Source organism: Leiobunum rupestre, chromosome 4 (assembly GCF_980474605.1).
Source record: "Leiobunum rupestre chromosome 4, qqLeiRupe1.1.hap1, whole genome shotgun sequence".
NCBI classification, from domain to species: Eukaryota; Metazoa; Arthropoda; class Arachnida; order Opiliones; family Sclerosomatidae; genus Leiobunum; species Leiobunum rupestre.
In genome coordinates this window covers 23,902,664-24,024,559 of record NC_143387.1, presented here as the reverse complement: position 1 = coordinate 24,024,559, position 121,896 = coordinate 23,902,664, and the positions used below count along the sequence as shown (strand labels likewise).

Sequence of the window (121,896 nt, the reverse complement as noted above, 5' to 3'; positions counted from 1 at the left end):
AGGAGGATAAAGACTATTCTAAGGCGGACTATGGTGCTCTGCTAATATGGACGGATATATTGCGCGAGATTTTCTACTTTTCTAAAAACGTTTACCGAAAGTTCCATCACAATTAATGTACGCTTCTAAAATGGATTACTATCCTTTTCCACTCGTTCTCTGTCTAGAGGCCTATGACATACTCATCTTGGATTGAATTCATATTTTATTTGATCATTTACCTCAAAATGGGACCAGCAAAGAGTATAAACGTTAAATTGTTTAAAGGGGAACGGTCAAGCTTTAACCAATTAGATAGCCCTATAGCCAATTAAAAACTAAAATTTATGGCGAAAACCACATCAAAAATATTGAGTGCTTAATTTTTAATAAAATAAAAAAATTTCGGGAAATCGAAAAGCGCGCGTCCGCCGCGACACCTGGTGAGAAGTCGGTGAGACAGATAAACAACGTAAAAGCGCGCGCTGCCGAAGACGCAAAAAAATTGTTTTTCACGCTCGGCGCGTTCCAATTATAAGAACTTTCTATGTTCTGATATTCGTTCCCTGTTTAATGGAATATGGTACACACATTTTTGATAATTTTTCTAAAAATGGACGGTAAACATTAAATAATTTATTGTCCTTTGCACTTGTTCCCTGTTTAATGGCGTAGAGTATACTGATCTTAGATTAAGAGTAGATTTAATTTTGGAATTTCTCTAAAAATAAGACCCAAAAAGGATCATAAACATAAAATCTGTTTTAAAGCCAAGCAGCGAACGTTTGTGGTAAATAAATATTCTGGCATTAAAACTTAAATTTTATGCTCGGATAAAAATGGGTTTTATACGAGGAGGACAATAACAAAATTTGAAGATTATATCCGTAGAATATTTTTAGAGTTCATGAAAAAGTAGAACATTGCCAAGGGCAAAACAATATTCCAAAGACCGTAATCTATTTTAAATAAAATTGGAGGAGTTTAATGCTGAGGCACCGATGAAATATTTTCTTTTGTCTGTCTAATGAGGAACAGGCAATCACAACGCATTGTAACGCGGCCACCGGCAAATAAGGCATTAAAAGTCGCAAGCTGACTTGAACCTGTGGTGAGGCCTATGGTATTAGCCTAGCCTAGCTAATTATTATTACTTATTTCAAATTATATCATTTAATTGATATTAATTTTAAAAATAAATAATTTTAATAAAACGAGGAGGCAAGAGTCTTGAGGTTAATGATTTAATAATCTTAACGTTCCTGATACAATGACTGCCATTTTATTTGTGGAGATATTTTCTGTATTGGATACCAGCTAGAAATATGAAACCTATGGTTTCTGGTTGTAATTCGGTGCCATTTTGGAAAATGGCGGATCCCACATGCAATAACTGGGGTAATTTGTAGCCTATTTGGTTTAAATTCTACGACATCCAAGAATAGGAAAATTCATTGACTATTTTCAATTTTTTTATTAAATTGTGTATTTATCTTTTACCCAGATTGATCGGTTATGTTATCTATTCTCAAATTGAATCTGATTCATTATCCCGAGTAATGAACTGAACAGATCTGCTATTGGTTATCTTACCAGTTTCAGTTAGCTGACCAGTTAGATAGCTTATAAGATTAGTATAATATTGTATTAAGCAAATTTAAATATACACTCTTAAAAACGTTGGGTTAAATGACTTTGGTTATTTCATTTTTAACTAAGTACTTTTTGAGTCAAAAATAACCCAAATGTAGTTGAAAATCTTGAAACGCAAAATTTGGGTTAAACAAATTTAGGTTGTTTTTAAGATAATAAAATAGCAACCCAAAATTGGGTCATACTATCGAATTTAAAGTTCCCATGCGCCAACGACGATATGAGCATCGAAAATGAGTCCATCGAACTTTTAGTCTTTGGAAGACTGGAAATTAAATTTCTTGCATCGTTTCCATGAGTGCTTGAAAGGATTCTTAATTTTTGATTCTAAAGGTTTAGAATATTTTTAATTTTATTTACTATTCATAATTTAAATTTTTCCGATATTAATTTTTTTATGTTGTGTTGATATTTCAGCGGAAGAACGTAATGAGCTTCCTTGTTTAAATTTATTGCAAATTGCCAAGGCCCTACGATATTCTTTCCAGTGTGATCAAATTTATAAACCAATTTAATTGTTAATTTATTACCCAAAATTGAGTCATATATTAACCATATTTTCGGTAACTTATAAATTTAACCCAAAATATCATTATTAAAATAACCCATTTTGGGTGAAAACTAAAACCAACCAATATTTTGTTTGGTTAAATACTGACGCAACAATGGGTAAAAAAACAACCAAATTAATTGTTAAATTATAACCCAAAATTTAGTCATATATTAACCATATTTTGGGCTAATGTTCAACCCATATTTGGGTAACTTATAAATTTAACCCAAAATAGCGTTATGAAAATAACCCGTTTTGGGTGAAAACTAAAACAACCCAATATTTGGTTTGGTTAAATACTGACCCAACAATGGGTAAAAAACAACCCAATTTGCGTCAAAAACAACCCAATATTTTTAAGAGAGTACATTAATTTCAATTTCAAACGGTATTTATTCGGAGGATATGTAAAATCGATAAGCGTGAGGTATCTGAAATCTGCTCACATTCTATTTCTTTAAACCCATATCAACTGATAAATGAGCGCCATTGGGGATATCACGTTGTTGCAATGAAAAATTTAATAGTTTGGCTGTACTAACACCGATTAGTGGGGTGGCGGAGTAGTTAGCACTTTCGCCTCGCAGCGAGAGGAGCCGGGTTCGATCACAGCTTGTGGCACTGCGTGAAAACTCGGAACAACTCCTTCCGCGTTGAGTTTGCAAGTTCTCTCCCGACTGGTTTAAGGGGTTTCCCTCGAGATTTCAGTTTCCCCTTCCATAAAAATGTGTTAAGGTTAACGGTAATAGTTAGTGTAGGGAGCTGTTGGCTCACGTGGCATGAAGGGCTTGCCAGCACCCTTCTACGCATTGTAACCCGGCCACCTGAATAACCGACTTTAAAACTTGCTTTAGGCCTAAGGATGTGCCTAGCAGATTATTATTTTGTTTAAACTAGAGGATTTAGTAGAACTAAATCCGCAAACGGAAAAGTTTCTATGGTATATAGGTTTGTCATGGCTACAGAAAGTATTTTTAGCAAGCCCAAATGAAATTTTATTTATTTTATAAGAAAACAAATTTGAAAATTTTAGTATTTTTCGATAAGTTAAACTTTTTTGGGTGTATTCACTTTATTTTGGTAAAATGCGAGAAAATTAGGTTAATACCAATAAATTAATTTAGGTTTAAGTAAATGTGTATAAATGCTATTAAAATTAGCTAAATCATTGAGGTAAATTCGACTAAATTGTATAAAGTTTTATTAAATTGAATAGAATTGAGTAATTTTGGTAAATACAAATAAATAAAAGTAAATGCGAGTAAAATACGGTAGCAAAAGTAAAATTGAGTAAATGAAAATGAATTTGGTTCAATTGATTATTAAAGTTAGATAAATGCGAGTAAATTGTACAAAGTCAATCGAATTGGATAAAATCGACTGAATTTCGGTGAATACGAATAAATTATGATAAATATGAATAAGATGAATGCGTGTTAAATGCAGTGTGATCAAATAAAGTTAAAGTAAATGTGACTAAATTGTACAAAATCGATCAAATTGTACAAAATCGATCAAATTGGATAAAATCGATCAAATTGGATAAAATCGACTGAATTTCGGTGAATACGAATAAATTGTGATAAATATGAATAAGATGAATGCGTGTTAAATGCAGTGTGATCAAATAAAGTTAAAGTAAATGTTACTATATTGTACAAAATCGATCAAATTGGATAAAATCGTTTCAACTTTGGTGAATACGTACAAATTATGATTTGAGTAAATAAGATTTATAAATGCTCGTAAAATGATGTAATATCAAGTAAAGTGGTTTTTAAATTTTAAAAATTTTCACAGGGTGGACCCAAAACGTCTGTGATTTTCCCATTAAATGTTAAGTTACGTAAAAAAATTAAATTTTAGATGCCATGGCAAAGTTGTTATTATTTGAATTTTTAAGTAACGTTCAGGTGTACTAAAATCTTCAGTTTGAACCACATCGGTGATAAAAACCCCTTGTAAGTTACAATGCAACTTTTGAAAGAGTACATAATCAAGTAAAAATTGCGCAAAGACACTCGTTAATAAGTCAAAGGAAATTTGAAATAAGCGAGTTTCCATAACCGCTCCGTCATCTACCAGCTTTAAAAATAACTATCCGAGTGGTATATTTCCACAAAAAAGCTACCATAATCTGACATCATAGGTCACTGAGGTCACGCGGAAGAATGACGTCAAAGTAGCATCCTCGTCTGCTTTTTGTCTCACTGCGCATGGGTCAGATATTATTGAAACACGCTTATTACAGTTTTAGTAAAAAACGTTACGCTGACTTACAGAAATAATTAACCGTTAAATATTAAAAAAAAGGACAAATAAACCATTAATGGATGCAAATTTAAACCATTTCATGGAGAGGATGATAAGTAAATTACGGATTTTAATGGAAATAATGTTTTAAAGCTCAAAGCTTTTGGTTTTTACGAAATTCATCTTATTTCTTAATATATTCCGATTAAGATTGTACTTCTTTCTAATTGCAATTTTAGTATTGTTTATGCGTAATACATTTTAGAGGTGAGATAGCCAAAGCTGACAAGATTTAATCAAAATGTTTAAAGAACCATTTAAAAGTTTTATTTTATTCGTCGCGATAACATACTTTTGAAAAGAAGTGTATTAAAATCAGGCACTCACGAGTCACGCAGCACGAAACGAATTTTCTTCAAAACGTGTTAGAACTTTCATCAAAACTTAAAACTATTGTTCGCAGTTCATCAACTGACGAGAAAGTAAAAAATATGAACAACTCTAATGGACACAAAATTGCGATAAAAGCGGAATTAAATTTTCCATAATTAAAATTGTGGTGCGATCAATTCTCACGAAGTTACCGAAAATAACGGAAATGCTTGCGATTTAAACAGAACTTAACAAATTGGATCTTGTTCCGAAAACACTTTTACATACGTAGCTTGGTCCATAACTGTTTCGTATTTTCAACTAGATTATATTTAAAATATTGCTAATATATATATTTTTTTCCTAACATCATTTGACGCAATATTTGCGCCGTTTCGAAATGTGTACCGCAACCTTCAAGAAAGATTGCTTTTTTGTGTTTTGTAGGGGCCGTAATATCTTTATCCTCTATCTTCTCGTACAGCGTTTCTATGGAATGACTACATTCCGGCGTTCCCCTGACGTACATTTACGTTCTGGGCCACTCGTGCCTTCTTTTTATCGCTAACTGAATCGAGGAATTTTATTAAATCTGTAAAAATTGGATTTCCCAGTCGCTATTTATATACACGCTTACTCCGAGGAAGACAACCCTCCAAATGAAGCCTATTGAATGTCAAGCAACGCACGCAACCTCAGCCTCTCTCTCTCTCTCTCTCTCTCTCTCTCTCTCTCTCTCTCTCTCTCTCTCTCTCTCTCTCTCTCTCTCTCTCTCTCTCTCTCTCTCTCTCTCTCTCTCTCCCCTCTCTCTCTCTCTCTCTCTTCGTTTCATATGTTTTATCCGGATCCTCCTCGGCATGAAGACTCGAAATGTATTCCACGCCTATAGCGGCACTATAACGACGATGGTCACCTCGCGGTTTTGTCCAAAGAAGAGGCTTTAGGCGGCCCACCATAAGAGAGTATCCTAGAATGTCCTTCTTCGCTGGTGACTGGATTTCACGGTGAGGCTGCTTCTGAAATCTGGCTTATCGAATATCCTCTTCTATTTTGGGTTCGAGGACGAGGCTCGCCTATTGCCTTCCGTTTCCTCAGAAAATCATTCCCCTTTTGTCGAGACTTAGTTTTCTTTCTATTACTGGAACTGTCCTCGGTTCTCACCCTATTTTCCAACGCGCGTTTCAACTTAGTTTTCCATCCAAGAGCTAAAATTAATCCTCATTTCGTCCTACTCTTCCGAGTGTGTTTCTAATAATTTCGTTGACTATTCACGTCCAGCCGTATTATTTTTCAATTTTACGAATTCGTGATATTAAGTTTATTAAATTTCCGGATTTTACAAAAACTATAATCTAAAATTGGATAAAAATTTTCGCTGGACTTTTTGTTTTTCGCGCTTTTTACCAAACCCAAGGCCGTCATCAACTACTCTCTCTTCGTTACGCCAACTTTTTATTTTCTTCGGTCGCTTTTAGCGCTTGTCAAGAGTTATTAGCGAGGTTATTAGTACACCATAAATCACGAATGAACGTTTTTTTCTTCCGTTCCGCCGGGTTTCCCCTTCCAACGAACACGATTATGATAATTAATTCAGTTTTAAAAGTGGTGGATTTTAAGTCAGCTGTAGTTAGTACCGCGTTAAATTATCACGCCCATATACCCCCGATTCGATTTTTCAAATTTTAGAACGGAGAATGGCTGACGAAACCGAAAAAGGTTTCGAAATGATTTCCCTTATAACCGAAGATTAAAAAATTGAGCGCGTCTGGAAGCGAAAGTGAGGCTTACAAAAATGATATTCCCACGATTGAAACTAGAGCGGCGAAAGGCGGGAGGTACGACAAAGACGTCGAGAGTCTCCTCCTCCCAAATCCCTCTTTTTTGGCTTTCAAGCTTTCCCGGGTCGTTCGGTTGTAGCTAAACTGAGTAGATGAGAGATAACGAGAAGGAACCGACAGACAGTGGATTCCCACCCCAACTACGCCCTAGTCCTTCTTCGCCCTTTCTCTGGCGTGCCCGGGGGGGGGGGGGGGGGGGACTCGGAGGAAATGTAGGAGTAAAAGATCGTCGATCCACTGGGTTTTCCGTAATTAATCCCGCTTCGCTAGTAGAGAGAAGAGAGACAGGAAGAGTGAGAGAGACAAAAAAAGAAACTTCGTTCAAATTGAGCCGATTGTTCATGGGCTGCTGAAAATCGCGACTCTGCTGAACCGTTAACAAGTGTCTCCATCTGTATGTAGGTAACAATTGCAGTCTTTCATTAAGGCATTATTTTACGACCCCCCACCTGCCTATCGCCGGGAATGTCAGCTCGAGGTACGCCCGTTTGTTACCTATTTATGTACATTATTCTACTCGTTGCGTTATGGAATTGGCGTACGTTTCGCCAAAGCTCCTCATCCAAAGATTTATCTAGCTTCACTTCAAATTTTTACGCTCTTAGTTTTGTTAATAAAGTCCTTCATTTCACCAGATACGCTTTATTTGACCGGTTGCTGGGGTACTTTGACGCGCGTTGATTAGTAGCCCAGAACTCTTTTATTATAAATTACTTAATAATGCATGGATAAATAAAATTTTTACCACCCACTATCTAAAGTGTTTCATTAATTCACGTTAATTATAAAGAGCATTCGGGCGTTGCTTTACGATTCTCTTAATTCATACTGGCGTCCAATTTCGAATGAGTGACCTTCGTTAAAATCTCGGTAGCCATCGTAAGTCAGCCTAAAGCGCCTTAGTACATAAATGGTTAAGGTGAAACCCTGCGAATGCTTAGTTACGGCTTCTGACACTGAATGGGTACGAGCGCACTCCGATTCGGGCTGTATTGCATTAGGGCATTACTTAAATTCTGTTTAACTAGATGCCAAGAGCCTGTAAGCGTTTGAAACTTTTAAGTAATTCCAATCTACACCGAATAAAAATAAAGAAACACGTTGATGAAATATGCGAGGGGCAGCTCACTCCAATGATTATTAGGACACCATGGTAGGATTAAATCATAATAAAGATTAGATTAAAATTGAATCTGTAGCTTTAGCTGTACAAAGATTAAATCATGATTAAATTTTTAATCATGATTATTAGGAGACCCTGTAACAAAGTAATCTGCCCCTTGGAAATATGGCTAAATTGTACCATTTAAATAAAATAAATTTAAAAATATTGTTTGTAAAAAATTCAATCCCTCTTGATCCTACTCGCATATTTATTTAACAAAATAAACGATTTTTAACCTTCAAATTCCAATTTCAAATTCGAAAATTACTTCGACCCCGCTGGGAGTAGTAGCGTACTCCTGTAATCCCAAGCGTCTGGGAGGCAGAGTTTGTGGATGGCCGTTAGAGGAAGACCACCAATCCCCCAACGGGTGGTCGGAATACTTCCGCCACGGGTGTCCTCACCCCTGTCACCACGTATCCCCCCGTTGGCGTGGCCGATACAAATATCTCGCCCTGATTAATCAAATGGACGAGAGGACTGAATTGTCCTACAAGTCACAATCGACTAAAAATAAATAAAATACTTCGACCCCTTAGTAAAGTGACCGGAAAAATTTCGGCCCAGGCCGTGGCAATTCGCCCACCTGCTCTGAAATGAGGCAATTTTATTATCCAAATTCAATTTTCGATCCCGATAGTCAACACTTAATGCACGATACCCTATTTATATTTTACGTAATTTATATTATACGTTATGAGGATTTATAAGATACGTTGGGATAAGAGGATTGAATTCCAGAAGGTAAAGAAGCCGCTTTTCAGATTAAAATGACACGATCTATAAGTCATTTCACTTTAACGCTAAATATACCCAAGCTCGTTTATCCCGTAAGCGCACTGACTACTGAGTCCTAGCTCTTTTTAACTTCAATCGTTGAAATAGTTTGGAAATAGCCGAATACGAGCTCTTAGCGGATACGGAGCGAACCTTTGAGATTTCCAACTAAATCCCCGCGATCCGTTTAGAATGATTCTACCGTAATTCCCCAAGATTTAGGGCCAGTGTCATTTGCGTCCCCGAGAGAAATCGACAATTTCAATGTCTTCGATAAAATTTGACGATTTGGTATATATTTCGATAACCGGCCACGGGCAGTGTTGGGCATTTTCGTCAAAGAGCCGCTCAGCTCACTCACCGCTCGCACTCTCTAGCCTAATATCCGCTCACGCTCACGCATTTTTGAGTAGTAAAATCGGCGCTCCTCTCTTTTTTGAGCAGAAAAATTGGTGCTCCTCTCTTTTCAATCTTTTTTGAGCGGAAAAATTGGCGCTTCTTTCTTTCGCTCTTTTAAGAGCCGTAAAATAAGCACTCCTCTCTTTTCGTTTTTATTTGAGCGGTAAAATCAGCGCTCCTCTTTTTTAGCCCTTTTTTGAGCGGTTAGATCGGCGCTCCTTTCTTTCGTTCTTTTTTGAGCGGTAAAATCGGTGCTCCTCTCTTTCCGTTTTTTTTCAGGGGTAAAATCGGCGCTCCTCTTTTTTAGCCCTTTTTTGAGCGGTTAGATCGGCGCTCCTTTCTTTCGTTCTTTTTTGAGCGGTAAAATCGGTGCTCCTCTCTTTCCGTTTTTTTTCAGGGGTAAAATCAGCGCTCCTCTTTTTTAGCCCTTTTTTGAGCGGTTAGATCGGCGCTCCTTTCTTTCGTTCTTTTTTGAGCGGTAAAATCGGTGCTCCTCTCTTTCCGTTTTTTTTCAGGGGTAAAATCGGCGCTCCTCTTTTTTAGCCCTTTTTTGAGCGGTAAAATTGGCGCTCCTCTCTTTTCACTCTTTTTTGAGCGGTTAGATCACCGCTCATTTCTTTCGCTCTTTTTTGAGCGGTTAAATCGGCGCTCCTCTTTTTTAGCCCTTTTTTGAGCGGTAAAATCGGCGCTCCTCTTTTTTAGCCCTTTTTTAAGCGGTATAATTGGCACTCCTCTCTTTTCACTCTTTTTTGAGCGGTTAGATCGCCGCTCCTTTCTTTCGCTCTTTTTTGAGCGGTTAAATCGGCGCTCCTCTTTTTTAGCCCTTTTTTGAGCGGTAAAATTGGCGCTCCTCTCTTTTCACTCTTTTTTGAGAGGTTAGATCGCCGCTCCTTTCTTTCGCTCTTTTTTGAGCGGTAAAATCGGTACTCCTCTCTTTCAGTTTTTTTTTAAGCGGTAAAATCGGCGCTCCTCTTTTTTAGCCCTTTTTAAGCGGTAAAATCATCGCTCCTCTTTTTTAGCTCTTTTTTGAGCGCTGAAATTTGCGCTCCTCTCATATTCATTTCGCGCTCTTTAAAAAAAAACATTTTCCCGCTCAATTCCGCTCATAATAACAAAAGCGCTGCTCACATTGAGAGGAGCGGTGCCCATCACTGGCCACGGGACGGCGCTCTTTCGCGAAATGTATCCTTTCTCCACTTTTACACCGCTGCTGAGGGAAAGGAAATGGCCGGCTCCGAAGAAGCGGACGAGGGGGGGACAATAGTAAGTTCTTTAGAATGGATCTTTAATTTCGTCAATTTGAAATGGAGCGTTAAGGCTCTTCCACATCATCTATATTTGGCCGTCGCACTTGGACGATTTCCTTTTCGCTCGCCGGGGAATATATTTATCTCTTCTGCTCGTTGCGAGCGGAGTGAATAGGACCTATAGTCGCGTGCCAGCTTGTCTCTTCAACTTCCTCGAGCTCTTTCCTCTCCTTTTCTAGAAGCTTATTTGCTCACCATTTTGTATACTGCCGCGAAATAATTTGGAAATTTTTTCCATTTGAAGTCAAAACTTTCGCCTGTTTGCCGACGTTTCCTACTTTAGCTATAAAAGCTACGCTTCGTAATATCATAAGTCACGTAATCACTCGTAAGTACGTCTCCGCGTAACATTTCCATACACAAAAATTCAACGAGACCTTGTTTCACACGAAAAAATCCGATAAGCGGACCCAAAAATGACAAAATTCTTATAATAGGTGTTTCCATAAAATGAAACCATTCAGAAATTAAAATATGAAATATCTATATTGACTCGAGCCATAACTATAGCTAGTGACGTAGACGAAACATTAACACGTGACCTCCCGTATTTTATAGAAACACCTATCTTTGCGCTATTGAAAAGGTTACCTTGGAAACAAATTCACGTGATCGCGATCGCACGAGCTAAATCACAGCTAGTAACGCGCGAGGAGTTCCGCAAGTTTTCAAAATCCGTTTACCATCAGTAAAGTGGATGAGGAGCGTTTCGTCATATATTTGTAAGTGACGTAACTAACGTCATACACCGTGAACAAGGTTTCAAGAAAGAAAATGCATTTATGGCATACTTATGAGTGATTATGTTACATATGGTAATATTGAGGTAGGGTTTGAGTGGTTGGAGATCGCCTTGCTATGGAATATCCCCTGCGAAAATTAACCGAATATTTCTTGAGCCTCTTATCGTATTTATGAAAACCAGAATACTGTAGTAGCAGCTATAGACTCTGTTTTCGTGATTCCCGCGAGATATTCTCCGCCTACACGAGAAAGAATTTACCATTAGAAGAACTATTGATTTAAAATGTTGAAATATTCTTAGAGGATATGTAATAGGCTTTTATAAAAATAATTATGGCTTTCACCGAAGAGCGTATGAATTCATCCATAGGTTTAGACTGCCCGATTTCAAGCCATACGTAAAAAAAAATAACAGTCAGGCAGGTTTAGCGACTTTCTCTAAAAACCTATTGATATATTTTCAGAAAATGTTTTGAAAACAATTTTAAAGCAAAAGATTTTTGAATATCGTGTTCATTTTTGGCCACCCTTCCAAGCAGTGTGATTCATTCCATTAAAAGTGAGTTAGTGGTAACTGAAACCAGTTTGAGAAGATCAAATACTCAATAAAGGGTATCGGTTTCATACCTCAGGATCGATCCATTTTGAAATTTATCATTTCCATAAGCATGGGGATCTATTGAAATCCAACAAAACCGTTACGATAAATAAATACAGCTTATATAATATTTCAACAGATATAAAATCTATTAATTAATTAAATAATCTTAACTAAATAATAAAGATATTAGACGCGACTGATAGGTGATCAATCTTTTTAAAATATGGGTTTGACGATCTTTTGGTGAATCAATTCAATTGACAATCAAAAGTGTTATCAATTCGATTAACATCAAGGTTTGAATAATTCAGTAGCATATTCTTACACGAATAAATATTTTTATGAAATTTTGCGTGCCCTAGGAACATCATTGGTACATTTTCAGTATTACTTTAAGCATAAGTAACTTAATAGAATAAATTTGACACTTCCTATGGGTTTAACGGTCATTTTTCAACGATACCGTTTTTCGACACTGAAAGTTTCGTCCAGCTCCGAATTGGACTCCCAACCGAATTGAGTAGTGTATTATCATGGGCAAACTACAACAGGACTCGCAATTTCATACTAAGCTCCCATAGAGTATTTCTCTACGAACTGTCGCGCTATTCGACTGGAGCGCTACCGTGCGGAATTCGCGAGAGTTAAAAATCTGGTACAAAAAGGCGAGTATCTCCCTAGCCTGATTTACGAGTCTATAAATAATTTTTTAGCTATGGCCCCGAAAAAATGTTATTTGAAGAATAATGCCCATTTTCATGGAAAATTTAGCTTTACTAATGAAGTTAATATTACGTCTTGAGCTGTACTCTTTCTATTGAATATCCATTCGATATTATGTAAGCCTTTTAGAAGATTCATTACGAGGGCTATTTTGTCCCGCCTCTAGTTTTTTAACCGTTTCGCAAAGATTAGATTGAAATATAATCTCAAGAATATCTGATATTCAAACATTCTTATCATATTGGGTAATAAAATAGATTAGTATAACTTAACATGAAAATTCGGCGTTAATTTTACCTTTCAATAATCTAATCTCCAACTCCATGGACGCTGCCATCTTGTCCGAAATTTTTAACTTCAAAGAGCTTCACTAGATGGCTCTGCCCATCACGTAAAATTTCAACGCGACATTTGGAAGACGACGTTTTTAGGCTTACATTACGAGTCCTGTAGTAGTTTGCCCATGGTATTATCGTCCTTGGCAGTGGTGTATATACCCTTGGGCATATTTAGACTCTTAAGGACTATATACTTAGAACTAAACCTTGGTTTCGCCAAATATTTGAAAGCCAGTTCGGTGAATTTTTTTTTGCTAATTGTCATACTTATTGGTATTATATTACTTACGGTCTAAGTAAATATAAAGGAATTTTCTTGGCTCGTATCAGTCGTGTCTTCGGGAAATAGTTTTTGTCGAAGGGCGGGCGGACAAGATATCACTCTTTCTCCGGAGGGACACGACGAAATAAGCTTTTAAACCAATAGCTCTACCAACGTAAAACCGGCGGGAATTTAAAGACTAAAGCGATTTCGAAACTACACGGTCTTCCTCTTTCTACCCTCGCATTTTTATCTCTCGTAAAGATGGTTAACGGGTGACGAAATTATAGTGTTTCGTTTTTGGCCCAACAAGTTCAGCTCGTAGGTTGGCTGTAATTCCCCGTCAAATACGTGGAATCAGACATGCCTGTAAAATATTTTTTAGAAATAAAGACCAGCATTATGAGAGAACGACGAACCTTTGCTAACATCGAAAGCAAACATCAAGTAAGTTAGTGTTTTCGAAAATCATTGTGGATTTGCAGTATGAATATTCTTTATATAGAATCTGAAATTTGGTAACTAATTTATGAACTTAAAGACTCGAAAAAGTAAAAATGTTAAACTAAATATTTTCTTGTGTTAAAACGAAGTTGTTTATCTAACCTCTTCTGTTTTTACTTGATCAGCGCTCGATCGATTCGCTCTTTGGGAAATAAATTCGAAGTAAATAGAAGTAAAAAAGTAATCGTCCTCTTAAAACTGACAATTTTTAAACTCTATACGCGTGGGCATAGTCACGCGCAGTCGTATTTTAGCCAGGCTGGGAATTGAAGCTATATATATTCTACTAAAGGTAAATTTATCTTAAACGACGGCGCGGATAGTCCACCGGTCTATATTGACATCTCGATTATTCGTCGGACATTGGGCGTCGGTGTATATAGGGCAAAGTGTAAAAGGGTTGGTCTCTCTCTCGCCTTTAATCCGTTCTTTAGCTTTTCTTTATGGCGGGCCAGTTCGCGCGGAGGAGACGTTTTGCATTTTCGCTCGGCTGTTTTTACGGGCGCCCTTTCTGGAATTGATTTCCCAGCCAACTCCTGACCAATTCCTAACCTCAGCTGCGCCTCCGACGCTTAAATAGTTTTCTTTTCGTGGAGATTTAAGTTCCGCTTTCCCTCCTTTCGTCGAGAGACTGCTGCTGGAGATTTTCGAGACACTTTACCGTCTAGAATCCCCTTTTACGCTCGCGAACCCGAAATTGTCCCCTTCCTAACTTCTACTCCGGGCAGCTCGCCTTTCCTCCTCAATCAAAAATATAAATCCTACTTTGTCCCCGGCCTATATAGAAAAATATCCTACACTTTTTGGCCAGCATAGTTTTCAAACTTTGTTTTTTGACCTTTCTATTTTCTAGTTAAGTCCTCGAGTAAATTTCTATTTGAACTGTTCCGTGGGGTTTCTAATCTGTTACATTGATTATTCAATTTAATCATGAATGTATTCGTTTCTACTACTAATTATTGTTAGAAAAATATATCTACCTCTACAAAATCAGTTGATATTTATAAATTTGCTGTTAATATTTGCCTATTTTCAATTATTCAAAAAGATGAGTGTTAAAATATTAAAATTTACGAAATAAATTTCACGTTAAGCCTTGGTATTGAAACTAGCCAAGTTACAAAACGTTGCCTTCAAAATAATGTCAGTTTTCGTGTTCGATACTGCTGTATGTTTTATAATTTTGCTTATTTTTAGTGAAAGTGATTTCTTAAATGATCGCGTGTTTTTGAAATTCGGCTTAACATGTCATAGGGGGCCGTGCCGAGGCATAGGACCTACGCATTATAATTGTTTTTTAGCTGCAAATTGATGTCGCTAAAGAAGCTTATTTTATTGGGTATGACGTCAATCATTATTTTGACTGATACAATTTTGGAATATAATTAAAAACGCAAATTACGTTAATTGTTCACTCATTAAATGTTTTTAGGATTATTAAAAAGCATTTCAAATTATGACCATATGATATATCACATTTTACTTTAACCTTGAATTCTTAAAAAAGAGATTCCTAGACATACAATGGGTTTGGGAGTAGTAAGTCTCGGTATATTCCTAGAAGTATGACGGGTTTCTAAGATGGGTTTTTGGAATAGTTGGTACTAGTAGTTCTCGAATATTCCTAGATTTGATGATGCGTTTGGTAAATTAGACGCGCTGAGATAGGCCAATTTTGATAAATGCAGCCGTGCTTGCGCTAAATAGACTAGAATTTTCATCCTTTTTAAGGTCGCTCTATCAACCCCTCCTCTTCCCTTTCGAAATTCCCTCATCGATGGACATCAATAAAGAAGAATTTTGTTTCAAAAAATTATTTCCGCCTTGCTTGTAAAGACCCGATAAAAAGCTTCAGTAAAAATATTTAAAAAAAAAAGTGGGTAAAGAGAACAAAAAAATCATCAAAATCGTATTTTTCATTGAAGCAAAACCCAAAAAAAGACGAGGCAACGTCCTGGATCCGGTCGTCCTTGGAATGACGGCGGAGATGGACGAAAGAAGCGGATCTGAGCTTCCAAAGAATTTCATTTCCGTTTTTTTTCTCCACTGCGAATATTAATTTCAATTTCCTTCAGTTCGAAGGCATCTTTTTCTTCCTCTTATTGAAGTTCTCGCTCTCCTTTTTTTTTGGAAGGGGTGCGACGGTATATTGGCGCAGCGAAGGGCGCAGGCTCAGCCGGCCACGGCCTCATATCAACGCAATCTTCTCGGTGCTTCTTTTCTATTCACGGATTATTGATGAGAAGAATTTTTATCGACGAACTATTTTTAATACTTTTTGTTCACTGCCTTTTAAGCAGCGGTAATACCTCGACCTTCATTTGGTCGTTGACGAATTTGGCAGGAAATTTCTTTATTCATATTATTGAAAATCGTACCGGTTTTTCGGTTTGGCAACTACGAAGGTGACCGCTTATTCAGGCTTACCGTATATTTAATTTTGATTGGTTTTTTTTCTTATTTGGGGTAAATGGTTTAATTGGAAGGCTGGTGTCCCACCCAAGAGGCCACAGTCACTAATGCGTCAATTGGATACCAAAATTAATCAAGTATTTTATTCATTTATAAGACTTAATTGATTTTGTTAAGATTAATTATTTATTTTGTTAAGATTGATTATTTATTTATTTTGTTAAGATTGATTATTTATTTATTTTGTTAAGATTGATTATTTATTTATTTTGTTAAGATTGATTATTTATTTATTTTGTTAAGATTGATTATTTATTTATTTTGTTAAGATTGATTATTTATTTATTTTGTTAAGATTGATTATTTATTTATTTTGTTAAGATTGATTATTTATTTATTTTGTTAAGATTGATTATTTATTTATTTGGTTAAGATTGATTATTTATTTATTTTGTTAAGATTGATTATTTATTTATTTTGTTAAGATTGATTATTTATTTATTTTGTTAAGATTAATATTTATTTGGTTAAATTAAACTATTTTTTCTTCATTTTTATTATTTATTTTACTTTTTACTGAGTTTTCGAGGCCAAGTTAGAGAATGAGTTATGGGCCCTGGCGTATCTCATATTAAAATTTTCATTAAAACAAAACAATACCACATGAATCTTAAACAAATTATTTAATATTAAATGAAATAATTAATACTAAATACAAAATTGATATTAAATAAATAAATACATTTTAATTTAAGTACATTGATTATTATTCAGAACATTAATTAATATTAAGTGCATCAATTAATATTAAGTACATTAATTAATGTTAAGTACACAAATGAATATTAAATAATTAATTACCTTAATCAATATTAAGTACATTAATTAACGTTAATAATTCCCTGATATTTCCAGGTTTTCTCCTGGAAATTTCCCTGATATTTCCAGGTGCTAAAACACTGTATGTTTTCGTTTAATCGAAAACACTGTATGTTTTCGTTTAATCGAAAAAAATTATATCATTATTAAGGCGCTTCCAGACTCAAACGAATTTCCCTGATATATCCAGGTTTTGGTTAAATATTTAAAATTTCCCTGATATTTCCCTGATATTTTTGGAAAGAATTTGTTTCACTGATATTTCCAGGTTTTCCAGGTTCTCCAGGTTTGTATGAACCCAGTAATTTAACCTAAATTTTGTTTAACTAAATTAATAAATCTTAATTAAATAATAAGGATCTCGCACGTGACTTATATAAGTTTGACTCGATTTTGGTGGGTCATTTCAATGGCCACTCCAAACGTGTCATCAATGCGATAGTGGCGTCCGTCGAATGGACGCATTCTGCCACTTCATTGTCTATCATCACAATGTCGTCGTCTCTAATTATTGACAAGTCGTGTCTCACTACATCAAGTCCCCGCTCCCAATTGTCCAAATCCTGGCTTTACCAAATGTTTCCTCTATTTCATTGTTATAGCAACAGCACTAACAGTACAAATTAGCGAGAATTAGAAAGTAAATAGTCAATAAAAAACGTTTACATCGAGGTTTAAATAACAACTTCCAATTACGTAGCTAATTACAATTCGTTACTGAATTTTATTATTTTTTAATTTAAATTTTAAATAGTTTGCCAAAACATTTCTTAATCTAATATTTATAATAACCGTTTCATTATCGTTTTAACATATTTGGTCTATCCTACACTGTCTATAGACTAATTTTAAATCAAGTATCAAGCATATTTGAACATTTGTAGGAAAAGAGCCTTTATTATGGAACTTTAATAATATATTATAGCATGAATATATCTAGCTATGAATATACAAAAGCAATAGCCTCTCTAACCTCCCGCTAAAATTTGGGTTGGGCTTATCTAGTCACGTGATCAATAATGTCTGCTCCGACCGAGTGAGGAGCATGCCGTCATTTCCTTCAGTCTCCTGATTGGCTGAAAACGCGTCACTGGTCTCGAAAGTTGCCACCCAAATCAAATCGACATGATAGAAGGGCTATATCGTAGGGTTGGATATTCATAGCTAGATATATTCATGATTATAGCCATACATTATAAATAATATAACCTTACTAGAGAAGTATTCATTTCATTGTATATTAATATTATTCGCTCGAAACATCTGCCTTCGCAGACTCCCGCCAAAGGTTTTCAAATTAAGAGAAAAGAATAATTTAGAACAAAATAAATAAGAAAATATCTTTATGCCGTCAATGTTTTTCATATTTGAACGTTAGGGGAAGTAATTGTGGTGAATTCTGAATTTCTGAGTAACTAGGCGGGAAATTCAAGCTCATCGAATATTGCCTCAAACCCGCGAAGGTATACGGGTTTAATTTTTAACTCGTAAGAGATAGCGTATAGGTTGAGCGATCCGTTAGAGGATCGAATGATACCAGGAGACGCGTGATGACTTTTGTACCTTCATCCTTTTAAACTAAAAGCACTATCGGTGTCCCTGAGTATTTCAAGCTCCCCATGCCCCTACCTTTTTTAAAAAAAATCGTAACATTTGGGAGTGTTCTTTAGCTCCGTTTCTCGTCGGCGCGCTTAAAGCCTTCTCCATCGCCCCCCTGAGAGGAGGCCTTCTCCGCACAGTGGCCCCGAGTCGGAGCTTCGACGCGCATGCGCCGATCCTTCTTCCTCCGTAAAACGCAGTCCGAAGGGGCCCTTCCTGGCAGACTGAGACTCGCAGTCGGATCTGGATGCGGAAGCCACATCGCCGACGCTGCGGACACTCTCTCCTGCTCTGATCTACAAAACGTCGACGCAAAGTCTCATTCGAAGAAGACCAGCCACGAAACGAGACTTTTTTTATCCGCATTTTGTGTGACAATTTTTCCGCTCGCGCTGCATTCGCAGTCTCCGCGAAATCCGTAAAATTGGTGTTTTCAAGAGCTCTACTCTCTCGCTGTTCGGGGACAGCCCTTCGCGAGTTACGGCTAAAAGGGTGAGTTTCATCTTTGACTATCTCGCGTTGCGTGCTTCCCTTTTTTCAACGCGCTTAAAGATACGATCATTCGCGTATAATTAGGGTGACATATTAAATTATTAGCCCAATAGTTTTAGTCTTTGATAGGAACTGTATTTAAAAAAAATTCCCAATTATTTTTCTTAACATTTTTTTTTGTACTGCAAAGAGTAAATTCGGTAGATAGATTAAGAAAATTAGAAAAGGTTGCTTTAGACTTAGTTTTTTTGCACACTTGTAAACGCTGTCTTTGCCCGTTATTTTGCTACGAACTTAATATCTCGATTGGTTAAATAGGTTTTTCCCCTAATAATGATGACCATCAAAGCAAAAACTATTGTTTTTTACTCTGTTTTAAATTTTCCCCCTTTTTGATTCTAATCCCGTCGCATTCACAGTTCTGTAATTGATATACCTGTACTCTAGACTTAAGAGCAGTGAGTTTGAATAAATAAAAAAAAACACTGTTCTAATCCCAATCTTACATAAATTCAATCAAATACATTTTGATTTGTAAAATGGACTATAGTTGTAAAATTCAAATATTTCAACTAAATTTCCTACATACATAGTATAATTTAAAAACTAAATAAATATCATAACTTACGTATTACAGTTAATACAAGGTCTGAAATTTAAATACAAGATAATTTTGAGGTATCAGGGGATTTTATCTAATGCGCTTTTTTTAAGGACTTGATTTAATTCACCGAAAATCTGATAGAATTTATTCATAATCTAGGAGACACGTAAATTTAGGAATAATTTGTGAACATGTTGGCTTTGATGTTTTATATAACGCCGTGAAAGCCCGCTCATTACTTAATTTAAAATTTATGTTCTCTACAGAATAATCAAATTAATGGATTTTACATTAGACTTTAACATATTCCTTAATTGCAGACGCGAGTAATGTGTCTAGCTGAAAATACGTCGGTTTTCCCTACGAGAACCACTGCCACTTATGCTAATTTTAATATCCAAAGTAGGTATGTTTTCCAAATATTTGCTAACTTGAATAATATTCCATTTATTTGCGTAAGAATTAGGCGCGGACGTCCTTTGAGACTTTCTTTGAAATCGATTACGTAAACATGTTATATAATTTCGGCTATTTCGATATTTCAGAATAAACATTTGCCGGCCAAGATCGTTTTTAAGATTTTATCACGGTTCTATGAGGTGGAAATTTAATTATTTGGTTATTTACAACCAATCTATAATTAAATTTTGTCCGACAGCTGGTAAAAACATTTTATAAATTTATAGTGGAAATTATATGATAATTTACTCTAAGAATATATATATATATATATATATATTGTACTTGACAACTATACCGAAAGTTTGATATACACAACTTTGAGTTAGAAACCTTTATTTTCATTTCGTCTGTTACTCTGGTTATTCGTGTAAAGAATTTTCAACTACTCTACCAAGACGCTATTTGGCCATTACAGTTCTGTCGTTCTTTACGAAAAGACTTGATCCAATATCCAATTACTTTGGATCCCACTGGAATCAAGATATTTTTGGTTGGATCAATTCTTTTGGATCAAATTGAACTTCATATATGGTTAATTTTATCAAATTGAACTTCATATATTGTTAATTTTATCAAATTGAACTTCATATATTGTTAATTTTATCAAATTGAACTTCATATATTGTTATTTTTATCAAATTGAACTTAATATATTGTAATTGGCTCAAATCAAACTTCGTATATTGTAATTGAATCAAATATAACACATTTTATTTAATGTTGGAAACCAATTTTATCGACCAATTTTGTCAGAGCTATCAGTGTCGTATCCAGGAGTTCTAAAGGAAAGACTCGAGTTAAAATTTGACTATACCGTCACACTCACCCCAAAATCCGCCATTGCAAACTTGGGGCAACGGTAAAGCCTTGTTTTCATTTCTTCCATTTGACCTAAAACTTTATTTTTTTTATGAAAGCCCACTCTTACCATCGAGGCATTTCCCCCCAGAGTGGCCTCGCACTTATGGAATATATCGGGGCAGGGGAGGGGGGCTTTAAAGGGCAGCTTAGGAGAAAAACACCGCGCCAAATTCCGCATTTAGGAATATCTCCGTTTCCATAAAAGTGTAGAGACAGCAAAGTGACTGTAAATAAGAATTTTCACGGATAAAAGGATCTTTGGAGAAAGAAAAAAAGGACGCAACGTCGCTGGTAGAAAACCTTAAACGCGTTCCGGCGTTTATTTGCAAGCCGTTTAGGATAGTTGACAGGTTCTTCGCCGGATTCTATCGGATCCACTTTTTTCTTCGAGTTGTTTTTCTTAGCTCCCTTATTACCCCTGCGAGAAACAGGTCGGGGTGAGAAGAGAATTCGCAAAAGCATCACGGCTTTTCCGCAGTCTGCCAGTACCACCACTATCACCACCGTGTATACCTTTTCCCTCCAAATTGAACGGATCAAGGAAGGGGAACAAAAATAAAACCCACCAAGTTCCTCCCTTATTTGGTGCTTGTGTTGGCGCCTCTTAGAACGTCCTCTCCTTTTCCCTCTTTCTTGGCTCTCTTTCTCGATCGATCCTTCGGCTAAATTTTTGTCTCTGGATCCGCATCCTCATTGAACGGAGAGAGAGAGAGCGTGGGTACAGGTAAAAGAGATGAAGCCCCTTGTCCTCCTCGTTACAGCGCTCCCCTCTTGCCCTTCCTACCAAGCTGGGCGCGCTCTTATTCCTCTCTGGGGTACTTTACGTAGCCCTTCTAATATAAGGAGCGAGGCTATTGGGTTATCCAATTAGATCATTTGATTATTAGATTGGTTTATCCCGAAATGAATTAAGCTTACCTCGGTACCGCTATACTTTTTATCCTTAATGATAACCGTCGTTAAAAAGAAAGTATGCCCAACGATCTTGACTTTTTTCCTTTAACTCGCTGAAAAACGTATAAAATCGTGAGGCCACGACATATTTTTATATCGGTTTCCTTAATTGCATAAAGAAAAGTACGCTTTTTTTGCGTTCATACACCACTTGAATTCTTTTCCGCCTTTATCTCGACTAAAAATATTATTCATTCCATGTATTGTTGGTGAGTCATAGGTATCGAGTATTCCTAGTCGCTTAGGGTTGTAGATCTCCAATATTTCTATCCGTGAGATGGGTTTGGGGTAATGGATCTTTCTAGACGTTTGTTGGGCTTACTAGATATCGAATGTTCTTAGACGGATGATGGGTTGGCGAGTAGTAGGTTTAGATTATTTCTAAAAGTATGCCGGGTTTTTGGAGTAATACATATCTAATATTCCTAGATCCAAGATCGATTTTGGGAAAATAGGTTTTGGAATAGTATTATATAGATGGGTTTGGGAGTAGTAGATCTAAAGTATTCCTAGACGTATAATGTGTTGGGGAGGCATAAGGTTTCTTGCGTATTAGGCCAAGATTTCTCATAGACTTATGATGAGTTTGGTAATGATAGGTATCGAGTATGATGGGTTTGGTAGTATATTCCTAAATGCATGGACACTGGGTTTGGGAGTAGAAAGTTTTAAGTATTCCTAGACGTTTGGTGCGGTTTGGTAGTGGAAGGTTTCGAGTATTCCTTATCACAAATGACACGTATTTCGAAATGGTAAAATACCCACTAGAAAGCGATATTAATTTCTAAGCAATGGTCTTCGCAATTTAACACGCTGTCCACTTCACCGTCATTTTGGCGAAGAAGTGAGGGTGACATTTCAATTTGGAGCAGTCAGAAGCACGCCATCTCGAGGTAGAAGCGTTACAACCCGAGATTTTAAGCAAACACGTCTTCGAGAGGGCCAACAAAACTGCGAGTCGTCGCTGTTTCGTGGTGGTTGCGCCTAACGAATTGAAAGATATCTCCCTCGTACGTCTTCTTAAGCTGGCGAAGAAAGAAAAAGGAAAAAAGCAACCCCGCCAGCTTAAGGTTCGGCTGTCAAAATCATTGCCTCGCACTTTGGCCGATCAAACAGGCGTATACGGGGGGATGACCGCTTCTCCATATCTCTTTCTCTCTCTTCGTTTCCTCCCGCTGACTATCCGTGGCCAGCGTCGCTCGATTTTTCCGCGCTTCGGCCGCCACTGTCCGTCAACGACATTGATCTCTTTATGGGGGCTTCCAGTTTGGCATTTGGGCCGATATGGCCGGAGAGACGCGGCGCTCCCATCCGGCTGGCGCCGCGGATTAGGCTTAGAGAGGCCCGCACCGCCTCCCGCTATAGGCCGCAGTCTTAAGTCCCGGCTTCCGTGGCAGTTGGCCTATACTCCGGAGCTTCCAATCTAGATCGAACGGCCCTAATTCCGGCTTATTCAGCGAGCCAACGCGGCCTACTGTACCGGTTTATTTCTCTATATTGATTCTTGTCGAGAACGTTCTAATTAAGGATACGCACCCGTCGCTGTTTGAATAGCGCCGCTCATGTTGACATAACTCCGTTACGCGATACGACAAACCAGTAAATCCTAGTCGAATGGGCTTGTTAGGAAACCCAATACTGCAGCGTACGCCTGACCTTCCGGAATCGACATAGTTGTCATCGGTAAATGTTTAACTTTCCACGCTTTAGATATTAATATTGGAATAAAAGATTTCCCACGCTCTTTGCTTCCGAAAAAAATAACATTGTTACGGATAAATTTGTTTATTCAAAACTTTATTGATATAACTATATTTTCGAAATCAGTTCGGAGACCTTGGCAAAAATGGACAAATTTGTACTTTTCTTAAAATAATATTTAAATTAATCTAACGCTTGAGGAGATTAATGGAAGCTTTATAATTAATCACGCTAAATTTTGTTGAAATGGGAATTTAAGCCATGATATCTTAGGTGCTTTTAAAGCGGGTGATGGATTTGTTGAGAAAACTCGAAGGTGGGAAAAGATAGATGACCTCTTCTTAGCCACATCGGCCCAAAATTTGTATCTGAATAAATTCGTTTTATTTGGGCGGCTCGTTAATTTAAGTCCAACTCTCGAAACGGGGCGAATGACACCCCGGAGTCTGAAGATCAAACGTGGCACCTCCGAAACGTATATCGTCTTTAAGAGGAGATACTCTTCCTTCTCCTTTAGCCAAACTGACTTTGGACTAAAACTAATAACAGAGAGGAGGTACCAATTACGGCCTGAGAGGTTCAAAGCGAGAGGGTGAAAGGGCCTCGGAGAGAGGGACAGGCCTAAGGAGCGAGAAGACGGTTTCATTAGGAAGATGAAGAATATGGGCCGCTTTGGTTTCTCCTCCTCGGAGATTCCGTCTTCTCTCGCCAACCCGGGCCACGATTTGAAGGAGGCTGGGTCAGGTGTTCCATCGTGGAAGAGCGGACGCAAGCGGCGTTCCAGGGGTTATTATCATCCCTCCCTCCCCCTCCGTTCTTCTCCTTCGTCTTATACTTAATGAGCCGAGAAAGCGGTGTCTGGAACGACGTAGGCCCCAACTCCGAGGGAAGGACTTTGCCAATAAGATCGGCTCTGGATAAATTGCATCGAGCAATATTGTCAGCCTCCCCATCGCATCAATTTTTCCTCTCTTTCGGGTTCCCCTCCCCCTCCCCCCGTTTCGCGTCTTTCTCTTTATAGCAATCATAACCCCCCCCCCCCCCCCGCGCGCGGGCTAACGGCCCCTGTCGGAATAATGCCTGTTCACTCTTCGGCTGATAAAAAGAGACAAAACGCTGTGACGCGCTTTCAACCCTTACCCCGCTACGTCATTCTGGTCCCCAACCGCCGCCTTCGTTGAGATTCTCCATATTGGCTCCGCTGGCCAAGATTCGGAGTGGCTAAGCATCCCACTTTATGAACGCGAACGTAAAGGCTTCTTCGCTCGTTCGTAGACACGTCGTCGAGCTAACTTGGCAGGGCTGTCGTACCGAAAATCGTCGAAACTTTTTATACGACTTTCTAATTTCTGTAAGCGTCGTCCTTCCTTATTACTCTGAATATTATTCGTTAAGGTACGTCTCACGTCGTACGTATGTATTTCGGCACGTCACCTGCTCCTCGCGGAAAGCGCCCCTACCCTTACCATTTGAAAGGATTTTTCTGGATGAAAGCCAACTTTAAAGGGAAGCTAGTACGTGGAAGCGTAAGTCTATAGATACGTAAGTGTGACAGTTAGTTGAAACAATTACTCACATCCAGGGTTGGCAAAAACATGTGGGGAAAACTAGTAAAAACCAGAAAAACATGTGGGGAAAACTAGTAAAAACCGGAAAAACATGTGGGGAAAACTAGTAAAAACCAGAAAAACATGTGGGGAAAACTAGTAAAAACCAGAAAAACATGTGGGGAAAACTAGTAAAAACCAGAAAAACATGTGGGGAAAACTAGTAAAAACCGGAAAAACATGTGGGGAAAACTAGTAAAAACCAGAAAAACATGTGGGGAAAACTAGTAAAAACCAGAAAAACATGTGGGGAAAACTAGTAAAAACCGGAAAAACATGTGGGGAAAACTAGTAAAAACCGGAAAAACATGTGGGGAAAACTAGTAAAAACCAGAAAAACATGTGGGGAAAACTAGTAAAAACCAGAAAAACATGTGGGGAAAACTAGTAAAAACCGGAAAAACATGTGGGGAAAACTAGTAAAAACCAGAAAAACATGTGGGGAAAACTAGTAAAAACCGGAAAAACATGTGGGGAAAACTAGTAAAAACCAGAAAAACATGTGGGGAAAACTAGTAAAAACCAGAAAAACATGTGGGGAAAACTAGTAAAAACCGGAAAAACATGTGGGGAAAACTAGTAAAAACCGGAAAAACATGTGGGGAAAACTAGTAAAAACCGGAAAAACATGTGGGGAAAACTAGTAAAAACCAGAAAAACATGTGGGGAAAACTAGTAAAAACCAGAAAAACATGTGGGGAAAACTAGTAAAAACCAGAAAAACATGTGGGGAAAACTAGTAAAAACCGGAAAAACATGTGGGGAAAACTAGTAAAAACCAGAAAAACATGTGGGGAAAACTAGTAAAAACCAGAAAAACATGTGGGGAAAACTAGTAAAAACCAGAAAAACATGTGGGGAAAACTAGTAAAAACCAGAAAAACATGTGGGGAAAACTAGTAAAAACCGGAAAAACATGTGGGGAAAACTAGTAAAAACCAGAAAAACATGTGGGGAAAACTAGTAAAAACCAGAAAAACATGTGGGGAAAACTAGTAAAAACCGGAAAAACATGTGGGGAAAACTAGTAAAAACCAGAAAAACATGTGGGGAAAACTAGTAAAAACCAGAAAAACATGTGGGGAAAACTAGTAAAAACCGGAAAAACATGTGGGGAAAACTAGTAAAAACCAGAAAAACATGTGGGGAAAACTAGTAAAAACCAGAAAAACATGTGGGGAAAACTAGTAAAAACCAGAAAAACATGTGGGGAAAACTAGTAAAAACCGGAAAAACATGTGGGGAAAACTAGTAAAAACCAGAAAAACATGTGGGGAAAACTAGTAAAAACCAGAAAAACATGTGGGGAAAACTAGTAAAAACCAGAAAAACATGTGGGGAAAACTAGTAAAAACCGGAAAAACATGTGGGGAAAACTAGTAAAAACCAGAAAAACATGTGGGGAAAACTAGTAAAAACCAGAAAAACATGTGGGGAAAACTAGTAAAAACCGGAAAAACATGTGGGGAAAACTAGTAAAAACCGGAAAAACATGTGGGGAAAACTAGTAAAAACCGGAAAAACATGTGGGGAAAACTAGTAAAAACCAGAAAAACATGTGGGGAAAACTAGTAAAAACCAGAAAAACATGTGGGGAAAACTAGTAAAAACCGGAAAAACATGTGGGGAAAACTAGTAAAAACCAGAAAAACATGTGGGGAAAACTAGTAAAAACCAGAAAAACATGTGGGGAAAACTAGTAAAAACCAGAAAAACATGTGGGGAAAACTAGTAAAAACCGGAAAAACATGTGGGGAAAACTAGTAAAAACCAGAAAAACATGTGGGGAAAACTAGTAAAAACCAGAAAAACATGTGGGGAAAACTAGTAAAAACCAGAAAAACATGTGGGGAAAACTAGTAAAAACCGGAAAAACATGTGGGGAAAACTAGTAAAAACCAGAAAAACATGTGGGGAAAACTAGTAAAAACCGGAAAAACATGTGGGGAAAACTAGTAAAAACCGGAAAAACATGTGGGGAAAACTAGTAAAAACCGGAAAAACATGTGGGGAAAACTAGTAAAAACCGGAAAAACATGTGGGGAAAACTAGTAAAAACCAGAAAAACATGTGGGGAAAACTAGTAAAAACCAGAAAAACATGTGGGGAAAACTAGTAAAAACCAGAAAAACATGTGGGGAAAACTAGTAAAAACCGGAAAAACATGTGGGGAAAACTAGTAAAAACCAGAAAAACATGTGGGGAAAACTAGTAAAAACCAGAAAAACATGTGGGGAAAACTAGTAAAAACCAGAAAAACATGTGGGGAAAACTAGTAAAAACCGGAAAAACATGTGGGGAAAACTAGTAAAAACCAGAAAAACATGTGGGGAAAACTAGTAAAAACCAGAAAAACATGTGGGGAAAACTAGTAAAAACCAGAAAAACATGTGGGGAAAACTAGTAAAAACCGGAAAAACATGTGGGGAAAACTAGTAAAAACCAGAAAAACATGTGGGGAAAACTAGTAAAAACCAGAAAAACATGTGGGGAAAACTAGTAAAAACCGGAAAAACATGTGGGGAAAACTAGTAAAAACCAGAAAAACATGTGGGGAAAACTAGTAAAAACCAGAAAAACATGTGGGGAAAACTAGTAAAAATCAGAAAAACATGTGGGGAAAACTAGTAAAAACCGGAAAAACATGTGGGGAAAACTAGTAAAAACCGGAAAAACATGTGGGGAAAACTAGTAAAAACCGGAAAAACATGTGGGGAAAACTAGTAAAAACCAGAAAAAAATGTGGGGAAAACTAGTAAAAACCAGAAAAACATGTGGGGAAAACTAGTAAAAACCGGAAAAACATGTGGGGAAAACTAGTAAAAACCAGAAAAACATGTGGGGAAAACTAGTAAAAACCGGAAAAACATGTGGGGAAAACTAGTAAAAACCGGAAAAACATGTGGGGAAAACTAGTAAAAACCAGAAAAACATGTGGGGAAAACTAGTAAAAACCAGAAAAACATGTGGGGAAAACTAGTAAAAACCGGAAAAACATGTGGGGAAAACTAGTAAAAACCAGAAAAACATGTGGGGAAAACTAGTAAAAACCAGAAAAACATGTGGGGAAAACTAGTAAAAACCGGAAAAACATGTGGGGAAAACTAGTAAAAACCGGAAAAACATGTGGGGAAAACTAGTAAAAACCAGAAAAACATGTGGGGAAAACTAGTAAAAACCGGAAAAACATGTGGGGAAAACTAGTAAAAACCGGAAAAACATGTGGGGAAAACTAGTAAAAACCAGAAAAACATGTGGGGAAAACTAGTAAAAACCGGAAAAACATGTGGGGAAAACTAGTAAAAACCAGAAAAACATGTGGGGAAAACTAGTAAAAACCGGAAAAACATGTGGGGAAAACTAGTAAAAACCGAAAAAACATGTGGGGAAAACTAGTAAAAACCGGAAAAAATGAATGCTAAATTAATCATTGGTATATCTATTAAGAGACTAATCGTCGCCGTTAAAACAAAACCACGTATCTTTTCGGTGGCCTTTTCGAGAAAAATTGATTTTTTATTTTGCAGGGACTTGTGAAATCGCGTGTTAGGTTTTTACGTGTGAGTTAATTTTATAGTTAAATAATTTCGTTTCAATATTGACTCTTTATGAGGATTTTAATTTAAAAATATTTTGCTAAAGGGGAATTTTTAGAGATACGTGGATTTGCGTCATGAAGTGCGATAGGAGCTGAAAATAAGCAAGATACGTGCTTTTGCGCGAAATAAGCTGTGAATATCAAAGATACGTTTAAATGTTTTCTCGATTTAAAAAAATTATTTCAATTGCAACCTATTAATGTTTTTAATGTTATATACGTAAATTGGGGTGTAGAATCTAAATATGTCAAATTTGACAAAACCACATATCTCAAGTTACGTTGTTTTGTTATAACGGTGACGTAATTTGGTTATTGCAAATGGGAGAGATGAAAAAAAGGCCAGAAGAGTGAATAGAATAGAAGGATATACTGCTTTTATTATTTATTTTTTATTGAATTTTGCCATTAGAGGTGGAAAAAACCATGAAAGTACGATTTTCCACATGGTTTTCAACAGGAAAACAATAGGTGGAAAAAACCGCGGAAAAATCTAGTTTTTTTTCCACCCGGTATTTTCCACCCTGGGCAAAATTGTGCCAACCCTCTATCTATGTGTGGGGTGAAGTTGAAGTGACATTATAACCAAAAAAAAGCACCTCTTCGGAGAAAAATACTATTGAAAATATAGAAAAGGAATAGAATCTCAATGACCTACGCTAATTAAGGGTTCACGCGGAGTACTTCCGGTAATATAGATTTGAATTAACGAGGCATAAATCATTACATCACCGGAAGTTAATACGCATAAATTACCTGAGATGATTAATCGTCCGAGTTGCTATTCCCCTGTTATATTTTCCACGTAAATACGCGTCAAATTATAAATACTAGGTACGGCTCTCTGCCCCCGCTCACTGTGACGACGACACAAAGAGCACGTATTGAATCTGAATTCCAAAGGTTTATGATCATGCCATAAATGGAGCTCAGTAGAAAGTGGAAGATACGGAACTGACACACCTATTTGTTGTTATAGTTATAGACTTACGGTTGAAGAAGTTAAACAAAATTTGGCCGAAGCCGCTAATGGGGTCTATATCTGGAAAGTTAGAGTTGGCATCACTAGAGAAATGGGTTACTCCTTATCCTATTAAGAGATATTGCAAAGAGATCATTCCATTACGCACTACTAATACAAAACCGGCCTTAAATACTCCGTTTATATCAAGATTTGAAACGGTTTATCATTATTGGAATTATCGCGTTCTGATGGTGGTCGATTATGATAAAAGGAAAAATCTATTTATCTAGCTAGCCAAAATAGGGTCTTATCATCCTTAACTGACCCTTAATCGCATAGCTTTCAATTGCTTAGCGCGACAGTCCAGAGCCGCCTAGAAAATTTAGAATTTATCATCTGGCCGCGAGTTGTATACCGTAAGTAACGTAATAACCATAAGTATGACACTTCCTATTGTTTTATCTTAATTTCCTGACCGAACCTTTTTCGACACTGAAATTCTCGCCAAGCTCCGACTTGGACTCGCACTCAAACTGAGTAGCGTGTTATCGTCCTTGGTATAGTAGTATATTTCACCTTGGACATATTTAGACACTAGGGGGCTATAAACTAAATCTAGATTGCGCAATAGCTCTGAAAATCAGTTCAGTGATAATTTTTCCTAATTTACATACTTATGGTTATTATGTTACTTATGGTATAGTATTATGGTTCTAAGGAATATTAATCTTCCTTTGTTAGGGTTATATTCCCTTTAAAGAGTTTCGGCGTATCGCATAAAAGTATTTGAATAAAATTTACGAAATTAACTACGTAAATTTCAATTTCAATACTACACCGACAATAAACAGCCACGCCTCTAACATCGAGTTTGAATTTCGAAACGGATAATTACTAAAGTGCCGTGTTTTTGAAAAGGCGAAAAGGGCCGACTGCAAAGTGTATATATCATCTCTTTTTCTCCATCGTGGAGCTAAACTACACCGAGATCGATTTGCAGAGACGAGGCCGAAGTGACGGGTACGTGTCACGATGGTTTCCAGCACAAGCCGCCGAATGAAAATGCCATTACAAGCGCGTTAGGGTTTTGAGGGCTGAGCCAACCAGGACTGCCTCTTCCTGGCACTCCCAGCCTAGATAGGATAATATAAAGGCAATCAAGACGCCTTCCTCGCGAAAGCTTGAGCTATAGTGACCGAGAGAGTGTAGTGGCAAAAACTGACCGAAAGGGGTCTCTCGTTCTTAATCGTTGGCTCAACTCGAAACTCTCGGATCTATTTTTATTCGGAAAAAAGGAGAGAGTTCCATTCCTGTTCGGCCACACGCTGTCTTTGCCCTCTGTCTTTCTCGATGATTCCGAGATGTTTAACTTTCTTCGGCCACTGCAGCGAGATATCTCTCTCTTATTTGCTCCGAACAAATTATTCTTTACTGGCTAAACCCGCGATGACGTCTTTCTTCGTACATGCAACCATTTCGAAGAAAGTTCTCTACAGGGTCTTTTAAATTGATCGATCCAAGCGTTTTTCTCAAAAACGACGTGACGGAAATATGTGAAATTTTCAGGATATATACAACTCGTAGTAATCAATTGAATTTGTAAATTTCAGAAACATTTTTGTGCGTTTTAGAAAAATTATCTTTTCACCGGTAGGTCGCAGACAAAAAGTGTCAATGAGAAAGTTGAAGAGCATATTAAAAAAAGTAAGAATACAATTGTTTCGGTCAAAATACGGTTATTTTTCCACGAGTTTTGAGGGCTTGACAGAAGACAAGTTAGACGTAGGAGGCAATAGCTTCTTTTGAAACCAAAATAAGCAAATAACAAAAATGTACGTTTGTTGGTATTAAAGCTTTAGATTGGCTTGCTCAACTTGTCAATTTTTCAAGTCGCGTTTGTCAGTGAAAAAATAGGTTTTTTTGTATACAAATTCTCCTATATAGTGGTGTAAAAAATATATTTTTCTAAAAATGTGAATTTCAGAAAACGTTGAAACTTCACTAATTAGAATCATTGTCCCTCGGTGTATTTACTTAAACATAAAAATAAATTTTTTTACCGTAAGTAGTTTTTGTAAAAAATCACTTGTCCGAACAAAAAACACCCTGTGTAACTTTTTATATCGTTTTAGACCAAACGAATCCATGGTTGCGAACTGGATTCGAGATATTCAGATATTTCTTTTGGTTCAACAACGAAATTGTGGGACCCTAACCTAGACCATCTTTTCTTTTTATTTAAAAATTTCTCACGCGTTATTGGTGGATTTTAAAATTTATTTTGCGCGTGAAAATGTTAGGGTATAAAAGCAGGTAAATAAACCACAATGTAAAGGTACTGTCACGATCAAAAACTTAATTTTGAAATTGGTCAATTGAAATATCCCGTGCCGCTTATTTAATAACGCCTCGGTGGCACCTAGGAGCAACAAACGCAGCACCCCACACCAAGAAAACGCAACCCGTCAAAAGTCGTGCATTTTCTCGTGTACCATTTTCATTGGTTAGACGCTGCCGTCGGAAGGGGAAAATTCGGAAATTGTCTCCCCCCCCCCGCCCGTAAAACATTCAGCGTAAAGGCTCGTCCAATGAAATTTGTACACAACACTGCGTTAGCGTGTTTAAAGGTTAGCTGCGTTCTCCTTGTGTTTGTTGCTCCTAGGTGGCACCTTTTAATTAGCACGTGGCACCGCGCATGCTTCAAATAGAAACGCTAAAGCCCTGACTGTTTTGTAGCGCCATCTTCTGCATAGTCCGAGTAAACATTAACCTCAATGGAGGGTTGATACATTTTGGGAGTTTAAACACGTTTATTATGAGTAGATATTTGGTTATGTGGTTGTACTAAATGCAGTCGAGCCTAATTTGCTTAATATGTTTACGTTTAAAGAGATTATAACCGGCAACCGCAAATATTTTAGGGATTACCGATTTACCTCCGCAACAAATCCCTAAGCAGCGACGAAAATTTAAAAATAATGGTCAATAATGGAAAGCTTTGGGCACCACCAAAATACCAGAAGCTTTATTCCCTTTAAGTTGTTTTTATTCGGTTTTTTCAGGGTATCTTACTTCTATGTCATAATGATACATATACTTCACACCTTTTTTAATTACGCGATGTACGCGTTGTGTTCTTTAAAATAGACGCTAAAAGAAATTATTTGGGCGAAAATATTAATAAAAACCGTCCAAAGGAAGGATTTATAAATTCAAAACGCGTTAATCTCGATTTTTTCGTCGCGCGTGTTCATTCTGATCATAAAATCGAACCACGTGGGCTAAGCAATATTAAATATTGCTTAGATAATATTGCTTAGATAAATTTTATCTGCAAGAAATGTTGTATGATAGTTTTGATTTTGTAATTGTGCGGTGCTCTAAAAACAATTACTAAAAATTACTAATTGTGCCCTCTACGTACAAGCTTTGCTTTAGTAGAAGGGCATGTGTACAGTGTACTAAAAACAAAATGGAATTATATAAAAAAATAATTGTAAATACAAGTACACAAATAAATAAACAATAATAATAAAAAAAAATAATAATTTGTCTTCTAGCCAATAAGATTATCAATTCCAAACCAGCGCGCGCCAATGTATACAATGTAACTATTGAAGTTTTTCAAATCAATTTCTTTTAAGATCTCTTGTTCCAAGTTTGATTTGGATTCTCATTGTAAATTAAGTTCATCCTTTTTAAATAATATGTGGTTTTATAAATTGCTTGTAACAGAAAATTATGAGGGTACGAACATTCACCAGAATTGTCTATGGGATTTTGAAATCACGCTTGATTTCGAGATTTCTTTGGTGGATTTCGGATTTCTTAACTTTGGTCCCCGATTTCGAGATTTCTTTGGTGGATTTCGGATTTCTTAACTTTGGTCCCCGATTTCGAGATTTCTTTGGTGGATTTCGGATTTCTTAACTTTGGTCCCCGATTTCGAGATTTCTTTGGTGGATTTCGGATTTCTTAACTTTGGTCCCCGATTTCGAGATTTCTTTGGTGGATTTCGGATTTCTTAACTTTGGTCCCCGATTTCGAGATTTTTTTGGTGGATTTCGGATTTCTTAACTTTGGTCCCCGATTTCGAGATTTCTTTGGTGGATTTCGGATTTCTTAACTTTGGTCCCCGATTTCGAGATTTCTTTGGTGGATTTCGGATTTCTTAACTTTGGTCCCCGATTTCGAGATTTTTTTGGTGGATTTCGGATTTCTTAACTTTGGTCCCCGATTTCGGGATTTCTTTGGTGGATTTCGGATTTCTTAACTTTGGTCCCCGATTTCGAGATTTCTTTGGTGGATTTCGGATTTCTTAACTTTGGTCCCCGATTTCGAGATTTCTTTGGTGGATTTCGGATTTCTTAACTTTGGTCCCCGATTTCGAGATTTCTTTGGTGGATTTCGGATTTCTTAACTTTGGTCCCCGATTTCGAGATTTCTTTGGTGGATTTCGGATTTCTTAACTTTGGTCCCCGATTTCGAGATTTCTTTGGTGGATTTCGGATTTCTTAACTTTGGTCCCCGATTTCGAGATTTCTTTGGTGGATTTCGGATTTCTTAACTTTGGTCCCCGATTTCGAGATTTCTTTGGTGGATTTCGGATTTCTTAACTTTGGTCCCCGATTTCGAGATTTTTTTGGTGGATTTCGGATTTCTTAACTTTGGTCCCCGATTTCGGGATTTCTTTGGTGGATTTCGGATTTCTTAACTTTGGTCCCCGATTTCGAGATTTCTTTGGTGGATTTCGGATTTCTTAACTTTGGTCCCCGATTTCGAGATTTCTTTGGTGGATTTCGGATTTCTTAACTTTGGTCCCCGATTTCGAGATTTCTTTGGTGGATTTCGGATTTCTTAACTTTGGTCCCCGATTTCGAGATTTCTTTGGTGGATTTCGGATTTCTTAACTTTGGTCCCCGATTTCGAGATTTCTTTGGTGGATTTCGGATTTCTTAACTTTGGTCCCCGATTTCGAGATTTCTTTGGTGGATTTCGGATTTCTTAACTTTGGTCCCCGATTTCGAGATTTCTTTGGTGGATTTCGGATTTCTTAACTTTGGTCCCCGATTTCGAGATTTTTTTGGTGGATTTCGGATTTCTTAACTTTGGTCCCCGATTTCGGGATTTCTTTGGTGGATTTCGGATTTCTTAACTTTGGTCCCCGATTTCGAGATTTCTTTGGTGGATTTCGGATTTCTTAACTTTGGTCCCCGATTTCGAGATTTCTTTGGTGGATTTCGGATTTCTTAACTTTGGTCCCCGATTTCGAGATTTCTTTGGTGGATTTCGGATTTCTTAACTTTGGTCCCCGATTTCGAGATTTCTTTGGTGGATTTCGGATTTCTTAACTTTGGTCCCCGATTTCGAGATTTCTTTGGTGGATTTCGGATTTCTTAACTTTGGTCCCCGATTTCGAGATTTCTTTGGTGGATTTCGGATTTCTTAACTTTGGTCCCCGATTTCGAGATTTCTTTGGTGGATTTCGGATTTCTTAACTTTGGTCCCCGATTTCGAGATTTTTTTGGTGGATTTCGGATTTCTTAACTTTGGTCCCCGATTTCGGGATTTCTTTGGTGGATTTCGGATTTCTTAACTTTGGTCCCCGATTTCGAGATTTCTTTGGTGGATTTCGGATTTCTTAACTTTGGTCCCCGATTTCGAGATTTTTTTGGTGGATTTCGGATTTCTTAACTTTGGTCCCCGATTTCGAGATTTCTTTGGTGGATTTCGGATTTCTTAACTTTGGTCCCCGATTTCGAGATTTCTTTGGTGGATTTCGGATTTCTTAACTTTGGTCCCCGATTTCGAGATTTCTTTGGTGGATTTCGGATTTCTTAACTTTGGTCCCCGATTTCGAGATTTCTTTGGTGGATTTCGGATTTCTTAACTTTGGTCCCCGATTTCGGGATTTCTTTGGTGGATTTCGGATTTCTTAACTTTGGTCCCCGATTTCGGAATTTCTCGATATCTCGTCGTTTTTCAGTAATTCACGTCAAATTTAAGGGTTTCTCGTGGAATTTCGTGATTTTGCAATATCTCGATTTCTTACCAGATTTCGGGATTTCTTGATAGATTTCGAGATTTTGTAAAAATTTCTGGATTTTGAAGAGATCCAGGCTGGACTTCGGATTTCTTGGAAAGTGTACGGGATTTCTTTGAATATCCGACACCTCGACGTGTTCATTTGGGTTTAAACTGCGTCGAAAGTAAAACGCAACGTCAGAAGTACATAATTTATCCTTTACGAGAAAAGTTCGCCCTATTGGGTGCTTGCTCGTAGCATCGTGGCCATACATTGCAGCTAAGCCCCACCTTAAAACGGTCGCCATGACATTATTTCACGTGACAGATCACGAGGCAAAACGCATCCCGATCCTATCCGGCGAAATTATCACGTGCCCACTATCGCGGTCTTAGGGCCCGGTGCAGAGACGTTTTTAAGAATCGCCAAATTGCGATTAATCGCCAAATTAACAGAAAGGGGGCGTGGTTTCGGAAAATCGCGAGCTTCGCGCCAAATCGGTGTGCAGAGACATCGCGATCGGAAAATAAAAAGGAATACGTTCTGTTTATTTGGCGAGTGGTCTACGGCAATCGCTAGTCGACCCGAAGCTCGCTAAAACAATGGCGGATTGTGGTACGCAAAGAGCTCGGGAAATAAATTGAGAAGTAAACGCTTTTTTACCTACTTTAATAAGATAAATAATACAACACGGTAGGTCAGAATTTTTTAAATGATTAAAATTTGAGTTTCTAGCTCATTATCGCTTTCCGAAAAATGTTTTTGTCAAATTATTGTCAGAGCCAAGGCCTAACCACAATCATGATTTATGAAACATAAGCCAGCCACTCTTAGCAATTTTACAGGTAAGAATAAATTATAATAGATAATTTTATACATTACTACTTTGGGTGTATTCTAAGCCTAGGTTTATTTATAGATCCTTATTTGCTGCTAGTGTATGCAGTGGGTTTTAACTAATGAGTCAGTAATGACATGATGAATTTGTTCAGTGTATCAAAGATCTTTAACTATCAACCAGCGTTTATACCAATTCATCTACCGAGAAGAACCCTTTAATCAGGTAGACTAGGAGTTGCGATAAAAGATGTATTGGAATTTCAAGTTTATTTGGCATGCATCAAGAGCTTACCAGGCAAATTTGATGTATTACCCGAGGGGTCGGACACTTGCCATTATTTTGTACAGGATTTTGTAGATATTTTGGCGATTTTTTCATTACATTTTGAAGTGATTTTGGGATTTCAATGTTAATTTACCATAGAGCGAGTTAAAAGGTTTTGCAATTTTAGACAAAGTACGTGATTTTGGTAAATGTCTGACCCCTCGGTATTACCTTAAAAGCGTTTGTCAGTTAATTCTACACGCTTATATCATTTGTTACAATTTATACCTGGATTAGGCTATGTAAATGCCAGGTAATTAAGTAGAATAACAACTTATATCTAAAAGCAGGGCCATTGTTTTACGTGTGACCAATATAGGATATTTCGCTTGAAATTGCTTTAGACAATTACCAATTTTTGTACACTCGTGAAATTGCTGTTTTTTATTTATAACTAGATTTATTTTTATTGCTATCAGCTAAGTTTTGAAATAAATATTTTCCTAAAAACGAAATGATACGGCTCATTTTCTAACAGAGAATCATTTTCGGAAAATGTTGGCTTATAATAGTAATGAATCTTATTTTCATTCGTTATTTTATTGGTGTACCAACCACATTATAAAAATATATTTTTAAAATGACAAAACCATTAAACTGTGTAGTAAATGCAAACAATCTAATAAATAATAAGAGTAAGAAAATTATCAGAAGGAACTAATTTTCATGCACTATTTTATAGCTTAAAAAAATTTTGGATAACCTCTCATTCTTCAGAAACTGATTTGCTTTCCCTTCGTGGCTATATTATATAAATATATTTTATTAAAATAACGGATTTAACTATAAAAATTATAAAACCTAATAATATAATTAGAGTAAGAAAATTATTAAATAGAAGAGCCATCATTTCATCGTCAAAATGCAAGCCAACCATAACCACGTTATAGCTTTTTGCGTCAAAAATCGAGCTCTCCTATTGGTTCGTGACTTGGGTAAAAAAATTCGTAAAAATAACAGCGTCGCCGATGAACAGGAATCGCTAAAACGTCTCTGCACCGCGATTTCGATTGCGAGGATCGCCAAATAAACAGGTCGCCAAATCTGAATCGCAAAATTGCGATCCTGTTAAAATTAACAGGAATCGCAAAACTTCTCTGCACCAGGCCCTTAATAGTTAGTGTAGGGAGCTGTTGGCTCGATCGTGTGGCATGCAGGGCTTGCCACCACCCTCCTACGCATTGTAACCCGGCCACCTGAATTAAAGGCTTCAAAAGTCGCTTGATGACTTAGGCATAAGGTGGTGCCTTGGGTATTAGCCTAGCTGATTATTATTATTATTATTATTAATAATCATAATCGACCTAACGCGTTACCATGGCAACGAATACAGACCATACCCACGAGCAAGCAATACTGCTAACGTAATTCTTCAGAAACATGTACCTTCCCAAAATACGTTTCGGTAAAAAAAAGGTATTGTGATTTTTTAAAACAATTAAAACTAAAAATATTATTTATAAATAATTAAATATACTTACGAAGTGTATTTTTTTAATTTTACATCATCAGGTAGAGTCGTACAGGCCGTAATTTTGGAGCCGTGTTACGGTGTACACTACCGTGGTTTGGTGGGAAATTCTCTAATATTTTTAATTTAATAGCCTATACGACTTCTTTGCTCGTAGGAGGTGTATTATAATCCTCTGGTAACACCTATTTTCAAATTCGTTAAGGTTTAATGAATAACACACAAGTAAAGTTCTTAAGGGGGAAGACTACAGTGGCCATTGTCTACTTTCGCGCTATTTCAAGCTGAACTCTTTTAATTTTGTATTTTAACTTATAAAATTAATATTTAAGTGTAGAACAGTCTCTTGTTTGGTGCTTAAAATAATTTTGACAATTTTAAATTTAAAAGTAATTAAGTTATTACGTTTTAATTCGGACACCCGGAGCTAAACAAGTTGGGCAAGCACCTAAACTACCCTTTAGTTAGGACCTTATATCTCGTTAACTATTAATATTATAATTATCAACATTATTTTAAGCACTAGAGGAAGGTTCAGTTTAATAATAAAAATATACTTCAATTATGTAATTGTTAAAACAGAAACGTTCAGCTTGAACGAAAAAGAGGCTTTTACTGTATTCTTCCCCCTTAACACTCAAGCTCCTAAGTAATAATCATTATGTTAGTTGACATAAGATTATAATTGAACGAAACTATTATTTATTCTATTTAAAATAACATTCTTCTTTGTGAGTTTGAATGGACACATTGTAAATATCAAATTAATTCAATAATTAAAGCAAACATTTCTTAAACCACACAGAAGTGGCTTATGTTTAGATGGAAACAGCCAGTCGCGAATTCCAGTTTCGAGACCCTTAAAGCTCTATATCCCTCGATTTAGCCGCCTATCCCAACAACGAAACCAAACTTACGGAACTACCAATTTTTGCATAGCCACACATTTTTTAGCCCGGTTTAAGTAGGTTCTTAAATGTTTTTAAGTAGATTAAAGTTTTAAAGTTTAATAACAATAATGATATTTTTAAAAACAACAGCATGATTTAATTTTTTTAGTTAAACTATAATTTAATACCAACTTCATATTTAAACCAAGTTTCGAACGTACTCCATTGCAATTGTTTAAAACCTGTTGGAGTTTTTTATTTTCTATTTTTAGTGAGTTAAAAAATTACATCTTTATGGAAAACAAAATTTAGCCTGTGGCTTAGTTTAGGTTTTTTACTAAAAGGCGGTTTTTTTTTCGAAAATCATACGGAGCGATTTTATTAAAATTAAATTTGTTGTGAATTTCATAAATAAAAATAAATACCAATGAACTGTAGTAATAATTTGTCAAATGGTTAATATATTAAGTGACTGAAATATTGAACCTCTGTGTTCATAGAAAGGTCGTTATCATTTTCTGCACTTATTGAGAATACATCACGATTTTATCCACTCATTTACGCCGATGGTTCTTTGCCATCATGTGCTAAAAGCTTTCTAGACAAGCGAAATAACTCTAAAAATTAGCTTCCTTTATGGATTTTTATTCTTTATGGAGTGTATTTGACCTATTTCAACCTGTTGAAGTATTCTACTCACGGCATAAACGAATGAACGAATGAATGCCCTATTTTAGCTTTATGCATTTTAAGTCACTTTTAAAACGAGGAACGAATCCATTATGCAAAACTTACTCTGAAAAGTAAAGCCACCAAAAGAATGTCAAGTGACAGAGAAAGTGACATACATATTAGGTAATATTAACAATATTTACAGAAACTAACTGACAAAAAAAATTAGTAGAAAAAAGAAACCAGGGAGCTTATTCAAACGGCTCTATTTGTAGACTTTCCCACGCAACTACCGAAATTTTTTATTTCACGGCAATGAATGAATATTTAGTAGCTCTATGTATTTTCTACAAATCCCTTCTAAATCAGGGAAGAATCTAATTACTGGATCCGCGAGCTGGTTAAATAAACTAAACGAATAGCGAAATAAAAATAGTATAAAAAGAGAAAGACAAATTGACCAATAAACTACAAAATATTTACAAGGTTTACATTAGAATTCAAATGAAATTGAATTAAAAGTTTGCGGGACAGAAGTGAGGACAAAAGCCGAACTAGCGACAGTAAAGATCTTTAATAAGGAAAAGATAAGATCGCGCTTATTTAAATGGCATTATTCGGAGACTCCCCCATCGATCCGAATCCTTTGGCGACGTTTAAGTATCGCCACTCCGCGCACCTCGACCCAATAGCCCGCGCTTTAGTCTTCAGGAAGAGGCCTACTATACCAGAATGAAAAAAAGAGAACTGCTCATAAACAAACATTTTTCACTGTTTGTTATAATAATAATCAGCAAGGCTAATACCCAAGGCACCACACTAGGCCCAAGTCATCAAGCGACTTTTATTGCCATTAAATCAAGTGGCCGGGTTAAAATGCGTTGGATTGTGGTGGAATGCCTTTCATGCCACGCGAGCCAACAGCCGAAAAAATCTAAGTAAGACCTCTTTATACCAAAGGGCCATACGATGTTGGAAAATTTTGGTTGGGAATCGAATAGCTCCTCCAGGGCCGTACTTAAGGGGTGGTGGTGAGTTGTGCGGTCGTACAGGCCCGCGTAAATTTGACTATAGGGATGTATTTACCGGAGGGCATCAGTTCTACACTCACAAGTCAGTTTCACTCATGTATTTCGCCCAGGGCCGCTAGACCTCCAAGCACGTCCCTGATAGCAATCCGGCCCATCACATTAAAAGATTTTACCAAATTTCTTAGTAAAATTCAAAGCCCTTAAACATATAAATGATGTAGCAAAACTTAAAAGGAAAAGGTAAAGTTTAATTTCCTTAAAAATTGGGTATTGGCCTAGATTTTTGGCTAGCTAATTATCTATTGACGATAATGATTATTTTATCCACGAATTAGTGACGAAAGGCAAATCGACAATTCCGCTGTGACAGTTTGGGCGCGGACGAGCTAGTCGAGTCAGTGTTTAAAGAAAGTCTGTATTTACGGCATTAATAACGTAACGCCTAATATCTTTCCCGCGGCGAGCCATTCATCTTCCGTATAAATGGAAGCCGGCAAAATGGTAACGCGGGGTAAACACCTTCTTGTCAGCATCGCGGTTTCCTCTCTCTTTCTACATGTATGTGCTGTTGGCATTCCTCTCTTTTAACAGCCTTTCGTTTTCGGACCGCGCCACGGAACAATTTCTCTCCGACAAATAAATGACGCTTTTCCCCGCTTTTGCCATTTTCTTCTTTACTTCCTTCTTTCGATTTTTACGGAGCCTTCTTTTCACTCCGGAGGGAAAGACGCCAAGTCTGGGAGAGCACGCGCGCTCGTTTTTGTGCAAAGCGCGTGCCACGGATTTGCCGATAACATCACCACGGCTCTCTTTAGGATTTGCTAGTGCTAGCTGCGGTGTTTTAGTTCCCTTTTTATGGATTATCAACCAATATGTTCAGGGCCGGCACTAGGAATTTCGGGCCCGAGGTAAGCGTTCTTACGCACCGGCCCACCCCCCCCCCCCCCCAAATATTTTTAAAACAAATTTTTTTTTAATTGTATATAGGGTTTTAAATGCGTAAATACTTAATTATTAACACAGTTACACAGGGGTTAATTACAATGCGACAAGAACATTTAAGGCAAAGTGGCCAAAAAATCGGCTAGTGAGGCACCCGGAGGGAACGTGTTCAAAACTGATGCAGCGTTACCTCTTTGAACGGCAATCGCGATTCTCTGCATCAGGTACTCAACGGATCGCGGTTCACTGGTTACCTCACGCATTCGTCGACCAAAATTTGGTTTTTTGAAAATTTTAGTTAGGCCCGGGGTAATTTTGCCCCGCTTACCCCCCCCCCCTAACGCCGGCCCTGAATATGTTAGTTTTCAACTTTTTAAGTTTATTTCCGAGTCTTATACAGCAAGCTTCATTGTTGCGTGAGATAACGCTGAAAAGTTCTTAACTATTTGAGAATGATAATGCGAGATTGGTTAAAGGAAGTATCACCCTAACAGGGAAGGTTAAGCTTTATTCATGGTCTCGAAGGTAAATGAAAATCCTTTATATTTCTATACACCTCGCAGCAGGATAGAAATTTTGATTTCCCTGCTAGGGTTATACTCCCTTTAAATCAATCAAGTGTCTCACAAATTATGTCAAAATAAAATAGTTGGTTCTTTTAGTGACCCAAATGATGGTTCCTGAAAACGATTAACACGAAACTAGATTGCAATTGGTTTTAGCTAAAACTTTACTAACTTATTATTTATTATTATTATTTATAAACGAAAGTGAAATCTAGATTTAAATATATTCTCCGTGGTATTACCAACCCTTTAATTCTAATGAAACGGAGTAAATTTTGTTTATCGTTTTAAGAAATCGTGTGTAGGGATTATAGTGGGACATTATTACGAACTTAAATTATCCGAAATTACATTATTACACGTGGTTATTCTTTAATGAAGAAATTAAAGTAAGTTAACTTGTTTATCGTTATTAGCGAAGCTATTTAGTGGCGCGTTTACGAGGTCCTATTATGTTTACGAGCTTGTAGACGGGGCCCAGAGCGCCCACCCGGACACGAATCGCCCATATTCCCACGCCTCTTCTCAAACGCTGCAATTTATAGTAGAGCAAAATATAGGTCACACGTTCCCATACTCCGTACAGCCGAAGGGCTAGTCTCTAGAGCATAAACCTTGTTGTTATTATTATTACTCTCATTCCTGGTTTATCTAGTAAAATGACTTTAATCGCGCGGCCAGGCAAGTAAGAGCCGCTTCTAATCTGCCGCTTAAATCCGCAGTCTCTGCCGCGCGCCCATCGTTAAGTTCCGAAATATTAATAGAACGGCTATTAACGATAATAATCGGGAATTATTCTGGCTCTATTAAATTACTCATTAATTTCCGCGGCTGAATTACGCGTACCTCTTTTCCTTAATATGATCTTAGTCCGTGAGCTACACTAAATTATTTAATCTTAACTTATTAACTATCGGAAAATCAATTTATTAAAGATCAAAGCGCATTTCTCGTACCTATATTTCGAAATAATTTAAATCCAGTACTTAACAATTTTAATTGACCGCGGAGTATTCTGGTGGTTAAAATTGCCAGGGCTTTCTCAGGCAAGAGAACACTTTGTTGGTGCGTGATAGACTGCTATCCGTCGGTAGTGTACTTCATTGATCAGCGTGTACAAAGCAAAAATTAAAATCATAGATCTGTCAGCTAGGTAGATACTAGAAAACTACGTATAAAATTGTAAGCCAAAACGCCTGTAGAAGTGTTCCAAACGAGTCTCTCCGGGGTTCAAAGATAAGTTAATTTATGGGGCTTGGCATCTCTACGGGAATATATTGAAGTACAACAACAAATTTAACAAGACGTACGACGGTCAGTATACACACAATCCTTCTAATGTGTTAAGTTTGTTTGAGCTATTCACAGCAACCTGCAACGCCGGTATCGCAACCAAAATATATCCACGGTCACATATATGAAAACATTATAACAAAAACAGTTCTTCGAACTGAAAAAAAAAACAGTTTAGAGTTCGTTAAATGTGCAGCCTTAAAGGGACATATATTATTTTCATTGTTGATTAATATGTCAAATTCATTTAAAGTATTAAAAAATATTCCTGTGAACAACAGAATGACGTCATTCCGCCTTTCAAATCACAGTCCACTGCTCCTACAATTTTTAACACAAAATCTTTGATCCAATTTTGCCCACAAAGGTATCCATATTTATATTTATTTTCTTCCCTACACATTTAACATAAAAAGTTTTAAAATTTATTCTTATTATTATTTTATTTTTGTTGCAGCTTATTGCTAAATAAATAATAAATAATAATAAATTTTAAAAATTTTATGTTAAATGTGTAGGGAAGAAAATAAATATAAATATGGGCAAAATTGGATCAAAGATTTTGTGTTAAAAATTGTAGGAGCAGTGGACTGTGATTTGAAAGGCGGAATGACGTCATTCTGTTGTTCACAGGAATATTTTTTAATACTTTAAATGAATTTGACATATTAATCAACAATAAAAAATAATATATGTCCCTTTAAGGCTGCACATTTAACGAACTCTAAACTGTTTTTTTCAGAGACGTAGTGCTTTACAAGAATTACATCCCAATTTTATAATTTGTTAAAATATTAGTGCTTTCTAAAATTAAAAATTAAATGTTTGTAATGTCTCTAATAAAAGTGCCCAACTAAGGCCTGCATAGAAAAATAATTTAAAACTCAAAAAATATTGTTATATTAGTTCAACCACATAAAACTTATTACCTTTGCTGCGCAAATACTCAGCCCGTCGTTTTGCCTCATTGGCATTTCAAATTTTAAAGCTCGAAAATTATTAGTTGTCAAACTTAAGAGCCGTGAAAAAATTAAACATTCAAAAATACTGATAGTTTAGTTCAACCAAAGATAATACGTATCCTGTATTCGATATCACGGTGCTTTTACATTGCTAACTTTTGAAATCCTCGTTAGGCCTAATAGAAAATTTTTGCGTTCACGCCCGCCGTCACGAAAACCAACCCTTACTGAATTTCAAGCGAAATTCCGAAAAGTCATTCGTCTAAATTATGCCAGTAATAATACCCAAGGCCCAAAATTTTAACCTAACTTTTATTTAAATCGATTTAGAATTACCAAATACCGTAAAGTGACAAAACTTAGGTTGAAATGAAAGCCAACTATATTATTTACCTTTTATCATCGAAGATTTGTTCGTTTTAAATCATAATATATGTTTAAACATGTTAGAATATGAAAATAAACATTTCACGCGGGCACGCGGCATTAAAGCCGCCATCAAAACGAAGCCGTTGCGGCAAGTTGGCAACTTTTTTCAGACTTCCACCCGTTCCCGTTGCGCATGCGCGCCAATCTGAAACTTAAGAGGGAAAATGGATGCCTCGAAACCGTAATTTCCTGGCTTCGAAAACTTATATTTTCTCGGCGTTATTGATTAAATTATAAATCGTGAAAAGACGGGCCTATGAAGTGAAACACGCTGATTTTAAATCCGTTTACAGAATAAAAATACGACGAGTGGTTGAGGTTAGAGCGCGACCCAAAAAAAGGCCTAAAAGTATCTCAAGCTGAGTTGACGTCTTCGACGACCAAACCGGTAAATTGCCAATATACGCGCAGCAGATGTGGAAATGGGGGAAAAAGATGAGCTCTAAATATACTACGCGACCGCGGAGTATAATATTTACACTTATTTGTTACTTTTAGTCATACTTTGAAAGCATCGAAGATTCCTTCGATCAGTGTCACTTTTATTTTTTACTTCTGATCACACTTATTTGTTACTTCTGATCACACTTATTTGTTACTTCTGATCACACTTATTTGTTACTTCTGATCACACTTATTTGTCACTTCTGATCACACTTATTTGTTACTTCTGATCACACTTATTTGTTACTTCTGATCACACTTATTTGTTACTTCTGATCACACTTATTTGTTACTTCTGATCACACTTATTTGTTACTTCTGATCACACTTATTTGTTACTTCTGATCACACTTATTTGTTACTTCTGATCACACTTATTTGTTACTTCTGATCACACTTATTTGTTACTTCTGATCACACTTATTTGTTACTTCTGATCACACTTATTTGTTACTTCTGATCACACTTATTTGTTACTTCTGATCACACTTATTTGTTACTTCTGGTCATACGCCGAAGACTAGGCCGATCAGTGTCATACTTAATTGTTACTTCTGGTCATACGCCGAAGACTAGGCCGATCAGTGTCATACTTAATTGTTACTTCTGCTCATATGTTGAAAGCGCGGCCCACTCTGTACGGCCTTGAAAAACGCCAGAGGGAAACGGGCGCGTAGACCTCTATAAACACGCGGATTTACAATGTTGGAAATTGCGGGGGTCCGTATACGCTGCCCAAAAAACCTTACTTAGAATTAAATTTAAGGAACGTATTTGCAATTCTAGGTTAAATGTAAACCACAGCTATTCAAAAATATAACTTTCATGAAAATCGGACTTAAATTAAGGAACGTTATGTCAACTTTCAGGCGGAAATATAAAACCACGAACATTGGGGTCCCGTAAATAACCCCGAAAACTATACTTAAATTTAATATTTACTGATATAACCGAAGTTGTATTTCAACTGAATCCTAACCTATCCAATAATATGTTTTTAACGTTATCCGACTTAATTTTAAAGAAAATATCTACCACATAAAGGAAATCACCGAAAATAGTAAATTGGGCAAATGCCCAACTTCTTGGGGTCCGATTTGAAAACTTTATGAATGGCTATCAATGGCGATGTTTGTACATTCGAACGAGATATCATTGACTCTTCTAGCCCTAACCGTTGAAGAGATATGCGCGACACGGCGGCATCGGCATCGGCTATACTGTACGTGAGACTAATACACACAAATCCTTAGGATTGTGTGTAAAAACACATTGCGAAGACGTTTTAGTTTTACCACAGCCTTTCGTAGTTTTTAAGGGCGTGAAGAAAAATGAATGATTACGCGCGCTAAGGCATTGTAGGCAAATAAATAATAATCATTTTGATCTAAACTTGTAGATGATATTTTCATAATTACCTTTAATTCGTAATAGTTACTTATACAAATAACCTTTGAAATATTGTATGCAAAATCAGGAATTAATATCTACTATTAGGAATGAAAGAAATCGTGGAGAATGATCACGTGAATTTCGACGTTGTCATTCAAACGTCTAGAGCGCTCTCTAATGTTTACGTACATAGTTAATAATAACAATAATCAGCCTCGCTAATACCCAAGGCACCACCTTAGCCCCAAGTCTTCGATTTACAATTATTGCCTTTCAACAGGGGACCGGGTCACACTTCGTAGGTGGTGGCAAGCCCTTCAGGCCACGCGAGCCAACAGCTCCCTACACTAACTATTACCGTTAACCTCAACAAGTTTTTAAGGAAGGGGAAACCGAAGAACTCGAGGGTAAACCCCTTTAATCAATGCGGAGATAACTTCTAAACTCAAAGCAGAAGGAGTGGTTTCGAGCTTTCACTCACATGTCAGTGCCACAAGCTGGGATCGAACCCGGCTCCTATTGCTGCGAGGCGAAAGTGCTAACCACTCCGACACCCCACTTCTTAATTTCTTCTACGCGTTGGGGCGAGAGTGTATTTTTCGTGCAATATTTATCATTTTTCGAGATTATAAACCCAGTGCGGGTGTCAACTACTCTAGAAAGTTAAGTTAGTAATCACGGTCCCGTGAGAAAAAAAGCGTTTAAAGGGTGGGAAGGATGGTGATAAACTAGAGTCTCGGTCAATTTTGTTATTTGAAAACTTTCGGTAAGGTACCCGCGCTTCAATTGGTGAAAAAAAAACAGAACTTCGGGCTGGTTTAGGACTATTTTCCAGTTCAACAAACTTAATCGAAGAGGCGGGCGGAATAGGGTGCAGCTTGTAAATTCCACATCGTTCAATTTGGCTCTTAGCTATCGCGGCGGGCCCCGGGGAAATGGGGAAAAGGGGATCGGGATCGTCGAGTTCCTTCAGAGTGTCTTCGCGGTTTTCGGTCTCTCCCCCCTTTGTTAAAAATGATTCATCAAGAATTTGTAAAATAAACGAGGGGGTTTGTACGCCGGCAGGACGGGCTTGTTTGCCGATCAACTTCCGGGCTCGCTATTCCCCTTAGTGGCGAACGAAGGAAGAAGGAGAGTTTGTCCTTTGACAGATACGTTAAAAGACACCGCAAAATCCTAAATTGCAATCATGAAGATTAATGGGTCGTCCGCTGGCTCGAAGAAGGGCTAGGGTGCGGAGGGAGAGACCGGACCCGCGACGCTCCTGGCGCGAGCGGCCATTAGCGACAGGCCCGGGCGAACGTGTCACCCGAAACGAGGCTGGTGATACTGGCGAAAACGAGGCTGGCGCGTATTAAATCAATTTTCGCTGGCTTATTATAAGGGGAACCGTGTCCTCTGGACGGCTATCGAGAAATTAGAAGGGTTTTAGTTTGTCGTCCGCCGGAACCCCGAAACTCGCGCTCGAAGCGCGATAAAAGCTAAAATCCGTTGCTCCGGTTTTTCAGTCGCAACTTGGAGCGTGAGTTTTTTAGCTTTATGAAAATTCCCGGTAAGGCGATATTTATATATAAGGTCCAGTTTCCGCTCGACTCGCGCGTCCCCTAAAGGCTAATTAAGCTTAGTCGCGTAAAATAGAATGATTGATTTCCTTCTATTAGGCTCCATTTTTGTCCCGAGCGGAGGACTATATAATGGACGTGATTTGTTTCCATCTCTTTTAAAGAGGATTCCACTCCTGCCACGATGCCCGCCTTCGCTCTCACTCTCTCGGAGGAACTTTTTGACCCTTCTCTCTCTTTCTCTCCCTCTCGGTTTCACCCTTTTGATCGAATGGTGTCTTGGGCTTTTTTGACTAGACGTCAACTTGTTATTCCGTTATTCCGCCTCTTCCATTTTGACAAATGATCCACTAAACTTTCCGACTTTTGGTTTCTAGAGATTTGAGACTTTTGCGTTTGAAAAGGATACCGCACCTTTATCGAATATCGTAAAATTTAGTAGCAGCACGCCATCTTAAAGCGCGTCATTCAAATAAATAACTGTCTTTACGTTTTCTACGCCAAGAACCAACGGAATTGATACATACGTATATTTGATTTAAATATAACTTACGCTTCTGAGATTTAACATATCTACACTGTTAAAAATAAGGGTGTTTTAATGGTATATTAAGGGTGTAATATCTGTAAAAAAACACTCTTTACTGTTAATTTAAACGCCCTAAAGGGATTTTTATTGTCCCAAATTAAACACTTGAAAAGGTGTATAAAGGGTGTTATATTACCCCGTAAATAGTGTGATTTAACACCTGGTAAGGGTGTAGCTCCCTTAAGGCAGTAGTTTAGTACCCTAAAAGAAGTATTTTAACACTTTAAAGGGAGTATTGTAGTACCCTTACGGCAATAGTTTAGAACCTTAAAGGGAGTAGTTAAAAACTTTAAAGGGAGTATTATAGAACCCTTAAGTGAGTATTGTAGAACCCTGAAGTTGGTAGTGTAACACCCTGAAGGGAGTCGTTTGGTACCCTAAAAGGAGTGGTCTTGTACCCTATAGGGAGTAGATAATAACCCTGAATGGAATAGTTTTATACCACAATCTGTTAACAAAAGAACCAAAACGGAGGACATAAGCACCCCAAACAGTGTAACTAAACACCCTAGCAGGAAAACTGATTTTTAAGGTGTAGAATAACATCCTTTATAAACCTGTTAAGGTGTTAAATATGGGACAAGAAAAAACCCTTAAAGGTTTGAAAATACACCCTTTTTTTTAAGAGTGTAGATTTAGGTTAGATTAAAATTCGAAAAGTTAGTCGCTTCCTTTCCTGATAAGCCTTATAAAAGAAATTATAAATTTACGATAAAGCGGATACCTTTAACCATCGCTTTTAAACTATTTTCAAGTATATCAACCAAGAAATTTTAAACACGCTTTAAAATGTAAAGGTGGGGGGGGGGGGGCGAAGTATTGGCACTCTCACCTCGCAACCAGAGTGGTCGAATTCGATCCCAGATTGTGGCACTGGGTGAAAACTCGGAACCACTCCATCTTCATTGAGTTTGTAAATTGTTTCCTTGCTGGTTAGAGGGGTTTTACCTCGAGATTTTCGGTTACCCCTTAAAACCTTGCTGAGGTTAACGGTAAGTGTTGGCTCGCGTGGCATGAAGGGCTTGCCATCACTATCCTACCCAATTTAGCCTGGTCACCGGTAATTGGCTTCCCAAGTATAACAATTTTTATCCCCTGACCGTTCTATTAGATCTAGGTAGGCCTACCAGTTGCCAATTGTTACTATTATTTTACTACTACCGCGAATCTACTATAACCGACTGCCCGGAGTACGCTACTATTTGAATTTGTGGGTCGAGATGAAATAAGGAAATATAGTTTGCCATACCAAAAGACCAATTTTAATTATTACTAGACAAATAACTTTAAACACTTACGCGACATAAAAATGGTTAAAACATGCACACTCTTAAATGGAAGGAAACTAAAAACTACTAATAAACCTCCTTAGCTAAACCCCATTTAGATGCCATTTTCACCTAACCTAATTGTGTGCCATCTGCCATGATATTAAATCTTCGGTTTAAACTTATTACTTATCACGAGTCTTTTCACTATGATACGAAGTCCATCGAAGGGGTGGCCAAACCCATTACGGTGAAGGGACTACGTTGTGGTCGTGAGTAAAGACCTCTTAGGCGACGCTCGAAAAGTTGAGTTTTTCGTCCAGCGAGAAACGTCGACGATTCGTGGAGCGAAGCCATCTGGATATTGATGACCATGTGACGGTTATTCTTGTCGACTAAAACGACTAACAAGGAGACTACCCGAGGTGGTTATCACCGATTTTGTTGAAGCTCAGGGGTTAGGTAGACCTTATGGTAGTATGAAAATTGCCAAAGGGAAAAGTTGCAATGGGCTTTATTTTTCCCATGGCAACCGAAAATGTTTTTGATCTCTCAAAACAAAAAAATCTCCATTTAAAAAAGCATGGGATTTTCTCGGTTTCACTACTTACTTAAAAAATTTGAAAAAATTAAATTTTCAAAACATACCCAAAAAGATGAATTTGACCTATTTTGGGTAAAATTGATCGATGATTTGGGGTAAAATTGATCAATATTGTTTAAATTTTAACAAAATTTGGGTATCCGAGAAAATCCCATGCTTTTTCAAATGGAGAGGTCAAAAACATTTTGGGTTGCCATGGGAAAACTAAAGCCCATTGCAACTTTTCCCTTTGGCAATTTTCATACTACCATAAGGTCTACCGAACCCCCGAGTTTCAACAAAATCGGTGATAACCACCTCGGGTAGTCTCCTTGTAAGTTAATACCCGAATAAAGATTTTCCGACCGATGGTTTTGTACCAATAGACCACGTGACCTACGGGTCACGTTAATTTAATTTTTAATTATTAGGTCCAATCATGGCTGAAGGTGGAGTTGTCCGCGACCAATGGTCAAAAAGGGTAAGAAATTTAAAACCACCGGTTAACGCGCGCAACACAAAACTTTGCTATTGACAGATATCTACGATGTTAAGTTAAAAGGAACCACCTATGGACTGCATTGTAAAGGATTATATAACAAGTTGCCGAAAGGCAAAATACAAGTCCAGCGCTAGTTATTTGTGGAATGTCAGTGCAATTTGTAGGCGGGAAAATGTTTGATGCAGTGTGGCCAATGTGCGGGAAATTTCCCTTTTTGCGGGAATTTTCGTCGTTAAATTATCGGGGAGGGGAAAAGGGAATTTTTATCCAAATACTCATATTTTGCGGGAATTTTGAGGGGAATAGAGACGAGATAGAAAACGTGAAGGCACCATGCGATAGTCTCGTCATGCGCAGTAGATTCCGGTTTTTGTATCCCCTCAAGGTCAAATCTGAAAGTCCCTGCTCTGCCATTGTGGCTCTCAAAACACAATTATATAGCTTAAGCCTCCTTTTTATCGTCTTTTATTTAATAAGTTTAGTCACATTTATGTAATTTTTTTAAATATTTTTATAATTTCATTAAAGAAGTTAAATATTTGGTCGCTCCCGAAATATTGTGCCTGTTTTCCGAGGAGTTTACACGAATGTAAGGGGGTTGTGGTTATTGAGGGAATTTATGACCCAAAAAGGGAAATTTTTACGTTCTGAGAGGTAAATCTTACTTTCAAAACTTGGCAACACTGGACTAATCTAGGTTGAGGGATGAAAAAATTCTGATTTTCACTACCAAATAGCTACCTTTCATTTCTAGTATCAGAATTATACAACATATCCTTTACGAGAGAAGTATTCACCTCTTTAAACTGCTAATGGTATTTACGCAAGTGAAACACGTACCCGAGCAGGCTCACGCGTCGATTTTTCAAAAGAATTTTCGAATGAAAAATTAGTGGGCGGCAAAATACACCATAACTATTACATCGATAAAATATGATTTATAAATTACGTAAATATTGCTGCGCAATGTTATGATTTATATTGCCTTGGGCAAACAGACTATCATTAATAAAATTAAAATTTGTAGAATAGTGTCATACCTATGTTTATTATATGTTACTTATGATGATTCAACAATTATCAAACCCTACTCTTAAATGAAATCATGAACTCATAAGAATAGTTTTGAAAGTATTCACAACATAAATTTCATATTTTAAACCTGAAAAACATTTTGCATATCACCTAGATTTCCATGTTAAATATACAACCTTAGATAGATGTAGATGTACATGTAAACTGTAAAAACTTGGAAATTTTTTTGGCTTTAGACAATGAAAATTGAAATTCAATAAATAAAACATTAAATAACATTTCTGTAAAATACACATGCTGTATAATGCATTATATTTACACGGTTATACAATGTAAAATGTACAAATACATATATGGCTGTTCAATGAGTAGGTACACTGCTGCCAAATGTTACGGCTGCAAATGTTACTGCTGCAAAATATGTTATATATACTGCTGCAAATATGTTACGTAAACTGCTACAAAATATGTTGCGTATGCTGAAAAACAATTTTAGTTACATACGTATGCTGTTGTATTATGTATCTCAATTTACTAAAATTAAGATTTCCATTAGATACCGTACATACGTACGCTGTTGTACAATGTATCTCTATACTAAATTTCAGATTTCCATTAGGTACCGTAAAAATGTACAGTACATTTTACTACAGCATACGTTTTATCTCAATACTAAATTTTAGATTTCCATTAGATACTGTACAAACTTAGTTACATACGTACGCTATTGTACCATGTATCTTAAAGGGCAACGCAAGTGAGCTGGCATTTTTGTGTGCCTATGTATGCAAAGTGCGAAATTTCCGGTAAACTCTGCGTGGTCTCGCCAGTATCGAGTGGGGGTGGAGGGGGTTAAAAAGCACGTTGCTTTTTCTTTTCTTGCCACAGAGCTTGCGTTGCCCTTTAATACAAAATTTCAGATTCCCATTTGATACGTGTACAAACGTACAGTTACATACATATGCGGTTGTACAATGTACAACAATACTATATTTTAGATTTAGATTAGATGCATTTCATATACATACCTGGTAGGTCCAAACGGTCCAGTTCATTTAATACAAACTCATTAAGCACCACCATAAGCCTATGATTAGATAGGCTTATGGCACCTTGACAAAATACACATAAACTTGGTAGAAATAACCGTTTTTTAATTAGAGAAAACCGCGGTACTTCGGCAATATATGCCTTCAAGGCGGGTAACCGCCTTGAAGGCATATATTGCCGAAGTACCGCGGTTTTCTCTTATTAAAAAACGGTTATTTCTACCAAGTTTATGTGTATTTTGTAAATGTTCGACCGTTGGTGGCTTCTCATGTTATGGCACCTTGGACAAATTAGTTATTCTAATTTATATCAGATATTCTAATATTTACCAAATTAGTTGAGGTTTGCAGCTCTAATGTACCTGTAAAAAGAATTATTAATTATAATTATTTATTATAAATATTATTGAAATTAACGTACCACAGAACAAGGACAGAACTCGAATGTAGTTTTCGAGACGAAAGGAATGTCGAGACGAAAGGAATGTGCTTACTTCTTTCATAACCTCGTAGACATTCTCATATAGCTAACGGCCGCGTTGTACCTCTGACAATGGTTTCAGGTAATCCATTTTTCACCCCAAGCCGAATGGAATGTACCGGCTTTTCTTAATAACTTCGGAGAGATTCAAGGCTAGCTAGAGCCAGTTTGTAGCTTTGACAATGGTTTCAGGTAATACGTTTTTTATCCGTTTTTACTATCAAAGCATAAGTCTGGCACCGCCAATAGATGGCGCGCGCAGGACTAAAAAGCGAATACGTATATTAGTCCATTATGAAAAGGGATAATAAAGCTAAACCCTAAACAAATTTAAAGCCAGATTTCCCGCACGGTACTGACGAGTCCCAAATAGAACGAAACCGGTCTACCGTTGGAATTTCTGGCTATTTAATTTAATTTAATTTAGTTTTTCACTCGAAGATCTATTTGGTCCGAGTTTCTCGTCTTTTTGTTCGCTCGAAGACCTATCGGTACGAGCTTTTAGTTAGTTTTTTAATTTCTTCAAATTTGTTTAGGGTTTAGCTATTTTATCCCTTTTAATTATGGACTAATCTACTTATTCGCTTATTATATAAGATATCTACAATGGCATTTAGGCAGGATGGCACTGGCATCTCTAATCCCTGCGGCTTCTTCTAAACTATCCTAACTAAGAATTTCCCCGTGCACACTAGAAAAACCCCAAAAATACAACCAATTATTTCAAAATACAATACAACACAAAATGTCAAAATTGCAGACTACTGGCGCCAGTGTCGGTTTCTCATCTAGGCTGTCACTGGCGCCGGACTGACCTACTTAGAGATTACCTACGAGTTTTTTAATATAACGGGGTTCAGCCGCCGTGGCGGCCGCGCCGAATGAATAGAATTAAATAAAAGAGGGGGTCAAGACGACCTTGACTTTGACCTTGGTCTTTTGGTACCCTTGGTAAGGCATTTTATTTTTAGGCACCGGACCGGCGACGGTCGGGTAATAAAGAAGGGATTAAGCTTGAGGGGGGCTCGGCGAACTGTCAATTATAGTGACGTTCGTGAAGTAAAGGAGGGCGTGAGATAAAAACTCCTTCTAGAAACGATTTCCAAATTTTGGTTAAAAACTAGAATTTCCAAGTTCGGTGTTTAATCCTAATTTTACCTTATATACCAATTTTTACGTTACACAAGTCATTAGTTGACTTAAGCCTGTGTGATTTCTTGGGTATTAGCTAAGCTGATTTTTTTAAATGATAATGTGCCATTGCCGAAGCCGTAGCAGAACTAGGCATCACTAAATCCAAAATAATTCGGAAAAAAGATTTTGTACAGAACAAAATAGGAGATCAATAGCGTAGCGGGGCTAACCGCGAAACCCCCATCTGTCTACGCCACTGGTGGAGATACTCCACAAAAGTCTCTCTTACATTAACCGATTCTAGCTAACACTTAATTGATTTTTGCTGTTACCCTTTTGAAGTATTGTCCTTTTATTTTGTCGAATATAGGACTAGGACATGTTGTTATATTTTGCTTCGTATCATCCAGTCAAAGTTGGACCATTAAATACAATAGGGGCATTTTTGTACTCGGAGGAGGGCAAGGGACGAACTGTAGTTAACGTAATTCACGCCTCTTTGTCCTCGCTTAAATCTCGGAAGCGGAACATTAGAATACAACCAATTTTGGAGATTGGAATCTCGGTGTTCCTGGAGAGAGCTTAACGCCACACGGTTCTCGACAAGCGGACGACGTGATCTCGACGACTTTCTTCCATTAAGCTTAATGAAGCATCCTTTGGACGGCTTGTAGCCAGCCCCAGAAAAGTGAGAGAGAGAAATCTAGTTTCTGGAAAGTGTTCGGTTTCTTTTTCAATTCTTTCCGCGCTTAATTCTTCCTTTATTTTGGCTCCAACTGAAAGGTGCGAGATTTTCAAGCGGAATTTGTTCCCCCGCCGTAAAATAGAGACAAATTAGAGGATATTACAGCTCTTAACCTCAACTTTGTTACTAGGAGTTGTTCAATTAAATGAAATAATATAAATAATCTAAATAATTTCCTTTTTTCCTGAAAGTCAGTGCTTTAAAGGAAACCTTTTCGCGTTACATATATAAATCGAAATAGTATTGATCGCAAAATAATTTGTTTCTTACTTTTTTCTTAGTAGCCTTTTTCTGTCTCCTGCACTGTTATAAAAATCTGACAAGAAATAGTCCAAATTTGGACGCTTCTTACCAAAGCTAGGCTAATAAGGCGCCACCAAAGCCCCAAGTCATCTAATAGGTGTTTTTTTTTGGCTGTCCCAGGACAAAAAGTGTAAACTTTTTACCCTAAAACGTTTTATTCGCCTGTTCTCGGAGTAAGATTTACCCGGTCCCGAATTTTGATCGCTTGTTCCAGAGCTCAAACGTTACACTTTTTACTCCTCCTCGAAAGGAGGTGTAGAGGGAGTAATCTAGCTTATATAGAAAATTCATCTGCTTAAATTTCGTTTCACGAAAACATAACGGGTTTTGAGCATCTTCACATGTGGCAAGCTTTTAATAACGAATATCCAATTGTTAAAAGCTATTTAATTTAGGCCTAGGGTGGTGCCTTGGGTATTAGCCTAGCTGATTATTATTATTATGATCTCACCACCGGTCTCCATCTTAAAAACAAAACAAATATATAACCATTAACCTCTAACTACTCCCTTCTTACTCCAACTCATTTTTTTCGTCAAGATAGAATTGGATTAAAATGACGTCAGAGGGCTACACTTTTGAACCTGCTCAAAAAACCCAGAACAGGCGGAAAAAAACCACCCAGTAATGCCTTTAATTCAGGCCGCCAGTTTAGATTGCGTAGGAGGGTGGTGGCAAGCCCTTCGTGTCACGCTAGGCAGCAACGAGTCTTTAAGGAAATGAGAAACCGGAGAAATGGGGTGCCCTTTTAACCAGTGTTGATAGAACTTTCAAACTCTATCGCGGAAGGAGCTGTTGCACAAACTGGGATCGAACCCGATTCCTCTTGCTGCGAGGTGAAAGTGCTAATCACTCCACCTTTATATATCAATAAAGGACGCTAATGGCCAAATTTGAACAGGTCACATATTGACGTGTCACATTTGCGCTGTACAGAACCGTCCCTTGGGTAGGGCGAGATTGGCAGGGGCCCAGGGCGCCAAAATTTTAGGGGCGCAAAATCGATGATTTTCATTTAAATTAGATATTGAAAATTTAAAAATTTCTACTTAAAATTCAGTTTTTTTAGCCCAGGGCGCCATTTGGACTAGGTACGGCTCTGGCGCTGTACTGTCCAAAATTAAATGGTATCTTTCCAAGTTTGGCCACGTTTGGCCAAATCTACGCAGATTATAAAATGACACGCCAAACTCGCGTTTTACTGACCTACAGTAAGTTACGCAGCCTGACGTGCCATGTTTGGACGCTAATGACCAAAATCTTACGATGTCTTTTAAAGTTTGAACGCTTCTGATACGGTTATAAAATAACTTGCCAAGTTTGCGCGCTATAGACCAAATCTGCATGAGTCATAAAATGACCTGGCAGTAAACGCTTATTACTTAATTGCGCGGATCATAAAATATACTGCCTGGATACGCTACATAAAAGTACGTTTCGTTTTAAAAATTAAAAATCAATCACCGTACTCTCGTTTCGTGAGATTTTAGAATGTACTCTCTTTTGGTAGCTCCTCCCTTAGTAACGCCTGCTATTATTCTACGACCAATAAAATATTCAAATTATTGAATAAAATGAGGCGTTGCTAACAAATTAAAAAATACATTTTTTCATTTTCTGTGGCTATATATACTCTATGTAGCACATTTTATCAATTTTATTGATATGATAATGTTAATAAAAGCCATTCGTAAAGTTATTTCTCTTAATGTTTTTCATAAAATATAAAGAAGAAGAATCTAATTGTCTCTTAGCATAATAATTGTCACATTATTTAATATAACCATTTCATATACATAAACTTTAAAATTTCTTTAAAATTATATTTTGTAATTGTAATAGGTAAGAAAGCTTCGAGAAATAGGTATATACAACGTGATTAAAAGTTAAGGTTTTATGGTTTCGAGACAAAAATTAGTTTATTTATACCGCCAAAAACCATCTTTTTAATTAATCGATAAATCAAGCATTGTTTTTATTTTTAATCAGAATATTCCGCGACAGGCCCTGGATCGTTAATCACGTTTAGTTGAAGGGGTTTACGTTTTGGATGAAAATTTACTTTATTTATTTATTTATTTATTTAAAAGGTTGGTATAAATGTTGACTCGAGCCACCGGATCGAGTGTTATGCACGCCGGAAAATTTATAATTAATTGCGGAAATTTTCATTTATTTTGATGATGCACATTCGCTTAGCGAACTCTCGATTTGAGCGTCTATGAAACTTAATTCCTCTGGAAACTTGGCTATTAATAAAAAATATTGATTGAAATTTAAACAGAATGTAGACCATAAGCTTCTTACTTTGATAACTAATTGATTAGATACTAGCACGAGATTCTTTATAGTCTACCACTTTCTAATGCAAATAAGGAACTCATTGCAAGTTCTTTACTTAAATAAAAAATTAAAATCCCAAATCCTTTGAGGTTCCAAAAAAAAACGAGTTATTTTTTGTTAATAGGAAAAGGTCTGAAATCGTAATTTATGTATGACATGATAATCCATTTTTTCCTCGTCGAATAATTCGTACACGATGGCATTTCATTAATTAGTTTAAATTATTTAAGTAGAAAGTCGATTTTTTCCAAATGGAAATTAATTTTAAATTGATTAAATAAAGATAGATAAATAAATGAAAATCAAATCTTTCAGGAGAGCCGTTTGTTCATCGAGGATACGTACCATTTTAAATAAATATTGTGCATTAATTGCCTTTCGTTTATTTCTTATTTAAAATTTATCCATATTTAAAGAGGTGCAAATGGATTTGCTGCTCCGTTTTTCCCGAGCGGCAGATAATTTAATAATCAGTCGTTTTTTCAGTATTAGCTGGTTAATTAACTGGTGTTAAGAGCTCCAAAGGTTTTAGCAAACTCTCGTTAATTCTATCATCGAATTTAGGATATTGAAATTAGAAATTGGCGTTTATTTATTGTTAACATATGTAATAATTTCTTTATAAAGTATTGTTGTTCTTACTTCTTGTGCATAGATTAAACATTTTTTGAGAACATTTCATCCATCAACGTGAAGTCCAAATACTCCGATTTGAAATTGATGACGACCAAATACAAAATTGAATTTATTTTCAGAAGTCGAAGTATTTTCCGGACTGAATGAAGAAGAGGTGTGGGATGACCTGCCAAAATGGTAGACACTAACCAACTGCTTTTAGACGATTGTTCGCCGGAAGAGAGCGGAACGGGCGGCATGGTCCAACAAATTGGCACGACGGCCGCCACCGTGGCCGGCCTCTCCAACGGGTTGGGTCTCTTCGAAGCCAGCCCAGTCAACTCTTACGAGCTGTTGCGGTCGCCACCTTCCAGCATCAGTCTGATCGGTTTGCAGACTCCCGCCTCCGTCGGCGACGAGATGGCCAACGGCGTGGTGGCCTCCAAGAGCTCTTCCACGGAGAGCGAGTACGGCGGAACCGAACCCGGCTGTTCCACTCGCTTGTTGGACAAGGACCAGTGCGACGTGAAGCTGATCCAACAACCACGCTTGTGCGCTTGCCCACCCAGCCCCTTCGCGTTCAACTCGATGAGAACCGCTCACGTCCCGGTGTTTTTCCGACCCTTAGAAGTCGCCTTCGTTCACTGGAACTGGCCGGCCATCCGACTATTTTTCTTGGTCATCTTTTGCGGCTCGCTCTTCGCCATGGTGTGCGTGGTGCTGGGACTCTTGTTAACCGTCAAGAACGATTGCGTGACCCGCAAGGAGTGGTGGAAAGGCGTCGTCATGTACGAGATCTTTCCGGCTTCGTTTCAGGTATGTAGGGTACGGCGAGTTTCCCTCCGAAGCTTGCTAGGATGTCGATAACGGCTGGAGAATGTAAAACATCCGACCAATGCCGAATAGTATGCAATGGTACTTCGGATAGATATATCTCCGTCACATACGTTAGGAAATTTCCCAGTATAGTCCTAGGAATTCCAATTTCAATCATTTGAAAGCGTCTAGGTACACGACCTTTCGAGGACACTTTAGCTCTCGTAATATGAGAATTTGACACTTCAGTGACAGTCTCGTTAATAAAGTGTCATGTTTGTATACCAGCGTTAATTATCAATGAAGTCGGGCTCTCCTCCCCGGAGATTATCTGCCGAAATTAGATCAATGACGGCTTTAATATAAGGATATATTAATTAGTATTATATAATATGAGACGGGAGGATAAACGTATACTTGTAGGCTCAATGGGAAATTTTCGATATGACCTTCGGGAAATATTTCGGATTTTTTGTACCCTACTTAAATAAAATAAACTAGAACCACAAAGACTTGTATAAATCGCTTAGTTGTCATGCCCTTACTTATATCCGTCAGAGAAACGTGACCAAACCAGATTATTCAACCTAAGCACCAACTATGCCCACCTGCATTTAGTAAAAATAATTAAAATCTTATTTTAGCTCAATAATGTAAAAAAAAACATCATTTTTATACAGAACCCCGGAAACTATACACAGCTGCGAGTATTGAGAGAAGTTGCGTAATCAGTTTTGGTAATAAGCGTTTGTTTTCAGGACACGGACGGGGACGGCTTCGGGGACATGAACGGCGTTCTCCAGAGGCTGGAGTACATCGAGAGTCTCGGGGTCAGTGTGGTTCGTTTCAACTCTATCTTCAGCGCGCTCGACTACCCGCTGGAATACGAGCACGTAATAGACTTTCAGAACGTCGACCCGCATCTGGGACGCATCGAACATTTCGAGCGGGTGGTTCGCGAACTCCACCGACGTGGAATTCGAGTGGTCTTAGACATCAACCCGACCGTCACCAGCGACCAACACACGTGGGCCGCTCATTGGTTGCTCAATAACTTCCCCGAATACGAGGGCTTTTACATCAACGCCAGCGATTCTTACGTAAGTGCACTTTCCCACTTGCTACTCTTAGTAATTATGGTAAAGCTAAGGCGTATAGACTTTGTTTCGCGCTAAAACGTGGTTGCTACAATTACCGCCATTTACCCTCACTATATCCGCCATTCTCTATCACTTAGTTCTGATTGTAGGTACTGACTTTGGAAAATTACTTAAAGGGAATATAACCTCAAGTCTTTTTTAAGGTCTTTTTATGTTTTTTATGTTAACAATTTAGGCGGGAAATCACTAACCAGCGCCAAAAATATCTGAAGCCATAGGAGGGAGCGGGAAATGGTCGAAGTGTTGGTGTTCCACGCCAATAAACCTAAGGTTATATTCCCTTTAAGCTACCCCCTTTTGATTATGAAGCAGCAAATTTTTGACAATGTTTTAAATGAAAAAACCTTTTTTATTGATTCGTTAAATTTTTAAACAAGCCATTGCATACAGTGAAATAACGACATCTTATTCATTGAGTCCATTTAAAATATGGCTTTATTTTGAAATATTCTCTGGAAAATACAAAAAAAGAAACAAATTGTACTTTTTTCAATGTAAATATACTACCTACATGTACTAACAAACTAAAATGAAACCAGCATTACCTTGGTTATGGTTTGTTCAAAATATCGACGCAAACACATTTTGGCGCGAAACAAAGTCTAGGGAGAAAAGAGAGGGGCCCAATAAATTGTTGAACACTTGGAATGCAAGTTACCAATTATCTAAATGACGCACTCTTTGCACTGATACGTTCCATTTTGTCCTTAAATAAGTTTTTGTACTTCCAATTAGGGAGTCCTTATAGTCATATCTACCATGGAAAGCATTTTAATAATTTTGTTTTTAAAAAACACAGGTAATGTTTGAACGGGTCTGAATAGCTTATTTCGATATAAACTTTAGACAATTGCGAGCTAAATTGATTTAACTCTCAACAATAACATTTATTGCCCATTAGGCTTACCTATGACTATCCACTCTACGCTAATAAAACCGTAGTAAACTTAATCCGTAACCTGTGTTATATTTGTTAATCCAAAATGCTTCTCTTATACCTATCTAGAAATTAGAACTAGGGGTACGCGAAAAACTGAATTTTAAAATATTATTATTAATTACAAAATAAAGCGAGTAACCGAATTTTAAAACGGTTATTTAAACGAATAATCGTTTATAATCAGACTTTTCGCGGTTCAAAGCGAATATTCATTAATTCGAATAATATTATTAAAATTAGAATTTTTGAATAATTTATTTTGGGAAACGTATAATAACCGGTTTTCGAGTTGGGAATTATTATTCGAATTGTATTCGAATCGGTTTTAAAAATTCACTATTTGCACAGTTAAATTCAAATGGTGGTCAGTACGGCGGAGCTAAAGGGCAGATAAGTCACATTGTTCGGGTGCCAGTCATACGGCGCCGCCCAAGAAATCCCAGGACATTTTTGTCTTTAAAAATTCCGAGTAGGTAATGGGCACAATTGAGATACCGATACTGGTAGAAACTTGGTTTAACCTAGGAGCAACAAACACAGCACCCCACGCAAGGAGAACGCAAATCTTCAGAAGTCATGCATTTTCTTGTGTACAATTTTCATTGGTTAGACGCTTTAGCGCCTATGCCGTCGGAATGGGAGAATTCGGAAATTGTCCCCCCCCCCCCACTCGTAAAACGTTCAGCGTAGAGGTTCGTCCAATGAAATTTGTACGCAACACTGCGTTAGCGTGTTTAAAAGGCTAGCTGTGTTCTCATTGTGTTTGTTGCTCCTAGGTTTAACCATGAAGGCAAAAATTTTAAACAAATCCTTGCAAATCAGAATTCTTTATCGTGTGATAATTCTATACGGTTGAGGTTGTCAATTGTATTGCCTCGGGGTTCATATTTAGTTCGGACGAATTCTCTATCGATCGATACCGCCTGGGTCTCTATTCTTTAATCCTTTTCCGTTTGATATTTCTAACCGGCCCTCGTAGTTGTCGGGGAGAGCGACGCGTTGCTTTGGACATCCATCCGTTCTGACCCATAGTTTAGACTTAATTAAGGACGGAATACCTGGCCTTTCGCTACCACCCACCCATTCTCTCTCTCTCTCTCTCTCTCTCTCTCTCTCTCTCTCTCTCTCTCTCTCTCTCTGGTCCGGTCCAGTTGTGTTTGTTTCGCGACAGAACTGTGCGAGATGTGCCTTCCATTAAACCGTCCTAATCTCGTTTAATGCCGTGGGCAAAGCGCCTTCACTACCCCCTCTCTCTTTCGCGTCGTATTTAAATCGGCAGAATATGCACCCCGGGGTCATCGTGGTAAACGCGTCCCCGCGAAGGTTTAATACTCGCTCGTTTTAAATATCATTAAAATAGATGGCAGTCGTTTAGTCGTAGAGGTCTCTCCGTGGAACGTTATCTCGACGCCAGGCTTAAGCTCTCACCTTTCGCCCAAAATTCTTCTAATATTGAGGCGGACGCTTTATATCTTTTTCGTTCTTTTTATGGGTGTGCGAAACTAATATTTAAATTCCGCGCGAAATGATTTTTGGCTTTACCCCGGGGTTTATAGTGGCCGAACTCTCACGCTAATTATCGCTAAAGGGTCCATTAACAACAGCGCGTTCTCAAATCCGAGAGCCACGTTGGTTTCTTTATTCGAATGTCAAATCCGCGCCACCCCTATATTACAAAGTATCGTTAATTACCGCGTTTAGATTAAATTTTGAGCGGACGAACCATTCAGTGTCGAAATTTTCATATAGCGCATTAACAAACTTTCCCTCGTTATAAATCCCGTGAACAAAGTGACTCTTTCGGCACGTTTTCACCGGGGGATTTCGACAAATTATCAAAAACGTCGCTGCACACTTTGCTTTAGTATATTGTGAATGGAAAGGCGCTATTATATTGGATAAACCAATATGTGCTCGACGCGTTCGCAGTGATAGGTCTCACGATAAAGTTTCGTTTTCCCAAAGGTCATTTCACTTCGGAAAGTATATTTCGTTTTCGACAAAGGATTTTGACAGGCGGTGGTTACGTAAGAAAGTAAATACACCATCTCTATTTCAAACAACCATTTCAAAAGAGTTCGGTTACAAATTCCCAGAACAGTTCATTGCTCAAAATGTTTACTTAGATTGTGTCAAGAATCAGTAATGAAAACCTTTTTCGAAAATATTTCTAAGACATGCCACGTCATTTTACTCTATCCCATTCCATGTCCAATTTAAGTATTGATTTTATGCTATATCATTTGTGTTTTTTATTTTGAAGTTTTAAAAAAGAAATTCAACCATCAATTATACCAAAAATATTTAAAATAATGTTCGTGATATTTAAGCGTTTTTCATTTATTTTCAATTTTTAAAAAGAATCCGTAATATTTAAATAGTTTTTTTCTAAAATTTTCGATTAATTTACCATAAATTAAAAACAAATCTCGGGTAATATTTAAATAATTTATTTTCAAAGTTAGGAATTTTTTACCATTTTTAAAAAATACGGCGTAAAATTTAAGCGATTGTTTTTTAAATTAAATCTCTTAATATACCCGTTTTAGAACTAAGTTAGGTTATTGTTGTTTACGATTTAATTTCGCCTGGCAAACCGTTAAACCGTCAGAGACGTCAATTTCGTATTATTTCCGAAACAAACTCCCACGTTGTCTGTCGAACCGTAAAAGTAACGAGTCAGCTGTAGTCCTCTAACAAATAAATGAAAAGTGAACATTTTACAACGGCACTCGTGAAATAGCGCGCGTTTTCTTTCTTTCGGTATTTGCATGGCGGTTCTCAACGTAATAACGAGATATCCCAGGATACAATTCTGTCGGGCCACTCGCGGATGAGACTATAAAGAAAGCGTAAAACGGCGGCCTCCAGACTGGGTTTATTTTCCATCGGGCCGGCCTTTAAAATATACTGCCTCCTATTTCTTTTTCGGCCGCCTCAATGTACCTGACCATCATATTAAATTTTTTATCCGGCCCCAATTTCGGGGGGAAACAATACCCGTGATGGCGCTGCACCTGGCAGCGCCGTAAGAAAACCACACCTAAATCCCGCCGACGAAGAGAACCAAGTATGAAATCTTTGGGCGATATACGGCGGCCCGTACTTGGAAAAAAAAGAATGAAAAACTGAAAGAATGAACGCAAAAAAGTCTGCCCAGAAAATGCCTTTCCATCGATTTTTGCGCAAGTTTTCTCGCATCTTCGTTGGCTTTCTCCTCTCGCGCGTCTTCCTTCTTACGATCTCGTCGCTGTTCCGCTATTTTTTTTTATTGTTCTCCCCTCATATCGCTGTACAGTTCAATCGAAGGTTACCTCGCGTTTACCTTTCAACGCTCGCGACGGGTAAAGTTGGCGTAGTAAATGTTTAGATTCGACGACGAACTGAACGCGGGAATATTTTTCCACCGAGCCATATGAAATGGCTAGTTCCAAAACGGGTAATAAATAGTTTGGGCCACTTTCCTCATTTCTTAAATGATCAATTTGGAGGAAAATGGAGCCTTGGCACCCTTTGATTTCAGAATTCTTCCCAATATCAGGGGCTCGCGCGCTCTCCGAGGACACGGATTCTTATTAATGTACCCCCTCACCCCACCGTACGCGCATCTTTCCGGAGAAGAATCTAACGATCACTTTTTGTTCATTTCTCTTCTTCTTTTATCATTCTTTCGAGACCTCGATAACGCCGTATTAAGTCGTAAAACCTAGATCATATATTGCTCGAGTATTTTATGGATTTTCGTTATTGTCGGTTCGCTCTTTTCTATATATCTCGCTCTATATTGAGAATTGATCCCCTCAAAATGTAACGCGTTTTACGAGCTGGTTATCGAGATTTCTTCGTCATCCGCTATTTTTAGAATTATCACGTTTCAAATTAGAGGACGGTAAAGGGAAAAGCACTAATCGTTAATTAATGATGATGATGATTATTATTTAGATTGACACCTAATATCTGTTTTGTCTTAGCAATCGCGACGTAACTTTACGTAATTACCAACGCTTTTGTTAGGGGTTGTAATGGTCAAGCCACCACTCCAAAACGTGTAGGAGAAACTCGTAGAAGTGTATATTGTACGCATTAAAGCTACGTCTATAGTCCTACAAGTTTCCTCTACACGTTTTCGAGGGGTTTGGCGGGTACAAACCCAATCCCCGAAGTAGATCGATGAGGTGCAAAACGTAACGTAGCTTTTAAGTCTAATGGTAGGAAGGGCTGTTATGTCTCAAGGGGGAGCAAAGTTTCAACCTTCCTCGAAATAAAATCATGGATAAGCCCTTATCTTGAAGAGAAATCAAAGTGTTAAAAATTATTCCATTCTGCGTGGTTGTGGGAAATACATTATAGGATAGTAAAAGCTATAATTCGTGCTAAACTACGACGGAATAATTTTGTTTCGGAGTTCTCGAAATGTTAAAAAAAAGTAATGATGGCGCATTTAGAAAGCGCGTCGCTAGTTAGATCCGCGGAGACCCCTGGAAGTAAATTTAAAAATTACACCGCGCTAAATGCGTATTTCCAAGAAAGGGGAAACCCATTCGACTAAAGAAACGACGGCGCTTTAGGGCGCTAGTCTTACAACCTGAGTAAGTATTCTCTTTCTTTTAATTCGCATCGTCGTATTACGATTCCGCGAAGAAGAGATCCTCAGCTCGCGATGTCTAATGCCTCAATCTCCTCCCGCAGTTTTGTCTTTTATCTATTGCCTCAATGCGAGAGAAACACGGAGAAGGAAGAGAGAGAGAATGTAAATTGTAATGGATAATTTCAAACAAAGGATCTTCTTCCAAGTTCTCTCTTTCTCTCTGCTAAACTCAATGGTCGTCTCTTAACGAGCGAGATTTCCTTTGTTCTTGGCGAGGTTAGATTTCGCCCCAATAATGGTACTCGTCCAATAGAGAAGCGTCCTCTTTCAGCGGGGAAAAGCTCTCTTTCGGATTGTGATGGCAACCCAGAGAGTAGACTGCTATCTGCCCTTATCGTCTCGTAGCTAGTCGCGACTCAACCTTTTATTCGCGATAGATGAGAGACTGGAGAGGGGTGAAACCCCCTCCGCCCATACCCCTTTAATCCCGTTGTTCTATGTCGGGCTTTTGAAAATTAATTGTTAACAAGAATGTTCCGCGTCGACCCATCACGGAGACTATAGGATCGGTTTCCCCGCTTCCGGTAGCATCTCCGTCACGTTATCGCCGCTGCGGATACCGTCTCACGCTCCCAGGGTACTTTACCAGCTGAAGCTGCAACCGTTATTTATTTCCACTATCTCTTCTGGCTTTTCCGTCTGAACTATAAACGCGCTACGGCTATTATTATTATTACCCTGATTATTATTCTCTTTTGGCAGGACGAATTTTACCCTCCCAGTGGGAAAGTGGACATCATCGATTTGGAGTTGCCGCAACGCATTTTCGGAAGTCAAGTTTTCCTCAACTGGACCAACCACGAAGTTCAACGCGAAATGAGCAACATTTTCCGTTTCTGGTTTCACAAGGGAGTCGACGGCTTTTATTTCAAACACTTGGAACGCCTCAAAGTTAACGACGACCGAGAGCTATTGACCGTTCTTAGTCAATGGCGACATCTCGCGGATCATTTTAGCAGAGAGACTGGAAAGTAAGTATATAACGCGTTATGAAACTGTTAATTGTCCTTCAAACGAATCTCCAAATCGGAAAGAATCATCATTTTAATTTATTTTTTTTCACACCTCTATAATGGGCGCTTCAATAAAACCGATTCAGCAATTTTCTAAGCAGTATTAACACTCACAAGGAGACATCCCGAAGTGTAACCCACCGATTTTGTTCAAACTTGGGGGATTGGTAGACCTTCGTGTAACTTGAAAAATCCAAAAGGGAATTTATTCAATGGGCAACCGTTTTGCCATGGCAACGAAAAATGTTTTTGACAACAACAAATTTAAATTTTCCCATTGAAAATAACATGGGATTCTGAAAAATTTTAACAAATTTCAAAATTTCGAAAATGACAAAAATAGAAAAAATAGATATAAATTGACAAAAAAAACATCAAAACTGATCAACTTTTGATCAATTTGAGGTCAAAATTCCATGTTATTTTCAATGGGAAAATTTAATATTTTGTGTTGTCAAAAACATTTTTCGTTGCCATGGCAAAACGGTTGCCCATTGAATAAATTCCCCCGAGTTTGAACAAAATCGGTGGGTTACACTTCGGGATGTCTCCTTGTCAGAGACTGGACATGCAAAATTATTTTTATATGGTCGGTGCCGTTCGGGCTTAAAGCGGTGTCAGAAATAAGAAACGAATGGCGTTTATAAGTCTATAGTGAACTTGGAGTTTCTTCCAGTAAATGATCCCGCTTTTGCTACGTAAAGACAAATGCTAAAAGTGAGAGGTTTTCATTGTAGGTTCTATTGGGATAATCTTTTCAATAGACTAATTTGAAATCGAATTCAAACAAACCCATGTAACTATTAATGAAATGCCAATTGAAACATCGGAAATTTTAAATTTTATTTTTTCTCTCTCGAGAGAGACCGTAGTTGAATCTTTGGTTTCCAAGTCTTTAATCGGCATCTAATACTTTTCTGAGGCGCATTAACTAATAGACTGCCAAGGCTTAAGCCAAGGGCTCCGGAGGATAAGATAAAGCGTTTATTAAAATTAACCCTAGGGTTGTAGTTTATCCGTTACTGAGGTTCTGATGCACTTTTTCAAAACGCGTTCATTAATTGACGTGTGCTTAATCTTCTTGTGGTAAGATGAGTTTCAAATAAACTAGTTTACGCGCAAGGGGCAAAGGGGCCATCCAAATACGGGCGATCCCGGGTGAAACTCTGCTTAATCCGGCCCTGTTTACGCGATTTCAAACTTTTGATTTTTATACACGTGAAGTTACTATTTACGCGTTCTTTTAATTAAAATTTTCCAGACCAGATGTTTCGTGTAATCACGTCAGTTTCTTCGAAGTTAATGGATACTCGTTTACTTGTTCGTTACGTTTAATTAATTTTTAAATTGAAAAAAGGAATTGTAAATGACATTCTTAATCGAACACTGTCATCGGCTTGATTAATTACATCCCAGACGCGACCAAAATATGGGAACCAGGAATTACCCTTAAACATAAATAACATTTGGTGGTTGATGGACACCTTCCTTAATTAGCGCGCCGATATTGCTCACTCCTACTTGAGAGAAAGAAAGAAAGAGAGAGAGAGAGAGAGAGAGAGAGAGAGAGAGAGAGAGAGAGAGAAAGAGCGCGCTTTTGAGGTGAGAATGATGGCGCGTGAAGTATGAGTTTGGGAAGAATGCCGGCCAACAATCGATGTCCGATAAAAAGTAATTTAGGCGCCCATCTCTGGCGTTTTTCTTTCTTTGGGGGGTGCAGCCAACGTCTATTGATGTGCTCTATGAGTTTCTTCGAGGCCCTGCGTAACCGAGATAGTCTGTTGTTGCCGGCGCTTGCCGAAGTCTTCGATTTGGTGGACGTTCCGCTGGATTTGACGATTAACGCCACCTCGGACGTGGAGGCCCGTTTGCGGGCGGCGGAAGATTGGACGTCCCGCTTGACCACCTTCCCGCGAATCAATTGGAACGTAGGCAGCTCCGAAACGTTCCGCTTGGCTTCCCGCATGATTCCCGGTTACAACATGGCCGCTCTTTTCCTTCTGCTGTCCATGCCCGGCACGGCTACCATCTACTACGGTGACGAGATACAGTTGCAAGATTCCTTCGACGAAGTCACTCAGAAAGTACGCTCCACCCTCCATTGAATCTTATAAGGTTAGAGTGTCGTTGTAACCTATTGACGTTTATTTAAATAGGTCTTTCGAAGTGGACAGTTGTGTCCCATGCAATGGTCGAGTACGTCAAACGGTAACTTCACCAAGAAAGAGTCTCAACCCTGGCTACCGATTCACCCCGACTTCAAAGCCAACAACGTTTATAATTTGACAACGGACATAGGAGATCTGTCTTCCTTTATTCGATTGAGGAACGAATCGTACCCGCTGATCGCCAACCGCTTCCCAGTCACCCCGGGAAGTGGCACGGTCAACACGACGCACTGGCCTCGGAAGATGAACCACAACCTGCTCTACAACACCGACGGACTGATCGCTCTGGAGCGCTTCTACCCACGACACCCGAGAGTCGTAGTGTGCGTCAATCTCGGCGACTCGGTCAGAGAGATGGACTTGTCCGGAGAATTCCACGAAGCGCGAGTGAAACTGACCACGGGAACCACCGTCAGTCGGGAAAGGTTCAACAGACTGCATCTGAACCCCGGCGAAGCTTTGGTGGCAGAAATTTTGGAGTGAGTATGACGTCGTGAATACTCTAGATTGACTAACAACCGGACCATCGTAACTCACTAACCGTTTTGTAATCAGTTTTTACTAATCGGATCACTGTCGCTCCGGTATCACGCGCGTGACCCAATTTCGCGATTTGGGGCACGAAAGAAAACGTTGTACTCCAATCTTGACGGATATACCGTATACAGTATATTTTCAATCAATTTAATTGAACGATAACTGTGTAGATGTTACGATGATAATAAGTTACTTAATTATAAAAACAATAATTTCAGTAAGTGTAGATTAATTTAAAAGGTATCGATCGTCATACTGTAGATGTTCATTGAGTAAAGATTTTTAGAAGACGATGTATCTCACATCATCAAAAAGGGGACGAACACGCTTAACACCCACACCCTAAGAGATGAAGTCGTTTATAAAATATTCGCGAGTATAATGGTGCCAAAAAAACGACGAAGTAATGCCGTTAACAGTATTGCGATGTTTCAAAACTGTGATTCGTCAATTAACTTTCTACAGAAGCGAACTCGGTGGATAAATATTTTATTTATCCAAAGACTGACGATCTGAAATGAGAATTAACAACTATAACGAGAGATTTAAGTGATTTTTGTTTTGGAGAAAAAATAATCTTTGATGAAAGTCGCTTCCCCTTATCGCGAGAGTTTGGTAAAATTTCAATTTGTGAATTTTTGTCTAAACGCGGGATCGAACAAATTTCAATTTCGCCGGCAGTCATTTCTTGTCCAGGAAAGTAGTCTCGTCTCCTCCCTCGCGGTCTACGTAGCGAGGCCAACGACAATGCCCAAATTTATACTTATTTTACTTTGGAAAATCAATAACAGAGCCGTGACATACGGTGAAATAAATTAACATTTTATGGGGCGGATTTACTATTAGATTTATGAGCTTCCTCTACGTCATCCTTTTATTCCGCAACCTCGTCTGTACCCCGAAGATAAATCTATTATTAGCGGACGGAAGAAAAACAATGCTCACATTTTTGAGAGTCCTATTTATTAAGTTGCTGTAAAACAATTTAAAAGTAAATGAAAATTACATTATTTTTCATTTTAAATCCTAATGTATTTCTTTGCTATATATAGACAAGATTTACCAGAAATAAATGAACCGAAGTTATGGAAATTGAACTGAAATTTGGGAGACATTTAACAGAAGCTAATGAAATCTAAACCCTTTTTATCGAAACCGCTGTTATCTCCCAAAGCTGTTAGGGGGCGACCTGATACCGCGTTAAATTTGAAATCGTTATTTCAAGTGGAATTCCATACGGAAAATGCGTCCTGTGTGAGGAAACCGGTTCATTTACTTTTGGAATTACTCTTAGCTTTTCTGTAGGAAAGATAAATAATTGATCCCCAGTATTTTATTCTGTTTATCCGAAATTATATATATATATATATATATATATATATATATATATATATATATATATAATTGAGTTCGATAGAGTAATGTTGTTTCCACTTTCGTTGCCGTTGCTATGGAAACCGATTGAAGTATACGCTTTCGTGGTGTAGACGTAGACGTTTCCCAAACAAATCCATTTACGGAACTGTCTATCACGGTTAATAAAAAATTCGGTATTACATCATTTATCCCATAATTTTTAGATAGGGGTTTACTTGACCAAATTTGAGGTTTATTTTTTTCGTGATTTCACATCGTATAAAAGCGTATATTGTCATAAAAATGTAGATAAGAAGAACGAAAAATATAGATAAGAAATGGGGAAAAAAATAACTAACTTAAGGGCGAGAAGAAAAAACAAAGTTCTTTTTATTCTGATTTAAAATTCCAAGTAGAAAATAAAAGAAAAATGTAGGATTCCATATAATATGAAAAAAAAAGTATATTTCAAGCCGTCCTACGATTCGTGTATTGATCCGATCATAAATGTAAATAAAACCAAAAAACTCCCGAATTTGGCTGTGTTTCGAACCGAACAAAAATATATCAAATAGAATCGATTTTATTTTGCAAAGATGGAGGAGACACGAGCCGCTCGGTGCAACTTTTTTTTTTTTTTTTTGAAGCTCGTTATGAGCCATTGAGACGGGTGGGACAATACAGTCCGCTCGTCCATTTGATTAATCAGGTGCGAGATATGTGTTACGGCCACGCCAACGGGGGATACTTAGGGATAGGGTTGGGACACCCGTGGCGGAAGTATGACAACCACCCGTTGGGGGATTAGTGGTCGTCCTCACACGGCCTTCCACAAACTCTGCCTCCCGGACGCCTGGGATTACAGGAGTGAGCCACTACTCCCGGCGCTCGGTGCAACTACTGACTCCGTGAAAGCGTACGTTACGAAAATGAAGGGAACGAAGGCGTTACGGTGAAACGTCTAAAACGCACGTTCACACTACGAGATTTTTTAATTTTTTGTCGCGCGAATTGGTGGTCAGCCTTTGTCCTAAAAGCTGTTACATATAGTGTGAACTGAAAATTGGTACGTTAACACTTTTTCTCAATAGGCCAATATGAAGTGATGAAAATCTTGACACTAATTTCCATGATGAATGTTTCTCATTTTTTTTAGTTAAAACTGGCGTTATAAACAGTTTTAAGATCTATGGTGACCGTAGCTAGTGTAAAACAATTTTGCCTGTAGGCTTCGTGCGTAGTTTAAATTTAGGTCACAATTATTACCGCCTACCGCCGGAGTTCTATTTTCTGTCCAGACCTTTTGTTAGGTTATCAAGGAACAAAATAACTAAAGAACATTGAATGCCTCGAAGGTTTTTGCTCCTTCAAAATTATCTCAGTACAACGTTAGACCCCTTATATTGGATATAAGATGTGGTCTGAGGTACAACGGCTGAAATTTTTTGCTTAAAATCATTTAAATCCAAAGGTCGTTTGCTATTATTTTACACATTTAGTTGACGGGTATAAAGGTAGATGGCGTTATATTTCCTAAGTTCTCAATTTTACTTTAAGAAAAAAAGAAAAACGTCTGATTTTTCAGAATTGTAGTCCGCTACTTCAAATTGAAGAATGCAACAAAAAAACACTTTTACTCTCTTTTTGCGCTGTAATAAATGTTCTGGAGGACTAATAATTTTCGCCTTATTTGTCTAACCTTAAAACTGACAAATAATTATTTCTTAACAAACATTTCGTGACAGTCGAACGCGTTGTTTTCGGTTGCCGTGTGACGTCTAAAGCACTAACGTATCGAAATAAAAAAAGGTTTCGATCTCGGGTTTATATACGGGCCACGCGTAAGCGAAGTCTGAAGAGGGAATCCGGATTTCGGAAGAGATATTGGAATCTCCTAGAGTAAGCTTTTTTTAAAACTATATTTTATTTAAAAAGATGGATGAACTTTTCTAGTTTTTAGACGCGTAAACCGGGCCGGCGCTTTATCAAGGAGTTCGCCATTTCGGGCGGATTTCTTCGAAATGGCGCTGGCTTTCAAAAATAGATCATGTAAATTTAAAGTCTCGTCAGCTTCTGTTCTTCGCGGAGAAATCTTTTCGCTGTTTATCCTATAAATGTGTCCGGGTATTTATATATATATTTGGTATATGGAAATGCAACGATTCCGAATATGTTTGTCGAAAGGATTAATTAGGGTTGTTAATTTTCCGGAAAAATAAAATGCGGAAAAATTTCCGAATTGCGAAATATTTTCCGCAAATCGGAAAAATAAAAAATTTAAACATAAATTACTTTTCAAGGGTTTTTAATGTTTTAAACTTTTTATCGATTTAAAATGACTAATATCAGTAAACATACTACAAAACATTAATAGTGTTACATTTCAACCAGTTTAAACTAGTCTGTAGGTTTAGTTTTACTTTTAGATTAGAAAAATTGAGGTGAAAATGCCGCTTTATTTAAATTTGCAAACAATATATTAGACAAATCATGGAATGAAAACGTTTTTAATATTTTTCGGAAAAATACGGAAAATTTTCCGGAAAAAAGGCCTCGGTAATTTTCCGGAAAATTTTCCGAGCGGGAAATTTTCCGACTTACAACACTAGGATTAATTGAGGAGAAGTTTAATTTAAGTGGAAATGTGGTCTCGTTACGTCGCCTACTCAGCATTTCAAATTATTTCGTATTTTCCCTTTCGAATAGCCCTTTTACACTGCGTGCTTTGAAAGTCCAAAGGGACAGCCCAAGCCGATACCAGGAATTAAAACCTTAATTCAGTAAGTGATCTACGAATATGTTTAGCTATTTTATTAAAGCGACGCGAGCTCTAGCAAAGCGAAGCTTAATTATCATCGATTCCAGTAGCGTCGCTACGGTTTTTTCACAGGTGGGCTAATTATTTTGTGGCCCCTAAGAATTTTGTGGCCCTTACAACTTTAGTGACCCCTTAAAAATTTTCCAGGAAGCGAGAAGAGCAAGGTCGTTTATTGTTGCCGCGCTCATCGCGTTTACTGGACCCCCTATGACCTAAATCCCCTTTCTTTTCTTTCTATTGCCCATTCAACTTTCTCTCAATTTTCGCTCACTTCCTCCCGAATCTATCTCTTTATGGTCTCCTATCTTATTGAGTAAACAAATTGATTTTGAAAGTTTTTTTCCAGAAAAACTTTTCTTGGCAATAAAACAAATTTCTAGAGATAAAGAAAATTCATAAATTCAAATATGTGGCCTCTTAATTATAAATATGTGGCCCTTTTAATATAAATATGTGGCCCCTCTCAGAAATGCAGGGGGGCTAAAGCCCACTTCAGCCCACCCTTAGCGCCGCTACTGATCGATTCACTGACGAAATGTAAAGGTCTACCGGCTTGTATGAAATTTTCAACGTATAACTAGATTTATCGAGGTACTGCGTCGTAAGGGAGCCTAAATTTTGAATTTCAATTTTTAATGCTAATAATAGTTCGCTTCAGCGTTGACTACGTTATTTTAAAGGCTCGTGCACGGTTATTTCTAGCATTTTAGATTATCTGGCCACTAGGTTATTTCGTATATGTACACCGTTACCTAGGCAATGGCAAGGTTACAAGAGTAAAGACCCGCAAAAAATATGACGTCGCAATGTGCAAATTGTTGCATTATAACAAATTTGGGATATAATTTACTTATTTATAGCTTTTCTAAAAGAGATGTGAGGACACATATTTCATTCATTTAAATAAATAAATTGTGGTTTTTTCTTAATGAAAAAAGGATTGCTAAAGACAACCTAGTTTTGAAATAGGTGTTTGTTACTATTTATAATTTTTTTTACTACCAAGAAAACAAATAAGTTCTGTATGAACAGTGTTTTTTACCATGAAGATAGCGGGATTGCTAACTATTCGTACAAATCAATTGTGATCGCGGGGACCACGGTGTCTTAGCACCCGTCTTCAATCCTCTGTCGCTCCTACAATAACGTCTCTTCAAAATCGTTTGAGTCCAGTTTAAATATGAGTGGGGTCACGTGGTCTCTTGGAATCCTTTTTGAACCATGCCCCTGGGAATCCCGAGACGAATCCCTACCAATGAAGTTATTTCTGGGATCGTCACCAAGGTCCGGTATCTTCAAAAGGATGAATCACCACCACCCGCACTTTCAAAGTTGGTCTATCGAAACACGCCAGCTGACCACCATGAAATGAAACACTTTTCGCCCTTTGAAGGTGTCCACCATAAAATGAAACACTTTTCTCCCTTTGAAGGTGTCCACCATAAAATGAAACACTTTTCGCCCTTGGAAGGTGTCCACCATAAAATGAAACACTTTTCTCCCTTTGAAGGTGTCCACCATAAAATGAAACACTTTTCGCCCTTTGAAGGTGTCCACCATAAAATGAAACACTTTTCGCCCTTTGAAGGTGTCCACCATAAAATGAAACACTTTTCGCCCTTTGAAGGTGTCCACCATAAAATGAAACACTTTTCGCCCTTTGAAGGTGTCCACCATAAAATGAAACACTTTTCGCCCTTTGAAGGTGTCCACCATAAAATGAAACACTTTTCGCCCTTTGAAGGTGTCCACCATAAAATGAAACACTTTTCGCCCTTTGAAGGTGTCCACCATAAAATGAAACACTTTTCGCCCTTTGAAGGTGTCCACCATAAAATGAAACACTTTTCGCCCTTTGAAGGTGTCCACCATAAAATGAAACACTTTTCGCCCTTTGAAGGTGTCCACCATAAAATGAAACACTTTTCGCCCTTTGAAGGTGTCCACCATAAAATGAAACACTTTTCGCCCTTTGAAGGTGTCCACCATAAAATGAAACACTTTTCGCCCTTTGAAGGTGTCCACCATAAAATGAAACACTTTTCGCCCTTTGAAGGTGTCCACCATAAAATGAAACACTTTTCACCCATTTCGGGTGAGCGTAAATTCAAAAATAGTCATACAACAAAAAAATATAAGAAATAAACATCTGTTGGCAAAAGTCGGCAAACCACAATACTTTCTTTGTCAATTCGACAGGGGTTATAAAACTAAAAGGGGCTTCTTCGGCAGCCCCACAGGAAAGGAGAGCGAGTTGCCTAATTGGGCAACGAAACAAAGATGAAAGGAAGGAAGGCTCGGTGGAAATGAAGGAGATCTGGACAGTTAAAACCTGCCATCTAAGAGCAACAAACACAAGGAGAACGCAGCTAGCCTTTAAACACGCTAACGAAGGGTTGTGTATGAATTTCATTGGACGAGCGTCACGAGCCTTTACGCTGAACGTTTTACAAGCAGGGGGAAGACAATTTCCGAATTTTCCCCTTCCGAAGGCAGCAGGCCGCTAAAGCGTCTAGCCAATGAAAAATGTACGCAAGAAAATCCACGACTTTTGACGGGTTGCGTTCTCCTTGTGTGGGGTGTTGTGTTTGTTGCTCCAAGGATTCTTTATTTTTAGAAGGATAGGAAGTGTTGGCGCTTTCGCGCCGGGAAGAAAACGCGCGACTGCGCAGTAGCTATTTCCAAAAATGACCCAGCCAAAGTCAAATATCGCTACCGTGAAGGCGCCAAAGCCCATTTCGCCGTTGAGTGATTTGGCCTGGGGGTGAGTAAAAGCGGTAAAAGTTACGTAAAACTCCACGCTCTTCCCGCCAGGCCGTTTATACAGGGGAACCTAGCCACTTCCTATCCTTCTAAAAATATAGAATCCTTGGTTGCTCCTAGCTGCCATTTCCTTTTCTGGGTATCAAGCACCATCTTTGTGTGCTTGTAAAACAAGAGCCATAAACGAGGGGTTCAAACCTCGGGCGTCCAGCTTTTGAAGAGAGGGCGTAGGAACAAATAGGTCATAAAATAGCAATAGTATTTCTCATTATCAAAGTTATTTAAAATATTCCGACACCTGTTTGTATAAAGAACATTGATTTGGGATATTCCTTAAATTTAGCATCCTAACATAATACAATACTGAGACAGCGTAAACCATAAAACATTTATCTGGAATAAGTTGCATTACTAATCGGGATTAATAGTAGTTGAATTAACACTCTCCAATAGGTACGTGAGTAATTATAAATGTTAAAACTTCGAAATTCTCGGACCAATAGGTCTTCTATAGAATAAAATAAATAAATAAAATCTCGAAGACCTATTGGTTCGAGTATTTCGTTAGCTTTATCATTACTTTAAATTTGTTAGGGTTTAGCTGTTTTGACCCTTTTTATTATGACGTTTCTACTTTTTCGCGTGATTTAATTAAAACTTCATAAGTCTATTTTATAAACAGTGGAATCAGAATCAATTCAATTTATACTAAACTTACGTCGTCGGAAGGATAAAGCGTGAGTTCTATAGTTTTTCTTTGAAAATCATGTTGTGCCCGTCTAACGGTCGTAGTTGTAGGAATAAAAAATAATCATACGCAGTTGTGGATTTCAAGTATTTATATTCGAACGACAGATGTGGCTACTGACAATATACCATTGCGTACTTAAATAATAACAAGCTCACGCGTATAGAAGACCAGAATAGAAAAGTAAGATATTAACGTAAGCCTATTATAAATAAAGATTTAACAAACGATCTCATATTAACGGAATTGCGCATATGGGAAGAAATTAAATTTACCACAATACGATCTTCATTTAAAAAAGTTACGCTTCAAATGCATTCTTTTGATGGCAGAACAACCAGGTAGGGTCTAATAAATGCCACACAAAATTCTAATGGTCAAGGTAAGTGTTAATTTTAACTTTGAAGTGGTTCATTTTTAAATAAGCCTTTGCTGGCGTGGTCGATTTCTTCGACATCGTTACTTGGAAGTTAAACGTATCGGTAAAACAGTTGGCGGCGTATTGTTGCAGCTTTAAAAACGCTCGCGCACGGCTTTTGCCTTTCATAATGATGCATTGCGCGGAATAGTTTTGAGAAATGCCTACTTGATGATGCAGCCGCTAGGAGGTGCCAGTCTACAATACCTATACCACTTAATAGTGCTCGTTAAACCCATGTGAAAGGCTTATAACAAATACTATATTGGAAAAAAGATATTTACAAAACACTAGATTGAATGTAAGTTATTTAGCTTTTTCAAACCTTACTAAATCTACGAGCACTCATTTCTAGCGGTGGGGTGGCGGAGTGCTTAGCTCTTTCACCTTGCAGCGGGACAAGCCGGGTTCGAACCCAGCTTGTGGCACTAGGTGAAAGCTCGGAACAACTCCTTCTGCATCGGATTTACAAGTTATCACCTCACTGGTTAAACGGGTTTCCCCCCCAAGCTTTCCGGTTTACCTGTCCCAAAAAAACTTGTTAAGGTTAACGGTAATAGTGAGTGTGGTGAACTGTTGATCGTGTGTCATGAAAAGCTTGCTACCACAATCCTACGAATTGTAACCTGTCTACCTTAATTAATGGCATTAAATGTAGCTACAGTTATTTTTTACAATAGTTAAATGTAAGAACCTTTTAGGGTTTTTCTGTAAGAAAGAGAAACAGTAAAGTCGTTTTAACTACACACGGTGTACGTGGGACTGGACTTTTTGTTATGTTCTGTAAGACTTACCGAACTATTTCTGTAACTTATGATTCACGATTTTATACTGTTAATATCGCAGAAATGCTTTACAGGCGAGCTGTAGTTTTTAATCTGTTATATTTACAGAATGTTTTACAGTAATTATGTTACTGTAATTATGTTACTGTAATATTATCGAGTCCACAGATAGCCAAACATAACAAGTTGGCAAGCCAAAATATACCTCTCCTCGGAAGAATTGTCCCTAGTTGTATTAATTTATCGAGACGACCCTTAAAGATATCTCAGCAATTCAGAGTTATTGACTAAAAACGTAATCCCGGTTCAATGCCGCCCGGTATAAAATTTTAATTTTAATTAAAATAATTGAGACGAAACAACCGAGTTTAATTTATTCATAATAATATAAATTAAGTAATTACAACAGCGAGTTAGACGTACTAAAACAATGCACAATTGAATATAACCCTATTTACAGAACAAGTTTATCAGTTAAATATAATACGATGCAAATTTTAATGAAAGAAATATCTACAGACACGTACAGAGGGTATTTGTATTTTTCTCGCTTACGAAATAATTGCCGCATCTTTAACGCTCATTTTATTTCAACACTCGCCCTTGAAGAAGATACCGTAGAATAGCTATATTCGACATCTGGTAGTGGACGACTCGTAGACTTCCTGTTGACGTTGTGACACATACCGCATGAAAAAGACCAATACCGACCAATTTTCAATATCATATAATGACTCGCACACCCAGGAAATCAATGACTGCATTAGGAATCGTAGATGTCCAAATATCCACACCAATAAAAAATGTAAATTAACAAGAAATGAAAAACTTACCATTCACAAAGCACAGAAAGGCACTTGACTAAACGACAGCTCGTATATCAATAAATGACCCTAGACGGAATAGTTAGGGCTCTTTATAAATATAAAACAAACGAACCCAATTGATGAACTGCATTAAACATCTTAATCAGTCGAGAAAACGTTTAAAATAAATTACGAAGTAATGACGACCCAGTTAAAAACCAGAACAACATAAGTGTATAAGAGCACGATGTATAGAACTCGATATTTTCTTCATAAATGAACTATTACTCTTGAAAACTAATACGCTAAGCACACAACAGATTAAAAAAAGACTAAAAAAAACGAAATAAATTACAAAAAACTAACGGGTTCTACCCTTTAACCATTTTATCAGCTGACTGCGCTAAAACAAGATTTGACCTTTAAATTTTCATACGTAAAACATTTAGACTTTAAAAACTATTAATATAGTCTTCCGCTTAAGCTGAGCTTATAATTTTCTTTGAAACGTTATATGTATCGGTGGTTCTGTGGTAGAACACTCGCCTGTCATGCAGGAGGGCACGGGTTCGAATCCCGCCCGATGCAATCACAAGTTGCTACAAAGACGAATACCGTAAACAATTGGTGGACTTTGAGACGTTTATCGTAACCCTCGGCACTCGGTCCGTCCCAAAAGTCAATAAGGAGAAGTTGAAGAGAAAACCCCCATACTTACTTAACGCATACACAACAAACTCGTCACCCACAACCGCCATAACACAAACTCAACATTCCAACACTACACATAAAAATTACAAAAAACAAACTTTTCAATAAAACTGAGTTGAAACCGTCGCGACGGTGAGCGTTAACGAAAAAAAACAATCGCACCCAACCCAACCGCAAAATCATCCGTTAACGCTCACCGTTACACGGTGGTTTTGCCTCTCTTTAAACTGCAAACACGGTTTTAGACTTTGCCCCGGTAACGCGTTCGCAGCACACAGACACGCAGACACACAGACTCGGAGAGGTAAAAAATAATTTAACAAATGAACATATTTGGCAAAGTTGCTTGAAATGTTTCGAACAATAAAATATATATATATATATCTATGTAATGATAATCAATTTCAAATTCTTCATTGCGCTTAAAAAACGCTCTACAAGGAGTGTTACGTGCCAAAATAAATTTGATAAAGTAAACTTCCATTTTGCTGTCAGTGTAGAATTATAATTTTGATATCTTAAGAAATATTTTCATCAATATTTGTAGAACAAATATATAACTATGTGAGCGGTTCATTGAAATTATAGTGAAATTCTTCACAATAATTATTCATCAAACAACTTTAATACTCGGGCATTTGTCGAAATCCAATGTTCGGATAAAAATTTCAGCCAGAGATTCTAACCGTAGGAACTCTGGCTATCCTCGGAAACTGCCGGTATCAGCAGAACTAAAATACAACAACTGTTCCCTATAAGTGAGCTGTCGATTGCAAATATTGACTTAAAGAGAATAAAGCCTCCAAAGCAATCTTTATAGAAGACCCCTTCCATTTTCAAAGTACTCGGTACAGTGGCGCTTAACATTTCTAAAGCAAAAAGCAAGAGCGGCCAGAGCTGCACACGATGGTGTTCCACAAAAAATACCTTTAAGAACATTTATCCGAACGTCGAATTTCGACGGATGCCCGAGCATAAAAGTTGTTCAATAAATATCGAAACACCGCGCCGTGCAATAATTGTTAACAATTTCATTATAAATTGCAATGGCCCGCTCACATATAGGGCAACATAGTTCTACTGTTATCAGCAGTTTTACAAAACAGCCAGAGCTCCTAGATAGTGCTGTTGAGCCCCTATCGGGTGAAATCGATTTTCTGTTGAAACCTCTGGCTGAAATTTTGACTATCAACAAAAATAAACACTGAAATTGCGGTTAATGATGTATCGGTTCATTTTACACTAAATTTATCAAACTTTAAATCTTACTGAAATTTTAGGCATCAAGTGCTGCCAGAATTGTTTTCTGTCAGTGAATAACAGTAAACTGTACAGATGTTTCTGTGAAAATTACCGGTTTTCAATGCAGAACGAAACAAGTAAATTTATAATCATTTCTGTACAAAATACATAATATAACACAGATGACAGCTGTAGAATTTACAGAAATGGGTCTGTTTTTAAGAATATTGATAAATATGTAAATTTTACAGAAAGGTTTGGAAGTACAGACAAACAGATTTGTCTGTAAAATATATAGGGGTTTTATGTAATCAGGGGTTGCCAGAAACTTTCTGTCGTCTTTACAGAACATTTTTCTCTCACAATAGGTGATTCTGAAAAAGACCGGTGGTCACATAATTTGGTTACTTTCTTTCGTATGGCTAAAGTACTTGAGGGCGCGCTTCTTTTTTAATTTTCAACGCGCGTGCGAACTCGCGCGAGGCACAATCTACTAATATATCAAGTGCCCGCGCCCAAAATAATAACTCTTTTATACATATATTTGTCGATATTATATTTCAGAATCACTTATTGTCAGTGTAATGTGCCGCCTTGGGTAAAAAATACTACTTAGGCAATTATTTTTACTTTGTTTCGATTTGTGGTTTCCATGGCATAATATCTGTTGCTACTATTGTGGATGCAAACCATATCTGAATGGTTTCCATGTTTTCAATAGTAGGCCGCAACTGTTTCGAACAATACAGCACTCGGGCGGTCGAAACGATATCATCATCGATCTCTTTAGGTTAATTTTTTTCGTAGTTTGTCGACTACGTATTTTCTCGTTAAGTTTCTTGCAGCTTTTGAATTTTATTTTTTTGGCACGTCGCGACGTTAAGTTTTTCGACGCATTTCCCAGCAATACTAGACTAAAGGCTGGTTCACACGGGCAGTGTTTTCCTGATTTTCTCTATTTTCTCGTTTTACCACCTTTTCCCGTTGTTCTGGCGCACGGGAAAACGACTGTACACACGGACAAAATTAAACGGATTTTTCCGCCGTCAGCGCTGCCGGTAAACGAGAAAACGGAGAAAAAAATGTTGAAATATCTCTACTTTTTTCCCGGTTTTCTGAAGCACTTTGAGCTCGACTAATCAGCGAGCGTTTCGCTGTCACGGGATTTTGAAATTCTTTAAAAGTAGGCTTAAGAATTTTTGCGTCTACCACGTGACGGCATAACGCTCGCTGACTGGTCGAGCCCAACGCCCCTCAAAAAAAGGTTATCCGATTTCTCATTCCCCAGCAGCGCTCGCTGTGATAAAATCCGGCAAATTTTGTCCGTGTGTACAGTCGTTTTCCCGTGCGCCAGAACAACGGGAAAAGGTGGTAAAACGAGAAAATAGAGAAAATCAGGAAAACACTGCCCGTGTGAACCAGCCTTAATACTATCTTCTGTTTTAGTACCGAATAATTGGTTTCTAACGATTTACATTATGTGGCTGGGATAAAAAGTGTGCACTTGTCATGAGCAATTTCTGGTTTCAGATTTCCACTTAGCCTTCTCATCGTAAACACATTCGACTTCTCCATAACAATTCTGATGATTAAAAAGTCACTCAATCCAGAGGAGGTGTGAAATAAGGCATGTAATTAAAGTTAACATAAACTAGAAACCTCAATTAAAATTAGATATAATTAATCTTAAATCTATATTCAATAAAATATAAATTTGTGAAACCTTACAGAATCTATATAATAATAATTTCTAAAAAGTGAATTTAAATCTGTAACTATAAGTCTTAAAGTTTGTCCTTTTATTTATTTATTTATATATTTATTTATTTATTTATTTATTAATTTATTTGTATGTCATGTTCTTAAAAACTCGAGAACGGTTTTTTGAAATTTTAACTCAATGTTCAGGGCCTGATTTCCACCTAAACGAGCCTAATTCCAAATACCTGACATGGTTATTAATCTAATTCAATTTTATTTTGCGTCCGTCCCGACCTTTAAACTTTTTTAACGGGTTAGTGTGAAATTCGTAGAAGGGGGGTTAGTGTGAAATTCGTAGAAGGAGGGTTAGTGTGAAATTCGTAGAAGGGGGGTTAGTGTGAAATTCGTAGAAGGAGGGTTAGTGTGAAATTCGTAGAAGGGGGGTTAGTGTGAAATTCGTAGAAGGAGGGTTAGTGTGAAATTCGTAACAGGGGAGTTAGTGTGAAATTCGTAGAAGGGGGGTTAGTGTGAAATTCGTAGAAGGGGGTTAGTGTGAAATTCGTAGAAGGGGGGTTAGTGTGAAATTCGTAGAAGGGGGTTAGTGTGAAATTCGTAGAAGGGGGGTTAGTGTGAAATTCGTAGAAGGGGGTTAGTGTGAAATTCGTAGAAGGGGGTTAGTGTGAAATTCGTAGAAGGGGGGTTAGTGTGAAATTCGTAGAAGGGGGTTAGTGTGAAATTCGTAGAAGGAGGGTTAGTGTGAAATTCGTAGAAGGGGAGTTAGTGTGAAATTCGTAGAAGGGGGGTTAGTGTGAAGTTCGTAGAATTGGGGTTAGTGTGAAAGAAAGGGACGTCGTAGATGGGGAGGTGTAGTTGGGATTTTTAAGTAGTTCGGAACTTTTGCTACGCGTGTTACGTGTGTTACGTTTTTGCTACGAGTGTTACGTTTTTGCTACGCGTGTTGCGTTTTTGCTACGCGTGTTCCGTTTTTGCTACCGTTTTTGCTACGCGTGTTCCGTTTTTGCTACCGTTTTTGCTACGTGTGTTACGTTTTTGCTATGTGTTACGTTTTTTCTACGAGTGTTACGTTTTTGCTACGCGTGTTGCGTTTTTGCTACGCGTGTTCCGTTTTTGCTACCGTTTTTGCTACGCGTGTTCCGTTTTTGCTACCGTTTTTGCTACGTGTGTTACGTTTTTGCTATGTGTTACGTTTTTGCTACGAGTGTTACGTTTTTGCTACGCGTGTTGCGTTTTTGCTACGCGTGTTCCGTTTTGCTACCGTTTTTGCTACGCGTGTTCCGTTTTTGCTACCGTTTTTGCTACGTGTGTTACGTTTTTGCTATGTGTTACGTTTTTGCTACGAGTGTTACGTTTTTGCTACGCGTGTTGCGTTTTTGCTACGCGTGTTCCGTTTTTGCTACCGTTTTTGCTACGCGTGTTCCGTTTTTGCTACCGTTTTTGCTACGTGTGTTACGTTTTTGCTATGTGTTACGTTTTTTCTACGAGTGTTACGTTTTTGCTACGCGTGTTGCGTTTTTGCTACGCGTGTTCCGTTTTTGCTACCGTTTTTGCTACGCGTGTTCCGTTTTTGCTACCGTTTTTTCTACGTGTGTTACGTTTTTGCTATGTGTTACGTTTTTGCTACGAGTGTTACGTTTTTGCTACGCGTGTTGCGTTTTTGCTACGCGTGTTCCGTTTTTGCTACCGTTTTTGCTACGCGTGTTCCGTTTTTGCTACCGTTTTTGCTACGTGTGTTACGTTTTTGCTATGTGTTACGTTTTTTCTACGAGTGTTACGTTTTTGCTACGCGTGTTGCGTTTTTGCTACGCGTGTTCCGTTTTTGCTACCGTTTTTGCTACGCGTGTTCCGTTTTTGCTACCGTTTTTTCTACGTGTGTTACGTTTTTGCTATGTGTTACGTTTTTGCTACGAGTGTTACGTTTTTGCTACGCGTGTTCCGTTTTTGCTACGCGTGTTACGTTTTTGCTACGCGTGTTGAGTTTTTGCTAGGCGTATTGCGTTTTGCTACTGCGTTTACCTTTCTTACGTACAAATCAGATCTAATTCATTAAAACTAAGACCCCGGGTGAAGCCGGGTATTAAAGCTAGTAGTGTATAAAATTAACAATTCTTTGCCAGAACCATCGAATATTTTCTATAGCAAATAGTGTATTGTATCAATACCCGCTGAGATTTTTTACATGACTCCAAATACTCCGGCTGCAAAAATAGGGGGGCTCATTTCCGAGAGTAAAAAAAATCCATATGTTTTGCAGGGTTACTCGCTAGCGCCAGGGTATAGCTAGGGGTCAGGAGACATTCCAAGTACGTTCTTTAAACAAATCTATTGTAAAAGATAGTTGGGCCAAAAGCCCCTCTCCTAAGTTCAAACGAGAAAATAAAAGTGTTTATACGATTGTAGGCTCTATCAATTAAAACCATATTTATTATTTATTTACTATTTATTTATTTATGCGATAATCGAAATCCCAGAAAGGTAATCTGCAAGTACATCTGATGAATTATTTAAAAGTCTTTTCGTAATATTTTTAACTCGTAATTTGCTGAGGTTTTCATCGTCTAAACTATCTTGAATTGTCTTATGTTTGATCTAGGAGCAACAAACACAGCACCCCACATGAGGAGAACGCAGCTAGTCTTTAAACACGCTAACGCAGGGTTGTCTACAAATTTCATTGAACGAGCCTTTATGCTGCACGTTTTACGGAAAGGGGAATATAATTTAAGAATTTTCCCCTTTCGACGGCAGCAGGCCCTAAAGCGACTAACCAATGAAAATTGTATACAAGAAAATAGACGAATTTTGACGGGTTGCGTTCTCCTTTTGTGGGGTGCTGTTTTTGTTACTCCTAGGTTTGATGTACACGCAACCGGAACTAATTATTAAAAAAAAACTTCAAATTAAATCACATTATTAAATATGTCAAACAGTGGCACCCGTTTGGGGCCGTTTTGGGGGTTACACTCCACCGTAAACAAAATAAAAACTTACACAAACTAAAGATATTCGAAAAAACTGATTTACACGTTTTGACTAGTAAGTAGCACACCATGATACCCGCAACGGTTGCCACCCAAGCTAGCTACGCCACTGATGTCAAATTGTTCAATTAATCTTACCTAAATTCGTCTTTCTTATATATATTGTGAAAACTATTCGCCAGTCCAGAACCGTTCGGACTGTCCCGATGCAGACTATTCGCCGGATATAGAATTATCGGACAGTTCGGGCGCAGACTATTCGCTCTCGAGAACCAGTTTTCGGATCGTTCGGGACTGTCCGAGCAGTACTTACTCAAAAGCAGGTACTGGCGAGAACCCAATTCCAAATAACTGAAAATTCGTCTGCATATTGCTCTGCGTAGAATCTAGTCTCAGCTAACACTTGTCGCTATGGAAGTTATCCGATGTTATTTACATACATGGTGTGCCCATTGCATTTTCTTGGGGCGCGATAAATATTATTTAATAGTTTTTATTCATTCTCCTTAAACTAAATCGATTATATTTCATTTTGTTTTTCACGACTAAGGGGGAGAGACAGTGCGCACCTTGCAGTCTCAGGCGTATTCTCAGTTAAACCTCAGATAACAATAATTAATTCTTGACTGACTGCGTATAATAAGCATTGTGAAATTAACAAGTATTATTATAGAAATTAGATGGGTTAAGCCTGTGGTACAAAATGTGTACCGAACTTGTAGGAGTGAAGATAGTTTTATCGCGTACAGTCTACACTCCTACAAGTTTTCTACAGCTAGCTAAACTAGTCTATGTATATCTACTGCAACAAGCATTGTGATATTAATAATTGCAAAAATTCAGTATTATTTTCAAAACTAGACAGGTATATCCTCCACAAGGTTTTGAATTTTTAGTTATTGCCTTCAGAAATCCCAACGAAGGTTTGGGAACAATTAGAACATCCCCTACATCTGTTTTCAACAACTGGATTAACCCGTGTCTTGTAAATAAGGCAAAGAAGTAAGCAACTATGAGGGGATTAAAATGTAAAAAAGTGAATAATAAAAACAAATAAAATTGGTTTGCCTCCAAATGGATTTTCATTTTACTTTATCGCTATATTTATGAGTCTACAAGTACAGGCCAACCATAAAACAAATTAACACATTATTGGTTGATGGATCAATGGTAAATATCCTTTATTTTCTATAAAAATTGACAATTTACGGTTATACGTACTAGTTTTATTGTTTTTCCTTTGCTCAAGGTTTTTTTTGAAATATGCCCTTAATTAGATTAAAGAGTTCACTAAAATCCCCTAGAAATTAGGTAAATCTGATATCTGTTCAAACCGTCCCTTTAAGCCTTCTTTATCTTCTGGCTATCAAATTATACTTGCAGACACATTATAAAAAAATTTTATTGAGTCTTTTTAAGATGTTTCTAACACTGTTTTATGTTATGTTGAATCTGTCTGAAGTTTCATGGAATGATACACTCCAATGTCTAACAAACCAGAGGAATACTAATAGACGTTTATCTGGTGACCATACCTGTCTTCCACTCCCTACAATTATGTTACAATTTCATTTAAACCAATACAATATTAAGTAATGAAACATCCCTGGGGTGGCGGAGTGGTTAGTACTTTCGCCTCGCAGCAAGAGGAGCCGGGTTCGATCCCAGCTTGTGGCACTGGGTGAAAACTCGGAACAACTCCTTCTGCGTTGAGTTTGCAAGTTCTCTCCCCACTGGGTTAAGGGGTTTTTCCCCGAGTTCTTCGGTTTCCCCTTCCATATAAACTTGTCGAGGTTAACGGTAATAGTTAGTGTAGGGAGCTGTTGGCTCGATCTCGTGGCATGCAGGGCTTGCCACCACCCTCCTACGCATTGTAACCCGGCCACCTGAATTAATGGCTTCAAAAGTCGCTTGATGACTTAGGCCTAAGGTGGTGCCTTGGGTATTAGCCTAGCTGATTATTATTATTATTATTATTATTAAATGTTCAGATGCTTTGAGCTATCAAATTTCCTGACTAGCTCTTCGTAAATGATAGGCCTAACTCTAAACATACTCTTGAATTCAATATCATGATAACGATTAACAATTAAACTATCATAATTCATTATACTCATTCGGAAATTTCGTGCCGTACTTAAAACATTTCTGATTACTTCCATTTCATCATCAGATGAGGATTCTGAGCTTGATATATCTGAATTTAATAAATTAAGTAGCATGCCCATTACGGCCGCCATTTTTTAATTTTATTTTAGGTTAGACTATTCGTGATCTAATCCCGCACTGTCCGGGAAATTTTGCTGACGTCAGAGCTCAGTCTTGAACAGTTCTTTGAGCCGTGCAGGACTGGCGAATAGTTTTCACCAATAGTTTAATTTTTACCTCTCCGAGGGTACTTTGTACCCTGGTGGGGTATTACAATCACCGTGCCTGTCAGTGGGTCTGTCTGTCTGTCTGTCTGTCCTGCGAACGCGTTCGCATTTTCCGTGCAAAGGTTAATCATTGCGTACGCAGTTTCTCGAAATCTCTGCGTTAACGGATTCCTTTGCGGCTTGGTTTGGTTTCGATAGTGTTTTTTCGTTAACGCTCACCGACGGTTTTAACTCAGTTTGATTGTGTATTTCGTTTTTGTAATGTTTATGCGTAGGTTGTGAATGTTGAGTTCGTGTTATGACGGTTGTGAGTGTTGAGTTTGTTGTGTTTGTGTTTTGATGGTTGTGCATGTTGAGTTCGTGTTATGACGGTTGTGGGTGTAGAGTTTGTGGTGTTTGTGTTCTGATGGTTGTGGATGTTGAGTCTGTTGTGTTTGTACGGGCGTTTTCTCTCCAGCTTCTACTTAATGACTTTGGGACGGACCGAATGCTGAGTGTTATGCAACCTCTCAACGTCCAATGGCAGGGTTTCCACCAATTGTTCACGGTATTCGTCTTAGTATCAATTTGCGATTTATTGGCGCCGGCCGGAAATCGAACCCGGGTCTGCCTCGTGCAAGAGATTTACTCTAACCACTCAGCCATCAACGCTTGTTATGTTACGGGGTTTTTCTAAAAAACAGCTTTGGCGAATGTCATTTACAAAGTTATAACGTTAGGTACTATGATTTATTCTACATCATTTTAAATATTTATAAATTATATTAATCTTATATTTAATGAAATATTTAGAAATTATATTAATCTTATATTTAATGAAATATTTATAAATTATATTAATCTTATATTTAATGAAATATTTATAAATTATATTAATCTTATATTTAATGAAATATTTATAAATTATATTAATCTTATATTTAATTAAATATTAATAAATTATATTAATCTTATATTTAATTAAATATTTATAAATTATATTAATCTTATATTTAATTAAATATTTATAAATTATATTAATCTTATATTTAATTAAATATTTATAAATTATATTAATCTTATATTTTATTAAATATTTACGTTGTGTTATAAATCTGTAATATATTATTCAATGACGTTGTTAAACTCTTTAATTGTCAGTAGGTTTATTTTTTCGGATACCCTTTTTTGTTGTGTTTTTTAACTGATCCAGATTACGTTCTTTTTTGTCTAATCTTTGGTATTGTTGGTTTTTTCTGTCTTATATTTGTATCTACTATTTTTTAAATTTATTTCCTTTTTCCCGCAAAATCGTCCAGTCTTAGAGGAACCTTTAAGAGCGTAAGTCATCCCCAAAAGCTTGTCCGGTTTCATTATAATAACGTTAAAAATCGTATTTGTGAATGGTAAGGTGTTGCGCTTCTTGATATTATATTTTCTATTGCTTGATTTCTAAGTATTTGAACTAATTTATTGCTTGACTGCGTTATAATATTTTTCTATGAATTATTTTGATTCTGAGGTCTGATTGCTTGACTGCGTTATAATATTTTTCTATGAATTATTTTGATTCTGAAGTCTGATTGCTTGACTGCGTTATAATATTTTTCTATGAGTTTTGTTTCTGAAGTCTGATTGATTGGGTTGTTATTGTGTATTTTTCTATTCGTGATTTTTATTTTTTGATACTCTAATATTTTAAACTGGATACAGTATAACGTTACTTCTGCGTATTTCGAATGTGAGTGACGTGGAGGGTATTTTCACGTTTTATTAGGATCAGTTTTTTTATTTTAAATATCTTTCGTTTTATTTGTATTTTATTTCGTTTTTTCAGTCGTTTATTTTTATCGAGTTGTATACATCGTGCACTTACACTTATGTTGGTCTGGTTTTTAACTGGGTCGTCATTACTTCGTAATTTATTTTAAACGTTTTCTCGACTGATTAAGATGTGTAATTTGAAATAAAATGAGCGTTAAAGATGCGGCAAGTATTTCGTAAGCGAGAAAAATACAAATACCCTCTGTAGATATTTCTTTCATTAAAATTGGCTTCGTATTATATTTAACTGATAAACTTGTACCGTAAATAGGGTTAAATTCAATTGTGCATTGTTTTAGTACGTCTAACTCGCTGTTGTAACTACTTAATTTATAATATTCTGAATAAATTATACTCGGTTGTTTCGTCTCAATTATTTTAATTATAAATAAAATTTTATACCGGGCGGGATTGAACCGGGATTACGTTTTTAGTAAATAACTCGGAATTGCGGAGATATATCTTGAAGCGTCATCTCGAAAAATTAATACCGTTAGGGACAATTAATACCGTTAGGTACAATTCTTCCGAGGAGAGGTATATTTTGGCTTGCCAACTTGTCTTAAATTACCTTAATCTTATTAGACTGTTAAGCCATCCCTCAAAAAAGTGAACGGGGGAACGTGTACGAGTGTAGATTGTACAGAATAAAGCTACGTCTACTCTTCTACAAATTTCCATGTTCAAGTTTTCGACGAGTGGCTTAACCTAGCTATTATCTTTTCCGGTAAAAATTCATCTTCCAATTTCAACGTTAAAAATTGTACCCACAAATCCTAACCTCTTATTTAAAGTGTTGGTTGCACGAAATTTTAGCTATGGCTAATTAATGATTCATTTGAAAGAGCAAACATTTTATATCAAGTACAGAAAATATCATCAAAATCGGTTAAGTGGTCTTTGAATTATTATAAAAAGAAGTCGAAATGGTGGAAATCGAGTTTTTCGGCGAATTTCCAGACTTCTAAAATTCTTCTCGGCACCCATGACGTCAGAAAATGTGAAGCGTATCATTGGCTAATTGTCTGTAATATATTTCTTTACATCTGGGACTAAAGCAGGTCGATATAACACCCAGGAAAAAGTCCTACGCAGTAGTAATTGAAATAGGCATACACAAGCCTACGTAGTAGAAAAACGATATGAAACCGAAGGCTCCTTGTAAATTCTTCTTAAAACGTCGGGTCGCGCGCGCCGCGTAGCACGCGCGTAATTTGTTTTTATTTCGATAATAAGCCTAATATTATGATTAAAAACCTCTGGTTTGAAAACTTCTACAAGTAAACAGAATCCCTCCACTTCAGTTCCTTCTATTTTAGGAATAAAACTACAGCTTTGATTTGCCCAAAATTGCTCGTGCTATGGAGGAGAGAAATTCGCCGAAAATTTCAGGATTTTGGGGAGCGAAAAAGGTCAGTTTCGGACTCAAAGTTAATACACCTAGGCTTGGAAATTTGTTTCGACAATGACATTTTTGGAAAGAGAACGTCCTGGGCTTCAAAACAAGCCCGCATTCATTCGTTTTTATTACTATCGAATTTTCGTGTAACCAACACTTTAAAAACATTTTGCGTCCAATAGAAAATAAAATGTTATCTTACTAATATTGGTTAATAAGGACGGAAATAATATTTTGTGTGAATAATTTTTATTTACCTGTATTTAAACTAAATAAAAAGCTAACATGTCAGTTTTCCTATAGCAGAGTATCTTTTGTTGGCTTGGTGTAGTTAGAACCTTTGAGAATGGGTTGATTTCTAAGCTGCGAACAGTTGCGTATTTAAAGCTGGTCGTGCCCCAATATTTCAACACTATGGAGCGAAGGGGTTGTCAATATTTACAGAAAATGTTTGAAATAAATGTTTCAATCATGTTTTACAAACCCTTTTTAAAAACAAGCAAATTGGTTGAATCATTTTAGATAGTTTTAGGCAGTTTTAAACGTTATACTTTTTCAACAATATTTTTGTAAGATATTTTTCAATTCAAATTTATAGCAAAGTAAATAGCGCGCAATTTTAAACTAGATTTTTTTATTGTTTTTCAGTTTTATTTAAAAACATTTGTTGCCATTTTCTAGATTTTAGCTTATAATAAACCTCTTTAAAAAGAGTATTAACTAATTTCAAAATATCATCTGCTAAATAGCCAAAATTATCTCTAGCTTCTGTTAAACCTAGTGGCAAAAAAGTGAAATTCGTTCCTGAAGTTCATACTACTCCCTTTAAGAGGAAAATCATCTACGTATTTTTCTTGTAACATCAACAACATTTTAACGGGTGGACGTGCACATTTGAAAAGGCCTAAGAACCGCCGAAAATAGCACGTCGATCGATACACAGATTTGTTATTCTCTATTGAAGGAAAACTGTCAATAAAGTGAACACACAAAAAATGTTCCAGAATGAAGAATATTCTGAACATTAGCAGACGACGATATATTTTTACTTTTTGAAAAACCAACGAACATTATTACGGCAAAAAGCCCATATTGATCAGTCTTAAAAATTATTTTGCTCGTTTTCAGCATAAACAGAATTTGGACTTCAATTCTTTTCCTTGAAATGGTTCATTATGAACTTCTGATAAAAGGTAACTAAATTCGTCGAAAGCTGCGGAATTGGCGAATAATATAATATAATATAATATAATATAATATAATTTTTTTAGTAAAAGTGAGATTGGCGAAGCTGTATCTGTAAACCTATATGGCCCTCAAATTAAACGAAACAAAACAAGAATTAATAGTCGATATCGAAAATAAGCATCGGGAAATTTTATTAAATCCGCCTCCTATTGAATATAAACAAAAACCATATAAAATATGTGATATTGAAATAGACTCTGAAAAACAAATCTATATAGATTGTAAAATAATTTGGAACAATTCCTTTGTATATCATGAAAACAACATCTTATGGCGGCTAAATTGGCTTCCAAACTATTTGATCTAGATCCGATTTGTCCTTTTTGCTTAGCTTGCGTTGGCGATGCAAAACATATGTTTTTAGAATGTTCGATAACCGAAACGTTTTTAAACAGTTTATCTCTTTTTTTTTTGGAAATATAACAAAAATTTAAGTTTTCAAAAATTGAGTATTGGCTTTACAATTTGAAGACCGATCCACTAGGCAATATTATTAAAATAATCCTGGCCATCTCTAAACTTTCCATATATTTCACTTATCATAGAAAAATTAATGGTTGTAACGATAACGCCTTAGAGATGTTGAAAATTGCGTTCAACTCACGATTACTCAAATTTGTAGAAATGGAACGAGAATGCCCAAAAAAATACAAAATATCATTATATACCAAATTTCTGGTCAGTGGTTTAATAAAAGAAAACAACGGCGAATTTGATTTAAACGTTTCCTTTTAGAGATTATATAAAAGTGTCATAATAACTGGGATTAGTAATTTTGTTTGTATATTACTTTAATTTTTAATTTGTAATGTTTTACCTTTTTTTAAAACCATATATTTCAGTGTTTTAGATTTTTAGTCTATTTTTTTTTATAATTTTTTTCACAAAATATATTCTGAAAATCTTTTGAGTGTATAATAAACGGCTATCTGGTATACAGGTAGTCTTACACAAAAAAAATAAAATAAAAAAAATATATATAATGTAGTATAATATAATATAATATAATATAATGTAGTATAATATAATATAATATAATATAATGTAGTATAATATAATATAATATAATGTAGTATAATATAATATAATGTAGTATAGTATAGTATAATATAATTTAATGTAGTATAACATAATATAATTTAATGTAGTATAACATAATATAATTTAATGTAGTATAACATAATATAATTTAATGTAGTATAATATAATTTAATGTAGTATAATATAATATAATATAATGTAGTATAATATAATATAATGTAGTATAATATAATATAATGTAGTATAATATAATATAATGTAGTATAATATAATATAATGTAGTATAATATAATATAAGGTATAATATAATATAATATAATATAAGGTATAATATAATATAAGGTATAATAATATATAATATAATGGAAGTTAAGATTACATAAGGCGTTTGCAGGTAGAGCGCTAACCGATGGCCCGTGACTTCTTTTAAGAAATAGACTATACCAAGTTTTGTCCACTTTTGACCGCTGATACTGGACCAACTATAGGAGCTAGGGAAAAATGGCAATGGACAATTTTGCTCCTTTGATCAAGCTTAACAACATGTTTAAATTTGAAAAAAATCTACCGAAAGCCAAATCCCATAGAAGAAGTGCGATGTCCTTTAAATGTTGCTCTTACGTCACAGTCTCTTACTTTCATAAGTCTACGAGCGAGCGCCACAGTCACGAGGAATATAGCTTTTTCTAGTGCGCGTGAAAATCGCTCGTGCGAAGAAAGTAATAAAGCTGGGTCTTGTGACGTAAGAGCAAAAAATAAATAAATTTTGAGAGCTTACAATAATTATTGTTAGAATTAGTCGGCCATACAGGGTAATTTATAATACTTTGTGTCTCATAAGCTATATATAATTTTTTGATACTTACGCGGATTATATTAGTTTTCAGCAATTTGGGGCTTTTATTGAATACGTTTTATCTTATTAATAATTTTTCCCTTAAAACTCATATAAAAAGTATAGAACTTGTCATTTTCAAATATGGATGTTTACAATGCAAACTAGATATTAGGCGTTAGCAAAACGATAACAATTTGTTCTACAATAAAGTATCAGCCTAAAAACATTACAACTGTGAAGCCTCGAAATTGTTGTCTTATGATTAAACCATATACGAGAGTCAAACTGTAAAATACTCTTTTATTTTATATAATAGCTATATAATAAGGAGCGCTTGGCACTTTGGTCGTTCGTTCGTTCGTCGTTCGAGCTTTTGCCTCAACACTCTGAAAAGCAACACCCCTTTCTCTCGCTAGGTTTGTTTCTCTTTCGCCTTATTCTGGCGTATGGCGAGGGAGGGGGTTGTTCACAAGGACGAGATAAAGGGGTACAGGGACGAGAGAGAAAGGAGTTTTTTAGTTATTTTTTAGGGGGAGAAGGGTACCATGGAAATTATCGCATGGGAAAAAGTGGGGGGCTTACAGGGGTGGTTCGACTATAGGTCTTTGGGACGAGGAAGATACGAGATTTTGACCACGGGGGGAAAAGGATACCATGGAAATTATCGCATGGGAAAAAGTGGGGGGCTTACAGGGGTGGTTCGACTATAGGTCTTTGGGACGAGAAAGATACGAGTTTTTGACCACGGGGGAAAAGGGTACCACGGAAATTATCGCATTGGAAAAAGTGGGGGGCTTACAGAGGTGGTTCGACTATAGGTCTTTGGGACGAGGAAGATACGAGTTTTTGACCACGGGGGGAAAAGGGTACCACGGAAATTATCGCATTGGAAAAAGTGGGGGGCTTACAGAGGTGGTTCGACTATAGGTCTTTGGGACGAGGAAGATACGAGTTTTTGACCACGGGGGGAAAAGGATACCACGGAAATTATCGCATGGGAAAAAGTGGGGGCTTACAGGGGTGGTTCGACTATAGGTCTTTGGGACGAGAAAGATACGAGTTTTTGACCACGTGGGGAAAAGGGTACCACGGAAATTATCGCATGGGAAAGCCCTTCAAGCCAATGAGTCAACAGCTCCTTCGGCTCAGCAAGCTTTTATAGAATGGTACTTTAGATTTTGAAACTTTGCCCCTCAATTAAGTCGGACATTTCTTACACAATTCTTGCACATTTCTTTCTACCCCGAAGCGTTGAAACACACGTGGGTGACGGTATTATGTTGGGGAATTAGACCATGGTGCCATTCTCCCGAAGTATAAATTTAGTGAGGCTAAATAAGTAGTCAGTAGATAAGCGTGTGGTGAGCTCAAAAATCAGTCTCAGACATGAGTTTAATTTTGAGAAGAGCAAATTGAGAGAGATATCAAATGACCATCCCAAATTCTTCGCCCAATTCCTGGAGTATTCCGCATCTATTTGACTTTCGACGTTTCATGTTGACAACCCTCGCGATCTTGTTATAACGGAGACCATTAGTCAGAAATTGCGAGCTCTTTCGAGTTTGTAATTCTCAAAGCGGCCGTGTCGTCGGCACAATGCAGCCTAGTCAAACGCCCGTCCTTTTACGACCAAGGCGTTTTTCATTGTTCCTCGGCTCTTGGCGGTGCGCGACCTTAATTAAACGCCTTCGGGGTGAATGTCCTTCGAGGAGTCGCGAGAAGAAGCTCGCTTCAAGGGGTAATTGAAAAACGATGTTTTCCCCTCAATTCGGACGACCCCCTGTTCCTTTTAAGGAAAAAAATACCTAAGAAAAGCCCTCCTCTCCCATAATTACTAGTCCTTTTTCTTCGCAGTACCCTTCCAGTGACTCATTAATAAAAACCCGCGAAGAAAAGAAGTCGCTAAGTTAATTTAAAACGACTAACTCGTAAATTTTGTTGGCTATTTTGCGGTGAAGGGACAGGCTCTGGCTTTTCTTTTTGGCAAATTACGCGTAAAAGCTGAAAGCATCCGCGAAAAGTCATTTCGGGAATCGAGAAGTTAACTGAGCTTCGAATAACGCCTTCCCCGTAATGGATTCGTAATACCACGCGATATATACAAGTTAGAGCACCACATTCGCTAATTTCACTATTGGATAACATCACCCACTCCACCTAAAACATTCACGGAAGATTAGGTTATTAAATTTCTTTAAACACGTGTAAACACTTTTTAAATGCGCCCTAGAAAACGTCTAGGAAGATGGTGTAGAATTGAAAACGTAGTATTATTATGTACAAATAGTTTTACGAACACATTTCCTGGGGATGGCTTCACGTGTCCAACTTAACTGCCAAAGAAGACGAAGATATTTAATTAAAAATTGCTCATTTTGAAAATCCGTTTAAATATTCACAATCTTTTCTAAAATTCCACAATTAATTTCGGTCTTAAAATCGTAGAATTTATAAGATCAAAATACACATAACACCAAAAAATCTTCAAAATGCTGAAATTTGAAAAATACATAATACAAAAACCGTCAAAATCGTGAAATTTGCTTAGAAACCATAGGTGTTTCTTTAAAATACGGAAGGTCACGTTTAAATATTTTTTTCTACGTCACTAGTTATAGCTATTAGGGATGCAACGGTTCCACTTTTGTGGACTTTCTCGGTTCCGGTTCTTAAATTTTCGCTTTATCGGTTCCGGTTACGGTTACGGTTCTTCAATTTTTACTTTATCGGTTCCGGTTTGATTGTAGACCATTGGACCGAAATCCCATTCGTCCGAATGTACCATTCAACCGAATTCCAATCGACCGAAAACCGCGTTTTGCACGGTTTTCATTCAATATACCGTTAGTGATACATATTTATATATCGTAGGTTACGTGACGATAGTATATCTAATTTGGACTAAACTATGTCTTAAATATTTATTATTTCGTACCGACGTGTATTTTTAGACCTTTTTCCCTTGAAATTTGATATTTTCCGGGTTTAATTTTGGAAAATAACCTTGATAAGACCCGACGTGAAATAGTTGCCTACCATATCTAACCTAACCCAACCTAACCTAACCTAACCCAACCCAACCCAACCTAACCTTACCTAACCCAACCTGAACTAACCTACCCGAAGTGAAAACGAACCAGATTTAAATTTCCCATTCAACTGAATCCCGCCATGTTGGGCTATAAAAGAAAATACTTTTCGGTTCAATGGGATTCTGTCCAATGGGATTCGGTCGAACGGGATTCGGTTCAATGGTATACAACCTTCCGGTTTCGGTTCCGGGTATCAAAATTTAGAACCGATCGGTTCCGGTTCCTAAACGGTTTTTATACGGTTCCAGTGTGTTTAGTATTAATTAAATAAAGTTCAATACATAAGCAATTCAAATGCAATTTAGAGAAATAAAATCCACCACATTTATTTATTTAGAATATAAAATTTGTTTCTTGTAAATTATTTTAAGAATAATAGCTTTTTTCAGTGGCGCAGCTAAGGGTTCGGGGCCTTCCCGCGAAACGGTTTTCGGGGGCCATTATAATCATTGTGGTTTTTCAAGGAGGGGGGGGGGACTTCCCTTCCTTGGTATCGGGTGACGCATGCCGCGTAGCTACTCTTGCGAGTCGCGACTATCGCCAGGTACAATTATTATAACAAAAAGTTCTTCGAACTGAAAAAAAAAAACGGTTAGAGCTCGTTATAGCTGCAGCCCTAAAGGGACTATTTATTTTGTTAAGGTTTGGAAATTTTTGTAATTGTTGTACCATTAAACTTTTAATATTTTTTTCATTTTTATTGTTGATTAATATGTCAAATTCATGGAAATAGTATTAAAAAATAATCCTGTGAACAACAGAATGACGTCATTCAGCTTTTCAAATCACAGTCCACTGCTCCTCCAATTTTTAACACCAAATCTTTGATAAAATTTTGCCCACAAAGGTATTCACATTTATATTTATTTTCTTCCCTACACATTTAACATAAAAATTTTAAAATTTATTATTATTATTTTATTTGTTTGTTGCAGATTACTGCAATAAATAAATAAAATAATTTATAATTTCGGGCAACGTTGAAAAGTATCCAATACAATTCAGCGGGTTTTAAGGCGAAGGGAAATATACTCCGCGGCTGGTTCTGGTCAGCCTTGGAAATAAGGTTTCTTTCTTAACTGGTCCTTATGACCAGTGACCCCTCGATGATTATTAAACTGGTCCTTGTGACCAGTGACCCCCTGGCTTATGAATTATTAAACTGCTCTGATATAAAATGTTCTAATGTCATTTTATGGCCTAAAAACATATACTATGTTTAGAAGTTAGATTATGTTGGTAACATTATTTTTTAACGAAATGGGAAAATCAAAACTTTTAGAAACCTTGAATTAATAAACTGGTCATCTATTTTTGTTATTCTTTCAAATTAATTAACTGGACACGGTGACCAGTGATCGCACAAATTTTGAATAAATAAACTGGTCTGAGCAATTAATAAACTGGTCTTTAACCACCTGACAACCGTTATTTCCAAGGCTAGTTCTGGTAGAATTTGGAAGACTGGAGTTCAGACTCCCAAGCTCGTCCAGAAGTTCGGCTTCAAGATCTCGATGACTCATTGTAAAAAAAAATATAAATTGATTTTTACTATTATCTCGTAACGAACTCACGTAAGCGCATTTAGCTATTTCGATTAATCAGTAAAGTAGGGTACAAATGAAATCTACTGTTTGAAAATTCCAGGGTTTCACCGTTTCAAGATGAGGCAGGTGTAGAAGTTATGTACTTTCAAGTTTTGGAAAGATAATACCTTCCCTCCCGGTCCTCATTTCATTGAAGAAAAGATAAAGGCGGAATTTTAGTAGAGTATATCGTTCGAAATGGATTCTACATTATTTCGTTAAATAAGGGTTCGTTAATGTTAAAAGAGCAATTTTAGATTTTCTATACCAAAAATTCCCAGGCCAGCGATTAAAGTATGTAAACAAATTAACCTTACCTATCAAACTTGAAATTTAAACTTTTCACAGCAAAGACAACTTAGTTATTAATTTACCGTGTTTAACGAATAACGATCTGCTATAAAACACGTGTCTCGATTCTTTTCAAAATTCAGTAAAGTAGGACTCCCAACTCTATGTTACTTTCACTATGTACGTTGTTGGGATATTTATGCGACGGTTATTTCTGTTGTGGTTATAAAGTTTGGGCTCGCCTGTTGCTAGTACCCGGCCTTTCGGCATAGAAATCTAAATAAATATTTGAAGCAAGCAAAGCATTAACTTGAGCTGATAAGAGGATAAACAACGCGCGGTTGCACTGCACACAGCCCCATAGGCAATTTGCCCCCACCCATTGTGCGGTTTGTGGGGGTGTTATCTACGCCACTGGCTTTCCCGCCGTTTCTCCTTTCAGTTGGTTCCGAAAGGGGTCGTGAATTTTTTCTGCCCCACACGGATGGCATCATGGCACACTAGTAGCACTACGTTTGGGAAATTATGCCGAGCTGCCGACTGAAGAAAATAAAACTAAAACTATCGCGGATTGCCAGTTTACAAAGCAAACATTTTGTGGATGAGTCACTAGCCCATTTTCAATTGAGAATGCGTAAGGTGGTGTCATTGACACTTACGTAGAAACGCACATAGCGGATAAAGATGGGCTTATATGAAAAACAAATAATAGTAAATTAGAAAGTTTAAGTACTAAATTTCAACATGCGCTAAATGGTGGTAAAAAAGTTATAGAACCGTTTAAAAACCGTTAATAATAATAAAAAAACTCGGTTCCGGTTCCGGTTTCGGTTATAAGTTTTTTACAAATATCGGTTCCGGTTCCGGATACGGTTATCAAATTTTGTTATTATCGGTTCCGGTTTCGGTTCCGGTTCGTAGAATTTACCCGGTTCTTCTCGGTTCTGGTTCCGGTTCCGGTTATCCGTTGCATCCCTACAAAGGACTCGGGGATCCTAATTCACAATGATATTTTAAAGGAAAATTCTGGCTTTTATAGTAAACTTTGTTGCACTTTGTACCACGCCTTAAACAATTAGGAATATACCACCACGTTCGAAACAGCAGATTAAGCAGGCTTTGTAAATTAAGGGTATATCCACGCAATATGTGTTTAAACAATTCACGTTCAATCAATATTAAAATCCTCGTCTCCATGTATTTTCTATGAGATACGGTACTCACAGCTCTCTCGCAGTACAATTACGACCGGTGAACGCATCAATTACCGTCAATATAATTCCCCATGTTAATTCTATGCGGCATGGTGCTCATGAGATACCGTTAAAATAATACCCCATGTTAATTCTATGGGGCACGGGGCCCGGTGAGATACCGTTAAAATAATACCCCATGTTAATTCTATGGGGCACGGTGTCTGGTGCCCCATACGGTCGGCGAACGCATCGGTTTTGAGCCGGTACTTTTTTTCTAGACACCGTCAAATAGTAATTCTATGGTGCACGGTGCCCGGTGCCCCGGTGCCTCATTAGTTGCCCCATAGAGCGTTCTCTCACTTATAATACTACTGGTACGCTGGTATATAACTATTCTCGGCGAAATTTGGGGTAAGTGCTTTTTGCGGTACACTACTGTCGTCTACGTACGACCCAATGTGATTAAAATTAAAATGTAAAAATGTTTAATATTGTGACTAGAGTTTCGAAAAATAAAACTGTTTATGATAAAATTATCAAAGAATTTATGTATTAAAAATATTCAATAATTATCTAAATATTTTATTTATTTTTATTCAAATCCCGTTTGGAATAGACAAAACACTATAGGACGTTTAAGCACATCAATAAACTTCATATTAAACTTTACAATCTCAGTTAAAGGTGGTCGAAATTAAATGAGTGTTTGGATGCCATCTTACAAAATATATCTTTTGTTATTGCAGAGATTGAGTGATAATTTATTTTGAGTGACGTGTTTCAGGCTAATAATGGGCTTCATAGAGTTTATTGAAATTTGATTTGTATTAGACATTGAAGGTAGTTTAAGTGGCGGATATGTTTTTTGACAACGCGTCTACAGACACCTTTGGCAGTTTTTCCTCTCCCTTCACCGACAACATAGAATACATTTTAGGTCTTAGTCCAATAAACTCTCCAATTGGAACACCGTCCACCTCGTCTTCTATCTTCCCGATAACTGAAGTTAGGTTTTACACACAATCCTAGGGATTTGTGTGTATTAGTTTTACGTACAGTGTAGCCGATGCCGATGCCGATGCCGAAGCCGGTGGGGTGGCGGAGTGGTTAGCACTTTCGCCCAGCTTGTGGCACTGGTTGTAAACTCGGAACAACTCCTTCTGCGTTGAGTTTGCAAGTTCTCTCCCCAACGCGAGCTTTGCACTGGGATGTTAGCTCCATGGTTATATATAAAACTGGACATACCAAACTCGCTGTTATTTTGAAGTTGGAACAGGAACTTTTCAAAATCATTCTGGGCAACCTTTTGTTTTCCGTTGTTGAAATTGAAGAATGGACGTAACCAAGGTTGTTGATTAAAAGACGAAATCTTCTGAACTTGGATGATTTTCAAGTCTATGGATACGTAATACTTCAGGTTCCTGTAATGTACAACGTATTTATCTTTCTTCATTAAACTTGGGACAAGTTTTAGTATAGCGTGTCCTTTAGGGGGAGATTGAGGTCATTCAACATAAGTTTGTAATACGGAAAAACAGGTCTTTAGTCATTTTTCGGGATTCGGGGGCGAGCGGGTAGCAATTGTGTTCTATATGAAGTTCACTCTAAGTCAACTTCCAAGATGAATACATAATAATAATATATTAATTTAATACGACTACGTAGCTAAATCCACAAGCTACATGCTCGGAAACCTTTGTCGTAGATGACACGTTTGAGTGATGTTTTCGATTATCTATTCAAAGACGCTATATATTACGTAAAGTACCTGTAATGATATGTCTTAAATATAATGGGTTGAAAAATATCTCGAATGAAAGTTCCTTTTGTAGCCAACCGAATTTGTTAAGTTCAAATTTGGCTCCTTCAGTGGCCTTTTGTTCCGTTGCGCACCATGAATGTTACAGTTTGTAACGTGTTCTTTGGGGTTTCTTCCAGAATTCGTTCCTGAAAATCGATGTAAACAATATCGGCATGTTTGGTATACTTACAAAGCAATCGACTTATATCTAGAATTAGACAAAAGTGCTGTTTTCCTCCGGACACGAGGAACAGTAGATCAATTTCTCAATCTTCACTCACTTTGTGATCATTTATGTGTCGGGGAAAAATTGCCTTTTCCCTTCCGAAGTTCCGAATTTTTTTAGTTTAATTGGATTTAATTTGAAAGGAAAATAAATACTGGAGCAATCCATTTCGTTTTCAAATTACTTATAGTTGGAAACTCGCTGTCTGTGTGACTCTGAAGGGTGGAGTTTGCCCGGAATGCACCTAAGAAAACACTTATTGTCTGTTGATTTAATGTTCAAAACTCCTAAGCAGTTCTGTATTTTAGCTGGAAGCTCAATATAAGTTCCCGCAGCAAGTAGCGTATAAGATATAATTTCTACTTACAAAACTAAAATTTTGCCAAGATCCACCCGCTATCAACATCTACAAATTCAGGCATAACTCTGGAAATTTGCTTCCCACTGGCTTCATTTTGAGAGCGGATGTCTTCACTTATTAGAGAGATTTGGTGTTTTCCCCGGAAATATGGAAGAGCTTCATCACCATTAAAATATACTCCAATTAATACGACTATTTTCATTTAAATGGCGACATTAGTAATGGGACGTCGGTTTGAGCTTCTTTCGAAGTATATCGATAACTTACAATGGTGTTCTGTAGCTCCGATTCTTCAAAGCTCAGTTCTTGTTTCACTGCTCGTCTATGATCATAAACTCTGGTTCACATGGAGGCTGTGGTGTTTCGGCACTTTAATTGTGAGTTCTGGAATGACTCCCCAGGCGGCTCAGCTACGGCGTCGACCTCAAATAGTGGTGCTGAAGGGGCTACCGTTACTGCTACGGCTATGGGTGCTGGAGGAGGTACTGCTACTGGTTCGACCACCGCTGCTGCCGATCCGGCGGCCATGAGATAGGTGTTTTCTTCAATTGTAATTAAGCTGTCTGATAAAGTAATTATTTCAAGCTTTCAACAATAAATTTTTATTAATTACCATTGACATCTTATTAATAATAAAAGAAAAAATATCTACTTCAATAATCTGAGCAGCAGCTGGGAGTAGTTTCGTACTCCTGTAATCCCAAGTGTCTGGGAGGCAGACTTTTTGGATGTCCGTGTGAGGACGACCACCAATTCCCCAACGGGTGGTCGGAATACTTCCGCCACGGGTGTCCCCACCCCTGTCCCCACGTATCCCCCCGTTGGCGTGGCCGTTACACATATCTCCCAGGTGGACGAGCGGACGGAATTTGAACCACACGTTGCAATCCCGAATAAAAAAAAATCTGAGCAGCGAAACCCAGTTTGGCTCTAGTGTTGGAAAAGTTCGGGTGGCAAGATAAGTGCACATCAATCAAATATGGGGTATCCAGACCTGTAGATTTTCTAGCTTCAACCCACCCGAAAGCATTGATGATCTACACCCCGGTCAATTTAATTCCAAGGGTATTGAAACCACGATCTTTTTTATAGTTAACTATTCATAACGATGTCGTTACCTGCTCAATTATTAGCACAAGCAAATCAATATCCGTCGTACCCCGTCAATACCCTATGGGGCTCTTTATTAGAGGAGAAACGATGTCTTTACCTGGAAGGCTATTCTGTAAAAATCAAAAATGACAAAAAAAATTCGATCCGTCAAAAAATGGCATTTCGCATGTGGAGAAGGTGTGGATATCGAAATATCAAACTATCGATTGTGTAAGTTCAATTGTAAGTAGAGGCAGTATGTTATGCTACATCCGGTATATTAGTCAAATCAAAAACCTGGTGCCCAATACTTAAATTGGCACCATCGATCGACCGTATGTCGAAGCATTTCATTAAAATCACTTACATTGGCATTACAGACCGCCACAATTTGGAACTTGACCAATACTATCGATAGTTTGATATTTCGATAGCAGGCTCTTCTGCACAAGCTCAGTTCCATTTTTGACGGATCACGATTTTTTGGGCATTTTTTATTTTTACAGAATAGCCTCCCTATTCATTCGCACAAGCAAATCGATATCCGTCGATGCCCCGTCAATACCTTATGTAGAAATCGATACCTCGTGGCCCCATTCTTTCATTCCTATACACCGACCTTAAGTAAAAATCATTTTTCGCGCTATAAGCAATTTAGCGTACGTTGAAATTATATTATTTATAACATATACATAAATTAGCGTAAAATCTATCATTATTCTAAAAGTTGTACCAGCAACTTTCTTTAACTTTAAGTTCGAAGAAAGTAAAGTAGTAAAACTAAGTTAAAAATGTAAAAGAACTTTCGGTTTGGTTAAAAGCGTATTTGTCGACCTCCGAGGGTCATTAACGGTGGTTTCGAGTGAAACTACCTTTCTGGTATAACGAGAAAGGAGGGCCAAGCGAGGCAGGAAAGCACGCAAGAAGGAAGCACTCGATTCTTGTCAAGAATTTTTGGGTAGAGCTTAACGACCTTGCAATTTCCAAAAGAGAATCTGGAGGACTCCGTAATCATATTTATCATCACAAACGTAAGCGTCCAGCGGAAGAAATCTAAAGGGAATGAATTTGATAGCAAAAGAGGAGTACATTGGCCACATTGTTAAATTTTAGAGCTAAGGTGAAAAAGACAAGATCAACTGTTGTTCTGAAGAGATACAATAAGCTGAAAAAATAAAAATATGATTAACTTTAGAGAGGGAAATCTTTATTGGAATAAGCGCGGTTCTTTGGAAGATAGGCCTTCTAGAGGAAAACACAAATGAAGACTAACAAACAGTTTAAGAAATTTAAATAAAGCAGGCGACATCAAAGGGGGAAAATTCGCTAATACCCACTAAAAAGAGTTGTCAAAAAAGGAGGAAGTTCTCAGAAGGTTTAATGAAGAGGGGAGAGAAAACTGCTGTTTGGAAGAGGCTAGCGGGAAAAACACGCCGCCTAGACGATAGCACGCGACCAAACTAAAAAGCTAAACGACCAACCTATAAAGATAAACTACTATCTAAAGAATAGGTAAACACTAACTAATCTATAAATCGAAATTAGTTAAGTGATCGGTGACGTGGTTCTTCTATGAAGTCTTTCTAGTGTCGTTGAGAAGCTCTTTGAACCTATCGCATCTCATTAGCACCAATGTAGATGCTAAATTTCAGACTTTGCGGCTAAGAGCGTAGTATTAATAATTGAAGTCTTACAGTTCACATCACGCTTGAGACAACGTACAAGAAAGTCGGCAGACACGAACGAGCAAGTGTCGCACCAAAGACGATTGCATTTGTCGATACCCTCATTTGACACACGAGTGTCTTGATCCATCAAGAAGCTCGAAACGGGGATAGAATGCGGGTTGCTATAGCGACGGAGGCAAAATCTAGGAGATTCATTAAAACAAATTATCGTGTCTGAGTCAAGTTGTAGTAAGTGATTGTGCTTCCGAATAAATGTCTCCATCCGTCGCATTTCATACGCTAAAACAAAAAACGCCTCTCAGAAGTCATCTTTGGCATGGACCTCGTCTCGGAAAATTGCTAAAACCCTATTAAGAGCAGATTGGAAGAACTTCTCGGAGTGAAAAAGTCACGCGTTTCGGTAGCCTTTTTAAAATCGTCATCTGAAGAGAAAATCTTGCGTAAATGGAGAAACTGAGAATAAGGAATAGCATTGATTTAGTGTACCGAAGATTAGAAGTCTTCTGTAAATTAGAGCGGGAGACGGCAGACTCGCGATACGTCGTAGTTGGTGTTATCGAGGAATGGGACCATCGTAGCATGAAAGAAACGCTAATAGGTCCAACAACAATCCAATTCGCAAAACTAGAGCACATCTTAGTTCCCATAGGGGTTGTTAATAGGTTACGTAACGTAGTAGGGGGGAAGTGGCTTGTATAATGTTACAGGGGGAGGGAGAGTTCACTAAAATGTGACGTCACATATCGCCATTCTATACCGAAACCTATATAATCAATTATTTTAAGGTACACTAGCAACTTAATACTTTTCTCATTTATAATAGTTTAATTAGTTTTTAGAGGTAACAAAATAAATAAACAGTTAATAAAATCACTTAATCAAATTTTGGAGATTGGATCATAATTGGATCAAGAAAGGATATTTTTTTTGGATCAAATGAATTTTATCAAGAGTAGATCAAGTCATATCCAGAAAGGATTAATTAAAATTGGACCAAATAATTTTTATCAAAAATGGATAAGGTCATATGCGGAATGGATCAAATAATTCTGATCAAGATATAATTAAGTCATATCCAGAAAGGATGAAAGGTTATGGGATAGAATAAAAGATGACAGAGATTCAATCAAGTCATATTCAAAAAGGAAATAAAATTTTCGGATCAAATAAATCCTGACCAAGATTGAATCAATTTGTTGTTATGATTTATAATAAAAAGTACTGCTACTTAATGGAATTTAAAAAATGATTTTATTAAAATAAAATGATCGGGAGCTTTTAGACCGTAGTCCTTCGTCAGCCGCTACAATATTCAGATCAGAATATTGTAGCGGCTGACAAAGGGGGAGTGACCTTTTTTCAAGGGACAATGAAAAGCCTACATAAGCTATATTCTACAGAGTTCTAATCCAAAAATTAGTTGGTAAATAAAAAGCCAATAGTGATCATCTTCGAGATAAAGTACTGAAGCTGAAAATATCCACCATGTAAAATTTCCCAAACAACAGAGCTCCGGTCAAAGGATGAGCAACAAATATATAGTCATTGTTAAAGCAGTACATTTCTTTCACTATAGTGGTGACATCTCCCGTTGTCTACATGTAACACTTGGTCTAAGAAGTAAAATATAGTTTATACAAAGAAAATATAACAAAGTTGTATAGTGAGACACTATACAACTTTGGCTTGTTGGAAGGTCATAAGTTTGCAGCCTGCGTGGTAAACTGAAAAACATATGTCGTCGACTTTTCAAAAGACATCGAGTTAGGCCTAATTTAAAATCTTGACGGTTTTAAAACAGAAAAAATTTAACAAAAACAGTTTTTAACAATTCCCTTTAAAGTCGAAAAATATCGTACATTATCGTACGTCTAGGCTGAATTATTGAAAAACACGCGGTAGAAATCATCGGACCACCCAAAAACTGGTTATAAATTATCGTACGGCTGCAAACACTGCTCAAACCTTTTTTATGGCGCCCTAAATACGCTACGGATACTAAGGTCTAACGATAATTATCGTACGGCTGCCAACACTGTTCCAACTTTTTTTATGGGGCCCTAAATACGCTACGGATACTAAGGTCTAAAATAGAAGTGTATAATACAAAGATAGGTAACTCAGTTAGGTTATACAACAACATATTCGTGGGTGTATTGTTGCGTTAGTTTGTTCGTAAATCGTAAATTTTGCTATGGAAAATGCGTGGCAAGATATAGTTACGTTGGTGGGCCCGATAGAACAATGGCCAGAACAAATCATAGCTTTGTTTTAGGGAAGACCTAGGAGTTTAACGTTTGAACATGTCTATAATGTCGTTATTCGGATTGCCGCTTTGGGTTTTGTGAACCGTGTGCCGGAAGAACTGTTACACCGTGTGTTGCGGCATACTCGTTTCCCATTGCAGCTCGACGATTGCCGTACAGCTATTTCGGCGTTGTACCAAGGGTTGTACAACGGGTGGTACAACGCGTGGCGAGTGGATCTAAATTTAAGGGCAAACATTAGGGCGTTCTGTGTGCACGAACATCGCGTCCTCAATTTAAACTGGCAACAGTACGTCACCAAATACATTCCCTATAACCTTAAAAATGACACAATTTTATTTTATAGAGTTTGAAAAGTGACAAATACGCCGAATAAATTAACTTTTAAACATTTTATAATTCACCTTTAAACTTTTTATCAATTACCTTTTAACCTTTTTAAATTACCTTTTAAATATTTTATAAAGTGTACTAAATAAACGTTTATTTTCCTTATTAAAAAGTAGGTTAAAAATATAGTCAAAGCAAATTGTAGTGGTCTTTTTATTATAAAACTAGGTTATTCAAAAACTGAAACATTAGAAACATTAGATACATGATATGTTCAATTCCGCGTTTTTATTAATAATTAAACCAACATTTATCCAATCCTTGTACGATTTTTTAATAACTAAATCAACATTTATCCAAATACGCGGTCGCAATTTTGTTTAATTACGCGGGGCAATTTTATTTAATTCAGAGTTTTTATTAATGATTAAATCATCATTTACCCAAATACCCCATCGCAATTTGATTTGATTACGCGGGCGCAATTCGTTCGTTCGATTACTCTCGAACCGTTTGAAATACAAAATCAAACGATATGTCGGTCCCAGGGGCGTAGGAACGTTCTAGAAGTTGTAGGGGGCAAAGAGAAACGAAAAGGGGTCTTGAGAATGGTTTTGAATTTTTAATGGCGTGTAGCTTCTCCGAATGCATGTGTACTGTTCAGTGTTTAATACTATAAAAATTGGCGGGAAAAGACTAAAATTTAAACACAGTTGAGGTTCCATAAGCTTTATATGCTTTTAAAATGAGAATTTGAGCATTTTGAAGATTTCAACTGACCAACAAGTTGGAGGGGGCAATAACATGAGTTGCCCCTCCCAGCCAAGTTCTAGGGAGGGGCATTATTTACTATGTTAGACACTTTCTGGTGCGAAATTTGATACAGGGTGAATCTTTTGTATCGGACTGTGATTATTTGCTTTGTTGGAGCTTTCTGGTGCGAATTTTGATACAGGGTGAATGTTTTATATCGGGCTTGATTATTTACCGTTTTGGGCATTTTCTGGTGCGAATTTTGATACAGGATGAATGTTTTATTCGGACTGTGAGGATTAACACATCAGCGGGATTGTGTGTACGGAAATGTCTTTGACATCTTGTTTAACTCATGAAACTGAGAAAAATGAAAAAAAATGCATACTTGTAGCGGGGGTTACGCGACTTAGCGTGTTAACTACAAATAATAGAACTACGTTCTAAAGTTTAAAGAAAAATAAATAATTTTATTTAGCATTAGAGAGGAGAACCTTTCTCTTCGAAATCGTACATCAAAATCTGACCTCTCCTCGAAGGGTACTACGCGGAGAAAGGGGTTTCCCCAGCGAAGGGATATTGCTTAGTGATTGACAGGTGACGTCTTTCAATAGATATGATGGGGGAACACGCTACCGTTAAGCAGGGCGGGAGTTACGCATCACATACTTCTTAACTCACCCACTACAATTCCTTAAAATTTTTGCAAAAACTTTTGAAACACCCTGTATACTATTTATCTTATTATGAAACTAATATGAAATTAGTTTTGACGTGTATTAATTTTTCCGTTGAATACCGGAGCGCTGCGCCTAGAACACTTCTACAGGCGTTTTGGCCTACAATCTTATAAATAGTTTTATTTGTTTGTCTAGTCAGCTTTAGTTCGGTGTAAAAATTCTAGGAAGTGTATAAGTCGTATCCAAAACCAGCTACGTTAACGCTCAAAGGAAAGTGAAAAAGTTAGAAATTAATGTTAAAATTTGTCAAAATATTTTTCAATCATTTTTTATTAAACCACACGAAAAGGGAAAGCTTCTCCTTTTATGACACCTTATGTATTTTAATGTTTTAACCCTTAGCTTCTCTTATTCTTGCATAATTATTGAGCTTCAAGTTAAGTTATGAATAAATGATTTTACCTAAATTTAAACTTCTTCCTTTCAACAACTATTACAATTCAAAAACTTCATAATCCCCGTTTAAGAGGACAAATAATAAATAAATAATAAAACGTAAAAGATTTAAAGGTAGCATTTTTAATGTCGAGGAATGATAGTCCTTTGCACATTTGATCGAATTAGGATTATGGTAGGGAAGAGAATATCCGAATAGTCTTAGAGAAACTAAGGGCTATTCATTCGACGTTGTCACAGCAATGCCACTTGGAAGAAAAGTGGACAAGTCTAGGCCCGTTCGAAAGGGAGAGATAAAGAGGGAATGGAGTGGGGAGAGGAAAAAGAGTAGTCCGTAGTGTTGACGCCAACTTCATCGGCAAACAGCTGTTACCCTGCAGGTCACGAGAGGAGCTTCAAAATTGGACGGCTATCCTTTAAAGAGAAGGGGGAGAGGACAACACCTGCTCCGAAACTTTCATCAAACAGCGTTGTATGAAAAGGGAACAGATTTTGAATAAAGCGTGATTTAATTTTCCTTCACCGCTAGAATTCGGCGAAAGAATTTCCGTGTAAGAAAATAGTTTGTCTCAAATATTATTGAGGAGTATAACGAAATTTCCCAAATTTTGCGGTACGGTGATCGACAAATCCACTACTTTGAGAATGAGATAAATGTGACAATTAATTTTTATATTGGTAGCAGGGTAATTGATTTTAAATTAAAAACGCTCATTTGACGACCTGTCGCCGTTGTTTTGTTTATGCCACAAATAAATAATATACAAAATACTTTTGTTCATTTTATTACCGGTTGATTTACGCCTAATACAAAATATTTTTAATTTTGGACATTACGCCACTGAAAACAATTTGTTTGAATTCAATAGAGCTGTTGAATCCATTCCCAAGTTGCATTCCCTTTTCCGCAAGTCGCTTATTTGTTTATACAAAAGATTCTCTTTCTACAAATGAAAAAAAAATGAAACGGGAAAAGCATTTTATCATGGAAATGTCAAAAGGGCCTCTGGTATCGGGAATCTCTAGATCGTTCATTGGAAGCTTACCCGAAGGCCAACTATGTGAAAAGGACACTACAAAGATATCTTAAAAGAATATTAATTGGCGACGTACGCGACCAGCCGTTAATCAAAGGCCTTTAGTGAACGCCAGAATTCATTAACAGAGTCCCCGAGATAAAGCAAGCTCACATCGAATGAGAGTTATAATTGAAATAAGAAAATGGACCGAAAGCTACAACAGTTTAATCCTTCATTCCGTGTTTATTTCTCTCGGGAAATCGAGCTAAAATATTTGTGATTTACATAATGGTGTGTCACTTCCTTTAAATAAGCAGTCAGCCGGCGTTCAACAAAAATTATCAGGCTTTTTCTGGAAAACCGAACTTAAGTCCATATTGTTATTGATCCAAAGAAAGTGTACCTGGAATCACATTTACCGATTAGAACCACCGTTTTTGAAGTTTTACCAACTTTAATTGCCCTTTTATAGGAGACTGACAAAAAGAAGTGACGCTGATCCAATTTTTAAATAGTAAAGCTAGATTTAAAAGATTAAGTTAAGAAAAATGTGAAAAATCAACAGTGAAAACATGTAGTTCCACGGAAGCTTCACCGTTCGTGAGCTATGTCATTTAAGGTAGCGTAAAATTTGGAGAGATGTGTAGCATTCGTTTTGCTATAAGCAAAAATATGTTCCATGACAAAAGTCGTATAATTTTCAATTTCTTCACATTTCAATTTCGAAATTTTACGACGTTTATAGGCCAGTGCAATTAGAGCTTTATACGTGGAATTTTAGATAAAATCTGGATTTTGGCTTATAAATAGAACTTACCGTAAAAAAAATATACTGTAAGTCCCAAGCTGAAGTCGCTTGCATTTCAAGATGGCCGACGTGCGATTTAATTATTGGACTGATTCTATAGCTTCGGTTTAATTGTTGGACTGATTCTATAACTTCGGTTTAATTGTTGGACTGATTCGTACTATACATCAATTTAAAGCACTATATTTTCTTTGATATAATGTTATTAGCTATCTGTAGCCATTTTTGAAATTCCACGCATTTGAAATTTACCAACCCACTTTTCTTTTGACAATTTTGAATATTATTCCAAACCCACATAAAAATTAAAATATTCGTGTCCATTGACAAATATAATTAAAAAATATCTTTCATTAGAGATATTGTGGAAGAACATCCAACTAACAGGAGGGAAGATATTCGAAATTTAAATTTTCGAAATTTCAAAAACAAGTTGGTCAAGACCTAAATAAATAAAGCCGGTTGATTAATTAATTAGCGAATTGATCCTCTTAAAGATAACAATGACGAAATAAATGCAAAAATTGATACTTTAATGTTAAGTCTTTAGCATTCGAGTTCGCGTCGTCGCCATTTTCCAATATGGACTCTAATTTGCTAAAATTTTGTAATAAATATATTTTGGCAACGAAAGTCGCTAAAAATACACTATTTTTATGATTTCTACGATATTATAAATATCAAATGATTCTTTCAACGCCATTTTCCAAAATGGCCGCCAGATATTTTTGGAAAATTGATTAAAATGTATTTTTCAATAATGACGATGTTTTAAATTTTGATAACAAAAATTAGTGTGCTATCTGAAATTTTTCATTATCCTCGTCGTCATAAGAAATTGAACCCGCATTGTTGCAACTGTTTCCACGACAGTATGTGCACATTGCTGTGCACACAAGTCCACTTTTTTTGCAACCACAAGTAATCAGCCTCAGAATATTGTCTGGAGCTGGTGAAAGAGTGGTTACAATTGGTCCTAAGGTACCATTGGATGTCCGTTGGCATCCATATTCTTCAGGGTTTAAATCGATACCTTTCCATTTCAGTACTTTTAAATATACTCTGTAGGAATGCTGTTGCGCTGCCGCACTTGTTGGGGGTAATTTCGCTAGTTCAAACGATGATTTGACAGCTAAGCGTGCTAAAGAACGATTATAAGTGTAGTACCTGCAGTCGTTTTAGGTGTCCAATTTTTATCACCGTAAAACGAAACTAAAAACCTTTCTCCAGCTCTGGCTATATCACTGTGTGACCATGGGCAAACTACTACAGGACTCGCAATTTCATACTAAGCTCCCATAGAGTATTTCTCTTCGAACTGTCGCGCTATTCGACTATAGCGCTACCGTGCGGAATTCGCGAGAGTTAAAAATCTGGTACAAAATGGCGAGTATCTCCCTAGCCTGATTTACGAGTTTATAAATCATTTTTTAGCTATGGCCCCGAAAAAATGTTACTTGAAGAATAATGCCCATTTTCATGGAAAATTTAGCTTTACTAATGAAGTTAATATTACGTCTTGAGCTGTACTCTTTCTATTGAATATCCATTCGATATTATGTAAGCCTTTTAGAAGATTCATTACGAGGGCTATTTTGTCCCGCCTCTAGTTTTTTAACCGTTTCGCAAAGATTAGATTGAAATATATTCTCAAGAATATCTGATATTCAAACATTCTTATCATATTGGGTAATAAAATAGATTAGTATAACTTAACATGAAAATTCGGCGATAATTTTACCTTTCAATAATCTAATCTCCAACTCGATGGACGCTGCCATCTTGTCCCAAATTTTTAAACTTCAAAGAACTTCACTAGATGGCGCTGCCCATCACGTAAAATTTCAACGCGACATTTGGAAGACGGAGTTTTATAGGCTTACATTACGAGTCCTGTAGTAGTTTGCCTATGGTGTGACTGACCGTAAAGTGTAAATATTGAAACTGTTTTCGTAATTCTTCGTTAATTTCCAAATGTTTTTGAGCGGCTTTTTTACCCGTTCCACAACTAGTTATCGCGTAAACGAAGAGAAGATGCTCTTTAAGATTACCTAGTCGGTTTTGAAGATTAGCAAGTTTAATTAGTGTACTAGAAGTATTTCGAAGACCTGGTTTCAAGAAATAGATATCCGAATCTGTATCGGCAAGTGATATTAAAAGTACGAGCACATCCGTATCTTCAGCGACTATGGTGACAGGAATATTTTTTTGCGCTTAGCTAATTGCAGTAACCACAATAAGTCTGTCGCCGTCCTCTTGTGCTTGGTAGCTCTGGATTAAGTTTTCAAATAGTTTTTCACGCAAGAGTTTAATAGGTTGACCTTTGTTAATTACTTAAAAATGCTGCTTGTGAAATGGATACAAAAGCGTTCTCTTTAACTTCAATGTTTACCGAAATATTTTTAGAAGCTCTTCTCATTTGTTCTTCTACTTTAAGATAAATTCCGCTATCGTAGCCTTCAAATACTACCAAAATTTTGGAACCGTAATGCGAAATTAAGTAAGATTCGTATAATTCAAGCAAATCCTTGTACGTAGCGGGCCTCGGCCAAACAACCTTGTGCATGAGATGGCCTCCATCGATTACGTAAAGGGTATGTATCGTTATCGTGGGAATCGTTACTAGCAATATCAATTAAAATCTTTCCAAGTGAAGCCTTGTTCCCTTTTCTCATAGTTCATGTAATTTTTCGTGTCTTCTGTGAAGTCAATAACACACGCAATTCTGTTAAAACGTTGTTGAGTATTTACATTAACAATCTCGTCTCTAATTTTAACTCCATTCACCATAGCCGCCAATGTTTTCACTTTGTTATTGCGTTTTAGTTTGAGATCGGCAAAGTTAATTTCTACCATAGAGGCCATTGATCGCATTCCGATCTCCTTAGCGTTCTGACAATTGATAGTTTCATCAGTTACCATCCCATTGAACAAAGACACCAGATTTTTACTCTCTCGATTGAAGGGATTGTGATCTTTGAGCCAATCCACAAGTTCATTGGTATCATTTTTATCACGAAACTGCCTACTGTCTCGAAGCTCCACGTGTTGCTAATCTGCTGAATTCTTCCACTCAGTAATTTCAATACAAGCTGGCATAGCCTGTATCCACGTTGCCAAAGTACTGTCTTTTAAACCTCGTCCTTTAGTAAGGCCACCCGTTACTTTCAAAGAGCGCGCCAAAACCTGCTCAATGGTCATATCTGTTCAAATTCCACTCCAATAGTGATCAGAACGGCGGACAGTGAAGAAACAATTTTTAACGAAGTTTTGAAATTCGGAAGGCGGCATACGGTTTTGAAGATTTTCCATCAGTTGCAAGTATATTTGGGCAGCTTTTGGCATACGGTAAGTTTGCGGCAGCGTGAAGAAACGATAGCATTTGGCGTACAGAATGGAGGTGAAGATCCCAATCACCCGTTCTTTCAGCTCCTACAAACATCCTTATCAGCCCTACTTGTTCGTAATACTGTAACCAAAACTTAGACGTTTCACTTCGATTTTTTAGATCCGAAGTCAATTCGGCAAGGCGTTTTTGAACGTGGCAAAGAGTTGCAGAATTTTCAATGTTCAGAATTAATTCATCATGTCGTAAAATGTTTCTATAGAGTTCACAAATATCTTTCAAACTTTCTTTCTGGAACATCGAAGTCAGTGCCAGCTGCGTGAGAGAGTGTGCTCGAAGTGCGCGAGCGTAAGCGTATCCGGTTTGAATACGTTCCACTATGGATTTCACATAAATAATGGACCACAGCTCTAGAAGACCACTTCCGGCCATAATGTTTCCAATAGCTCCCATGAATGACAGTCTTCATCAGCTGCTGCAACCATCTCTACCGCATTCGTATATAAAGGCTGATCGAAGGTGGAAGAATCAAAACTTTTGACCATGACGTCGTGCTTCATTAGCGGCAAATATTAAGGCAGTGAAAATCGTAGTTGGGTTTCTCGGATCCATCGTAATAAATGGTAGAGCAATGACTTTTGATGTCTGATAAGGTGTTTGTGTTGAGAATGCTTTTTGCTTAAATCTATTCCACCCAGGAGTTTCCATATCTTGTTGTCTGGAACCGATTGCCCATAAAAGATCGACTAGTCTTTTATAAGTGACAACTTGTCTAATTGGTTCTCGTTCAGTGAATTGGGCTTTAGCGACAATTTTTTTAAACCCGGAACTTTAGGATACTTATAGGAAATTGGCTTTATTTTTTCAGCTGTGGCTAGCATCTCGTTTACGGTCCCCATGGTAATTTTTGGAAGTATAGTAGAAACGCGAACAGAGTTTGATGGGGTAACGCACTTTATTCCACCTATGCTATGGAAGGTACCCTGCCTATCAATGGCGCGAGTGTTGAAATCGGCATTGTCAAACACAAATTGCAAGTAAGCACTTTAATCTATTTTGGTGGAATTCGACTGTCGTACTATTGCCCTTTCATATCGAATAACCTCTTTATAGGTTGAACAAATTCCATTACTCGCGATCACATCTATGAGATGCCGAGAGCCGAAATTCCGATGAAGGTATATCCAGAGACCAATTTGCGGTTATAATTGCATGCGCTATAGTTATAGTCTTATTTTCTTCGTTACTTTATCGACCAACAGGTGAAGAGACTCTGGAATGTTTTCTGGACTACCCGTTCTAATGTCTAATTCATTAGGATAAACAGATGAGTCGTAAGCTTTGAATCTAACGTCTTCGCGAATAATTTTAGCAGCTTGTTTCCACAATCCTTGGGCGTTCTGCGTGATCGTTTTCTTTTCTTTGGCTGTGCCACGTTTCTAATAAAATATGGTTAGCTGTTTCTTTAAACGTAACTACGGTTGCTTTCCGTGGGTGATCAGTAAACAAAATCCTATCTTTAAATTTCTTGGATAGCTTGTATTTGAAATGCCGTTCGGTGTAACATTTTGTCATAGAGTTCATTTAAAGAATATTGACATTCATCATTGTTTGAGATATAGTCACAAATTTTGGAAAATGCGGCAGCTGAGCATTGTGTCTTGTAGCTGAGGATTCATTTGACATGGTTTTTGGCGAATTTTCGGTGACAGGCGTGATGGTAGCGAGCTTCGGCAGCTACCAGGTCTATCGTGTCACCTATTCTGGCAAGAACTTGAGCACCCCACTCGTCGTTACGATTCAAAGCGTTTTCCTTAACCGAATCAATTACTAAAGTGTTCACTTCGCTTATTTTACTTCTATATTTAATCGTTTTTTTTTATTTGTTCGCTTGAATCTGCTAAATTTCCACAAAAGAAACACAGCTTCTTGAAATCGAAACTATCGATGGAAGGCCGTAGACAGGGAACATAAATGTTTGTAGGTAGTGAGGTTGACGGCTGAGACGCCACAGCTTTGATTATATTAGTTGTACGAGTATTATCTTTCCTACAAGTAGTATGTAATATTACGTTTTTCAAATTACCGATCTTCTTGTCAAGTCCATGATCTTGTCTACTGACACTGGCCTCGATAATTGTATTTAGTCCGCGAGTGACATGAATTGTTGAGCCGATAGTCAAGCTAGACCCACAAATTAATAACGATACGGATTCTTCGCCGTCAACTTTTTAAACTTAGGATGGTACTTTTTACCTCTCCGAGGGGACAAAGTCCCCTAGGAGGGGTTATACAACGACCGTGTCTGTCTGTGGGTGGGTCTGTGGGTGGGTCTGTGGGTGGGTCTGTGGGTGGGTCTGTGGGTGTGTCTGTCTGTCAGGACTGCGAACGCGTTCGCATTTTCGGTGCAAAGTGTAATCACTGCGTACGCAGTTTCTCAAAGGGTTGGCAAAACCACCGTGCGACGGTGAGCGTTAACGGATGCATTTGCGGTTTGGTTTGGATGGTGTTTTTTCGCTCACCGTCGTGACGGTTTGGTGTATTACGATTTGTAATGTTTATGCGTAGGTTGTGAGTGTTGAATTTGTTGTGTTTGTGTTCTGATGGATGTGCATGTTGAGTCTGTTGTGTTTATATGGGCGTTTTCTCTCCAACTTCTTCTTAATGACTTTGGGACGGACCGAGTGCTGAGTGTAATGCTACCTCTCAACGTTCAATGGCAGGGTTTCCACCAGTTGTACACGGTATTCGTCTTAGTATCAATTTGCGATCGCATCGGGCGGGATTTGAACCCGAGACCTCCTGATTGACAGGCGGACGTTCTACCACAGAACCACCGACACTTGTTACGCCTTATTGAAAATTAGACCTTCAGCTTTATCGGAAGCGTATTTAATAGAGTACGAAATTTTGGTTTAATTGAAATAGAATTGAAATTGAAATTATTGCATCGAAGAAATTCTAATTTAGCGTTTCTCTATTGATTAAAAACAAATGCGCCACCCAGGTTTCGAACCCAGACCATTCGGCTTGGCAGTCGAGCGCTCTACCACAGAACCACCGATAGCTGCTTAGATTCACTGAAATTAAGACAGGCATCGTAAGCATAATAGGTAATAAAGTCTTTTTTTATTAATGAATTTATGAAGGCCTAATCTGGTATTTTTTAAAGGTTAAATCTTGTTTTAGCGCAGTCAGCCGAGATTAGAGGGTTAAAGGGTAGACCCTGTGGGTAGTCCACTTTCTTAACGACCTATATATAGTTCTGTTAATTCAAAGGAGATAATTTAACGTTAATTGCTTTAAAAGCTGGCGGTTAGTCAAGTGGCTCTCTGTGCTTTGTTGATGGTAAGGTTTTTGCTTCTTGTAAATACATTTGGTGTGGATATTTGGATATCTACGATTTCTTGGGTGTGCGAGTCATTATATGATATTGGAAATTGGACGGCATTGGTCTTTTTCATGTGGTATGCGTCACAACGTCAACAGGAAGTGAACGAGTCGTCCACTACCAGATATCTACGGTATCTTCATCAAGGGCGAGTGTTGAAATAAAATGAGCGTTAAAGATTTCGTAAGCGAGTAATTCCAAAAAGCCTCTGTAGATATTTCTTTCATTAAAATTTGCGTCGTATTATATTTAACTGATAAACTTGTTCTGTAAAAGGGTTTAATTCAATTGTGCATTGTTATAGTACGTCTAACGTACTGTTGTAACTACTTAACTTATGATATTCTGAATAAATTAAAATTGGTCGTTTCGTCTCAATTATTTTAATTATAATTAAAATTTTATACCGGGCGGGATAGAAATGGGTTAATATTTTTAACAAATAACTCTAAATTGCGGAGATATATCTTTAAGGGTTATCTCGAGAAATTAATACCACTAGGGACAATTCTACCGAGGAGAGGTATATTTTGGCTTGCCAACTTGTTATATCAAACAATAGAACGCGCAGTGCCGTTAATTTCCGCCCCCTACGACCAACCTCCTTAAGGGGAGAGTGACCGAAAAAAACAAGTCGGTCTCAACAGCTTTTGTATTGGTTTGCCCACCCGCGTATCCTGAGGGTGGGCGGTGCCAACTCTTTAAAATAGGATGGTAAATTATATATCAAACGATAGGAAATCACATGGCCTCAACAGGTTTTGTATTGGTTTGCCTACCCGCGTATCCTGAGGGTGGGCGGTGCCCACTCTTTAACATAGGATGGTAAATTATATATCAAACAATAGGAAATACCATGGGCTCAACAGCTTTTATATTAGTTTGCCCACCCGCGTATCCTGAGGGTGGGCGGTGCCCACTCTTTAACATAGGATGGTTAATTATATATCAAACAATAGGAAATACCATGGGCTCGACAGCTTTTATATTAGTTTGCCCACCCGCGTATCCTGAGGGAGGGCGGTGCCAACTCTTTAACATAGGATGGTAAATTATATATCAAACGATAGGAAATCACATGGCCTCAACAGGTTTTGTATTGGTTTGCCTACCCGCGTATTCTGAGGATGGGCGGTGCCAACTCTTTAACATAGGATGGTAAATTATATATTAAACGGTAAGAAATCGCATGGCCTCAACAGGTTTTGTATTGGTTTGCCTACCCGCGTATCCTGAGGGTGGGCGGTGCCCACTCTTTAACATAGGATGGTAAATTATATATCAAACAATAGGAAATACCATGGGCTCAACAGCTTTTATATTAGTTTGCCCACCCGCGTATCCTGAGGGTGGGCGGTGCCCACTCTTTAACATAGGATGGTTAATTATATATCAAACAATAGGAAATACCATGGGCTCGACAGCTTTTATATTAGTTTGCCCACCCGCGTATCCTGAGGGAGGGCGGTGCCAACTCTTTAACATAGGATGGTAAATTATATATCAAACGATAGGAAATCACATGGCCTCAACAGGTTTTGTATTGGTTTGCCTACCCGCGTATTCTGAGGATGGGCGGTGCCAACTCTTTAACATAGGATGGTAAATTATATATTAAACGGTAAGAAATCGCATGGCCTCAACAGGTTTTGTATTGGTTTGCCTACCCGCGTATCCTGAGGGTGGGCGGTGCCCACTCTTTAACATAGGATGGTAAATTATATATCAAACAATAGGAAATACCATGGGCTCAACAGCTTTTATATTAGTTTGCCCACCCGCGTATCCTGAGGGTGGGCGGTGCCCACTCTTTAACATAGGATGGTTAATTATATATCAAACAATAGGAAATACCATGGGCTCGACAGCTTTTATATTAGTTTGCCCACCCGCGTATCCTGAGGGAGGGCGGTGCCAACTCTTTAACATAGGATGGTAAATTATATATCAAACGTTAGGAAATCACATGGCCTCAACAGGTTTTGTATTGGTTTGCCTACCCGCGTATTCTGAGGATGGGCGGTGCCAACTCTTTAACATAGGATGGTAAATTATATATTAAACGGTAAGAAATCGCATGGCCTCAAC

At 37.4% G+C, this 121,896-nt stretch overlaps 1 protein-coding gene across 1 annotated transcript; it reads left to right on the top strand.

Moving 5' to 3' along the window:
- The first annotated feature begins 18,596 nt into the window (after window positions 1-18,596).
- LOC149947225 (maltase A2-like) lies at window positions 18,597-71,712 on the top strand. The gene is made up of 6 exons (XM_090170856.1): window positions 18,597-18,850; window positions 59,233-59,908; window positions 60,667-61,008; window positions 67,359-67,627; window positions 69,309-69,753; window positions 69,826-71,712. The coding sequence occupies exons 2-6, from the start codon at window positions 59,288-59,290 to the stop codon at window positions 70,318-70,320; spliced, it is 2,172 nt and encodes a 723-aa protein (XP_090026982.1). The 5' UTR covers window positions 18,597-18,850; window positions 59,233-59,287; the 3' UTR covers window positions 70,321-71,712.
- The last annotated feature ends 50,184 nt before the right edge of the window (window positions 71,713-121,896 follow it).

Excerpts from the sequence above, each read along its gene's own strand:
- LOC149947225 (XM_090170856.1), top strand. The coding sequence starts at position 59,288 with ATGGTAGACACTAACCAACTGCTTTTAGACGATTGTTCGCCGGAAGAG. Across the intron at positions 67,628-69,308 it reads TTTAGCAGAGAGACTGGAAA|AATGCCGGCCAACAATCGAT; the intron begins GTAAGTATATAA and ends GAGTTTGGGAAG. Across the intron at positions 69,754-69,825 it reads TCGACGAAGTCACTCAGAAA|GTCTTTCGAAGTGGACAGTT; the intron begins GTACGCTCCACC and ends TTATTTAAATAG.